The 129,315-nt window shown below is 36.8% G+C and overlaps 8 protein-coding genes, 4 long non-coding RNA genes and 4 pseudogenes across 13 annotated transcripts; 7 read left to right on the forward strand and 9 right to left on the reverse strand.

Moving 5' to 3' along the window:
- Nucleotides 1–29,534: 29,534 nt before the first annotated feature.
- LOC147501646 (serpin-Z10-like) lies at nt 29,535–32,711 on the reverse strand (annotated as a pseudogene).
- Nucleotides 32,712–39,225: 6,514 nt separating this feature from the next.
- Nucleotides 39,226–40,027, forward strand: LOC147501647 (uncharacterized). The gene is made up of 2 exons (XR_015219845.1): nt 39,226–39,412; nt 39,567–40,027. It is a non-coding gene; the product is annotated as an uncharacterized LOC147501647 (long non-coding RNA).
- Nucleotides 40,028–46,789: 6,762 nt separating this feature from the next.
- LOC147501648 (uncharacterized) lies at nt 46,790–47,880 on the reverse strand. Its single transcript, XR_015219846.1, has 4 exons — nt 47,383–47,880; nt 47,163–47,235; nt 47,035–47,086; nt 46,790–46,944 (listed from the first exon to the last, which is right to left on the reverse strand). It is a non-coding gene; the product is annotated as an uncharacterized LOC147501648 (long non-coding RNA).
- Nucleotides 47,881–48,963: 1,083 nt separating this feature from the next.
- On the reverse strand, nt 48,964–51,748 carry LOC147501649 (26S proteasome non-ATPase regulatory subunit 2 homolog A pseudogene; annotated as a pseudogene).
- Nucleotides 51,749–56,219: 4,471 nt separating this feature from the next.
- On the forward strand, nt 56,220–59,241 carry LARP6C (RNA-binding protein). The gene is made up of 10 exons (XM_086603818.1): nt 56,220–56,716; nt 57,144–57,225; nt 57,328–57,422; nt 57,527–57,598; nt 57,699–57,778; nt 57,870–57,948; nt 58,072–58,119; nt 58,204–58,272; nt 58,409–58,564; nt 58,658–59,241. The coding sequence occupies exons 1-10, from the start codon at nt 56,402–56,404 to the stop codon at nt 58,910–58,912; spliced, it is 1,251 nt and encodes a 416-aa protein (XP_086459944.1). The 5' UTR covers nt 56,220–56,401; the 3' UTR covers nt 58,913–59,241.
- Nucleotides 59,242–60,129: 888 nt separating this feature from the next.
- On the forward strand, nt 60,130–60,534 carry LOC147501651 (uncharacterized). The gene is made up of 2 exons (XR_015219847.1): nt 60,130–60,254; nt 60,356–60,534. It is a non-coding gene; the product is annotated as an uncharacterized LOC147501651 (long non-coding RNA).
- An 841-nt stretch (nt 60,535–61,375) lies between these two features.
- On the forward strand, nt 61,376–61,806 carry LOC147501652 (uncharacterized). The gene is made up of 2 exons (XR_015221425.1): nt 61,376–61,518; nt 61,607–61,806. It is a non-coding gene; the product is annotated as an uncharacterized LOC147501652 (long non-coding RNA).
- A 118-nt stretch (nt 61,807–61,924) lies between these two features.
- On the reverse strand, nt 61,925–67,447 carry LOC147501653 (uncharacterized). Its single transcript, XM_086604360.1, has 3 exons — nt 67,393–67,447; nt 63,317–63,768; nt 61,925–62,738 (listed from the first exon to the last, which is right to left on the reverse strand). Exons 1-3 carry the CDS (start codon nt 67,445–67,447, stop codon nt 62,724–62,726), a joined length of 522 nt encoding a protein of 173 aa, XP_086460486.1. The 3' UTR covers nt 61,925–62,723.
- Nucleotides 67,448–69,065: 1,618 nt separating this feature from the next.
- On the forward strand, nt 69,066–70,136 carry LOC147501654 (uncharacterized). Its single transcript, XM_086604361.1, has 3 exons — nt 69,066–69,285; nt 69,385–69,723; nt 69,871–70,136. Exons 1-3 carry the CDS (start codon nt 69,066–69,068, stop codon nt 70,134–70,136), a joined length of 825 nt encoding a protein of 274 aa, XP_086460487.1.
- Nucleotides 70,137–73,553: 3,417 nt separating this feature from the next.
- On the reverse strand, nt 73,554–74,315 carry LOC147501655 (uncharacterized). The gene has a single exon (XM_086604362.1). The coding sequence runs from the start codon at nt 74,313–74,315 to the stop codon at nt 73,554–73,556; it is 762 nt and encodes a 253-aa protein (XP_086460488.1).
- A 10,493-nt stretch (nt 74,316–84,808) lies between these two features.
- Nucleotides 84,809–88,738, reverse strand: LOC147501656 (uncharacterized; annotated as a pseudogene).
- Nucleotides 88,739–89,121: 383 nt separating this feature from the next.
- On the reverse strand, nt 89,122–89,784 carry LOC147501657 (uncharacterized). Its single transcript, XM_086604363.1, has one exon. It carries the CDS (start codon nt 89,782–89,784, stop codon nt 89,122–89,124), a length of 663 nt encoding a protein of 220 aa, XP_086460489.1.
- Nucleotides 89,785–91,591: 1,807 nt separating this feature from the next.
- On the reverse strand, nt 91,592–92,098 carry LOC147501658 (late embryogenesis abundant protein Lea14-A-like). Its single transcript, XM_086604364.1, has one exon. The coding sequence runs from the start codon at nt 92,096–92,098 to the stop codon at nt 91,592–91,594; it is 507 nt and encodes a 168-aa protein (XP_086460490.1).
- Nucleotides 92,099–92,583: 485 nt separating this feature from the next.
- CTC1 (conserved telomere maintenance component 1) lies at nt 92,584–101,053 on the forward strand. The gene is given in 18 exon segments (XM_086606681.1): nt 92,584–92,884; nt 92,886–93,786; nt 93,885–94,003; nt 94,106–94,180; nt 94,267–94,345; nt 94,480–94,542; nt 94,656–94,733; nt 95,374–95,565; nt 95,662–95,766; nt 95,930–96,214; nt 96,292–96,777; nt 96,918–97,565; nt 97,674–97,765; nt 98,633–98,825; nt 99,000–99,038; nt 99,040–99,118; nt 100,038–100,354; nt 100,711–101,053. Coding segments are annotated over 18 exon segments (4,074 nt in total). The 5' UTR covers nt 92,584–92,723; the 3' UTR covers nt 100,873–101,053.
- A 1,810-nt stretch (nt 101,054–102,863) lies between these two features.
- Nucleotides 102,864–104,996, forward strand: LOC147501660 (peroxidase 10-like). The gene is made up of 4 exons (XM_086606682.1): nt 102,864–103,372; nt 103,744–103,935; nt 104,063–104,228; nt 104,465–104,996. Exons 1-4 carry the CDS (start codon nt 103,154–103,156, stop codon nt 104,872–104,874), a joined length of 987 nt encoding a protein of 328 aa, XP_086462808.1. The 5' UTR covers nt 102,864–103,153; the 3' UTR covers nt 104,875–104,996.
- A 7,611-nt stretch (nt 104,997–112,607) lies between these two features.
- Nucleotides 112,608–115,921, reverse strand: LOC147501661 (polyadenylate-binding protein-interacting protein 7-like; annotated as a pseudogene). The gene is made up of 4 exons (XR_015221426.1): nt 115,616–115,921; nt 115,445–115,527; nt 114,849–114,903; nt 112,608–113,585 (listed from the first exon to the last, which is right to left on the reverse strand). The product of XR_015221426.1 is annotated as a polyadenylate-binding protein-interacting protein 7-like (transcript).
- Between the last annotated feature and the right edge of the window lie 13,394 nt (nt 115,922–129,315).

A 129,315-nucleotide genomic window follows, 5' to 3' on the forward strand; every position in this document is an offset into this window, starting at 1 on the left:
TAAAAAGACGTACATGATAACTAAGGCATGCAATATCTGAGTTTTAATCGAAGTTTTGAACAAAAAACCAATATGTGAAGTTACAACTAACACAAGGACAACATCAACCATAATTCACTGGAGTAAAACAGTTAATCAATAAGTTGAATCAATAAAACAGTGTAGTAAATATGTTTTGAGGGAATAAAACATACTCAGTTGGTATTCCTTTAATAGGTGAATCTGTGGCCGAACTTGGAACAATGTTGGCTAACTTCTGCTGTTGTGTTTGCTGCATTTTTACAGAAAATGCATTTGTATTCCAAATTCCGATGAGACTACACAAATAAAACAAAAATAATTCAAAAAAAAATCAATTAAAAAAGTTGAAAAAAAAGTGTTAATTAACAGTTGATGAGTGAGCTGTCATATCATCTTTGGAGTCAAAACTTTTCGTTTGAGGACAGGCTAAGCATATCCATGGTTTCTCGGCGCCGGGAACCGGAATTTGATCTACTTTATCAGCCATTGATGGTTTGAAAGTGTGTTTAATGTTAGGATGTTTCTTTAGAGAAATGTTAATTTGGTTGTTTTGTTTTTGACTTGTAGAAAGTGTGCGACTGTTTGGGTGCTTATACAATGAAATGTCTTTTTTGTTATATTTACCGATTTACCTTCATCACACAAAGTTTGACTGTTAGTTTAGGTTTTCTATTTTATTCCGGTAAAAAAAAAAAAAAAAAAAAAAAAAAAAAAAAACACCTATGATAGAATACCGAATTTGTGCTCTAAAAAAACCAATTTTTAACTGTTAGTATAAGTTTTTTATTTTCTTCCTGAAAAAAAACAAAAAAACAAAAACAAAAAACAAAAAACAAAAAACAAAAAACAAAAAACACATAACATAAACAATTCTTTATTTTCTATAAAAAAAACAAGTAAAAAACATAAACAATTATTTATTTTCTTTTATAAAAAAAAAAAACATAACAATTCCTTACTTTCTTGTTTTTTCAAAAAAAAAAAAAAAAAAAAAAAAAACCTTGTTGACCGGCATCAAGGTGTTAGGGGGGGGGAGGTATGTCTAAAAAAACCCTAAAATTAAAAAAACGATCATATATAATCAAAAGCAACTATAAAAATTTCAAGTTATTAGTGATACCCATGCAAAACCTCAAGATTATTGTTAAGTTGTAAAAAGACGTCCATGATAACTAAGACATGCAATATCTGAGTTTTAATCGAAGTTTTGAACAAAAAACCAATATGTGAAGTTACAACTAACACAAGGACAACATCAACCATAGTTCACTGGAGTAAAATAGTTAATCAATAAGTTGAATCAATAAAACAGTGTAGTAAATATGTTTTGATGGAATAAAAACAGTTTAGTAAATATGTTTTGAGGGAATAAAGCATACTCAGTTGGTATTCCTTTAATAGGTGAATCTGTGGCCGAACTTGGAACAATGTTGGCTAACTTCTGCTGTTGTGTTTGCTGTATTTTTACAGAAAATGCATCTGTATTCCAAATTCCGATGAGACTACACAAATAAAACAAAAATAATTAGAAAAAAATTCAATTAAAAAAGTTGAAAAAAAGTGTTAATTAACTGTTGATGAGAATAAATAACATGGAATACACCCTCAAACATAATAAGGCACCAAGATTTCCTATGGCGCAACTTAGTGGAATTAAAACGAAGTGGCGAAGAGGGTCATGTGCAAACTCCAAGTTCCTTTGAAAAGGTGTAGGATGGGGTACATTGATGGAAGGGGAATGATGTGAGGTGGGTGAATGGTTATCAATAGGAGGGGACTCTCGAGGTGGCGAAGAAGAGTTGCAAAAGAGTTGAATGAAATCTTCCTCAATTCCCTCCACGTCCAAGGAGTCCTTATTAAAGTTAGAACGTCCAAAGGAAAGGAATTTGTGCATCTAATTATTTGGAAACGTGGTTTTGACATAATTATGAGCTAAACTCTCGATCATACTAACCTCTCTATCGATATTGGTATCAGGAATCTGTGTGATCGGTTTAAATACATTGACCTCAGCGAAAAGATGGTCAAAAGATAAGGACATCGAACCATCGCGGCAATTTATAAGCGCGTTGGCAGTTGCCAAGAAGGGGCGCCCTAAAATGATCGGGACAGCGTCGTTAGGGACTTCTGTATCGAGGATAACAAAATCCATAGGATAATAGAAATCTTGAACCTTAACCAGCGCATTTTCCACTACACCCTTAGGATACTTGATAGACCTATCAGCTAATTGCAACGTCATTGTTGTAGGTTGCAATTCTTGTAGACCTATTTATTTATATAAATAATAAGGGAGTAAGTTAACACTCGCCCCTAGGTCTAATAAAGCAATGGTCATGTGAATATCTCTTAAGGTGCATTGTACAGTAGGACGACTAGGGTCCTTGTACTTAACTATTCCATTATGTTCTAATAAAGTTGGAACATGTTCAATGAGAAAGGCGTCTTTTAGAATAATTGTCCTACTTCTAGTAATGCACAACTCCTTAAGAAATTTAGCGTGGTGAGGTAATTTTATAATTGCGTCGAGGAAGGGTAGGTTAATCATTAGATTTTTGAAAACGTCCCTAATCTCGTCAAAGTTTGTATCTCTTTTTAACATAGCTAATTTATGGGGAAACGGTGGTTTCTTACTATGTTTAGCGTATGGTTCTACTGGATATCTAACCTTTGCTTTTTGCTTCTTAAGTTGTGGTTTAATTGGTACCTCTACGGGGTAGGATCTTCAGTTTCTGTTTCGGTATCTAGTATAATATCAGGTGTAGGAACTCCTTGTGGGGTAACTATAGACATAGTTACTTTGTTATCCACTACTCTGCCTGAACGGAAAGTGGTGATGGAATTTATCTCTCCTACGTTTGCAATTTCGTTACTAGTATTACCGTTTACTTCAAAGGTTGTGTTTGGTGTTTTAGGATTAGGTATTGCTTGTCCTGGAAACACACCTTTGGGTTGTACTTTCTCTTGAGCTAACTGTTGTAAGGAAAGTTGGATGGCTTGTAAAATCTGTTGTTGAGATTGCATAAAGGTATCAAAACGATCCAGTTATGGAGTAGTATTTGCTACTGGTTGTGTGATAGGAACTATGTCACGTTGATTATTAATTGGTAGATTTTGGTAGTTATTATTTATCGGAACGATACCTCTATTAGCATTATACTTATTATTGTTATAATTATTATAATTACCCTGACCTTGTGCTTGACCTTGTCGTGGTTGAGCTTGGTTATAATTGTTTGTTTGCCTAACATTTGGGTTAAACAACCTTGGAGGTTGTTGATTATTCCGCCAACCAAAGTTGGGGTTTTGTCGCCAAGCTGCGTTAGGTTCGCTATTAATGGAACAAACGTTATCTTGTTGTGATTGTTGTTGCTCATAAGCGAAAGGACAATAAGAGTTGGGATGCTCTGGACTCAAACAGAAATTACATGGATTGGAGTTGACATTCATAACGAGGATAGGCGTTTGTTGAACATAAATAGCCTCTACCTTTTTAGTTAGAGATTGGATTAAATTTTTAAGTTTCGGATCGGGTTTCATCTCAAACATACCGGCGGCCTTTACTGTTGTAGAAGAACTAGCGTTGTGGGAGATATAGTCACTACCCCAGTTATTATTACGCTTAGTCTCATATTCTAAAAATGTATAAGCCTCTGAGGCTCCTTTACTTAAGAAACTACCCCCATTCATTATGTCAAGGACTTCTTTATGGTGGTGTAGAAGTCCCTTGAAAAATGCACGAACTAACATGTCTTTCGCGAGGTTATGATGTGGACACTCTATAAGTAAATCGGTGAAACGATTCCAAACCTCTGAAAATTAGTCATGAGGATTCTGTCGAAAGAAATGAATCTTGGAAAGCATTTCATCGGTCTTCAGTGGTGGGTAAAAATGTTCCATGAATAGTTGAAAAAGTTTAGCCCACGAGTCCACCACAATTAGCGCCAGGCGCTTAACCAAGATGCCGCCTTTATCGGGCGGCTAAGAAGAAGGAAATACCCTTTAGTTTAATTTGTTCAAAGACCAACCGTAGGATGGTGGAATGTAATAAGGACTTGTTCAATCCTACGCGTAATGCCGATAAGGTTTTTCATGGTCTAACCCATGAAAAAACGGGTAACAAATTAAATATATTTGGGGAATTCGAAATCCCCAATCGGGTCCGATAGAACGATGCAAGATTTAGGGCTATCGTTCAAGGCTTTGTAAAAGTCAGAGAGAGGAGACTCTCTTTCTTCAGCCATTACTTCAGGTGGTGTGTGTGGTATGCTAGCTAGAGGTGTAGTGAGTGGTATACTAGAAAGACTTGTTTGTTGCCGTTGTCGGCTAATTACGTTAGGCGTTTTTCTTCGTCCTGACCTTAATCTCATGCAAGGCTAAGACCAATTTTAATGAAACACAACAACACTCCAAACAATTCTGATATGCTAGTATGAACCTCTAACAGAAGATGCGATGTGTGGAAGAAAAGAGTACCTGAAAGCCTCCTTGCTTCGCTTATTAATAGCGTCTTGTTTACGCATGCTCAGTGTATATAACAAGTTAGAACACTGAAAACTTTGAAGAAAAGGAAGTTCGAAGCAAACTTGTGGAAATCGGGCGGTTTATTGAGGGGTCTTCGAGCGCTGAATATGCCTAGGCGGTAGCAGTCCCTCGCCAGGCAAAAGGTAGGATTACAGGCGTGTGGATGCATGTCGCGCTCCAAGTTGGCCTTGGTAGGGCGTAGGTCGCGCGCAGGCAAAAGTTGGAATTCCAGGCATGTGAGTGCAGGTGGCGCTTAGCCAAAGGGTGGGATTCCAGGCGTGTGGGCGCTCCACTTTGGCTTGCCCAGGGCGCAGGTGCGCTCCGAGTAATTTTTCGTGGAAACTTGCAAAGCTGAAACAGACAACCACAGTGATAATCCAAACAAGGGTGGGTGGGTTATGGGACTTTGAAAAACTATCAAGTCTACATAAAACAATACTAAAGAGTACTAAGATGGCAGCGGCGCCATTTGATAAACATAAAAAGATAGTCTTACTCACAAATAAAGCTATGAAACTCTAAACGCAAGTAAAACTATAAACTGAACTGTTACTTATCAAAGATATTTGTTTTCTACTCTCGAATCTATTGACGTAGAGTTAGAATAGAAGATTCGTTCCACTCCTAGTCCTTTAGCATTCAAATTTTCTACAATTGACGAGTCTATCCAAAGTCTAATGAGAGTAATGATTGAATTTATACTACGATGTGAATTCAAATAACAAGATACAAATAAGCGAAATGACAGGATGCTAAGGGTTTGAATCTAGATAAAGAATTAAAGGGAATTGAATCCACCTTAATTCGACTTAATCAACTAACAAAGACTCGTCGTGATCCAAATTGCAATGCTTCACATATCAAAATGCTAGTTCTAATCCCTAATTATACATGTCATCTCTACCAATTAATAACTAGCATGTGAGGTCGTCCACCCATTCTCATGGCGAATCAACGACCTTCTAGAGTGAAATAAACTCTCACGACGATTTCTAAGTTAACAAAGATCAAGTTTCATCAAGGCTTCTTCAACCCCTTTAATAGAGGTTTAGCCTTGATTCATCAAGCTATCATTTCCCATTGAATTAACACTAGACATAATATAAAGATTTGAACTTTACTAATTTTGATTAAACAATACTTCAAATATAATTAATAACTAAGAATTGAATAACAACAAGAATTAAAATTAGATCTACAAATTTAAATGACAAAATCGAAATGAACAAAAATAAACTATTTTATTTATCTAATCAATGAAGAACAATGATTCAAAGAATTAATCTAAAACAAGGAATAAAACTAATTAATTTAACTAATTGAATTCAAAAACTAGATCTACTAGCTATTTTAATGGCTACTTTCTATTCTAAGCTATCTAACTATATATTCTTAAGAGCTAAGTTTTGTTTTATGTAAAGAAGGAGACCAGATCCACAATTTCGTGCATGGGCTGAGGTCTCATGTTTTGGGCTGGAAAATCGAGCCCAAAGCCCAATTTCTTCAGTCCACAGAGCCCGTTTCAGCTGGCTTTGACTTCAGCAGACTTTTCGTCCACTTTTGCTCCTCTGATTGGGTCAAATCTTGGACCATTGGAAATCTCTTTCCGAGCCAGTCGTTTTGATGTAAGGTAGGCCCAAATCCGAGGCCTGAGTCCAAAGATATGGTCTTCGGAAGTTCTGCTGACTTGTACACAGTTTCTGCCCGTGTTGACTTTTCAGCTTTTGACCGGGCTTCATAAAGGCTTTGTCTCCTTGAATCTTGGCCTTTATCATAGAACTTCTTAGCAACCAACCCTTTGCTTCTTTATATCGTCAAAGTGACACATTCCTGTACATAATTGAGTTCCATGCCTGAAATACATAAAAACACGTAATTAGCATTAACTCTTATTTATTACTCGCATAATTGGTCTAAAAGTAGTATTATTAAGGGGTTAAAACTACAGTTTTGGGCTCTTATCATGTAGTCCCACTGGGGACTACACCATGATATTATTCCTGATGTTTAGTCAAGAAATGAACGTAAGAAATTCTTGGCCAGAGTTAAGATATACTACTGGGATGAGCCCTACTTTTTTAAGTATTGTGCGGATCAGATTATTCGTCGTTGTAGTCCCCAGTGGGAATATAATGAGATTATATCGTTATGCCATGACAAAGAGTGTGGTGGCCATTTTAGTGGTATGAAAACAGCTGCTAAAATTCTTCAATGTGGGTTTTATTGGCCTACCATTTTTAAAGATGTCCAAGTGTATTGCAAGACGTGTGTTCGTTGCCAACAACTGGGGCGAATCACAAAACGTAATATGATGCCTCTAAATCCCATCATGGTAGTAGAAATTTTTTATGTATAGGGCATTAATTTCATGAGTCATTTTCCTGTTTCCTACAGTTTTATTTATATTCTTGTTACCATGGACTACGTGTCTAAATGGATCGAGGCCATGGCTTGCCATAGCAATGACCATAAGACAGTTGTGTTTTTTTGTTAAGGAATACATTTTCTGTCGGTTTGGCATTCCTAAAGTCATCATTAATGATGGCGGAACACATTTTTGCAACAAAGTTGTTGCGTCCCTATTTAAAAAGTACGGAGTTACCCATAAGGTGGCTACTCCTTATCATCCACAAACTAGTGGTCAGGTAGAAGTCTCTAATAGGGAAATCAAAAAAATATTAGAAACAACTATAAATCCTAATAGGAAAGATTGATCTAAGCGTCTAACTGATGCCTTTGGGCGTATAGGACTACTTTTAAAACTCCTATAGGTATGTCTCCCTTTAGACTTGTATTTGGAAAACCTTGTCACTTGCCCATTGAATTGGAGCACCGTGCTATATGGGCTATAAAAAGCCTTAACTTCAATTTTGATGAGGCGGGTGTGAAGCGCAAATTGCAATTAAATGAGCATGAAGAAATCCGTAGTGATTCTTATGATATCGCAAAGGATTATAAAGCTAACATGAAACGTGTTCATGATAAACAAATCTTACGCAAAAAGTTTGTGATTGGTCAAAATGTCTTGCTTTACAACTCACGTCTGCATATTTTCCTAGGGAAATTAAAAACCCGTTGGTCTGGTCCTTTTCTGGTTACTGAAGGCACCCCTTACGGGGCAATCACCTTGGTAAATCACAAGGACAACAGTACCTTTCAAGTCAATGGCCAACGGTTAAAACATTTTCACGAGTTAATATCCCCTGATGTGGAGGAAGTTTGTCTATGAGGACTGACCTTTGTTGCTTGGTGTACTTCCTTTCACTTCCATATATTTGTAAGTGCACCATTCTGGTAACCGGGCCCTCCCTATGGAGTGTGTGGCTGTAAGTACCAGATCTTTAGTCCACGTTTAACATAATTCACGTTTTCCACTCTTGCATGTTTTCTCGGTTTTTGAGTCATGTTTCTCTATGGTGTGAATTATGTTTTTATTGCTTTATTGTTTTCCTTTATATTAAATCTTATTCATAAATAGTAAAAAAAAAAGTTATCTAGCAAGTCTCAGGAATCTGACTCTAAAAGGCCCACGTTTTAAAACAAATTTTCAAACTTCGTTGTCAAAAATTTGTTTGGGGGTGGGGTGTTTGGTCTTTTCTTTTCTTGATCTCTAAACTTCATATTCTTGTTTTTTATGCTATTTAATCGTATTTTAATTAGGGTTGACATTATCTGTGAATTTAGATTTCATTTGTTCACATAACTTATGTCATGCACGCACTTCGAGGCATTTTCCATCTTTTTATATGTCAACCACGATTAGAATAGAGTGTTTTATGGATCATTGGATTGGAAATTCTCTGCTGATTGTTTTCATAGCTCATTCGAAAAAAAAAAGACCGTTAACGAATCGAGAATTTCAGTTTGAAGTTTGCGCGTGTAGGGACAAAATGGACATTTTCCGAAATTGTTTGGGCTTGGGACCAAAAATCTCACGGTCACGTGCCTCGCACATGGGTCTCAAAAATTGCAAAAGAGACCAGTGAAACCCTTCGCATTCTCTTCTTCTTCTTTCCGCCATCAGCTTCCATTAACGAAATAAAATAAAATAAAATAAAATAAAATAAATAAAATAAATCGCCCAAATCAAACGACCACTAAAACCAAAGTTCGATTTCTTGTTTCAATACCTCTCCTCCACCTTACCCTAAACCCATTTTCAATTTTAAGCATCAATGGCCCAAAAACGCAAAATCCTCCCGGAACAAGTTTTCAAATTGGACCATTTTGCACCGTTTTACAATAACGAGATGAAACATAGGAATTGGCAAAAGTTGTGGTATACAGAGGATGATTTTTACCATTCGGATTTGGTTTTGAATTTTTACAAGAAGCGGGAAATCGAGGGTAGGAAGATTTTTGTGAAGGTGAATGGTGCGAAGAGAGAAGTGAGTGCTTCGATGTTGACTCATGTTCTGGCCATTGAGCCAAACCGCCACCTCATAGCCACAGCGCAGGAATCCCAGTATGGTAGGGTAGAGGTGTTGATGAGAGAGACTGTGTTGGAAGGACAGTACAATGTGAAATCGCATTGCGTCCGACAGTCGTCTCTGAGAACCAACCAGCTGGCTGTAACTAAGTGGGTTGGTAAAAATGTCATTGGGAAAGATAAGTTCAGTGACATCAGTCTGAACTGTCTGCACGTACTCTGGGTATTACAGCAAAAGAGGTATGATTTTTGCATCATCGACTTCTTGTTAACTATGATTAGAGGAGTTGGAGTGAGTACTGCACCCTTTCCTATTTTGATTACTAAGATGATGTTGTCTTTTGGTGAGAAATCAAAAACTGAGCGGATTATGTTGAAGTTGCATGCAAATGCAATTGCTTATACGGAATGTATCGAGAAGACGTGGAGATTGCCTAGAGATAGGGTTGTAGAATATGCTAATTTGGATGATGAGGAAGAGGACACGGCATGTTTTGATGTCGATGCCTTGGAGAAGTGTAATTCTGATATAGAACGCGTGTCAGTGCTGCACCGTGGCCAGCGTTCTATTAACACCATTTGTGAAGACATCCGGACTAGGCAGACTACCATGCATCAGAATTATGAGGAGCTCAGGACTACCGTGGAGACCCTAGTCTAGCGTGATAAGGAGCGCGAGGAATCCATGAACGCATATCTAGAGAGTCAGCGGAAGTTCCAAGTGGAAGTGCTACGACGCTTGCCACCCTATCAGAGTTCTACTTCTGACGAGTCTGAGAGGCATGAGCGTCGTCGACGCAGGACTGATGACTCGGAACCATCCTCGTCTCATGGCTCGTAGTCTAGTTGTGATGTGTTTAGGAAATTTCACTGTTTTCGTAGAATTTTATTTCGAGTTGTTTAGTTTATTAGTTAGATTTGGATTATGTAATCAATTTCGACTATTTGATTGTTAGTTGAATTTTTAATTTAATTTGGTTTTTGTCCAAGCATGCGATGATTTTTCCATGAATCCCACCTTCTCGAATTGTTTGGGGGTGGTATTTGTATTTTTTGCATTGCTTTTATCTTATCCACCATTTTAGAAGTTAAATTTTGCAAACTGTGAAAATATGAGTTGTTGAGAATGTTGCCAATATTGGTGTGGCTAAGATTATATATTGTTGTGGTGATGGAATTTCAATGATAGAATTAGGAAGTTGCTATTTTAAATTCAACCAAAAAACTATTGGCTTATATTTGGAATATGCACCTAACTTGTTTTCGTTTTAATTTTAGAAATTTCTGTTTCCATCATCCTGCCTTAACAATTTTGGCAACTTGTGGATGTTGGTTTTAGAAACTAAACCTCTATAAATACTTGATTCACTCTACACTTACAAACCACATCTCTCACCTTGCACTTCTCACTTTTCTCTTAGTTTTTTATTACAGAGCACTCAAGGTATACGGAGTGCACCCCGCGCCCTTCACAACCCAATTGTGAGGCACCATGCGCTGTAGCGCTTGGACCTCGAGCAAGACATGAGCGCACCCCACGTCTTGACCTTTGTAGCCACTTAAATTTCTGATTTTTTGTGAGTTTTTCCTAGGTTGTTTGCAGCACTTCTAGAGTGTAATCGTTGTGATGACATCCCCTCATATCATACCGGAGCAGTCTTTTGAAGATTTGTTCCGAAGCGACACCTATGGAGGATGGTTCCGTGATAGAATCGTGCAGTCAAAATGGACACATCTACTGGTAAGTCCTAATAACTCGTATTCACCTCAACTTACTGAATATTTCTATAATAATTCAACGTTCTTTTGTCGACCAGATGGAAAACAAATGTTCTCTATCGTAGTTAATGATATGACTATGGATTTCAGTAAGTTCTTAGTTGCTTTTGTTATGGGACTACCTATGCCTGTTCCTACAAACTCATGGGGATATCTGACTAATAATGCATACCTTTATAACTATGAGCACTTTCACGAGACTTATGGGGGAGGGGTTTTTCGTGTAATAGATTGAGGGCAGTATAACATAGCCCTTGGTAGCATGTCCCTTAACGTAGGCCTTACCATGTTCTTCATTATGATGAATATTTTAGGGGATTGGCAGTTTACTTCTGCGCATAGTACTGTTGGTGACGTTTTCCTTGCTTTAGCTGAGGGACGTTTCCTATATGACATTCCCAAGGTTTTAGTGGCAAGTCTAGCTAGAGGCCATAGTATGAGGCATAAGTACTTTCTTATGCCTGTTTTGGTTTGTCGTATCATTTGTTTTTTTTCCCTGATTTATGTACCCGCTACACGGATTGGGTTGGGGTTGAAATTATGAGACCCACCAATTGCGTTGTTCATTCATTTCGTGTTATGACTTGGCCGGGATGGAGGGTACAACCTCAATGGGTTGCTCCTTACACCCGATCAGACCGAGTAACACTTAACAGGTTAGCACGGGTTGATGATACATGGCGAGAGGCTTGGCAAGTTATCATGGCATGGCAGGACGCGAAGGAACCTCGCTTCTATGTAGACGAGGATGATGACGCCTAAATACTGGATGGGAGGTAAGTTTTTAGTTTCAGTAAGTGTCTGCTTATGTCCCAAGCAATTTACTTCTTTGTAACCCCATAACGGGTGGAACTCGTATAGAGTTGCGTCTATTTTTATTTATCTATATTAGTATGTTTTAACTTTGTTTTGCATATGTTCCAAAATTGTACGCATTTCTATGGTATTTTCCTACCCTTCTTATGTCAATACTTTGAGGACAAAACATGCTTTTGTTTGGAGGTGGCATAGAAACACACGTAATTTAAGGCACCTGTTAGGATATAAATATGTACAATATGCACTTATTTTCTAGTAAAAAAAATCAAAAATTTAAAAGTATAAATAAAAAGTTTATGTTATACACTTAGGAATATTGGTATTGTTTTCTTTCTCTATGCTTTTAATAATCTAGAAGTTTCACATTAGTTGTTGCATTAGAATAGTTTTTAGAAACTTAGGTTAATATGCATGTAATAATCTTTGCATCTTTCTATAAATATATTGCATAAGTATTTATGTTTGTATTGACAGTAAGTTTCTGAAATCTAGGCTAGAGTACTTATTCTACAAATCTTGTGAGAATATAGCCTAAAGTCTTATATGAGTGAAATATTTGAGAAATGACATAAGGGATAAGTAAATTCCGAATAGATAAATCACACGTCCACTTGCTTGATCACTATGTCATATCCTAAGCGAGAATTTAGGCCCTCTTTGAATCGATATAGCCAGAAATTCAAACCTATATAAAATTATTTTCCGCTAGTCGCCCCTCTGAGCTTTTCTTTAGCCTTTCATAAACCGCAAATCATTTACCCTTTTATACAAAATAAAATAAAAATAAAAATCAACCTACCCAACTGAGAATAGAGATGAAATGAAGAATAAAGAAAAAGACCTTTGAAATCAAGAATTTGTTAGTTTCTTCAAATAAGAAAAGAAATTTTTCATCCTAGAAAATAAAATAAAATAAAAATTAGAACTCCAAAAACATAATCAAATGAGTCAAAAGCCAAAATTAAAAAAAAAAATAAAAATGGATAAGGATGAAAAAAAAATGTAGAAGCAAAGTAAAGAACAAGATTTTCTCTAGTTATATAATATGAAGACTCTATTATCTTAGACTGGTTCTTTTTGAATATCCATTTCCTTCATTCTTAAACCATCACCTAATCCCTGTAACACCTAATAAAGACCTCTAGCTCAATTAGGAATAGGTTAGTGTGATAGTAAGTGGCAAATGTGTTTGATCGACTTTGGCTTCCTTGTGTGTCATTGAGATTGTAAGGTAAAGTGTGCCCACTGCACACTGGAGTAGCGAAACTTGAGCGGAAAAATCAGAGTGTTTTTGTCTTGATATTTATGTGAGGACCTACTTAAGGACGTTATTCCAAAGTTTCAGAAACGGACCTGTTACTACATCTCATAACATTGCTCATTGTATATATGTTTATTCGTAGATGATTGATTATTATGCATATATTAGCTTAGGTTTCGACTTGATTATTCTGTATTCATTGCTAATGAGATGTATAGATATCTGAGAATAAATAAGGAAACAATAGTTTTATTTCTTAATCATTGTAGTATAGATGAAGTTTATGAGTACCTTCACTGGAAAACTCTCATGAGGCTATAACTCGTCCACTAGGAAATTCGTAGTGGTTTAAGGCTTTGTTGCATATGGTCAATGTAATCGCACTCGGCGAAACGAGATTAGTTAGAACTCCATTTTTTGTCACTTATCCTAATTTCTCATATTTGCTTGAGGACAAGCAAAATGTTGTTTGGGGGTGGTTTGATAAGAGCCCAAAACTGTAGTTTTAACCCCTTAACAATATTGTTTTTAGACCAATTATGTGATTAATAAGTAAGAGTTAGTACTGTTATCGTGTTTTTGTGTATTTCAGGCATTGGAGTCGAATATGTGAAGAAAGGCGTTCCTTTTTGCGAGATAAAGGAGCCTAGATTCAAGGAGAAAAATCCTTTTTAAAGGCCGGTCAAAGCTAAAAAGGCAAAGTCAATCTTGCGCGAAAAATAGCGATAAAAGTCGCTAGAACTTCGGGTCGTCGATTTGGACTCATACCTCAGAATTGGACCTACCATACGTCAAAACCACCAGCTCGGAATGAGCTTTTTAATTGTCTAAGCCTTGACCCAATCAGATGAGCAAAAGTAAACAAAAAGGTTGTTTAAGTCATTTTTAACTGAAGTAATGAGGTTTTGGGCTCGATTTTCCAACCCAAAGCATGCCTCCTAAGCCTATGCACGAAATTATGGATTTAGCCTCTTCTATATAAAGAGGACTAAGACTTAACTCTTAAGAAATTAGTTTTATATCTCTATTAGTAAAATACACCATAATTAACCTGGCCTTTTAAATTAGACCAGCCTTTTTTCTACCACCTAATACCCCTAATTAAATACAAAAAAATATTATTCAATGTCTTTTAAAAGGACTATTTTGTCATTTAATTTTTTATTTCTATTTATACCCTTCAATTACAACACACAGACAAAGGAGTTTTATGTAAATTCAGGGCAAAAACCAAATCCACGCCTATATTGACATGTACGCGGTGTTGCCTTGCCATTAATACCCACTTAAATACCATTAATACCCACTTAACTACCATTAATACTGAGTTCTTTCAACTTCCCCTCCTTTCTTCATGAACTCTTTCCAGTACTGGTTTTTGCTTTATGCTTCCAATTCCGGTTAGATCGCTTTATGCTTCCAATTCCGGTTAGATCGATTGTAATAAGCTCTCCTTCTTCATCTCCCCGGCCCCTTTCGTTCTCTTTTCAATCTTCGACCTAAAAAGAATGTAAAAGAAAAATATCGATTGTTTGTTCATGTCGATAGAGTATTAGAGTATATGTGTTAGTCTCTACCTTATTCATCTTAAGTATCTATGTCAGCAGCATATGCGTTTAGATTTTAGATCAATCTCTACTGTTCACGACTTCTTGCTGTTTGTAGTCGTAGTGGTGGGTTAATAGCAAGCGAAGAATTTGTTTGGTGAGATGGTTACAATACGTTATTAGATGCAGTATGTAAAGGTGGACAAATGGATTTGGCTTTTGTGATAATGTCTAAGATGACGGTGAAGAATGTATTGACTAATGTTGTAACATATAGCACCATGATTGATGGTTGTGCCAAAGCTGGAAAATTAGAGGAAGCTTGAGGCTTGAGCCCAACGCCCTATCCTGGGGATACTAAAGGGTTGTGTGTTCCCTGTCAGTCCTGAGTGGTTCTAACACAATAGTTCATTACTGTAAAATGGCGAAGACCACAATCTGACCAAGCAAACCCCGTTTCTTCAAGGTCATCGTTCCTGGTTCACTTAAAGAAATTGTGAGCACCTCTTATTTTCTACTATTTCCTTATATGTAGCTCGAAAGTGCTTTGTTCTCTATTTAGCTGGATTGTTTTAACCGCTTATTTTATGGTGATAAGCGGTTATGTAATACCAAAAATATGTACTTGTTTATGTACTTTTATGTGGCTATGTTATTGTTCCAAACATTAGCATCTGTACTTATCTTTGAGTCTTTTATTTTTAATACAATGTCCATCATATCATAATTATGTACATGTGTAATGTTTAAACATGCACACCTTCATCAATCTTTCCAGGTGGGGAATGCTGTTATTGATGATTACAATGACTATGTGGGCACCTTTGAGTACTGGTGGACCCATGGTTTGATATCTGATGCTACGTTTAAAACTCTGAATATCCACTGTGACTTGAAGTTTCGAACACGATCCGATGAATGCAATAAGGCTCTCGACATGGCAGATCTTTGAACAAGGAAACATTGATCCTTACGAAGATATTTACACCTACTTGCAAGAAAAGTCGTATCTCGCAGCGTAAGTTAAGAAGTCGCTATGTAAGCTCTCCTCCGTTAGTTATCCTTTCAATTGCAACTATAACAATTATTGTTTGCACTATTCAATCTGTTATCCTATACATTATGAAATCCCTGCATCTATCGTTAAACCACTTAATGGTTCCATTTAACTTGGTACATTTCTAACTTTGGTGGTCGTGCGAAATATTCCAACTGAAATACCGGCATGGTAGTTTACCGGTTCGGGCTTTTCAAAGCTTCATTACCTTGCTCTTTAAGGAGCATATCAACTTAGGCACCTAATTAAATTCAGTTTAACAATCATTTTTTTAGATGATTAAACATTGGGGGACACACGAAACGCCCTTAATCACGGTGACTCCTCCTCGGATTTTTCCCTTGTGTGCTATTGGAATCCCAACTTCATTTAAACCCGGTTTTCTTAGAGAAAGATCACATTGACATCGATATTAGTGTATTTTAGTGTATGATTTTACAATTTGCACTGGTGATTTCATTGCCAAAACCTTTTGGCCAGAAAACGCAACGCCCAAATTTTCCGAAACAAATCAAAATTTTCCGGTGTCTTCTAGGAGCCATTGGAACAAAGACACTGACCACATGGCAGCACACGTTTTAAAGTTTCATAGCTCACTGTTAACTGACTAAGACACCCCTAATCTACCCTAACTGTCAAAGGACTTCCCCACATAAAAGGACGGCAGTTGGTAACACAAATTAGTGGACAAGGATATGAGATTTTAAAGGAATTCAATCTTTGTTGATTTCTTGAAATGGATTTCAGCCACATGTCCTATTCAAATTAATTACATTATTTCGCCTTTTATTTTCACTCCCACTCCTTATAAACTAACGACATTTGATTTTACTCAGCAGGGATGTCTATAGCATATGATCCCTGCACGCAGAAACATTCTACGATTGTACTTCAATCTTCCGTAGTGCAAAAGGCATTGCATGCAAATGTCACCGGAATACCATATCGTTGGGAAACATGCAGGTATTAATATTGTTTTTGAAGTTCGAGGAGATTTTCTTCTTAAATAGTGTGCAAACACTGAAGTTCCTTCTCCTTGCAAAGGATATTATTGGCGACCAATGGAAGGATTCTCCAAGATCCATGCTTCCTATTTATCGCGAACTTATTTCTGCTGGTATCAGAATTTGGGTGTTTAGGTAAGTTTATCACCTTCTCTTTCCTTTCCTTATGTTATTTCCTTTTTTTAAACTGGTTTAAAGATTGTACTTCTGAAGAAAGCATGTTAGGCTCCCTAGAAGGCTAGAAGTATCTCGAAACATGGATAATTTCTAAAACAGGATAGTTTGAATCATGAACTGTTAAGAAAAAACCTGGAGCTGAACCAGTGCAATGCATACTGGTGCACACCATCATCTATTTTGGTCTCATCACTATTTTCCTGATCGCAATTGGTGTTCACATCTACACAGGATAATCATGATAATTCCTTACAATTACTTTATCCATTGTTTGTCTTTGTGGACTTTATATATGTTTGGCAAAATTGTCACTGGTGATGGATTACAATCTTCATTTTTCTTTGCTATTGTCAAATACTCATATGTGGTTTCTCTTTAGAGTATCTAGCGCCATTAGCTGAAAGACCATCAGACTTATCCTTTTAACACACATAACTATGGAATTAGTTGGAAGTTGGAACAATCTTACTGCTTGTTTGCTTTCTCTGATCATGTTATTTGTGTATAACAACGTTTCACTTTTAAGTTCTAAGTTCTAACATGAAAGTTAGTGGAAGAGAAAAAAAAAAGGAAACAATGGTATAATCGTAAGAGGTTTCAGGTTATCGGACTTCATTCATCTCAATTATAAATTTCTCGACCGTCCAAAAACAATGTAAAACATAACTACCACTCCGATTATATCGATTACGAACCAAATTTCGGGTGTTTTTTGGACTTTTGGTCTTTTCTTAATTGTTCCACATCGGCGAGGTTGAGTCGTCTGGATTAGTTAATAAGAGGTTGCACGTGAACAGTAGAATAGGTGGCAAAGGATGAGTAAGGCAAAGGATGTTAGCGGTAATGAGAATGCCCACCCGGCGGATGCCACACTCCCCTGAACCACCTTTTAATTCTAAAATTGACTGATCAAAATTAGTCTTTCTCAATTATTTTTGGTACTCAAATTCACGCATATTTTTACGGAGCTCCCAAGTCCTAACAACAATCTACGAGATGTCCATGTACGCCTAAGAAGAGCCCACATGCCAATTAAGAGACTGTCGACCATAACTGATGGCTGCATTTGAAGATTGTGCCTGAAATCAAGATTCTATGAAAACCAGTAAAGACCACAGGAGAGAGGGAGTTTGCGCATTCGAAAATAGATCCACTATTTCACAACTACTTCAAACTTTTCAGGAAGCCATATCCCGTCTATCAAAAACAGTTGAAGAGTCAAGCTTGGTGGAGTGGAGATGGATTGCAATCCAAATAGGAGCCCAGTGGTAGTCTTAAATTAAGCCCAAAACACATTATACCGCCTTGAGTAAGGAAGGCGTGAAGTGCCCCCGAAGGCCTGAACACCTGTTACCCCTCAAGTCAGATTCATGGCTATTGGGGTGGAGGTGAAGGTGTAGTCCTGAATTACACTACTCAGTACAATTGATATTGCTCAATGTTTAGCTGTGCACATCCTCCAGATGAGTTTACCTCATGCTATTCAGCACCTAACATTAGACAACCTTTTTTGGTATAACTTGGATTGTCCATTGGCTTGGGATCAGTATCGCTCCGTGGTAGAGAGTTTTCAGGTGTGTTCACCAAAACTTCAGTGCCACCTTGAGAAGGTGAAGTTGATACTGTACCTCAAAGTAGCACTAGAACCATTTCTGTTACAATTTCTAACCTTCATCCTGGAAAGTTGGTTAAATTAATAGTGTACAATGTCTGTGATATCTTCTTTCCATGAAATGGCTGAAATGTGAAAACCCATAATGGATAAGGGTACCCCGCAAGACAACATTGCTAGCATATGTATCTACACCGTCATCTTTTTCGGACTAATGACTGCTTTCGTCATTGCCAACTGTGTTCACATGGCACCACCAGATGATCATTAATCACTGCTACGATAGCTATTGAGATTCATATATCCGTTTTATGATATCACAAAGTGCACTATCGTGTTAAATTAAGTGGTTCTCTTTCCACATTTGTTATCGTCATCCCCGACCAATTGCATAGCACTTCTAAAGTTTACCACATTCATAATTTGCCATATTATTTTTATTTTATTTTATTTTATTGGCAAGCCTCTTCAGCTTGCTTCAAGGACTACTCCAAAAGGACTGCACTGCCTATCCATGTGGCTGACTGCAGATTACTTTGCTCTGCAACCTGAAGAGAGGGTGCTTCCAAACCAACACAGATTGCACAAACCAGATTTCCGTCACTATGCTGTCTTCTCAGACAATATCCTTCCATGCACTGTGGTTGTGAACTCTACTATCTCTGCTTCTCGGGTAAAACTTTATCTTTATTATGAACTTTGTTATAAAGTTTTCATTTTGCACTTTGGTCTCATGGTTTTTAGTACTTGATAGTAGCTTTGTGTCCGTTGAAGAAGAAGAGTAATACTAAAAAACGATTATAAAAGATTAAAATGTTGGACCCCGACACTTTTGCTAGATCTCTGAACTTGAATGATCAAACTTCTGAGGACACAAAGCTACATGATCATGGCAAAAAAATGGGTAACCCATCCAGTTAGGTGGAGAAGCTTGAATCTATGCCGCGGGTTCCAAATTGAGTAGTGACTCTAATTTCACCCAGAATACGATTGATAGCGGTAAAGATGAACATATTACTTCTTCCAAAGAAATTGACATGGTTGATAAATATATCGGAAGTGCTGTCTGAACACAAAGAGGCATCGTTGTTGGTGGTGGGGGGGTAGATCTTGCTGAAATCAATGCGGTGCTTCTGAAAATCTTTCCATGCGGGGATGCCTATTTGTGTTCGGACAGACAAGGGTGTAGTAACTCTTAATCGCTTTTGGAATAGGATGGTTTGCGAGAAAATGTTGGTCAAAAAGCGAGCTCTAATTTCTGTAAGTAATGCTGAAAGTTTATCAGTGGAAGAACATATAGTGTCTCAAGGTCAAGGAAACAAAAGTAGTGATGTTCATTTAGAATATTTAGTCAGCTTAGTGAAGGAGGTGGGCTTTTCAAATTATTAGCTTTGAAGAAGTTGTTTTGTGTTGATGCCCTCCTCATTCATTCTCTTCTTCTATCTTTTTAATTTTATTATTATTTTTTGGGAGAAGATTGGGGGAGGCAACTGGAAGGCTGCATTTTACAAATTTATACGGAACTCCGTTGTTTTTTACATTAAAGGCTTGAATTATGTGTTTGGTGAGATTAATTGTAATGAATCTGCTATTCTACTGCTAATATATACTAATAAAAACATCTACCAGTAAAAAAATAAAGAAGATGTCTGTATGTGATGATATTGATCGATAACTTCCTAAAATTTTTGATCTAATTATGTGCTCTGCTTTGTATTTATAGGAGACCCACACCCGATGAGAGGAAATCCTCGACAATAGAGATCGACGAGGTTGGAAAAAGGGAACCAAAATCACTTTCCCAGAGAAGGGCAATGAACAACGAGGTGTGATATCGTTTAGGGTTACATTATTAGTTGATTTTTTCCTTTTTGTTTCATGTTTCTAATGTCAGTCGACGTTGTTAGCCTTAGTTGTCAGCTTGGTGTGAATAGGGATTGTGGCTGAACTGCTGAGGTGGCCAAACAAAAATTTGAAATTGGCAAAAAGATAGGAGGTGCACAAACATAACGGGCTGCATGCTGAAAGGAGAATATGGTTGACAGATCGGCAAACCAGAACTCCCGTAAGTTCATCTTCATGTTGAGTGTCTATTTATTGCTTTTCTTATGCTAAGTGAACTTTAATGGTACATATTTCTAAATGATGGGATTTAAGACTGATTTTAAAACATGTTTTGTGTTGGGCATTTTAGTGTTGAATATGTGGGGTTTTATTTTATATATATATAAAACCTTGATGGAATTTGGTGTTAAGTTCTTATTGAGAAATTTTTATCTTTACATGGTTAAGTTCATCTTGATAACTTTTCTTAATGGTTCATTGTAAACTCTATTACTAAACATTACCACAAACCTCAACCATAGATAGTCATGAAATCCAATCAATTATCTCTACAGTGTACACAATAATAAGTACAATAAGACCACTTGACTTATCTTGAATTCCATGCACATTTGTAAGTTGGTACTCACCTGTCAACTACCTAGCTCGGCGACATTGCATACTTGATAATCTTAGTTATTTTGTGTGTGTATCAAAATCAAATCTTCTGTGTTGAAGCTTTCTATTGTTTTGAACCTATTAGTTAATTGTATTTATACTTTGAATCTACAAACTTGGTGAAAACTTTTCCTCTAAAAATAGTTCTCTTTCTTGGCTCAACATGTAGTTATGCTATTAGAATTGAGACTCATCAACATGATTGGAGTGAGTTATTCCACCTTCATTTAGCTGATTTGTGTTATGTGTAATTGAAATGTAAAAAATTAGTATATATATATATATATATATATATATATATATATATATATATATATATATATATATATATATATATATATATGCTTTTGGGTTCTGTTACACGATTGAAGAAATTGCTTAAACTTGGTGTAGATTATAGTAATAATAAATTCCACTTAGTGATTTTTGTCTTTGGCCTGAATATATGCTTTTGTGTTTATAATCTTTTTAGTATAATTCATATACGATTTGTTCACTATATAAACATACCAACAAATTTTGAAACTCTAGGTTTCAATAAGTTAGTAAATGTTAGAAGTTTACCGGCATTGCCAAAATCATTAGATTTATAAAAACTTAATATTTCCAATTTGAATTTATGTTTTGTCGTGAGGAAGGTGATTTCTGCTACTGAATTTGCATTTTTGTTGGTTTTTGAATTATTATTTGTGACTTGACTATTGACATAATTTTCAACTTAAATGAGTAAAGAAATTTTTTCTAACTGAATTAAGTTCATCCCAAAAATACTCAGTTAATATTGGAGTATCAATAGATTCAATGGGTTGTATTCTTGATGGTTTCTTGCATATATGTGAGTATGATGCATTCCATTTCATAATGCAGTTACTATACGAGAATCATTCCCTTTGACAATTGCTAAGTTTATGGTCGTATCTGGGGCCCATTTTCAAGCCAACGCCTAATGCATGAACACTCATAAGAAGAACGTACTTCCATAGATTATCCGCCCGTCTCACTCTACCCACGCCTAGCTGCTTGCGAGTAGATGGTTGCAACATACCAGCTATTATAGTGGGGACAAGTCAGAGTGACCTACTTCTTTTTGTTATTGGTGTACTTTAATTCTTATATTGATGTAATATCCTATGTAGATTGAGTATGCCGTTGTGCCGCATATGCCATTATAACTCCTTTTTAGATGATTGATTAACAAACCAAATGACTCAGCTCTTGAGTGTATGTCCCATTCTTCCAATTCAATACCTACGGTTGCATATTACCTATTTACCTAACGGTTGGATACTGATTCCAGTGAATAGCGTTATATAGGTGCTTTTGATGCACTAACCTTTTATCTTTGTCGTTGCAACGTGCACTTGCTATGATGAGAGGCTCAAAGTACATGTTATTTGGAGCTATACTTAAAAATTTATTGCTTAGGTATGTCTGAAAATCAAATAGGAATGGAGTTCCATTCAATTCAAAATTTAAACAACTGTCAGTGGGTCTGCTCAGACATAATTTCAATTGTAAGTTTGCTCACCCAAATTATATTTACACTTTTCAGCAAGTTTTGTTTAACATCGCGTGCATAGCACGTGCATCTTGCTAGTCCAAGTAATTAGTTTTTAGAACAAGGAATGAGTTTTTAGAATCAAAATTAGTTTTTTTAGAATTCAATACTTGGTTAGCTTTAGTTTGTCTTAATTTCATAATTAGTTAGTCATAAACTCAAGTCTTAAATTAGTTTTAATTTAGTTTTAATTTATTTTGAATCATTAGACTATTGTTTATTAGATTAATAAAGTAATTGTTATTCATTCCACAATGTCTTGTTCTTATTGTTCTTATTCCAGAAATGATAGTTTAATGACTCAAGGCTAAACCTCCATTAGAGGGGTTTGAGGAAGCCTTGATGATGACTTGATTTTTGTTAGCATAGATATAGTTGTAATGTTCTATTCTACCCTAGAAAGTAATTAGTTCACCATGAGAATGGGTTTGATTGCTTCACATACTAGTTATTAGTTGGTAGAGATTACCATGAATAATTAGGGATTAGAAATACCCAATCTTTACGTGAAAACGTAAAGATTTGGATTACAACAAATTTTATGCTAGTTTATTAAGTCGAATCAAGGTGGAATCAAATTTCTCTAATTCCTTCTCATATTGTCATCTTAGTATTGAATTGTCGTCGTTTCATTTATCACATCTTGATTAGTTAATTCACTATTGTAGTTAAATTTAATTCCATTATTACTCTCACGATTTTGTTAGAATACATAAACTATGAAGTGTTCATATCTAAACGAGCTAAGAGTGGAACGAATTCTCTACTCCAAATATTGCATTGATAACGAGAGTGAAATCTTTGATACATATAGCGTAAAAAGTTCATTTAGTTTTACTTACATTTGAGTTTAATTACTTATTCGTAGGTAAAACTATCATTTTTTATAGTTATCAGGGCTTTACATCATTCACAATGTAGGAATCAATGGAGCTTACTACTTAAAAACGGCTGAAGGTGTAATATTACCAAAGCCTCAAAATGTAAGCAATTTGAAAGCATTTTATCAATAAAGAATATTTCAAGTTTCATGGTGTATTTTTTTTTTAATCAAGGTTATACATTCAATAAATATATTGTCATTTTTCAAAATCAATATTTATACATATATAGCAAATATTTGTATCTCTAGAATTATATGATTGATATCAGGTCAAACAAAATCCTGGTGATCTATAGATCCTCATCTCGATACCAGGTCAAACAAAAATCCTGGTGATCTATAGATCCTCATCTCGATACTAGGTCAAACAAAAATCCTGGTGATATGTAGATCCTCATCTCGATACCAGGTCAAACAAAATCCTGGTGATTTGTAGATCCTCATCTCGATACCAGGTCAAACAAAAATCTTGGTGATCTGTAGATCCTTATCTCGATGCCAGGTCAAACAAAAATCTTGATGATCTATAGATCTTCATCTCGATACCAGGTCAAATAAAAATCATGTTCTTGGCAGCAATGTGAGTTTAGGTCAATAAAATCCAGTTCTTGGCAGCAATGTTGAGTTCGGGTCAATAAAATCCAGTTCTCGGCAGCAATGTTGAGTTCGGGTAAAAAAATCATGTTCTTGGCAGCAATGCAAGTTCAGGTCAATAAAATCCAGTTCTCGGCAGCAATGTCGAGTTCGGGTAAAAAAATCCTGTTCTTGGCAGCAATGCGAGTTCAGGTCAATAAAATCTAGTTCTTGGCAGCAATGTCGAGTTCAGGTCAATAAAATCTTGTTCTTGGCAGCAATGCGAGTTCAGGTCAATAAAATCAAGTTCTTGACAGCAATGTCGGGTTCGATTCAAAAAATCCTATTCTTGGCAGCAAGGCGAGTTGAGCTAAAAAATCCATCTCTAGGCAGCGATGCGAACTAGTAAGGTATGTATTTTAAAGTGATATCTGAATATGGTGTCGATGTCAATGTCGAATGTTGACGTTGATTTTTTTAATTATGGATACAATGTCGAAGGTCGAAGAGTGTATTAATAATTAAGGATGCCAGTGGACGAGATAGTGCAATAATATTTCATTAAAAGGGGGAAAAGCGTAGGTTAAACCGCCTATTACAATTTGAAATAAAAACTTAAAATATAGATAACAAGATTAATCATCATCTTCATAGTTATCATCATCGTCCTCATCCTCATTATCATCTTCATCATCACCATCTTCACCATCATCCTCATCATCACAGGTGGTGGAAGACCCATTGCCATCTTTAACATAATCATAGCAGTATGGGTCTCTCAACTATTCATCATCACTTTCTTCTTCTTCTTCTTTTTTCCTTCTTCATTGATTTTTTCTTCTTCTGTTTCTTCTTCTGTTTTTTCCTCATCATTAGAGTAATCTGTATTAGGGCAGTCAAACCAGTGAGGAGGCCAATCGGGCAGAACCATAAAAAAGGCTAAGATAATAAAGAAGAGGGAGATGAGAGACATGACTTCTTGTCAGTTAAACTAATGGGAATTTATCGGAAGGGGAGTTGGAAGAGATGATTCGAAATCAAGTTTTTAAAGGGCTTTTATAGTGGAAAAAGTTTATACAAACGAGAGAATTTAAGGGTGATTAGCATGAAAACGAGAAACAGTAATGAAAAAGTAATTCTTCGTTGTTTGTGCGCTGGACAGTTAAAGTTTGAATGATAATTAAATAAGCTTTAATGACATATTTTAATTCAGTGGGTGTTGGTTTTTTAGCCAGTTGGGTAGATTTTTTGTTTGTCAAAATGTAAATATTTATTTTCTTTTATATAAAAGCATGGGAAAAGGTGCAAAGATAAGCTAAAAAAGGCTAGTGGTCTGTAGATTCTCATCTCGATACCAAGTTTGAAAAGTATGATTCAAAAGCAAAGGTATATATGGAGGTATATTGATGTTAAAATATATACTAAATATCGATACTGCTTTTAGTTGGAGTGGTATCGAAACTCGATTTTTAAAATTCAAAATATATATTAAGTATCGATACTGCTTTTAGTTGGAGTGGTATCGAAACTCGATTTTTAAATTCAAAATATATATTAAGTATCGATACTGCTTTTAGTTGGAGTGGTATCGAAACTCGATTTTTAAATTCAAAATATATATTAAGTATCGATACTGCTTTTAGTTGGAGTGGTATCGAAACTCAATTTTTTAAATTCAAAGTATATATTAAGTATCGATACTGCTTTTAGTTGGAGTGGTATCGAAACTTGATTTTTAAATTCAAAATATATATTAAGTATCGATACTGCTTTTAGTTTGAGTGGTATCAAAACTCGATTTTTAAATTCAAAATATATATTAAGTATTGATACTGTTTTTAGTTGGAGTGGTATCGAAGCTCGACTTTTAAATTCAAAATATATAATTAAGTATCGATACTGCTTTTAGTTGGATTGGTATCGAAACTCGATTTTTAAGGTTTCAAAATATACACTAAGTATCAATATTATGTTGGTTAGGAGTGGTATCAAAAATTATATTTTTTTTTTGTTTTTTATAGATAATAAATATCAGATGTATTACATGCAAAATGAGTGTATAACAAGCAAAAAGGTCTATTTCTATAATTCAAAAGGAGTATAAATAAATCTAGAGAGACAGTTAGATCATTGTATCAATATTACAATCAAGGGCTATAAAATAAATAAGACTAGGTTTGGGTGAGCTTCGCATCGAGGCGTTTGCTTTCCAGAAAGGTGTTGAGGGCATCCCGCACTTCAGGTCCATCCAAACAGCTGGGTGTGTTGATAAATAAATCTGGGTTGAACGGTGGGGTACTCATTGTTGTATCCACTGCTTCAACATTTGGGGTGGCGGAGTCCACAACATCTTGTTCAGGATCAGGGGCAACACTATCAGAGGGCATCTCGCTTTCGTCATCAGAGTTTAGGTTGTATTCGGCGATAACATTAGCAGAGAGATATGGTCTGAAACTCCTCATTGTTGTAACACAATATTTCATATGAGTATCAGCAGTGGCCAGATCAAGTTTAGCCTTCTGAACTTCTGCCTCGAGACTAGTTGTCTTTGCTTCAAGATCAGTTATTTTTGCTTCGAGGGTAACTGTTTTGATTTTTTCTTGCTCGAGGCTCGCTGCATGATCTTCATAAGCTTTCTTAAATTTCTTGACCAACTCAGTATTCTCATCAACAAATTTCTTCATCTCGACGTTAGCAGAATTGAGAGCGGAGCAAGTCAAAGCATGTTTTTTCTTCTCTTCTTCCAAAGCATGTTTTATTTTTTCCTTCTCTTGTTTCAGCTTGTCATTATCGTCTCGAAGAAGACGCAAGGTCCTCATATCATTCTCAAATTGGCCAACAGCAGCAACTTTAACCTGAAAGGAAGATAGGATTCATGAATATATGATATACATCGTGAGCAGAGTAGGATAAAAGTACGACCAAAATTGTTTCTTTACCTTTTCAAGGGAGGAGCACAATGTTTATTTGAAAGCGTTCGGTTGTTCCAATTTCAGCCATGGCTGATCTATCTCGAGGGAGAATAGTATTCATAACAAGAGCTTCCCCGAGGCCAAGTATCGGAGGATCAGAGAATAAAGAAGCAGATTTAGGAACTTTTTGTTTGTTCCGAAGGACAAAGTCAGCAACAAATGCTTCAGAATGAGAAGAGGAACCTGAAGCTGTGGGGGGTCAGTAGGTTTGTGAATAGTGGGTAAGGTTGATGATTTGGCAGGAACATGGGGTTCAGTAGTGGTAGTTTTGGAAGTTTTTGGTATCTTCGAGTTTTGTGGTAAATCAGTGGAACCAGTTTCATTTCTTTTCTTTTGAGGAAGACTGGTATCGACAGGTTGTTCTTGAGAAAGGGTAGGAGCCTGGGAGGAGCTACCAACTGTTGTTTTTTGCAAAAACTGTTTCAGGTGTTTGGCTGATTTGTCTTGAACATGAGGAATGTGAGAGCCCATATCTGTGTACAATAAGTAGTAATTATCAAATACATCTTGCAAAAGTGGATAATTATAGCATTTAGCATATAATTAAAATAACATCGAGGAGTGTTAGCAGGCAATTCAGCAGAATCAAAAGTTTTTAAGTTTTTCTTAATACTTTTTTAGATGAATAAGGTTATAAGGGACATGGAATAGTTTTGCATGGCATAACAGATTGGGATGGTAAAGGATCTTGACCTCGAAGGATGGTACTTTTTAGAAAATATAGAGGAGCAATATAATTATCGATATCGGAAAGATTGATATTCATTTTTGGATTGCCATATTTATCAGCACCAGTTCGAGCAGTGATTTCTTCATCAGTGCCTTTTAGAAGTTCCATTACTCTAGTGGATTCTCCAAGACTTCTCATCGAGGTTAGTTTTGGCACTGAAATAAAGTCACAACGATAGACCAATCAGATAGCAGGTTCGAGATAGAGGATTGAAAGAAGGGTTCAAGGGATCAGGTGGTGTAAAATAACGTACCTTTAATGTTAATTAAGGACAGGATATGCCAAGGATGGAACAACGATCGAAGCAGATGACTCCCACTGCCTAGATATAATGATAGGGTATAATGGCCATATGAAATCACTATCTCCATTTATCCTTATGATGCCTGCGCGGTTGATTCGTTTTTTTGGGATAAAAATAGCCACTAGGCTCGGATATACCGTTTTTATTTTTCTCGTTGCGTTCGACAAAGGTGTAATGTTTTTAAATGTCGATAAGACAAATCCTTTGGGATATTTGGGCATCGGATGCAAGGTGAGAATTATAGTAATTACAAATGTGCAGCAATCTCCAAAAATTGCCGGTGCCTTGGCCAGGAGAAATGGTAAGATAGTTCAGTACCTCTCGATCGAGGTTAGATAAGGGAAGGCGCAAACCAGCAGCTAGTTGTCCAACAGTAATAATGGTTGTTTTAGGATCGCCACTTTGGCATCGAGTTCCTCTAGTACTTTCAGCGTAATGTCGAAGATGGACGGTGTCTGGTATCTGGTAGGCAGTTTTAACTATGTCTAAGTTAGATCTTTTTGGAAAACAAGGGTTCAAGCCACTACTCCATATGCTTTTATCGTCCATAATTTCGCGCTCAGACTCCGAGCTCACAGTCTCAAAAGGATGGCAGGCTATGTCATCAGCCAAATACGTAGGGCGCCATTCTGGTTCGTCAATTTCAGTTCTTTGTGATGACGAAGCCGTGGAAGACGAGCTGATTCGAGTTGCAGATTCAATACTTTCGGTCGATATCACTAGAAACAATAAATTTTTTATTATAATTATATCATTTATCTGAGCTACTATCACTATATTTATTATAATTATATAATATATTATTTACTAAACACATATCGAGGTCTCTGGATGATAATGTCGGGGTTCGAGGTGAAGAACTGTGTCTCAAACACATACGTTCTTGACGTTGAAGCCAGGATTGTTTCAAGAGAGTGCGTATAAAGTTAACACAAGTTTTTCTCCTAGTCATACTGTCAAAAATTATAATTCAAAGTCTAATTAGTATAGAGATACACAGATAATATGTAAATACTCAAAACCTAAGCCCTAAGTATAATAATCTAGAAAGAGAAACAAACGAAGTTGTTCAAGATATTTTTAAGATAACAATAAAGTTTGGCCAAGAAGTAGCTTGTTAAGTTATTCTTTTTACTAACCTGATAACTGTGCAAAGAGATTTGATGAGGACGACAGCGAGTACAGCCAAAATTAAGTTTTCCAGATTATGTTAATGGTGGTGGGGTTTGGGTTTTTTTCTCTCAAGTTTTTCGCAAATAAGTGAAGAGAGAGAAAGCGGAATGATGCTTTTGTAACAGCTGTAACCGATTGATTTTTTGAATTTTGAAATTGGTGAAGTTGTTCTAGTTCTCGAAACATTCAAATTTTTCGTGGTTGAAATTTGAAAATTTCGAGAGGGGGCGATGTCGTGGGCAAATATCGTCACCCCAATATTCCAACCCAAATATTGCGATATTTCAATAATTTGTATTATAGTTTGTATGTTGCAGGTTTAAGACGGGAAAAGGAAAGAGAAGAAGAGAATGGACACGCGGCAGTTAGTGATTAGATAAAGCTATTATCATAATACTATATAAATACTAGGAGGAAAAAAAGGGGATTCGGAATTCATTTGAGAAAAATCTATAAACAAGAGCAAAGAGAGAGAGAAAAATGTACAACCGCCATTGTTATTAATAAAAGCTTAATTCCAATTCTTTTAATCTTGGTTTTAGACCTTCAATAGTTTCTTGTTATTGATTTTAGAGAAACATCTTCTCCAACTACAGTCATCTCTGAACATGAAAATGAATGGATGATCTGCCTCAAAATCAACTGGAGGGACAGGCTTGGGAGGCGCACAACCATACCCGTGCACAAGAGTAGCTGCAGAAGCTACAGTACCTTCCTCATTAATTTCAATCTGGCGACTTGTGGAAAATCTTTGAGACTGAAAGCCATTCATCAGGCATAACATCTAGAGTCGTATCATCTAAATTTGCTTCTTCCGAGAAAGGCAACTTTAGTCCAATATTCTTGAGAACCTCAGAAGCTTCAAAGTCATGTGTGAACTTAAACTTTGGTATTGTAAACCGTCCCACTTTAACCTATGGTGTATCTGAACGTATATAATTTTCTATTTTTTTTTTACTAAAAGGTAATTGTGTATATAGCAAAAAGAAAAAGATACAGTTATATAAGGTGAGAGACTCTTATAGCCCCTCCAACATCACAACGATTTAAACAATAAATCTATAGTAGGTGAAGTGTTGGTTCTCCATACTATGTAGGAAATCTAGTCTGTGAGGCCACCATTGTTGCTACCCATTCGCTAAAATTGCTCCTCTTTTGGCACATTTATCTGTTCCGAAATTCACTTCTCTCTATGTACTAGTGAGAATGATGTTTGCTTTGGTCTTGAGTCTATTCCATTCTGTTTTGCATCTCCAATGTAGCTTGTCTAGAAGGCTTGAACAGTGAACAATGGATCAGAACCTACCTTCTCGATCAGATCCCTTAGCAGTTAGCCCATCTCTCTTGTTGGGAAGAAAAATGTACATGGAAAGAGTATCTCTGCATTCAAAACTCTTATAAGATAGTCTAAGCACTTTCATATCGTCGAAGGAATTTATTAATTGATCTTTCCGGCTTCTCATGAAGGGAACTTTAACAGGATCTCCATTAATGAGATAGAAGTCAACCCTCCTTCTTGGATGATCCATCAAACTTTTGGCTCCATTCTCCTTGGAAGTAAAGTGCATTTCGAAGAAGAAGTCGTGTCCATTATTCATTAAGAGAAGAATCATGTAAAATAGACTTGATGGCGCCATTAGTAGCTTTTTCGACCCATTTGTTTACTTTGGAAACTATCTCTTTCGCCTTCATCTACGTTCTCATTGTTGCCATCACAAATAAAAAAGAATTCATTAAAAATTCTTAAAACAAACATAAAGAAATAAAGGTTTTGTAATGTTGCAATATTCGTAACTATTGAGTTGCTTGTCATCCTCACAATCGTATCAATTTTAAGGATCTTATGGCCAATGTTTTGAAAACCGAACCGGTGATTGAATCGATTTTTTGTTAAAATGGTTCAACCAGGTTCAACTATAGTTCGACTCGGTCGGACCGATTGATGTTTATTTAGCAAATTTTTTAATAATTACAATAATAAAATGACTAAATACATGTTTTAATTCAATATTAATTGGTATTATATATCAAAATGAATTTCTTATACAATAAATACATAGTAGTATGTTGGTTTGGAGTTTGGACTATCTGGGTTTAGGTGTTAGGTTCAACTTCGCCACATTATTAATTTTTCAAAAAAAAAAAAAAAATATATATATATATATATATATATATATATATATATATATATATATATATATATATATATATATAAAGGTGATCCGATTTAGAGCTGAACCGGTTCGCCAGTTCAACCACTGTTTAAATTTAAACCGATGGTCCAACCAAAAACTCAAATTATATCTGAACCGAACCGAAAATTTACCAGTTCTGGTCGGACCCCGGTTCAACCACCGGTCCGGTCCGGTTTTCTAAACACCAAGTTATGGCTGCCAGAGCTTTTTAGAAATTCTGTTTATCAAGAATAATTCAAAACTTTGCTTCGTTTTGTAATTTCAGTAAACAAATATTGCCAATATTGGTAAAAGTAAACAGTAAAGTTCTATTTGTTTCATCTGAAGTTAATGAAAAGTTATGAGTGAACACACAGACAGAATACTAAAGTTGTGTTTGTTGTTTGCTTAAAAAAATTATCTACTTGTTTCTAATGGATGTTAGTGTACTTTCAGCTTGGATGTGTGCAAATTTTAGATCTTAATAAGCAATTAGCAAAATCATCAAAAAGACTGCACGTCTTGGTTACCTTTTAGGCAACACTATGCAGCACTAGATTTCTTTCACACAGCAGGGCAATTAGTGCTTTCTCTGGTCTCTACCACATACAAGATATGGGATGCTTTCAAACACAATGTAAGTTCAGCTGTTATAATGGCTTCAACTAAGAAACTTTTTTCAATATTTTTACGTTACTCTTATACTACATGAAGAAATAAAATTAAAAGCCCTTTTTTTTAGCATAGTGGCATTTTGATGATTGTTTGCATGTAAAGTTTCACCGTTGTTTAGCAATTTCATCATTACAGAGTCCAGTGCGTTGAACAATTTCAGCTATGTAACTATTTGGAATGAGCAAAATCAACAATCAAGCTACCTAAAAGCCAATAAAGAGGACTCACCTTATCTTGGAAATCCACGGTTTCCGCCTTTGATTTGTAAATATTTTCTGCAACGCTTTTGAAGGTTGGATTCAAAGTCAAAGACTGATCAACCCAAACACCACCAACAAAAGATAGAATTGGTCCTCTGTCTGGAGTTGCTGAGTCAATCAGTGCTGCAGAAACTGAGTTGACTTGATTCAGGTTCTCAGCCTCTAAAAAGGTGAGCAATTCTTCTAAAGTTGAACCATTTGCTAATAAACTCAGTGCGAGTTGGATGGAACAGGGAGAGAACACGCAATTTTTGTCTTTAGCTTCGCCAAGTGCAAGTTCCTTAGCCATTCTAAGACATGGAAGTGGTGTACTAGTGCTCATACTTCTCCTTGGTTCCATATTCGCTTTGATTTTCATCCAAGTACTACCAACTGCAGTTTGCCTACAAGCAAAAAATACAATGTACGGGCAATGAGCAATTATGAATTTGCATGTTGGAAATAAGCGATGAAGTGTTTAAGTTGGAAATTAGTCTTGAACGGCTTTCTCCAAAGTCCTTGTCTAGCCACATTGTATTATCGAACACATAATTGGTGGACTAAAGATGTCACGTCTAGGAATTAGTTTAATTAACACAGGCAAAATTTAAAATAGATTTGAACACGATAAATCTGCTGAAGTAGATCATTGAGGAGCACACACTATCTGCAGCATCAGAAAGTAACCATCACTTCATCGCTGAAAATTATTGTAAAATATTGTGCCATTCGCACTTCAGTGTATTCCCCTTATCTGAAAACTAGTCTTGACCGAAAAGAGAAATGAAGAGTAAGCTGGTAAAGTCTTGACTGAAAATTAGTTTTGACAATAAGCAAGAATAAATGAATAATGAGCATGATGATAACTATACAGCAGCATGTTTAGCAATCATTGAAGGGAATGAAGCAAAGGTTGGACACGAATATGGATGGAGGCATACTCTGAAGTCTGAACCAGCAGCCACAGCATTTAGACGTGGTAATGTTCCATGTGCTAGAGGGTTACTACTACTTTTAAAGAAGGTAATTTCAGTGCGGACTTATTGGCTAAAAGCTGGTGCTGCTATGCAAGTGAATGAGTGTGATCGTAAACCTACTTGGATTCACAAGTGGGAAGAAGAATTTGACGGGAGGCACTTTGACCAATTCGCAAAAGATGGCGCATAGTCATGGTTGTTCGTTTTCACTGTTCAGAAATTTTGAGAAGGTTAAAAGTTGAGTTCTTGTGTATGAGGGTTTTGAAACTAGTTTCCTTTTTCTCCAAGTAATTAGAGAGTTTACAAAGGACACAATACCTTTGGAGAGGTTGAACTGTTTAGAAGGTGAGCCGAGCCTGAATTTATGAGTTTGAGTGGTGCCATAACTTGCTTCAAAACTGAACACATATCTCCTCTTCTCGTCTCTACACACGACCTTACACTATAAGATTGCTGGAATGCCGGACTTTCGCAATCCCCAAAAAGTACCAAACGCCTGCAACATGGAGTAAAGATTGTGAAATATATGACCCTTCAGACCAACGTACTTGGCAAATGGTAGTAGATACTTGAAATATACACAGGTGCTTAGCAGAGGTTACCATATTTGCAATTTAACAATTTGGACATTGCGTCTTCTTCTAGTTTAGGACGTTGTAAAATGGTTATATAGCCTCGACTATTTTCTCTCTCAATATTATAGTATGGCATGGACTGTAAAAGCCAAATTGAGGTAAAGTAATTTAATACTCTGCATTACCCAACATTCTACCCATATTTGGATTATGGCCAGATGGGGCGTTGGTAATTAGCGTCCAATATCCTAAATTAATTTACAAACTAACTGTTCAAACTAATTTTAAAAAAAAAAAAAATAAATTAAATAAGAGCATTAAACAAATGGAATAACATTGCCCCAATAGAACTGATTTCAATTTTAAAGGATTTAGAATAGAATCCAAAGCCACACCAAAGAGAATACATGGGCCTTCTAATAGAATAATAGAAGTCAGAACACACAACAGTAGCTTAAGACTTCCATTTTTTTTAGGAAGGAAACAATTGTTCCATACTGGCGATGCGAACATGCATGGATAATGGATCCCACTGATCATCATTGGCAAATGAAAATGATATTGGTTTTCTCTTGTTACCATTACCACCATTCTTCACTGACCATCTGTTTCTTCTATAAAATGTGTTGGCATGATCATCTATAGCAACAAAAAGCAATAACATATGTTAATTTCAAGAAAACCCAATAAAAGTATCTACAACAATTCAAAGTCGACTTGTTCATTACAATAACATAATCAAATTAATGCAAAACAATATGTAACCGATTGTGAGGAACACCAATCAAAATGTTGAGTTGAACCATTGCAGCTACATTCACTTTCATTACTCTTCAAGGAGGCTAAATTTGTTCCATTACAACATTATAAGAAGCGTTAACCCCCCACTAGAGAGAGAAAGCTTCGGTCCCATCGCTTAGGACCGAAGTGCGTCCAAAGCAGCTAAGGACCACACATTTGGTATCCATATCAGCATATTCACACAAAAAGTCTTCAAAAGATTTTTAAAAAAAAAAAAAATTCCAAATGTGTGGTCCTCAGCCCCTTTGGACACACTTAGAGGGGTAAAACTCTAATACCCTAATTTCCCATCTAGTGGGGGGATTTAATTGGCTCATCTAGGGGGGAAGTAACACTAGTTCACCCTTATAAGAAAGGAGCAACAAACCAATAACTTTTCACTCACCAATTTTTCTAAACAAAACTTAATTTCCAACTACACTCTACACAATTATTCGTTTCTAACCTAAGCATTGCACTATTGCTTACTGCAAATATGACTTCTTTGCCAAATAAAACCCTCCCTTTTTTCTTTTTTTTTTTTTTTTTTTTTTTGGCAAGCCTGTTTTAAATGAGATCGAGAACTTTTGATGTAGTCGGTTCGAGCCCCGCAAAATTTCATCACCCAAAGGTTTTACCGACTTTGCTAATCAGCACCTGCAAAAATGTGTAGGCAAGCCTGTTTTTAAAGAGATCAGTAACTCAATTGTGTATAGCGGAGTTCGAACTCCAGACCTCTAATATCATCACCCAAAGGTTTTACCAACTAAGCTAAAAGGCACTTACATAAGAGCTTGTAAATACTTCATGTATAGTTATAATCTACCAATCTCATGGACTATCAGTTAGGCCATTTGTGTACTTGTTCTGTAAAACCCAAATGTATCAAGTATGAGAACATAACTGTTTGGGTAGAAACTCGCCCAAACACACCAATGGTTTCGTAACGGAGGTTGTTGTAATGAATTGTTGAGACTGTACCTTCAATGGCTGCCTACGTATCTAAATCGTTCTCTGGAATCAAATCTCTCAAATGAATGTAGTTCTTTGTTTCAGAGGAATGGAGTATTTATAGGATAATAATGAGAAATATTATTTCTTTCATTGCTACAAAATCTTCTGTAATTATGTAAAGTTTTAATATGGAAGCGTATCTTACCAAATATATTTTCTAAATCTGAAACTGCTATATCTAGCTTATGATGCCATAAAATTGGGCAGGCATGCATGCCATAATATTGGGCAGGGCAAGCATGCCATAATTTTGGGCGGCGCTGGCACGCCATGATTTTGGGCGACACTGACACGCCATGATTTTGGGCAGTGCACATAGTCGTGGGTGGCGCTATAACGGTACCCAACCCAACGATGATTGTTTATGGGGGTGCAGATATGGTGGCACATACACCGCCCCCTCTTTGTCGGATGGAACTAGTTCCTTGTGGTGAATAATAATAATAATAAAACTAGCTCGAAGGGGATGTGACGGTGGACATTAGCTAAGGTACTTTACCACATCCAAACCTGACTAAATCCAAATGCTACGACTCTCGAGTGGATTGTGCGATTATTAGTAGGAGAGGACGTCAAATTTAACTTACCATATGTAGCTATTAAGACCCATGCAAAATCTCACGGCTCTTCAAATGGGTTTAATAAGGTTGGCATGTGCGAATAGGAAGTTTTGGATAATAAGCAACCTTTGGTTATAGAAGTTTGACTCAATATTTAAGAAATAAGAAACAATAAAGGGTAAATTTGTGGGGTATAGAAACATTGATCTAAGGGTTGCTTATTAGTGAGGTCTTTGAATATCAAAATAGAAGGATAGGAACGTGAAGATAGAAAGTTGCTCCCCATGCCTAAGTTGTGAGAATCATAAGAAGCTTATATAACGAGTGTTGTTTCACGTGTATTTCATATCATAGTGATACTAAGTAAATTGAGGGCGTGGTAAGGTTGCAAGAAACACAGGCCGCAAAGTTGTGCAGTCGAATATTATACGGCCATATGGTGATTGTGACAGAGGATTCTGGGGAGGTGAAGGCTAAGGCCGGGGTTAATGGGGCGAGATGGATGATGACTAGCTTGTCGGGAGAGACGCTGCAGCGCAGATGGGCAGAGCGCTCTGCCTAACCAACAAATAAATTTGCTCGAAGTACTACCGCTAGTGATCTGAATAGAATGTTCCACTTGAGGAACCTTTCTGTTGAAGAACTTTCAGAATTTGACAGGAGACACGTGGTGAAAGAAAACGAGTTGGTGGTGACGTTCGCACAGATGGAGTATGGGTTGGTGCTTCCCCTTGACAAGGAGATATCTCGGGTATTATCTGTATGGCGCATTGCTCCGATTCAGGTGTCTATGTCAATGTGGTTAGTATTTTCGCGGGTACGCACTTTGGCTGAAGTATATCGTTGTCCTTTTGGGGGTGACGAACTGATGTTGTTAATTCGTCCAAAACGTATGTAAGAAAAAGACGGTCGATAACGTATTACGTAGAATGGGCGTATCAAGATATGAGATTTAGAGGGCTCCCAAAAGGGTACTTTAATTGGGACAAGTATTGTTTCTTAGTACGAGGAGATTGGAATCCTCATGGGTATCGCGTTCCTAATAGAATCCTAAGTATGAAAAGATTCAGAACTACGTGCTTTATTATAGATATATATTAATTATTGTTATTTTTTATTTTCTGTGATTTGTCTGTTTGTGTTGTACTTGTGGATGAGCGACCAAACATCCCGAGAGCTGACGTGAGTCAAGAAGCTATGGATCATCTTCAATTTTACTTCAGCAAGGATCGAGACGAAAATTTTTTAGATTTTTCATGGTCTAATGAAATAGTCCCTGGCTGTCATTATGGTGAAGACAAAAAGCATAGGCGCCCGCTTTATGTGCCAAAGAGCCCTTATGGAACTAAGCTATTAACTGCCAAGCAACCAGAACTTGAAGCTCAAGGTCAAGGTCCCGAACAACATCATAAAGGGAGAGATTCCCAAAGGAGTATGTCCCCGAGTTCGGACGCTCTTACGAAACCGAAAAGGAAAAGATTAAGTAATGAAGAGGAATTGAATGCACTGGAAGTACTGGATAAAGCCTCCATTGCTGTAGAACGAAGGAGCAAGCGAAAAGCCGACAAAGGATTTAGTGTGAACCTGCAACCCGAAGTGGTCGATGTCGATGAAGGCGTGAAGGTTGACAGTAACGGAGTTAGTTGTGGTCAAGTTGCCAAGATGCAGGGTGTCGAGTGGACCCTGCTGCTATGAGCAATGAGGCTATAAGGAATGGTGTTGCTGTGAGTGAAAAAGGGTCTGGAACCATGGAGAGACATTCTCAGTATACATGACCAAAACATATCCATGCCGCCCCCAATCATGCTAGTGAAGCTAGAGTTATGCAAGACATGTCTGGTGTCTCTTTACGTGCTGGAAATACTACACTGGGCCCTCCCCTAAATAGCGTCCCGATGGTCTTTCTTGATGATGACGTGATAGATGCGTTGAAGCCAGCAGATGACATAGTTTTCTCTAGCGAGATGGTCGAAGAGTATATGAATAACCAATTTGCCTCGGAAATTTGCTCAAGCAACGTGAAAAGCATAGGGGAGACGTCAGAATTGTGTATCATGGGAATGCAGAAATTACAAGAGGTAAAATGGATATGTAAATACCAATGTACTCCCTGTGTCTTTCTTTTTGTATAAATTTGAATCTTTGGACTTTATTTACAGGCTAGAGAGAGTTTAGCTAAGCCGATGGCAGTGTTGGGTCGAGAAAAGGAACTGACTCCAATGCCCTTGATGATGGATGAGTTACAGAAAGAAAACGAACAAGCAAAGGCCGAGGCTGTTAGGGTGGACGAGGAGGCGCTGGTCCTGAAGGTAAAATTGGACGTGTTGACCTTTGAAAAGGACGGTTTGGTGCATCAAAATTCAGAGATGACGCAAGTGATCATAGGGAAAGACAAAGAGTGTAAGAGAGTTATTCGAGAGCTACGCGAGGAGAGAAGTACACAATCTGAATTGAATAAAAAACTCTCATCGGCCTTGCTTGAGAAAGCTCAACTTGAGGCTTTGATGAAAAAATATGTTAACGATTTGAGTGGCGCGCGCAGTGTACTGAATGATGCCTTGCAACATTATACTTCAATGTACAATTGTTGTCCGAAAAAGGAGATTTGTGGTGTACTGATGCCAAGCGCCTTGGAGGATGCAATTGAAGATCTTGGACTTGAAGATGGAGCAGGAGAGGCTCCCTGGTTAACGGGGGATGACTATGGCTCTCCTGCTTAACGTGGCATTCTACCATATTCTAGGAGTAGCATTAGTAGGAATTTATTATCTATAGCTGGATAGGTGTTTGAAATGGCGTTTTCATGTTTAGTTATTTTTGTGTAATATAGTTTGGAAAAAAGAGATTAATAAAATAACCTTGTTGCTCCGCGTATCTCTTGTACTGCAAGTGCTTGCATATACTGCCCATTGATTGATCATTTTTTTTTTTTTTTTTTTTAAGGCAAGTGCCCATTGCGTAGAACTTGAAGGCTCTGCAAGTGCTTCAAGAAGTGGATTTACAGTCCCTCAATGAAATAATTGTGGTTGTAATAACTTTTTTGGTGATACTGTTGGATCCAAAGTTTTGAATCCCGCTAGGCAGGCAAGCTCATGAACAGCGTCCACAAGTTTTTCAGTGCATGAAACAATCTCTACTAGTAGAGTAGCAATGGTTGCTGCTGGTATGATGTATGAGAGGTCAATGTTAGCTGGTAATGCAGTTCTGAGGGTACTTTTTAGATCATTTGCCGCGGTTTTTTCCTGAATTTATATGAAAACATCGATGGTAGTGACATAACCATATTTTTTGTCAGGGTCATACCAAAGAGCTACACTCTGTTTTCTGGGACTTTAATGGAGAGTACTTGGTATCTGTTAGTGAGGATTCCGTAAGAGTATGGTCATTAGCCTCAGGAGAGTGCGTTCATGAGCTCAACTCTAATGGAAACAAGTTCCATTCTTGCGTCTTTCATCCAAGTTATTCTACCCTTTTGGTGATTGGGGGATATCAGGTATTCCTTTAAAACGATATTGAACACGACAATGAGTCCAAGTTATGGAATACGTATGTATTTGAAATAGAAGCAGGAACATAAGATACATAATGATATGGATGCTAAAAGCTAGTAGCCTTGGTCTGATATTTACGCAACTTGTTGCTTGCAGACAATGGAGTTATGGAATATGGCAGAGAATAAGAGCATGACAGTTAAGGCACATGATGGTTAGATTGCAGCTTTAGCACAATCACCTGCTACTGGGATGGTTGCATCTGCAAGCCATGACAAGTCTGTTAAGTTATGGAAGTGATTCGATGGTTGGCATTGAGATCTTGCTCTAGAGCTGTTTGCATTCCTTCTCTTGTTCCAAAGAAAAATTGAGGGATAGTATGAGGAATAGGCATTGTGTTAGATTTTCCTTCCCTGTCATTATCTTTCTTTCTTTCTTTTCAAATGTAATAACCTGGGAATTTTAAGTTCCCTTTGCTTTCCTGAACACTGGTTGGTCAATGATGGGTTTGTTTAGGGCAGTAGGTGTGGGTTTCTGGAACATGTGTAAATTGGAAAGTCGTAGGTTGTTCATTGTAGCAATAGAAAAGAAATATACCATGGGGTGTTCTTTTTTCCCTTATTTGTTTCATCTAATGATCGGCAATATTCTTTAACATTTGTAGTTTCAATTTTATCAATTGCAGAATCATTTTATGGTGCTGGTTTGTGTCATTTCTGTGTCCCAGGATGATGGAATTTGAAACGACCATGAAATGGCTCCCAGCTCGCAAGATTAGCCTGTAAAAGTCCAAATTTTACTATGGAGTATTTGTGAAGCCATAAACTGTACATTAACGCCTGAAGATTGAAACACTTAACAAGTATACAATGTTAAGAGCTTGGACTTTGGTAATCCATTTTCTCACATATTAGTGGATTTAGAACTTTTGCACGACTACTAGGCCAAATGCCTAAGTACAAGGCAATGCATACGGGCATACGGCAACCTTCTCGATTTTCATCCTGACAAGTTATACTCGAGGACTACGTTATATGATTAGCGTTCAGGTCATGGAATTGGAAGGCTTGTAATTAAGTGCCGGTGCGTGAGCAGTATCTTTTATAGTGAAGAATACCTTAGGTGATAATGCAAAATTTGGGGAAAAAAATTCAATATTGTTGATAGACACTATAAACCATTTTGCATTTATACAGTCATTTCCACTTGATCAATTTGTGCAAGTGTAATTTGTAATTGTAACTTGTAGTGGTTGGAATCATCAATGTTCACTATATATATATATATATATATGAGTTTTGATGAGTGGAGTAAGGTATTGGAAACGCGAACTCCGTGATTTTTTTTTTTTTTTTACGTAGAGTAAGATGTTATAAGTGCAAACTCAACAACTTTGGATGCGTGGAGTAAGGTGTTGCAAACGACAACTCTACGACTTTCTGGTGCGTGGGGCAAGGTGTTGCACATGCAACCCCCCACGATTTCTTGATGCGTGGAGTAAGGTGTTGCAAACACAAACCCCACGACTTTTTGACGCGTAGAGTAAGGTGTTGCAAACGCAAACTCCACGACTTTTTGATGCGTTTGAGTAAGGTATTGCAAACGCAAACTCTACGACTTTTTGATGCGTGGAGTAAGGTGTCGCAAACGCAAACTCCACGACTTTGAATTTGTATAGGTTAAATACTAACCTCACCTAAACTACTATATATAGTGGTGACTAAACTAGAGTAATTGACATACACTATTTTTGAGTAATTGACATACACTATGTTTGCCTTGCTGAATGAAAGTAAAGAAGTCAAATGTGGAAGAATATACTTTATTGATGATTTGAAATCTAAAACGGCATAGCTAGTTTGTCTCATGGACAAGCACTAAGGAGTTGTCAATTAAGCTACCAATTTGAACTAATGGAAAACAAATTTAATGATAAAAACGCCTAAGATGGAGCACATTCCAGGAGGGGGTTCCCGAAATTGTGCGAAGGAAATATGCTCCCTTAGAAGCAGTACGGTCAATGATAAGAGGTCCTTCCCAGTTTTCGCCTAGCTTCCCTACATCAATGATCTTTGATTGTCTACACAAAACCCAGTCGCCCGGATGACAAACTTTCAAGCGAAGCTTCTTGTCATATTGCTTCTTCATTGCAGCTTGGTAATGGAGGAGACGAGCAATATTGTCCTCGCGCACTTCATCTAGATTGGCCTTTGAATGAGCTAGTAATTCGTCATTATTGCCATCGCTTAAGGCAGCGGTGTGGGTCGTCCCAGCAAAAAAATTCATGGGTAATACCGCTTCTGCTCCATAAGCCAGGTTAAATGGTGACATTCCTGTCGAGCGCTTTGGAGTTGTTTTATATGCCCATAGACCGGTTAGTAATTCCCTTGTCCACTTGCCTTTAGCCTGTTCGAGTCGACGTTTGAGGATTGCTAAGATAGATTTATTTGTCGCTTCGGCTTGCCCATTTGCTTGAGGGTGATAGGGTGCAGAAAAATTGTGTTGAATATGGAGACTAGCACAAAGCCTGTGTATTTCTTCTGCATCAAATTGCTTTCTGTTGTCTGATATTAACTCAGCGGGGATACCGAATCGGCAAATTATATCCTTCCATAGGAACCGTTTGACATCTGAAGCTTGTATGTGCACCAAAGGTTGTACTTCTGCCCACTTGGTAAAGTAATATGTAGCTATGAGCAGAAACCAAACATTCCCTGGAGCTCTAGGTAGGGGCCCAATGATGTCTAAACCCCATTTTGCAAATGGCCATGGTGAAAAAAATCAAAAGTGCGGCTTCGATGGTTGGAAGAGTACCCAAATGATAATGTTTCTGATAAGGAATACATGTCTGGGAAATGTTTTTCGCATCCAATTGCATATGAGGCCACCAATATCCTTGCGTCATTGCCTTATGAGCCAAACTTCAACCACCCGAGTGATTTCCGCATATCCCTGCATGGATTTCTTGTAGCACGGCTGCTCCTTCCTGTGTTGTGAGACACCTCAGCATAGGAGACAATGAATTACCTTTCCTGTACAATTGCAGAGTTCCTGTGGATGAAGATACGAGTATAAACTTCCATGCGTCTCTTTTGACGCTATCTGCGATCTTGGGCTCTGAAGGGACTATGCCATTGTGTAGAAATGAATGACCGGTGTGCGCCAATCGTCAATGTCTGTCATGACGTTTGGGTAAGTGAAGTTGTCGGGCTCTTCTGCAATTTCGTCGTCACTTTGGTCGTTACTTTCAGGTATATGGCAGGAGTCTGCATCATTTTTTTGAAGAATCATGTTTCTATCTTTCTGGGAAGCGTCTTCGCTGGGCTTGTCTTGTAGGGGAATATCATACTTCCTTTTCCGCGTATTGACAATATTAATGTCTAATGGTAGATGTTCCCTATCAATACTGAAAAAGCAACACACATTGATGTAGATGTCTGCGAGTTGTTCTAAGAACAAGTCAATGCTCGGGTCTTGCTGGAAATCAACGTTAACTTGTCTTGGTCCATCAATGTCTACTGCTGCGGATAGATATGCTAAGGCGTCTACATGTCGAACATCATTCCGAGGCCTTTGTATAATCTGGATGGTTTCAAACTGGTGAGCAAGTCTGTGAATTAGATCTAGGTATGCTGCCATTTTATCGTCTCGGGCTTCAAAAGAGCCGGAGAATTGCCCTGCCACCAACCGTGAGTCAGTGAAAATTTGTAATTTTTGAACTCCTAAGTCCAAAGTTGTGCACATTGCGTACATGGCAGCTTCATATTCTACTACATTATTGGAGGCCTTGAATCCAAAATGAACTAAGCGCTCAATGGTTGATTTATCTGGCTTGATAAAAACACATCCTAATACAGAGCCAGATTTGTTGTGTGAGCCATCCGTGTAAACAATCCATGAATCAGATGAAGGGTCAGTATGCTTTGGTGAGGCTTCCTCACCCCTAACTATAGTCGTTTCGCTATAGATATTGTCGTCTTGGTTTACTTCGGAGACAAAATCGTCGATAGGGAAATCTGCCATTAGGGATGCAAGTGCATGACCCTTTTCTGAAATGCGAGGTTCAAAATTGATGTTATAAGCACTTAAGTAGATGTCCCATTTTGTGAGTCTACTTGATTCCTGGGCACTTCGAAAAACTTTGCGTAGAAAATATTCCATGTATACTTTGACTAGTCTTCCTTGGAAATACGGCTTGAAGCGTCTAGCAGCATGAACCAACGCTAGAGCAATTTTTTCAATTCTCGAATATCTACTTTCTGCCCCCGTTAGTGTTTTACTAATGAAGAAGATCGGACGACCGTCTTCTCCATCGATGAACAGGACTGCACTTACTGCAGTATCATTCGTAGCGACCAAATAAGCTCCAACGGGTTGCCACAGAGCTAGGGCCGCCAAGATTGGTGGCGAGACCAGGTAGTTCTTGATTGATTGAAAGGCATTTTCACAATCGTCATTCCACCTTGCTAAGTATTTTAACGTCTGAAAGAAAGGACGACACCGGTCCGAGTATTTAGAGATGAAACGATTTAGTGTTGCTAAGCGCCCTGTGAGCTGTTGAATCTCCTTTTTGGTTTTTGGAGAGGGCATGGCTTGAATGGATCGGATCTGTTCTGGGTTAGCTTCGATGCCTCTACGAGTCATCAAATACCCTAGAAATTTCCCTGATACCAGTCCGAAAGCACATTTCAAAGGATTTAGCTGCATGTTGAATTCATCAATTCTATCAAAAACTGATTGTAAGTAAGAGTTATGATCTCCACTATGTTTGGATTTTACAACCATGTCATCAATATAAACCTCCATTGTCTTTCCCAACATATCTCCGAATATGGTGTCGATCATCCTCTGGTACGTAGCCCCTGCATTTTTTAAACCGAAAGGCATGACTTGGTAACAAAAAATCCCTTGGTCAGTTATGAATGCAGTTGCTTCTTGGTCCTTCACAGCTAGCGGGATCTGGTGGTATCCCGAATACGCATCCATAAATGATAAACGTGGGTAGCCAGACGTGGCATCCACCAATTCCGATATTCGTGGGAGAGGGTATGGATGAATCGGGCAAGCTTTGTTAAGGTTGGTGAAATCAATGTACACTCTCATTTTACCATATTTTTTGGGTACTACAACCACATTAGACAACCACTGTGGATATGAAATTGGCCGTATAAACTTAGTTGAGAGTAATTGATCAATTTCCTCTCTGACTTTGAGTTTTCTTTTTGGGGCCATCGCGCGGAAAGCTTCTCGGCGGCTTGATGGTAGGATCAATGTCAAGTGTGTGGCATGCAACTTCTGAGTTAATTTTTGGCATCTGCTCGACTGACCAAGCAAAAATCTTTTTGTTCTTTCTAAGGAGTGTTACCATTTCCTTTTGTTCATTTTCCGTCAGTTCTGCCGATATGAAAGTTGTTTCTCCGCCTAAATTCCCAATCTGAACTTCTAAGAGGCGGTATATGGTCGGCGGTCCTTCATTTCTTGAACTAGCAATGTAAATACTGTGTGGGACTGATTTTGATTTAGATACTTGCTGCAAATTACTGAGAATTGTATTTCCCTGCATATCCGACTGACGATATTTCTCCAAGACCTTTTCGTGACAACTGTGGGAAGCTATCTGGTCGCCGCGCACCTTACAAATTTTGTCAAGAGATGGGAACTTTACAGCCTGGTGAAATGTAGAGACTATTGCGCCCATGTTGTAGAGCCAGTCCCTTCCTAGGATTGCATTGTAAGGGGATTTGCAATTCATCATAAGGAATTCAATGTCGATTGACTTGTCTATTAGCGTGACTAGTAAAGAGACTCTTCCTACTGGGACTGTTGTTGTTCCGTCAAACCCAATGATTGGATTATTTTCTGCAATAATTAAATTTTTTGATAGCGGCATGTTCTTGTAGCAACCTGCAAAAACGACGCTGACAGAACTTCCAATATCTATCATGATGCGCTGAACTCGCCATAATCCAACGAAAGCTGAGATGACGACAGCATCATAATGAGGATGATGGACACCAATTAGATCTATATCACTAAAACATAGGGGACCAGGCTCCGTAGTTTTCGAACGAATTCCTTCAACAAAATCAATGTTATTCACGTGATAAAATTCACACAACAAACCAAACTTAGCTCGTTGTTCACACTTTTGCCTTGCTCGTGAAATGTCATTGATTTTGGCATGACCAGCTAGTATGACATTGTGGCTAGTCATTGCTAAATTTTGCTTACAATTTTTGAAAGCAAAAACTCCTCTAATTGTCCCTTGTCGACTAGTCTTTGTATTTTTCCCTTGAGGGATCTGCACTCTTCTGTTTCATGGCCGAAATCATTGTGGAAGTGACAACAAAGATTTTTGTCACGTTTAGACTTAGTGTGTTCATGTAAGGGCAGCGGAGGAAAAAGTAAGTTGCGTCCCTTGATCTTCTCATATATCGCATCATACTTGGCATTTAATGGAGTGAGCTTCATTTCATCATGAACTGTGTTAACCTTTTTGTATTCTGATTTCTGTTGTTCCCCTCCCGATATGTTTTGCTTCTGTTTGCCTTTAGATCTTGAGAATGAGTTATTAGAGCCTGAAGTCGTGTACGTCTAGATCTGCGTTGTCGTGGCACCTGGAGGTTTGAAGGCTGAGCTTGCAGATCTGAAGTGACTGGTTGATTCATCAAGGTCTGATTAGTCAGAACTTCGGGATTGGGTAAGTTGTTTTCTTCTTTTTGTTGTAATCTTGCGTTCTTGCTCACTTGAGATCTTGTTGTTTTTACCATTACCGGATCTTGGAAGAAAGAACGTGGACAATGGTTCATTGGAAAGAACCACAGACAACGCCAATTATGTTTGGGTAGAAACTCGCCCAAACACACCAATGGTTTCGTAAGGGAGGTTGTTGCAATGAATTGTTGAGACTGTACCTTCAATGGCTGCCTACGTATCCAAATCGTTCTCTGGAATCAAGTCTCTCAAATGAACGTAGTTCTTTGTTTCAGAGAAATGGAGTATTTATAGGATAATAATGAGAAGTATTATTTCCTTCATTGCTACAAAATCTTCTGTAATTATGTAAAGTTTTAATATGGAAGCGTATCTTGCCAAATATATTTTCTAAATCTGAAATTGCTATATCTAGCTTATGATGCCATAAAATTGGGCAGGCAGGCACGCCATAAAATTGGGCAGGCAGGCACGCCATAAAATTGGGCAGAGCAAGCACGCCATGATTTTGGGCGGCGCTGACACGCCATGATTTTGGGCAGCGCACATAGTTGTGGGTAGCGCTATAACCCAACCCAACGATGATTGTTTATGGGGGTGCAGATATGGTGGCACATACAATAACCAAACTTTAACACTTGGGATTGTAAAAAAGCAGAGTTTATAGTGGTAAAACTAATAACAGTGGTATTTTCACTAAGAAGGACTAAAAATATGGGGAAAGGAGAGTTCTCCCTTTCTTCATCTTCATAAAGAACTTCTTCTTCTACATGTATGTCAAAGTCTCAATTCCTAACTCCCCAAGACTCTGAAGTCGTGCCTATTTTTGCAACCCCTTTCAATTGTTAGACGGAAAAAAAACGCGATCACCATCAATTAAGAAACATACAAATTTGGAAGTGGAACTTACGCAAACTACTCAAAGAATGAATGTGCCAAGCATCTCAAGCAAAATGGCTATCCTGCACATATATAGGAAACCCCTTCAGTTTTTGCAAGCCATAAACCATAACAAACCCAATTAGCAAAATCACAAACCGTCATTGCTCATGCTGTGAACACGTCTATGCGCTTGTCACTTTTCCCTCTGGCTTAGTATTTGTACAAGTTTCTTTAAAGAGCAAAAGTCGTGGAGAAAAAAAAAACTTTAGAATTGCAAAATAGCTTGAATTGACAACTTGCTAAACACATTAAAACTTTAAAAGTCCTAGAATAAGATTAAACCCAATCAGTTTTACGCCGAATTCAAAAGACTAACCTTTCAGCACAAACTAGGGGAGTTATAGATAGTTCTGTTCCTCGCATTAACGTTATTCACTAAAATACATACAAACACATGTTACAAAGAGTTTTTAAAACTAAATCAACTCTTCACATAAAACCGAAATAATGAGAATAGTAGTTGTATTGAGTAATCAGAACTTGGGATCCACCCATTTGGCTCAACAATCATTAATTAAGCAATCATGAAACAGTCATGAAGAAAGATATACCATTATTGATGAAAAAATGTAGACCCTTAATCGAACAATAAATTTACAACAATATGAAATTTCGAGAATCCTTATTTCAAAATAACATATTCAAAATATGGATATGAAACAAAAGTCGTAGAGATCTCAAATATTGATTGAAGTAGTAATCATCTAATTAAGAGAGAGTGTCAGAGAAAAAGTGTGCACTGTTTCAAGCAAATTTTAAGTTTTCTTTGTTTGTCTTTCGGGGGAGGCGTCTGTGAAAAGATATTTTGTCTTTCCAGAGCCTTGCCTTTTTGGCCCTCAAAATATCAGGGCGTATAATTTTTTATCCAAACTAGTTGAACCAAAAAAAGGTTATTTTGGAGAGTTCGCTTTCTTATTAGAATAGATTATTTAGTACCACCTCCTTGTATATAATTTATTCACAACTAAATACCAATTTCCATGGCGAGATCTTTACGCCACTCTTGAGTGGATTATATACCCTTGTTACCAATTCACCCAATTATTTACGAATAATTCGTGAATCGAATTTTTTAAGGGCAAAACGTATAATACTTCCGAATGTTTGAAAGATTCGGAATAATTCGCGATTTCTTGCCTTGAAATAATACAGATTTTGCCGAATTCGGCTCCAAAAATAATAATAATAATAATAATGAAAGAAAATTCGGTTACGTTTTTGTTATTTTTTATGTATTTTATGTCTTCACTCTTACTTTAAGTCTCTCACTCTTACATTTTTAGTGATAAATTAATCTAAAAGCTTTGCTTTTATACTTTTGGGACAATATTTAAATTGTCATGTTATGGTGTGTGTATTTTGAAATTTGAACATTAATTTCAATCCAATAACAAATAAATTAAGGTACTTATATGGACCATTCAATTGATTTCAATGTTTTTGTAACTAAATTGTTTAGATATGTTTGTTATGTTGTAAAAAATGATAACTATTATTAATATTTATTACTAACATAATATTACGAATTTTTTACTTCCGAATTTTTTGCAACCAAACGTTTAAAATGCGTATTAATTAAACACCATATAATTACCATATTGTGAATTTTTGACCGTATTATTTTTTTGAATCACCGAATAATTCTCGAATGATTCTCCTACCGAATTTTTGCCGTATCCTAAATTGCTAACAAGGTTATATACACCAATGCTCACATAGTTAGTATGGATTTCGACTATATTTCCTTTAGTCACATATATAGGGAAGCAAATAGCGATGCTGACTATCTTGCTTCTCCGCGTTTTTCTTTGTATCCTAGTACTATTTCCATTTCTGGTCCACCTATAGATAAGAGGTTGAATGACATTGTACAGGCTGATGCCTGAGGGACCAATTATGTAAGACTCGATCTCTCGATTAATAAATATGTAGGGGTCTGCTTAACCACAATTTAATTCAATTAAAAAAAAAACAAAAAACAAATCATACATTCATACTAAATCCATCGCCTCGTCATGCAGCCAAGATCACTAAACTATAAGTAGTAACTAATAAGTCATAATGAATTAACTCCCAATAGCCTAATCATCCTCCATGTACTCCGGGTTCCTTTTTAAAATGACAAACCCTTCAAGAACTGGCGTAAGAGGAACATAGTTTTCAGTTGCTAATTCTGCTCTATCACCAGCTGCCAACAGAACTGGCGTTGAGTGTGTTTGAAATCCAGTGATGCTCTTTGGTCTACCAGCTTGTCCAACAACATCAACAACTTTACCCACTCTAACGGGCACCGCTAAAGGTTTGAGATCCTCATCAACGGTCATTAACATTCTAGGCTGCATTGCCAAAACAATGAAATAGAGAACGTAATGGTATTTCCCAAGGATTATGGATTTCATGTCAAGACACGCATGCAGCAAAGTGACGATTCCAGCAAGTGCTGTTGGAGACACTAAGAATCGCTCTGAATGGTACGGATCAATAGTTAGTAATCCCTTCCCTAGATGAACAAGACCTTGAGCAATCCGTACACAGAAGAGGATATCCGCTTGCTTGTAGTAATAATTCGAGAGGTCACGAAGCATACCAGCAATTCGAGCATTGTTGGTACCAGCGCCAATCAGACCCAAGGAGATGATTGCCGCCATAACTACTTCTGTATCCGAGTCATGGCTGAGTCTGCTTAGTGTGTCCATAACGTTGACTTTTGGGTTGGATATGCAAAGCAGTCCAAGAGCCAAAGGAACGGCTTGACGAGTATTCTGCTCTCCATACTGCAACACATGCTCCAGTGATCTTATCGCCATCTCAAGACCCAGTTCCTCCGCCATAGAAATCATAGCAATTCCAAGCACAGCGGCCCCTTGATGCTTCTCATCGTTCTCTTTTTCTAAATGGTGTGCACAGTGTCCTAGAAGATTCTGCACCTTTAGAACATTGCCAGTTCCAGCATATGCACAAGAGAGAAGAGTCATGTCACAATATTTCCTGATTTTCTCATTAAATGTCTTTGTAACTTCAGCCGTAGCTTCCACCCTTTCCTGCTTCCCAAGGTATAGAAGGCCTAGGCCTAAAGGCAGAAACCGGGTCAACGGCTCAACCCAATCAGACTCCTCGCGGTCCATCAAAGAAAATATTATGGATTGTGCAACCTCTTCGTTGCACGAACCAACAAAGACCAATCCCAACGAAATTGCAGTAAAGGCAATTACGTCAACTGGTGATTTTGTATCAACAAGAATTGGACATAATGTCTCCAGTATCTGTTCATTCTGGGACCCTGCATATGCAAGACCGAGTCCCATAATTGCCCCAATACGGATGGTTGGATTTTCATTTTTTAAATAATCGCAAAGAAGTGCCAATGCAGGATCACACTTACTGCTGACATGGCAGTTGACAATACCAACTCCTAGTAATGCACCAGCAATAACATGGAAGTCAGTGCTGTGGAAGTATTTGTCAATTTGTGAAAGACCAGAGTCAATATCCCATAACTTAATCATTCCAAGACTTCCTACAACACTAACTTTCCCGTGTTCCTTGTTCTTGAAAAGCCAACTTCCGCTAGAGCCACCATTTGAAGATTCTGTCATAAACTTATCTTGACCAAATCCCGCATTCACAAATGCGTTGACAAAAGTGGCTGCCAAGTTTTGTCTAGCTGAAACTATAGTAGCACCACCACTTGCCTGCCCTTCAATCTGGGGAACCCTATAAACATCTTCAGGGGATTTAGGTGCCATGACTTGAATATCGCGAGCAAGATTAAGATAGCCTTCACTCAATTTAGCATTGTTAATAATGTCTTGCATTACCTCCCTCTCATCATCATTGGCAACCATGTTTTCATCAAGCACGAAATCAACACCATGTCGAGCAAGGATATAGCAAAACTGCTTCTTTTGTAGCAAATCGTCACATGAGGTAAACAAGTCCTTCACATATTGTAGATTTCCCAGGAAGAGTGCGATCCTGAGCGCACTTGGGTACTCTTTGGACTTGACATAAATAGAATGCGCTAAGTCCAGGACTAACCTGTCATCTGGTCCAGGAAGGTAGCTCACAGAACTAGAAAGGTACAGGCATGTCCGTTTGTAATTTGTGCTATCAATATGGTCACGTAACAAATCAAGGTCTTCAACCTCCAAAAGAAGATCAACAGCCTCAGGCTCTCCATTGTGCTTCATAAGAAAAGCAACGATTTGCCTCACAAGTACCATCATGTAATTTATTTCAGTCTGCTGTAGTGTCTTATCGGCATATTCCTCTTGGATTTCCTTCATAAGATTCCGGACATATGCATGACCCCATGAAGCAATATCTCCTTGGGAACCCAACAGCCTGTACTTGAGGCTCTCCCTTTCTCCTTGTGCAGACATGGTCAATGCCAAAACTGAGAGTGTGTCTGCGAGGTTTTTCTTCTGATCTGAATCACCCATTGTCTCATAATACGATTTTAATGTACCATAATGAGGACGTAGGAACTTAAGGGGTTCGGGAACAGATGTCATAGAGCTTGTTGATGTACGAATCTCATGCATCATGCGTTCAAGAGCAACTTTCTGAATTCCGGGATTAGAATTATCCTCAACTACTCTTTCAACACAAAGCTCTAATCGTTGCTTCAGAGCCACATCTTCATCTGATAAATCTTCACTAGAGTTTCGATCTATCTCCATCTATATATCTAGATCCAACAACAACTTTCAAGAAACCCTTTTACCCCAGTAATACTTTTAATATGCAACAAAAGACGAAAACAAACAAACTGAACAAATTGATTATGAACTATATTACTCAAGGATAATAGATAGTGACTTACGACGCAATTTTTAAGCTGGTAGGAGGTGAGGCCGGGATGCTTGACCTTGAGAATGGTGTAGTTCGTGAGCGTATTTGTTTCAATGTGAGAGTATTTATAAAGACTTGCGACCACCCGAGTTGTCTTTCTACTCAAGCAATTAGAATTTAGAAATTAGAACTCACAAAGGATTCCGAATTAGAAACTGATTTATAGTCGGCATAAAATCCAACTCATAAGCCCCCAACAACATTATGGCTCACCGATATTCGAGAAGAATTATCCAGATTTCAGTTATCGAAATTGGTAAAAGTTGTTATTTGAATATTCATATGAACATAACCATAATATTCTGAAAAGGAATCAAATGGAGATGAAAAACTTCACAGTTTCATTCAAAATACACGTACATGCCATGCCAGCGATATTTTAAGAGAGGTAGAATCATAGATGGGACTGGGAGATTGAAGATTGTAAGAATTCATAAATATCAAAAAATATAACAAGTTTGCGAGTCACCTATTATTATTATTTTTTTGTTCCTACTCCTCATTTTATGACAGAAACTTTCAAGAAACCCTTTTACCCCAGAAAAAGTTTTACAAAATGTCTCACACAAATTTTCGAATCAGAATATATTTTTATTAAAAATAAATCAAAATAAGGGATCAAATTGAGATAGCATATTCACTTTGTGGTTTAGGATATTAATCCGTAATTTTTAAATAGAATTATCTTAAACTCGGTCTAGCTTGTATAATAGTTTTCTTAGATTTATAGTGATTTTAAGGCAAATTTTCCGAATATATTTTTATTGAAAATAAACCAAATATGTTAATGAAATTATTATGGTGTATAAGTACTTGGAAACTAAGGAATTAAATTGAGATAACCTTTTCACTTTATGGTTTAGAATATTAATCCATAATTTTCAAATAGAATTATCTTAAACTTAATCTAGCTTGTATAATAGTTTTATTAGATTTATGGTGATTTAGTGTAAATCATCACCATTCAAATTTTATGTACTAATGTGTACAAATCACTAAAAACAGATTGATTATTTTCATATCATCAAAAATACACTACTCTCATTTGAAAAGATTTATCACATGAACGCGTGCCCTATGAACGGGTGTCATTATATTAAATTATTCTAAAAAATATTAGCAACTATGCATAACTATAAAAAAATAAAAATTATATTAATTACTCATTTAAATTTCTTGCACCATTCTCTATAAAAAAGGAAGCACCAAACTTTGATAAAACTCATCGAACTTCTTTTTATTGTTAGGTTTAATAATATAAGTTTGATTAAAGTTTTGTGAGAATGTCCAATGTGGCCAAAATAATATTGAAGTTGAATAGCAAGACATTCTCAATCACAATAAAAAATTATAATAAATACTATTTAAAATGCAAAACTATATTTGTCGAGACATTTATTCTCTACATATAATACAAATATGTTTTAAATGCATTTGCATCAAGTTTTTGATTTTTCATTAATTATATATTCTTTGAGATTAGTTTAATGTAGCGTTGCATCCAGGTTTCTAATTTTTCATTAATTATTCTTTCAAGTTTGCATCAAGTTTTCAATTTTTTTTGTTAATTATTATTTGAGGTTAGTTCATGGTGTATTCACTTTATGATTTCCAGTTAGTTATTCATTAAAGGTTAATTGATGCAGCATCCAATTTTCGATGTTTAGATTAATTAGTCTTTGAGATTAGTTCATTGTATTTGCATCCATGTTCCAATCTCCGTTAATTACTCTTTGAGGTTAGTTTAATACATCCTCATCCAGTTTCGATTTCCTATTAATTGTTTTTCTAGGTTAGTTCGATAGTTTACAATTTCTATACATTTTACATATATGTAAGGTCCCTGTTTTTATAAATTCACTTTCGTTTTTGGGTTCCTAATTACTTGTAATTATTCATGTGAGAAGGCTAAAAAAAGTGGACATTTATGCTTTGAGGTCGATCGCGATGATTACATCCGACTTCGATTTCTAGTTAACTATTTTTTGAGGTTATTTCAATGCATTTGCATCCAATTTTTTATTTTCCGTTAGTTAATCTCGATTTTAGTTTAATGCAATTGCATCCAGTTTTTTGTTTTCCGTTAATTATTCTTTTGAGGTTAGTTCAATGCAATTTGCATCCGATTTTCGATTTTATGTTAATTGTTTTTTGAGATTAGTTCAATGCATTTGCATCAAGTTTCCGATTTCCCATTAATTATTTTTTGAGGTTAGTTCAATGCGATTACATCAAATTTATAATTTCCGTTAATTATTCATTAAAGGTTAGTTCAAGCGGTTTCATCTATTTTTCAATGTTTAGTTAATTAGTCTTTGAGATTATTTCTAATTTCCCATTAATTATTCTCTCAAATTAGTTTAATGCAATTTGTATAAAGTTTCTAATTTCCTCATTAATTACTCTTTGAGCTCGATGTATTTGAATCCAGTTTTCGATTTCCTTATAATTATCTAATGTGGTGTGTAATACCAAGTTCTACCAATTCATCCATCCGTAGTGTCATTGCAAACATGATATAAAAAGTAAATTATGCTTAATTTACTATGTGGGATCATTGAAGATTATTCAGTTTTCGATTTCCAATTAATTATTCTTTAAATTATGCATGACTCACTATATGGAATCGATCTTCAAAGATTATCTACTTAACGGTGTTGTTATATTAATTATTAGAAAAATATTTGCAAATATGCATAACTATTATATATTAATATTATATTTACACTAAACCAAATTTCTTATAACGATCACTCTCCATTAAAAAAAAACTTGCATTTGATAAAATCCTTCAACTTCATTTTGTTGTTTAATAATAGAAGTTTGATTGATGTTTTGTGAGATTGCCTAATAAAACGAAGTTCATATATATTGAAGCTACTTGAATACTGAAAAGAGATAAGATAAACGCCATTTTAAATACAAAACTATATTTATCGAGACATTCCCACAACATATAACCCAACTATGTTTTGAGGTTAGTTCAATGCATTTGCATCCGGTTTTCGATTTTCCGTTATTTATATTTTTGAGGTTAGTTTAATGCGTTGCATCCAATTTGCAATTCTCGTTATTTATTTTTTTGAGATCAATTCAATGCCGATCCGCCTTACGATTTATCGTTAATTATTTTTTTTGGTTAGTTTAATACATTTGCATCCAATTTCCAATTTCAAATTGTTCTTCAAGTTATTCGATGCATTTGCATCCAGTTTTTGATTTCCCGTTAATTATTCTGTGAGATTAATTTAATGTATTTGCATCCAGTTTCTGATTTCTCGTTTATTATTTGATAAAGTTGTATTTGCATATAGTTTCCGATTTCCCGTTAATTATTTTTTAAGATTAGTTCCACGCATTTGCATTATGTTTCTAATTTATAATTAATTTTTCTTTGAGGTTAGTTCAATGCAGTTGTATTCAATTTCCGATTTCCTGTTAATTTAATCTTTGAGGGTTAGCTCAATGTATTTGCATCCAGTTTTCGATTTTATGACAATTATTTTTTAATGTTAGTTTGATGTATTTGCATCCAAGTTTTGATTTTTTGTTAATTATTCTTTGAGGTTAGTTTAATGTAGTTGTATCCATATTCCGATTTTCTATTAATTAATTTTTAAGATTAGTTTAATGCTTGTTATTGCTTTGTCGTTATTATTATTTTTTTTCATTTTCTATTATATATTTTATGATGTTATTTTTAGTATAATTGTTACGTGTTAAAGATATATTCGAAATAAGTCGGTGTTTTATCATAGTCTCATAGACACTAAAATTGTATGATTTGTAATATGGAATTAGTTTCTACAAATCACTTATTTTTTAGCAATTTTTTTATTTGATCAAATATATAAAAATTAGAACAATAAAAGTGTTTGATTCGTAATATGAAATTACATACTACAAATCACCTATTTTTTAGCAATTTTTTATTTTATTTTATCAAATATATAAGAATTGATAATACACTCAAACTCTCCAAATATAAGAATTAGAAATACACTCAAACTCTCCAAAGAAATACATTCAAACTCTCCAAAGAGGTTCAATGTAGGTAGGATTGTAGGCTATTAGAAAATACTATATTTCATATTATAGTGCCACATAGGATAGAGAAAAATCTAACTCTCATATTAGAGTGCCACATAGGAGAGAGAAAATCCTCCTTTAAAGGTCTCTGTTTTAGTATATAGATAGTAGATAGCCTTTCTTTGAAACAACCGGTCAAACCCCATGGAAAAGGGTCATGTCATGTGTAATGAAAAACACAAAAATAGGCGATTGGGTCTCCTCTCAAATGGATCAAACAAACCAAGACACACCTTAAATGGGCGCGAAATGTGGATTGCATTGTCAAAGCCAAATTCAGTTACAAAATCTTCAGGAGAAAGAAAAACATACCACAACCTCAAAACAGAGAAAAAAAGTAGAAAAAAAATAGTTTCACAACTTAAACAAAAGTTAAGATAATAACAAAAAAAATGGCACAGGAAAATATTGAAAAAGATCAAATGGAAATAAATGAGTCTAGTACAGATTCATTTAAGTTTAATGTTCATGCACCTGAGTTTGTTCCAAAGTCACAACCCCATGTCCCTATTTCTCCCATTTCTGGTTATTACTATCCATGCTTCCACTTTCTTGATGGTAGTGGTGGAGGTGGAGGTGCTGGGTCTAATTGGTTATATGTTGCTGATCAAGAAGCAGTCCAGTTTATGCCAAATTCCAGTGTTGCTGTGCCAAGTAACTCGAAGAAATTTCTTAATGATGATCTTAGGCAAAAGATTATTAAGCAGGTTATTCTGTTTCTTATATTTTCCATCTCTGAAGAACTACGTACTTTTTTTGCTGGTGGCATTGCGCGCTTATTTTTAATCTTGATAATAGTTGACTTTGAAATTGGGTTTTGGCTTCCTTTCTACCTATCATGGTCTGGATTCGTTTTGTTTGTTGGCTGACTGATTAGAAAAATGGAATGATTTCAATTATACTGTGCCTTCTTCAAGAAAATGAGTACATAAATCTATCTTACATATCTTAATCCCAAGCCTAGCCTCTAGCTAGTCCATGCTTGACGCAAAAGCATATATTATGCATAAGCGAGATAATACTATGTAGAATTGGATTTCTGGTGTTGACTTATCTGTATATTTATCTGTTAACCATGTTTTAAAGTCTAAAAACTCTTCTCAAGTTTGGTGATTTTGTTTATTTATGTAATAGGTAGAATTCCAGTTCAGTGACATGAGTTTGCTTGCAAGTGAAACGCTTGCAAAACATATGAACAAAAATTCTGAAGGTTATGGTAAGCATTTTTGTTTCACTTGGAACAGGGAGTTGATGTATCGATGCTTATTTCCATTGTTGAAACTAAAATGAGCAACTGTATTTTTTGGCATTTTTACAGTTCCAATATCTGTTGTTGCATCTTCGAAGAAGATTAAGTCCCTTGTCAATAACAACCATTTGCTTGCTCAGGCGCTACGAACCTCTTCAAAGCTTGTAAACTTCTTTCTATATACTTAACAAATCTAACTATTGAAAGATGGACATTTGAGGCTTTTTTATGTGTATGGAACTAATACTTTTTATCTTAATCTGTGGAGGTCTTAACTGAAGACGGTAAGAAAGTCAAACGCAAACACATCTTCACAGATCGAGACAAAGAGGATTTGCAGGTTATATCTATAATTCAAACTCAATATCTCAAACTCAAATTAACCTGGCTGAAACATGAACATTGTGATTAAGATCATGTGTCTTCTCTGCTTCTTCCAGTCTCGCGTGGTTGTGGCTGAGAATTTACCTGAGGATTACTCTCATCGCAATCTTGAGAAAATCTTTGGCGTTGTTGGAAGGTTCGATCTTTCCCCACATAGTTTATTCTATTTTATTAGTATGAGTATAGAGGAGGAGGATTGTTATTGAGCTGATGACTGTAATGATCAGTGTGAAGACTGTCCGAATATGCCATCCACAGGAATCCAATGCTTCTCGTTCAAAAGGAGATGTTGTTATCAGTAACAAGGTATGAGGTTTTGTTGAATGCGCTGTTCCTATGCAGTATATTATCATTTATAACAGGGGATATCCTTTTTGAATTCCCTGCTACTTCTTAACCCTAAATGTTTTTGTCTGTGTGTTTACATAGCTTCATGCTCTTATTGAGTACGAAACTGGAGATCAGGCTGAGAAAGCTGTAAGTTTTTTTACTGTACTGTTACAAAGTGAAACATAAATCATGCTTTGTTTTCGTATGTAAGTGTTCTTGTAATTTGATTAGGTTGAAAAGCTTAATGATGAGAGAAACTGGAGAAAAGGCCTTCGTGTGAGATTGTTGCTCAGGCGCTCGGTATATTTCTGTTTCATATTTCCTGCAGTTCCCCTATTGTATCTCTTAGTGTAAGCAACCTGTTGTCGATAATAGTTGATATTATTCTTGTTTTACTTTGATAACTTTTTCACAAGATATCATTTTCAATTTCCAGCCAAGATCTGTTATAAGAAGCAGGAAATCGGAATATGATCATTTTGATGCATACTCAGATGACGATGAGGCTCCACCCTCTGAATCATTGGAGAGTTCCTCTCAGACCAAAAATGCAGATGTATCGAGTGAGAGCAATGTAAACGACCGTGCTAATGTAAGTGACCATATGCTATCAGGCCCCTTTCTGCTCTGCTAAGAGACAAAACTTAATGAGTGTCTTGTGATTTTACCGAATGCATCTTGATAGGCTGAAGATAATACGTCCGGACCAAAGAAAGGGTGGTCTCGAATCCGTGCGAAGTGTCGTGGCCATGGTCAGAGCAATAATGGTCATGGTCCGATTTCTCCTACAGCCCAATCAAGTAGCTGCAACCAATCTGATGCTTCAACTAAGCAGCAGACTCCTCGAGGACCAAGAATGCCAGATGGGACACGGGGGTTCACAGTGGGCCGTGGGAAACCAGTAACTTTGACGGCACCTACTAGTTCATCTCTGGACTGATTGTTGCCGGCAACTGTTCCTCTCTTTTTGATGCTTAAGAAATGAATCCGTTTTTCCCTTCGCGATGATGTTGAGAAGTATGAAATTAGTTATTTAGCCTGTAACTGTAGGTGGAAAGTGCATCAACTCTTATGCAACACCTTCTAGCTTGTCAGTAATTTTTTGATGTATGATATGGCTGGTTTTCCCTTTTGACATTGTCATTTGTTGTTCTTATCATGGTCAGTTCGATTTTGAAGATGGGACTACTGGTTGTAAAATCTGTTTGAATAATGGAAATAAGCCATGAAATTTTGTTTCTGTATTTGGCAAGATAAATTTTCTTGACATATATTGGCTCTAGTTTTTACTCTATATGAAACATGACTTAATTGAGTTTTATAAATTTAAACTGTTGGTGTGGCTATTGTAGTTAGAAATAAATAATCTTCTTCTCTGCCATTGCTTGTAAGTTGTAACCTATCCTATATGCCCAGCTAAGGACTAGTCATATTACTTACCTTTGGCGAAGACGTACAGTGCATAGTTCTTGACTACTTGATGAGAATTGAACTAACTATAGCCAAGACCATCCAACTTTGTTAACCTTTTTCAGATTTAGAAATTATGTTCGTAAGAACTAAATCAAAAACATTCAGTTCTAGACATATGCAGCACACTCATGGTCAATTCATGTATATGGACCACTTACCTAACCGATTATTTAAGCAGATCAAAATACTATCTCGCATTATTTGGATTTTATAGTTTAAGAGAAATGCAGCAGCTCAGATGAAGAATTAAAGTGCATTGATCTGATTTTTCGTATCACTGCACCTTTTCTATTCAGAATTGTGGTGTCGTATAGGCAGTCTAAAGTCTTCTAGTGGAGCACATTGGTAGTTGGACTTAGTCTTCAGTGTTCAGTGTGTTCTATAAGAAGTACTTGCTTAAATGATATATAACCTTTTTTATGATTCTTACCTGCTGATTAAATTAAAACACTTACTAGTTTTGGATCCCTCATAATGGATCTAATATGAAATTGTAAATGCATATCATTTTTAGAATTCAAGGTTGCCAAATCATTTAAGATAGCTATCTACCAATTTGTCGTGCCATTTCATCTGGTTGATTTATTATTTCTTCTTCTTTTGGCATGGGATCACACAAAGAATATTTTGCCCTGTTCCTTATATATAATAGAACTTCAGAACCCCCACAAGGAATGCAACATCCATACTTTCCTCCTTGCATTACAAATGAAAGACACAGAAAATCAGATGGAACCACCCCCTTCTCAAGAGTTTGATAAGAACACACAAGCAGAAGAAGATGGTCAAAACAAGTTCATCAATAAATGGTTAACTGTTGCAAAACATCTTTTCCAGCGCCTCTTTCTAGACTTTTTAAAGTTCACTCTATTCAGTATTCCTAATAGAAGTTTTTGGTGTTTTGATGCAGTTGTACCTGGCTACTTTACAAGTGCCTAGAGATGCTTTGTGACTTGTTTTGCAGCTGCAGCTGTCAGTGACCAATTAAGTTCTTCAATCTCTATAATGTAGAAACTTAGTCTTATGTATTATTTCTCTTAAATAATCGATAGTCATAATAGGAAACGAAAAATATGTGTTGGTTGGTTAGTTGGTTACTATGAAATGCAATAGCGCACTAAAGTTGTCATTTGCTTGGTTTAACTATTCACTGTGCTTAATTTCTCTTACTTTTTCATGTTGTCCTTGAAATTTTTGGTGTTGTTATTGTTAGAGGAAAGAAAGGATCCTTCTTCTTCTCTGTCATTAATTGTAATAGTACGTGCCTATGACCTCCTAAGGATTACTCATATTACTTGCTGTTGGTCAAGATTGTGTATCGTTTTCATGATGTTTACTAGTTACTGCCAAAACCATTAAACTTTCTGAACTACCATAAAAAGTAGTCAACATCTCCATTTTTGGCTTACATAACTTTTGGCCACACGCGGCATGTAATTGGCGTTTAGATCCATTGGGCAACTCGGAATAGCCTTTGAGATCCACATTGAGATACATAATTTCAAATAGGCGCTTGGTTCATATGGTTTTTCCCATTCGCGATCTGATCAATCGTTGTAACTTGTAAGGACCAAGGTAGCAATAGTCACTCTACCATATCTCCAATCGTTGTTATAAATCGGTTATAATAAGGACCAACTGATTTGCAGTTCCTTCACATGCAGGGTCCGAGTATATTAAGGGGTACCCTATATTAGGAGTACTCATCAGACAATAATCTATTTCTTAGGCTATATATACATTCTTTATTCACTGCATTGTGTCATCTTTTGACCACCTTGGGACCTTTAATTTTTATGTAAACAATTCTCCAATAGCTAAATACCTTTTGTGAAAGGAAACAAATTTGAGGTCCTTTTCAGTTTTAGAAAGTGGGATCACATACATGAGTATACTTTCAGTGTTCCTATAATAGAACATTAGAACCCCCCACAAGTTAGGCAACATCCAAATCTTCCTCCTTGGTGTAGAAGTGAAAGATAGAGAAAAGCAGATGGAACCACCCCCTTCTCAAGAGTTTGGCAGGAACATTCAGGCACAAGAAGATGGGCAAGACAAGATCATCAATGAATGGTAACTAATACAAAAGATTTTTCTGGAACTCTTTACTTATACTCTTTATTTAGATTTCCTAATATAACGTTATGGTGTTTTGATACAGTTGTTCCTGCTTTTACAACTGCTTAGAGAACTTATTTGATTTCTTATGTTGCGACTCCTGCTGTGACTGATCATCTAAGTTCTTCTGTAAGGTAGAAACTTGGTTTGTTTTTGCACTAATTCTCTGAAACCAGTAGTCAAATTTGGAACAAATTTTACTTGCTATGAGATTGAATAACTAAAGTTTGTTTGTTTAATTAACTACTGACTGTTCTTGATTTTCTCCTATTATTCCATTTTTTTCTTTAAAATCGTTAGTTTTGCTACTGTTGCTAGAAAGAAGAAGTAATCCTTTCTCGATCATTCCTTGTAATTAGTCAGGCCTATGACCTGCTAAGTTCATTGATTATACTTAAAGTTGGCTAAGATGGTGCATATAGTCCATGACGAGAACTAGCCATTGCCAAGACCATCCAACCTTCTTGACCATCTTAGAGCATAGTCACCACTTACATTTTTTAAAGCATTTTATAAATTAGAAGAGACGGGAGAGAGAGAAACTAGGTGTTGTAAATAACTAAATCCAAAACATTTTGCGTAGGTGATAGGTGAAGCACTCACATGGCCAATCCCATGTGTGGACCACTTATCTAACACCCACTTTGGATCCAGAATGTGGACCAATTCCCTTAAGTCAAACAAGAAACAAAATTTCCATACAATCAGCCTCAAATTTTTGTTTAGAACTGACCAATAAATTCTCATTATAGATACTCCTACCTATAAAAAATAATAATGAGAAAGGAAAAGGGTTCATGTGAGTTTTTGGGTGGAATGACACCTTTCTTATTGGTATATGATTGCATACAAGAAGAACTTATCTACTACAGAAATTAGTGTTGGCCGTATTAAGAATGCGTTTGTTTACTCACTTAAGGATGGAAAGGAAAGGAAAAAAAGTCTAGTGTGGTCCACTTTTTCCATAAGTTTAAGTTCTTGGTAGTCTTCCAATATTTTTTTGGCAGTCTTAGTAAGCTCAAAGTGTATCCAATCCAGAATAAACATCTCATTGTTGGTGAGATTCAAAAACATACTAAAAATAATGAAACAGGTAAGTTTGAAGAAGTTCTGAATAAAAGTCTCATCTGCGCTTCCAGCAACAACCCAGTTAATTAGCACTAATCTTTGCAGTCCTGCACCAGAGTGAACAGCAAAAAAGGAATAAGCTGCCTGCAAGTCTTCAAAACATGAACACAAGGAACGGTATTCATGACTGAATATCCAATTCGACTATTCTGATTAAGAATAAATTTCAAGATAGTGATGGATATATATGAATTACAACTTGGGGAGCAAAACGAGATTATATTTAATCTATTAGTTATTTTTTGTCAAATTCGCAGAGTTATGTAATTTACCGCTGAACAGTTTTTGCATTATGTTCTGTTTTGATATATAACTCTCAAGTTTCTTGTATAATTTAAGCATGGATGTTAATATGCGATAGTGTGCTGGCGATACGTTCACCCGAAGTAATTTTCTTGTATATAATACTGATGTCAAGATTGACTGATTAGCAACTACCATCTAAATGACCACTTTCTTCATACTAGATAAGGACATGAATCGAAGCAAAAGGAATGTTGATTAGCTTGAAAAAAGTGCATATAGATAGAAACGTATGTGTATTTACAAGAATATACGCAAGCAAATATTGCAATACATATAGAAAATGAAGAAACAATATATACTAGCTAAGCAAGCCGGATACCTCATCGTCGTCATCGTCTTCGGCTTTCTTGAGTCGTGTGCTACCTCCCTCTTTACTGATAGGCAGTTTCATTGGTCCAAAAGGAGTGTCAACATCAATATTTCCCTTCATTGAATAACCTGTTCCTCTTCCTCTTATCATTTCCCACATAGCTGATCCAAAGTCCTTTGGCCTAAAAGAAATTGGAATCTCAATAAGACCTTGACCTTTCTTATCAATTTTCGCTGATTTGGAAAGACTTGCAGTCCCTATGCTCACATCTGCTAACCATACCTCATACTCCAGTGCATTCAATCCCAAGTCAAAATCGTTCTTGTTGTCCAATTTCAAGTGAAGAGTTGCACTTGTTTCTTCAAAAGAGAATTGATCAAACTTAATTTTCTCCAAGTCTATGTCACGCCCCGAGACCCAACACACATCCCGAGGACTAGGAGTGAATCTCGAGGCGGTCGCTATCCCAATTCTACCGAAATTTCGGCAGAGTTTCCTTTGTTTAATCGACATTCGTAAACCCTAAAACCTGTCATAAACCTGGACATTTCATAATACCCTTCCAACAACCATATATATATATATATATAAAATCCACTTTCTAAACAACCGAGATGTATATACACATATCCACAAAAGGTTTAAGGTAACTATTACTCCAATACATCGGGTATTACATCCAAAATGAGTTAGCTCTCAATATATACAACAAAAGAATGAACTAGACTATCTCTATACAACCAAAAATATGAACTTGACTCTGTCCTCGTCAAGCATAAGAGAATCCTCCCAAATCCCCACAACCATCATCGCTAGGGTTAGGAAAAGCCTCCTCTCAGAATCGCTCGTCGAAATGTTAAGTAGGATGAGCAAACAACTATGCCCAAAGAAAACGCACATAACCAATACTAGACTACTTATAACAAAACATTTAAAACATGCGGGTTTTATAATAATATCCAAATATCGTGACTATACAATAAATCACTAGCTAGCATAAATCATATCGGCATGCTTTTTAATATTCAAAATATAGTTTTCAACCATCATACAACTATTATGGCACGATCCTATTAGAATGGTGAGGTGGGTAACGACCGTACCCGATCCGCACAGGCAATCTCGGTTCAAGACTTTCTAGTGTGAACCATGCACCGTTGTTTTCCGATTTTTACCAAATAGGGGAGATGAAATGTCGTTGTTGTGTTCGCATACACACAAAATCTCCAAAGCTTTTAGGGCTCGGGGTGGGGACTAATGACCCCCATACCACGAGCCACCTAACTTACGGTGGTCAACCGTCGACCGACTCGCTTTGACTTTCGGGATCCTCGACACACATCCAGAGTGGACTAAACTCTCACTCTCTCAAGTCCTAAACCTCATCGAGGTAATATGTAACCCCACACAAGCTAATCACACAAATGTGACACGCATTACAAGCATGGTTATCTAAAAAAGTAGAAAATGAATTCCTGACTACATCCGGTGATGCATCCCTTTAAAGGTGGCCCACCACCTCGAAGGAATCCTAGATCCTATCTAAATGAACTCCTCCCGAAAAATACGACAACAGTTCCTTCTTTATAGGAATTCACAATTCCTTTCTAAATCCCTCGTGATAAGCATAGTAATATATATATATACTTTCAGATTATCGGTTATTTCCAAATATTATAGATACATATTTAGTTTTTCTTTTAAAATTGTTGGTCCTGTATGTGTGAGTTCCTGGATTTCCCCCCCATCAATCACATACAACCTATGACTCCCAAACGGGCCAGTCATAGTAAATGACAACCGATGATTCCCAACTGGCGAATCATCGTAAATAACAACGAAACTCTATCCCGGGAACAATCCAGAACCTCACACATATTTACAAACAACCGGGTAATCCTTACCCGCATTACAAAATCCATCTCTCTCTCTCATTACAGAGACAAGAGACGAGAACCCTTCCCAAAACCAGTTTTTTTTTTTTTTTTTGCTCTTTTAACCAAGAAACCAAATCTCGCTACCCCGATTTTTTTTCAAAAAAACCTATTTCACACGAAAGCTATCTATATATATATATATAGTTTATAGCGAGGAAATACAGTGCAAAACATGACTATCATATATACATGCATGGTTGATACGCAAACTATCTATTTACAATTTAAACGATTCAAATCATGCATGAAAATAAGCAGACTATATATTGGTATGTAGGTTCCTACCTTAGCAAGCTCCGTTCTCCTCAAGCCCACTTAACCGAATAAAGTCCACTTAACCAAATCAAGTCCACTTAATCAAATCCAACTCCTATAAAATCATATAAGCCCAATCATAAATCTATTAGAACCCGAAGAAGACAACTAATATTTCCTTTCAACATAAGTCGAAAGAAATAATTACTCGTTGATTATATTAACCACTAATGTAATTATTAACGTACTACTCTTCTAGTTACCAAAAGTTTTGTTCTAGACTGCTATAGGCCACCACAAACCGTTACAGAACACCGACAGGCTGCTGCCAGGCAGTTTGACTACAGGCCATTTCCAGTTCTTACATATATTTTATTAGTAATTTAACCCCTTTAGATGCTTCATATTCACTATCCTCCCATCCCACACAAATTTCCATTTGTAATAAAATCCCCATCTAAGTCCAAATTTCAACTACAACTAATTCCACACCCTTCGATTCATATTAAATCTAACAACAATTACTGTCGTGTTCCTTATCAATCGTGCATTACTCAATCAAATCCTAAACAAGTTTAAACTAACATAACTTCTCTAAAATAAAGTGAATATAGATAATTCTTACCGAGTCAGCAAGATCCCTCCTTAGTTTTCGGCTCCACCTCTATTTCACTCCACTCCAGCTCTTCCAAACTGCTACTGCCGACCTTCAACACCCCCACTACAATCAATTTCAGCAATACACTCTCAAGCTATCGAAATTGAATCTAACTATTTATTTGAAACGAATTTAAACTCACCTTTCGCGAAATTACAATGCAAATTCCACTAAATTTTGAATCCCCACACTTGATTTGAGTGTTGTTAGTGATTGGGTGTTTGAATTTTTGTTTGGATCGATCGAATTTGGGAGAATGAATTTTCCCTCTCCTAGGTTTTCAGTAATAGCGAAATTAGGGAAGAAGGAGAATTGGGTTTGTGCGATTTTTGTTTGGTTGGGCCGATTTTTGGTTTAAGTTATTAAGGCCCAAGCCCAATATATCCCAATTAGGCTTAATGCATAATTAGACTTCGCGTCGTGATTATTTTTCCGGCCCCTTCCGCTTAAATTTAATTTCCTACATTCTATCTCACCGCAAGCTATAACAATAACCCACTTATGCGTGTAAGCTGTTAACTCATGCCAACTTCAACGCTAGAAAAAAACTAAACCGGATTTTGTCAAATTTTCGCATATGGGTCGCTTACCTAACGTGACTTATGAGTCGGAGTTAAGTTTCAGTAAGTTACGTACGTTTGAAATATAAACCCGACGACCAATTTACATAAACGACCCTAGATTTAATATGAAATTTACAAAAATACCCTTAATAATAATTCAGGACTTTACAGTCTATATCAGGTTGGTTAGGCACAGGTATCTCTCCTGTTTTCTCCAGAGGAATTGTGATTGTTTGGGCCTCACCTTCAGTGTGTTCCCAGACTCGGATCCGGCCCATCACCTTTCGGACTCTGGCCCAACATTCTAGATTCAACCCAACATGATTCCGGACTAGGTCCAGATCCAAATATTTACAGGTGCATCTGGCACAGGTTTAAAGAGAAAACAGGCACAGTCTGGTCAACAGAGACATAGAAGGAAAAAAGAAGATAAACCAAAATCTTCAGAGATTTGGGGGTTAGAGTGGGATCCGGATCTTGGAATCCGGATCATTCTTATAAGAGTCTGCTCTCACTTTCAGAACTACGGAAGCAAAAACTTCTGAGACTTGATCCCTCGCTTTTCGGTTGATCAATGTACGAGGGCGACCTTCTAAGGTTCAGTCTCATTTCCTTCATCAATCAATCCACTCTTCACAACCCTAACTGTGTTTGGGAATTTCTAATCCAAACATTTGGCGTCGTCTGTGCTTTTCAAATCCACACCAATGGGAAGAGCACAAACCATATCACAAACCAATGGCCAAAATAGCCAACAACATCCTGTAGTCTCCCAACGATCTACTCAACATAGAATGATTCCTGTCAATGCCACACACGCCAGTAACATCCCACAAAATGTTGTCGAGGATGTTCCGGAATCTTCACGCCATCCCCAACAAGTTCAACCCAATCTGGATGAACTCCAATTAGAAATCCTGAGGCTTACTGCAGAGAATGAAAGACTCCGGAATGCTAGGGGGAAAAGGCCTAGAATTCCCTCTCCAGATAGTTCTGAACAACATTCATCAGCACCGCGAAGGCATCGAAATGCTACTGATGATAGGCGAGAACCAGTTCCTCCAGCACAATCCAATGTATGGGACAGATTAGGTTTGGATTCTCGCCATAATACCAGAAGGACAGAGTCCGGACATGGAGTCCGGACTCATGATCATCGTTCACCCAGAAGGACAAAGTCTGGACATGGAGTCCGAACTCATGATCATCATTCAACCAGAAGAACAGATTCGGACATGGAGCCCGGACTCCTGACTACTCCCCATCCCGACATTCCGGACAGGTAAATTTTGATTCACACGGTCATCGACATCGAGTTCTGACTCCTCCCCCATATGCTCACAGATATCGGCCTACTCATTCACACCGACATGATTTCCCGGAAGAAAGTAATGTTGGACTCGATCGAAGGACTGTCGAAGATATTGTAGCAAGAGCAATCAAAGGAAGAAGTACTCGCAATGACCAAATCAGAGACTTAGTCGTAATGGGTTTTCAATGTTATCCATTTTCAGATTATATTTGTAACTATCGTCGCCCTACGAACTTCAAGAAGCCCGACTTCGAAATGTATGATGAAGAGAATGGAGATCCATACACTCATTTGTTTTACTACAGGTCACAAATGGCTATGGAAAATGATGATGCACTACTTTGTAAGTTGTTTCCAGCCACTCTCAAAGGTGATGATTTAGTATGGTTCAACTCTCTTACTTCCAAATCAATTAGAAACTTCCCAGAATTAGCTAAGAAGTTTGTTGATCACTATCAGTATAACTGCGAGATTAAACAGGATTCTGCTACCTTATTTAATCTCACAAAAAATTCTGGAGAATCTATCAGGGATTTTCGCAAAAGGTTTCAAACTTTACTCAATGTTACTGATCCTCCCTCTGACCAGTTTATCATCCAAGCTTTCAAAGATGCCATAGGATATGATCGTAGTGGTCTATACAATTCGCTCACTAGACAGCCGCCTTTCTCCAAGTCCGAGCTGTTTGATCGTGCTGAAGAGTTTGCACGAGTTGAGGATGATCTCAAAGCTAGGCAGCTTCGAGAAGAAAATCTTCAGAAAAACAAAAAAGAGTCCGGACGGAACTCCAGCAACTATAAAGGACAGGACAGAAACAAGCAGAACAACTTCCAGTCCGGACAGAACTCTAAGCCTACCCAAACAAATAAAGAGGAAAAGATTTTCACTCCTTTGTCGATGAAACTTTCTGAAGTTTACAAAAGAATAAAAGGGCTTAAATCTTCTTTATAAGCCAAGGCCATTACCAAGATCTGACCAATATCGGAGATAAATCCAAACGATGCAAATTTCATGATGATTTTGGCCACACTCGATGATTGCAGAATTCTTCGAGTGCTATTCAACTTTAGTTGATGACAAGAAGTTGGATGAATTCATACGAAAAGCAGCACAAGTGAAGTTTGCCGAACATATGGTCATCAGGGCTGGACATGCCCGTCTAGATTCCATTTCAAACAATCAGCGGAAGTTTGAGAAAAAACAAAAATTCAATTTTCTAATGGACTGGAACAGTGGCATTGATTTTCTTAAAGGTGACAACGCATAAATATATGAACCTGAACCCTTACCCTTCAGTGATCGTGACTTATATGAAGTATTTCAGCCACATTATGATGCTGTTATGATATCAGCATTCATTGGAATGTGGAGGGTTCAAAAAATTATGCTAGATACTGGAAGCTCTGTAAGTGTGTTATTTTCTAGAGCTTATATAGAAATGAAGTTGCCACAGGAGCTTATCATTCCGGAAGAAAACCCTATTGTTGGGTTCGATGGAACAACAACTATTCCGATAGGAGTTGTACGTCTACCAGTAACAGTCGGAAACAAGTGGGCTGAAATCAATTTTTTGCTCATGAATTGCCACTCTCCATATAATGCAATTCTGGGCAGAGATTGGATCCATCAGATGCAGGCAGTTATATCTACTTTCCACCAGGCAGTCAAGTTTCCATGTAGTCAAGGAATCTGTAAAATCCGGAGTGATCAGATGGAATCCCACAGATGTCATGACAAAGCACTAGATGACTACAAACCTTCCGGAATTCATGCCAATAGAGTCATTCAGGACACTCCACAGAAGTAGCAATTACAGTATGGCTCCACATCCATTTTAGGCGAGAAACAAAAGGACCTTCCCACTGTTGATAAACTTGAGGAAGTTCAGATTGGAATGAGTCCAGAACATACCACTTTCATATCAACTAAGCTTTCCGAAGTTGAGAAAAGAGACATGACAGAATTGTTAAAGAAAAATAGCACAGCTTTTGCATGGAGCATAGATGACATGACTGGCATCAGTCCAGACATAGCATGTCATCATCTTGATGTGGATCATACAAAGAAAACCCTCGTTAGGGTAAAGACCAAGGCATGGCACTGATAAAAGGCTGAAAGTCAATGAAGAGGTTAGTCGTTTACTGAAGGCTAAGTTTATTCGACCAGTAGAATATCCTAAATGGTTATCAAACATAGTTGTAGTTACCAAGAAGAATGGCAAATTAAGAATGTGTATAGATTTCATTAAACTTAATGAAGTTTGCCCACTTAATCCTTACCCTTTGCCTAAGATAAATGATTTAGTTGATGCTACTTCAGGATATTAGAGAATTTCATTCATGGATGCTTCTTCAGGTTTTTACCAAATACTTTTGTATGGTCCGGACCAAGAACATACAACCTTTATAACAGATATAGGCATTTATTGTTTTACAGTTATGCCTTTTGGCCTTAAAAATGCCTCAGCCACTTTTCATAAATTAGGCAACACAATCTTTGAAGGCCTAATAGGTGATACTGTGGAAATATATATTTATGACATGGTCACTAAGTCATGGTTAACAAGTGATCATCTTCCAGATCTTCAGACAACCTTTGATAGGGTAATAAAATTCAATCTCAAATTGAATCCAGCAAAATGTTCTTTTGGAGTTTCCTCTGGGAAATTTTTGGGTTATCTTATGACCCATAGAGGCATTGAAGCTAACCCTGATCAGATAAGGGCCATACTAGACATGCCGACTCCAAAAAACAAAAAGGAAATTCAAAGACTTCTTCGGACGGTTGGCGGCCTTTAATGAGATTTATTTCTAAATTCTCAGATAAGTGTTGTCCATTTTTCAATACGATTAAATCAAACTCCACTTGGACTTCGAGTGCCAAAGAGCTTTTGATAGCCTTAAAACTTATCTGTCCTCACCGCCAAGTATTGGTAAGTCCTAAACCGGTCACCAAGGGAGTATATCTTCTTTGAATCGGTATTGCAAGTAAAAGCCAGTGCTTTTCGTTGAAAGTCCGGAAGAGAGGCCAATTTTTTTTATAAGTAAGACTTTAACAGGTCCGGAATCTCGATACAGTAATATTGAGAAAATAGCATTAGCTAAGCTAAAGCATCTGCATGCCTCACATCATGTCTTGATTTCTTTCTGATAGATACAAATCTTAATTTTCTTGCTAAAGAATGAATAACATCTAGATACGCGGACATTCTTTCATCCTTAGCTCTACATATACCTCCAAATTGGTTGGTGATTAATTTGGAGTCTGTGAAAATGGCAATATCAGTCGCCCCCAAATCAATAGCTGTCTTCATACCAAAAATTGCGGTTTCATATTCCGCTTCATTGTTGGACGCTTTAAATCCTAGCCTAACAGATTTTTCTATCTGTAAACCATCAGGAGAGATAAGTACACATCCAATTCTTTTGTGGATTGATTGATGAAGGAAATGAGACTGAACCTTAGAAGGCTGCCTACGTACCCCAGTCCAGAAACAGGAATCAAGTCTCAGCAATTTTTGCTTGCGTAGTTCTGAAAGTGAGAGCAGACTCTTATAAGAAAGATCCGGATTCCAAGATCCGGATCCCACTCTAACCTCCAAATCTCTGAAGATTTTGGTTTATCTTCTTTTTCCTTCTCATCCCCGATTGACGGTATTGCCTATTTTTCTTTCTTAAAAACCTGCGGATATACTTGTAAATATTTGGATCTGGACCAAGTCCGGAATCATGTTGGGTTGAATCCAGAATGTTGGGCCAGAGTCCGGAAAGGTGATGAGCCGGATCCGAGTCTGGAAAAGAATCTAGAAACACACTGAAGGTGGGCCCCAAACATCACCTGTGCCAGATGCACCTGTAAATATTTGGATCTAAACCAAGTCCGGAATCATGTTGGGTTGAATCCAGAATGTTGGGCCAGAGTTCGGAAAGGTGATGGGCCGGATCCGAGTCTGGGAACACACCGAAGGTGGGGCCCAAACATCGCCCCCTCTTTGTCATATGGATGAAAGCCATGGGGCAAAGAATGAGAAAAAAATGCAAAAAACACTTTTGTAAAAAAAATAAAACCCAATCCAGAGTAGACATTGTTTGACTAAAGGGCACAAAAAACACTGTTGTAATAAAAAAATAAAACCCAACATTTGTTTAAGTGCTTTTCTAGCACTTAAGTTCTTGTCCGGAAACAAAACTTATCTTTGAAGTGTCTGACTTTCGGTACTGCTTTTAAGTCTTGGCGTTTACTAACACTTACAATTTTTGTCCGGAAACAAACTTATGATCACGAAAGTGTCCGCACTTTCACCGTTTAAATCTTGCGTTTGCTAACACTTACAATTATTTGTTCGGAAACAAATTTATGATGCGAAAGTGTCCGTGACTCGGCTGTTTAAAATCTTGGCGTTAACTAACACTTACAATTTCGTCCGGAAACAAAATTGTTTTGCAAGTGTCTACACTTTGTGGCTAAATGCGGGTTAGCACACAGACGTCAACTTTGTTCAGAAAACAAAATGTTAAAGGTTTGCACCGAGGATTGAACTTGCTAGATGATGTAAAAAAGTATTAAGAAAAAATAAAGCATAGTAGCAGATGGAGAAATTTTATTATTATTGAAAATCAAAATAGAGTTGAATAAAGACTAGTGGTAAAATTTACGAAGCCTTGTTGCATTCCAAGGCTTTGGAAGAAAATCTCCGGAAAGAGTTTTCAGCACATAATAACCCTTAGGCTCTGTTTTCTCCACAATAAAAGGACCTTCCCAAGCTTTTGACAGCTTGCCCCCTGATGGGTCATCCAATTTTCTCCGAAGTACCCAATCTCCTGGCTGGAATGTTCGCTGACGAACGTTCTTGTCATAACTTTTTTTGACACTCTGTTGATACTTTTCCAAATGCAGGAGTGCCTCTTCTCTCTGCTCATCGATGAATTGTTTCTGGGATGACAAAAATTCTTCATTATCATCAGAAATGACATTTTCAGTTCGACTGGTGGGAGCCATGAGTTCAGTTGGCAAGACTGCTTCTGTCCCATATGCCAGAGAGAAAGGAGTCATTCCCCGTAGAAGTTTTGGGCGTCTTTGCGGTATGCCCACAAAAACAAACCGGTAATTCCTGTACCCATTTTCCTTTTTTCTTTTTAAGCCGCCTTTTCAAATTGGCTAGGAGAGACTTGTTAGTTGCTTCCAACTTGTCCATTCGCTGTGGATGGTAAGGAGCCGAAAAATTATGTTGAATTTTGAAGGGGTCACGAACCGACGAATTTTTCATCGAATCAAACTGTTTTCCATTATCAGATACAATTACTGCTGGTATTCCATATCGACATATGATATCTCTCCAAATGACCTGTTTGACTTTGGATGATGGAGTCTGCACAAGCGGACTCACCTCAACCCACTTTGTGAAATAATCAGTGGCTACAAGGAGGAATCGGAAATTTCCTGGTGCTTTGGGCAAAGGTCCAACAATATCTAGACCCCATTTAGCAAATGGCCAAGAACTCAGAACTGGACAATTCATTGGCTAGTAGTTCGCATGCATTTGACATTGTACACAAGTTTGACTGTATAACTTAGCTTGTTTCTGCATTCCAGGCCACCAATAACCCTGAGTGAGTGCTCTATGTGCCATACTACGCCCTCCAATATGATTGCCACAAATGCCCTTATGCAACTCTTCTAGAATAAAGTGACCTTGTTCAGATGTAAGGCAACGGAGCAATGGAGATAAATTATGCTTCCTATATAACTGGATCTGTCCTGCCAATGGAAGAATGGAAAACTTGAATGATGTCCGGAGTATGTAATCAGCAAGTTTCTTGTCTTCAGGGAGAGTCTGGTGTTGCAGGTACTCTATGTAAGGAACGCACCAATCATTCATACTGGGAATATGCTCTACATCTATTAGGGATTGTTGTTGGTCAGGATCTAGCGTTTCATCATGGTCCGGACTGTTCATCTCACTGTCAATGTCGTCCCCAGTGATTTCTACTTCCCCGCGAATCCTTTTCTTTGACCGGACTGCATAAGAGGCTTGTGCAGAGTACAATACTTGTAGTGCTAAACATTCATCAACATATATTTTTATGTGGTTGAGAGTGGTGAAGTCGATGCTTGGTTGCTCCTGATATTCAACTTGTATCGTCCGTGCTTCCTTGCAATTTGTAGCTGCTGAAAGATAAGCTAAAACATCTGCATGCCTCACATCATGTCTTGATTTCTTTGTGATAGATACAGATCTTAATTTTCTTGCTAAAGAATGAATAACATCTAGATACGCGGACATTCTTTCATCCTTAGCTCTATATATACCTCCAAATTGGTTGGTGATTAATTTGAGTCCGTGAAAAATGGCAATATCGGTTAAGCCCCCAAATCAATAGTCTGTCTTCATACCGAAAATTGCGGCTTCATATTCCGCTTCATTGTTGGACGCTTTAAATCCCAGCCTAACAGATTTTTCTATCTGTAAACCATCATGACAGATAAGTACACATCCAATTCGAGATCCTGATTGATTTTGAGAACCGTTAGTGTAGATTTTCCAAGAAATATGCTTCGAGGATGGATTTTTGCCCCCGAGAGATGTTTCTTCAGTTTGAGTTGTGGCTGCAGCTTCTGCTTTGGCCGGGTCCGAATGATAGCAAAAGCGAAACATCATCGACCGAAAGTCTGCAATTAAGGATGCCGAGCATGTCCTTTTTCTGCACGACGTGGTTCATATATGATCTCATATGCACTAAGATAAGACTGCGAGGCAGGGCAAGTCCGCTGCAGGTCCCGAAAGCATTAGCTAGAGCTTTTCAAGAGGGTACTCAGATGAACCCGGATGGTCCTACCCGAAAATAAGGTTTCATTGCCTAGCAAAGATGTACTAAAGCTAATGCTATTTTCTCAATATTACCAGTATCGAGATTCCTGACCAAGTAAAGTCTTACTTATAAAAAAAAATTGGCCTCTCTTCCGGACTTTCAACGAAAAGCACTGCGCTTACTGCAATACCAGTTGCAGCAAGATATACTCCTACTGGCTGACCAGTTTTAGGACTTACCAATACCGGGCAAAGGAGGACGGATAAGTTTTAAGGCTATCAAAAGCTCTTTGGCACTCGAAGTACAAGTGGAGTTTGATTTAATCGTATTGAAAAATGGACAACACTTATCTGAGAATTTAGAAATAAATCTCATTAAGGCTGCCAACCGTCCAGTAAGTCTTTGAATCTCCTCTTTGTTTTTTGGAGTCGGTGTTTCGACCCCCACCTACGTGGCAAGCATCCATTGGTAGGAGTCTCCACTTTATTCGTTTAATCGACAGGGCTAAAGCCCAATTCGCAATATCATGGATCAATGTACAGGCCCATTAACTCATGTGGCTAAGGCTGAACCTTAACCACATGGCTTGCCACTAATGTACGTTGATTTATGTCCAGATTGGTTTCTTATCAAAGAGATAATTATCAGTTGAAAGTTATAGTATATCACAATTACTCAAGCTACAAGATTACTTGAGCTACAAGGACTCTCTACTCTACCTATATAAATACCAAACTATTTTTCATTCAGAACTACGTTCTTGAGACTTGATCCCATTGATAATTTGGGTTCCGTAGGCAACCGCAAGGTCTGATCTCATCATTCTCCGATCACCATCATTTTTCTAATTACTTTTCTCGTTCTTCGTCTTTTCATCAACACTTAGTGTTTTGATCATATTTGGTCGAAACATAATTGGCGCCGTCTGCGGTTCTTATACTACACCCTCGATCACGTTCTGCGAAAGTTATGACGCATACTCGAAGAGCTCAAGGTCCCGATGTGATTACTGACGATCATCACGAACATGATGGTCAAGGACAACTTGGCGCTGACAGCATAATACCTTCAAATACTGTCGTTCCACCAATGCGCCAAATTATTCATTCAAGTATGAGGTTATTGCTTCCGACGATTCTCCAATTATCGATGTGGATAATGTAAGTCATATGTCTCGAGAAGCACTTCTTCAAAAGTTAAAGACGTCGCCAACAGAATAATTACTACAGCGCCATCTTAAACGACGCTCCACTCCGTAGATGATGTTGTATCTGTCACACCACACCGTCACACACGCGCAACGACATAATAGTGTGTGGGATCGTTTAAGTGGTGAGGATGAGATTCGCAATATTCGCAACACCCATCAACAAGTTAAGAGTAATGGGCTGACGAATTCCCCGACCTCCGGCGAGAAATCTCCACCCACTTGGTCACGTTCTCCGGTAGGGCAAGGTAATTGCTCATAATCGTCCGATTGCACCCCACGGTCCTACAAATTTTCGCAAGTCCCGAGGAATTCAAATGGCGAAACGAATAATGATCGCGACTCATGATCGTAACCATCGGTATGGTGAAACACTTCAAAGAACGGTTCTTATCATTCAACATTATCGTCATCGAAAAGCCCAACGTACCATCCACAATCATCTCAACCGCGGAAACGATGAATCTTCATCGTTTTTTCGCTCGTTCGTTTCGGCTCCATAGGCGTCATCGTGACTATGATCACGATCAAACAGATCTGGATCGATGACTCCTCAATGTGTCGAAAATGATTAAAAAGCTCTTACGGGCCAACGATCCTTTTGAATCGACACTAGAAAATCTGGCGGTTGAAGATGGTATTTTGGACAAATTTTCTCTCGCCGTCCAAAGGGCTACTCATAACAAAGACTTCAAACAACCGAGTTTGATCAATATGATGATGTCGAGGGTTGCCCTATGCTTCATGTGATTAATTTCACAAACAAACCTGGTTTTATCGGAGGTGATGATGCTTTAAAATGCAAACTTTTCCCTTCTACATTAAAAAGGGGAAGTGTTGGTATGGTTTAGCGAATTACCTCCAGCGCTCTCTCGTCGATTCAAGGACTTAACCGAAAAGTTTTCAAGGCGTTTTCATCATAATCTCAAACGTCCAAATGGAGTCCGAGTTTCTTTTCAACATCAAGCAACAACGTGAGGAAACTCTCCGTAGTTTTATCGCGCGTTTCCGTGGCTAAGCTGCGGTGAGATTTCTGAGAGCAATCCGATCTAATGGTGGTTTACGCTTTTTAAAGAAGCTATCTTGTTTGATAAAGATGGGTTATACAACTCTCTTGTTCGGGATATTCCATCTTCCGGCGTCGTTATACCAAGCCGAAGTTCAACAATTTATCAATGTTGAAAAACGACCGCGGTACTCGAACTTCTCGTGACAAAGATAATAAAGGAAAGGATTTCAATGATCAGTGAAATAAAAGCGAAGAATCCCGACTTTTGATCAACAAAGAACCCAATCGGAAGCCTCATTATAAGAAGAAAGACTCCACGAAAGGGATCGGAAAGCATTTTATTGATTTTGAATTAACTCCGCTTAATACCAAATATGCGGTAGTTTACGACAAAATCAAGGATAAGAGTCTGCTCACTCCGCCGTTTCCCTTGCGCGACGACACTAAAACAACTCGCGATAAATCATTATGGTGCAAATTTCATAATGATTATGGTCATGAGACGGAGAATTGTCGGTCTTTCATGGGGAAGAATTGAAAAGCTTGTGCGAGAATGGGAAGCTTGATCAATATGTGCAGAAGAAAGTAACAACTCAAGCTTTAACTATCACTGATCACAATGTCATTAAGGTTGGACATGCCATCATTGATTCATTGTCCAATACTCAGCGGAAAACTGCTCGTCGTTCTAAAGTCAAATATCTGTCTAATTTGTACGAAGTTAACGGGATCAATTTCGGTGGAAGGTTTTGCCGCGGAGACTATTGAAGATGAACCATTATGTTTCACTCGACCAAGATCTAATGGGCGTGCATGTTCCTCATTATGATGCTGTCGTGATAACTGCGTATATCAGTTGTATGCGTGTACAACGTATAATGATCGACACTGGTAGTTCAGCTAGCGTCATGTTTTCTGGGTGTTATCGCAGTATTCCTTTTATTGATAACTTGGTCACCCTGAAAATCGCTTTATCGTTGGTTTTGATGGTACCGCTACTCATTCGTTGGAAAGGTGTCTCTCCGGTCACTCTTATCGCGAGAAGGAAGTCAATATTGATTTCTTATTGATGGATTGTAAATCCCCTTACAATGTCATCCTTGGTCGAGATTGGATTCATTATATGGAAGCTGTCGTCTCAACATATCATCAAGCCATCAAGTTCCCATTCAATAAAAGAGTCTGTAAGGTGCGCAGCGATCAACTGGCATCTCTAATTTGCCACGACAATGTTCTCGATGATTATAAGAAGTCTGAAGTTGTTGGACGAACTATTCTGAGTTCCAACGCCGTCAAATAGCAATTCGGACATCCGGGACCTTCAGTTTACTCTGCCAATAGAAATGTTGAAGGACCCCCGACAGTCGATCCACTTTTAGAAGTTCAAATTGGCCAACTCCCTGAAGAGACTACTTTTATTTCAGCCGAACTTCCAGAAGAGGAGAGACAAGAGCTTATTTTGTTATTGCGGAAGAATAATCATGTGTTTGCTTGGCGAATAGAGCAAATGCCTGGTATAGATCCTTCGGTGGCTTGTCATAAACTCGACATTGATCCTAATGCAAAACCAGGTTCGACAAAAAAAGCCGAAGGATGGCCCCGATAGAAAGATGAAAGTGAAAGAGCGAAATCGACCGTCTCTTTGTCACATTAACTTTATAAGGCACGTGACTTATCCAACATGGATGTCAAATGTTGTCGCGATGCCTAAAAAGAACGGCAAATTACGTGTTTGTATCGATTTCACAAATCTCAATAAGGCTTGTCCGTTCATCCATATCCATTGCCTCATTATATCTGAAATGGTCGATGCAACATCGGTTTTCGGCGTTTGTCTTTTTGGATGCTTATTACGGTTATCATCGATTCCGTTATTCATTGAGGACCAAGAGTTCATTGCATTCATTCGGACCAAGGCATTTCTTGTTACCGGTAATGCCTTTCGGTCCGAAAAATGCCGGAGCCACATATCAAAAGCTAGTCAACACTATTTTTCGACATACTTGGAAAGGCGATTCGAAGCATACATCGGCGACATGGTTGTCAAATCTACGAAGCACGATCATCTTACTGATTTGCAAGCTGTTTTCGACCGGACTCTCTCAATTTCAACATGCGTTTGAATCCGGCTAAGTGTTCTTCGGGTTTATCATCGGTAAATTCTTAGGATACATGATGACTAGGCGCTGAATTGAAGCAAATCGGATCAGATTCGAGCTATCCTTGAAATGCCTTCTCCGGCGTCAAAGAAAGAAATTCAACGACTTACGGGGCGGCAGCTGCCCTAAATCGCTTTATCTCGGTATTACGATCGATGCGTCCTTTTTCCAAACATTGAAAGACGCATCAATTTGGATGAGGAGGATTTGTGAACTTGCATTTCGTCATTTGAAAGCATACTTAGTCCAACCTCCAGTTCTTGCCAGTCCAGCAACAGGGCAGCCTATAGGTCTGTATTTAGCCGCCACTGATCATGCCGTAAGTGCAGTCTTATTTGTTAACGGTGGTGATGGTCGTCCTATATTCTTTGTTAGCAAGACTCTTACAACTGCTGAAACAAGATATTCTCGAGTGGAGAAAATTGCATTGGCTTTGGTTCATGCTGCCCGACGTCTTAAACCTTATTTCCAGGGACGAGTCGTCAAAGTTTATACGGAATATCCACTGCGAAAACTTTTTCGCAATGCCCGAGAATCAAATTAAGCCTCGCATGAGAATGGGAAAGTTACCTTAAGCTTATAGCATTGTGTTTGAAACTTCGCCGCGGTGAGAAAAGGACAAGCTTTGGCTTCGCTAATGGCTGATTTTCCAATTGAGGATATTCTTATGTCGGCGTTACTAGGCGAAGAGAATGTCGCCGACAACAACCATTACCTCTCGGGGGGCGATGATTTGCCAAACTTATCGGATGTATCTGGCGATTGTTGGATTGTTTACACCGATGGTTCGCAATAATAATGGCTCCGGTATTGGGTGTGTAATCTTGCAACCGAATGGAGAAAAATTGAGAAGTCGGTCGCGTTTGGGTTTTGGCGCTTCAAATAATGAGGCCGAAAAACAAAGGTTGTCATTTGCGGCTTCGCGTCTTCGCTTTCTTCAGAGGGGACTAAACTACAATTATTCACAGATTCTAAGTTAGTTAAGCTAGCCGGTTTGGTGGATCGTTATGCAGCTCGTGGCGATAGAATGGCGGGCTTATGTGGACTTAGTTCCATCGGATTGCTTTCGAAATTTTGATTCTATCGGTGTTGTGCGGCGTCCGCGTCATGGCGTCGCGACATCGCGGATTCTCTTGCTTATTTATCCGCGGCGGTTAAATTCGGATAAGCCTCGCCCGATTACCATTGAATTTCAAAAGGAAGCGTATCGATCGATCGTCCATCGAGGATGTGCGCGATATGTACATCACTTTCGAGTTGTTTTCATCAAGACATTTTCGAGGAATCACGTCATGCCAATTTGATATCTCACAATGTTTGACTAGAAAGCGCCAAAGCGTGATCTTGATGATCAAGCTATCATTGCGAGAAAACGCTTTGATCCACAACTTATGCTATCGGATGACCACAATGATAATGTCTTGTCGGTCCATACCGGCGGCGATCATGAAGTCGACAATGCTCGAGAGGTTCCCGATATAGAGCTAAGTTTTCCACTTACACCTTGTGGCGAAGATGATTGGCGTCTTCCTTATATCACATATTTACATGATCACATCTTGCCTCCCGATCATAAAGTGGGTGATCGTGTCAAAAAGCGATGCTTGGAAATATTGTCTCATATCGACTTGAGCGATTACATTTGCAACTTTATCGCAAAAGGCACAAGTCTTAACCCTATGCCGTTGTCTCAAAGAAAGTGAAGGTTTTGCTCGTCTGGCGGAAAATTCATTCGGGCCTATGTGGGAACCACTCCGGGCGAAGTCTCGCTCATAGAGCAATGACACAAGGATCTTGGTGGCCGTACATGCAAAAGGATGCTAAGGTTTGTGCGAGAAGTGTGTTCCTTGTCGAGAAATATGCTAATATGGGAAATCTTCCAAAGAACGGAACTTCATCCAATCTTGAGCCCTTGGCGTTTGCAAAGTGGGGTCTTGACATCGTCGGTCCTCTTCCGAAAGCTCTGGCGGTGTTCGTTTCTTACTCATCATGGCGATTATTTTACCAAATGGGGTGAAGCTATGCCCTTAGCCCGGATCCATGCTTCGGATGTTAAAAATTCTTATGGCGAGACATTGTTTGTCGTTTGGTATTCCAACATCATTGACTTCCGACAATGGCAAACAATTTGATCTTTGAAGAAATTCGACAATTTTGTTACGACTTGAAGATTAATCACAATTTCGGCACCATACCATCCTCAAGCTAATGGACAAGCCGGGCTACTAACAAATCCATTCTTGCAATGCTCAAAGCGGCGACTTCAACAGGCCAAAGGAAATTGGGTTAAGGAACTTCCTAGCGGTTATGTGGGCTTATCGAACCACACCTAAGCATTCAACCGGGATTTTCTCCGTTTAATCTTGCTTCACGATGCGGAAGCGGTCTTGCTCTGAGTTGATGACACCAACCACCGAACTTCTAACGTGGAATTGGAGTCGAATGATCAAACACTTGCTGCTCGCCCAAAGCCTTGATAGATGAGACAAAGAGATGTTGGTCTTCAACAGTTAATTAAGTTATCAAAGGCGATATGAAAACGAAAATATGATAAGAAAGTTCGACTTAAAGTATTTGAGAAAGATGGTGGGTACTCTGTCGAAAGAGCGAGGTTGATAGATTCCGGTAAATTTGGAGAAAGCTGGACCCAGTCCATACATCATAGATCGCCCTACCACCAAAGGATCTTATTTTCTCCGAGATTTAGATGGGAATGTTCTCGATAAGCCGTGGAATCGTTTCATCTGCGCCAAGTTCTATAAGTAGATTTTAGTTGTGTTTTCCGTTATCACGGAGAAATAAAATAATACAATATTTAGTTTGTTTCGATTCGGGCATGTATTTTCCGTTATTATCTTTGCATTTTTAAGACTTCGGTAATCAATAAAGAAGCGGTTATTTCACCGGTTCCAATGGTATGATTTTGGTTTTAGCGAACCTTATAATCACTACAACAAAATCTGGCGAAATTGCCGCGTTTAATTTAAAATCGGTCTAAGTTGAACGCTTTTACGCCAAGCTTAGTCGTTACTATTGCTACAACAAAATCTGGCGAAATTACCACGTTTAATTTCGTCGGTCTAAGTTGAGCACTTTTACGCTTAGTCGTTAATATCACTACAATATAATCTGGCGAAATTACCACGTTTAATTTTGTCAGTCTAAGTTGAACGCTTTTCGCGCCGCTTAATTAAGTTACTATCACTACAACATAATCGGCGAAATTACCACGTTTAATTTCGTCGATCTAAGTTTGAACGCTTTTACGCGGCTTAGTCGTTACTATCGCTACAACATAATTTGGCGAAATTACCACGTTTAATTTTATCAGTCTAAGTTGAACGCTTTTACGCTCGCTTAGTCGTTACTATCTCTACAACATAATCTGGCGAAATTACCACGTTTAATTTAAAATCGGTCTAAGATGAAGCGCTTTTACGCCGCTTCGGCTTAGCGAAATTAAGTTACTATCGCTACAACATAATAATCTGGCGAAATTACCACGTTTAATTTAGTCGGTCTAAGATGAACGCTTTTACGCCGCTTAGTAGTCGTTACTATCGCTATGACAAAATCGCGAAATTACCACGTTTAATTTAGTGGGTCTAAGATGAACAGCTTTTACGCCGCTTAATTAGCTATTATCGCTACAACAAACTCGGCGAAATTACCACGTTTCATTTCGTCGGTCTAAGTCGAGCAGCTTTTTACGTTCGCAGTGGTTAATATCGCTACAAAAAATGGGCGAAGTTACCACGTTTAATTTAGATCAATCTAACTTGAACAATTTTACGCTTCGCTTAAAATTCGGTTACTTTACCAAGCTATGTCAACATCGATGAAGTGCCCGTTTAATTTAAATCCGGTTTACGCATCGGGACATTTTTTAAAAACAATCTAATTTTGCAAGCTTAAAGTTAGCATTGGGGCGTTTCATTCTATTTAGTGTCATCTATATAATTCAACAACATTGTCGGTTTTCCACGGTATGTTATCTAACATCACAATGATATTCAATAGCCAACACATACTTTGTTTTATTAAAAGAATTTTTAGCTCTATGGTATTACATTCACGCAAATCACATAATCATTGGTTTGAGAAAATCTAATGGTTCCTTATCGGTTTTCACTTATACAACTTCGTACAATTTTTCTTCACGGTTCGCGATTCAATCTTCGTTTTCTTCTTCGAAATCTGCATTAAACAAGCTTTTAGCACTTTCGTTAAAATTTTTCCGACAAACTTCATTATTTGTTCGAAGGCATTGGTGATCTTTTTTCGACAAAACTTACGACTTCTTTAATTCTTCAACGGCATTAAGCGACACCTTTCTCGCGAAACTTTTCTACGTTGACTATTTGTAAATATATTTGACTTGTAAAACCACCGTTTTTACGTGTGTGAAAACTTTCGTTATGTCAAATGTCAAATTTTCTCGAGGCGAAAATTTTCTCCGGCTTCTTTCTTTTTATAAGGCATTGAGATCTTTCCTTTCGAAATTTTTTTTTCTTTGTCGACTTTTTCCTCGATATTTTTGCCCGTAATGCCGCCGTTTCTACCGACGACAAAGAATAAACTTTTCGTCGGGTTTTTAGACTTAACCAAAATTTTATGATAACCCGATAAAAAAATACTAACATATCATTTCTCCATCCTTTGCTTTGTCATATTCTCCGCACTTTTCTCCATTTCTTCGTCTTCTTCGACAGGCCAAATTTAAGTTTTATCGAAACTCAATAATTTAAGTTTAATATCCTAGCCGATCCAATTTGAAGTCGCTTTCGATCCCGAAGCTAGATTATCTTTGTGGCCTCGTGTATTAGTTATATCCACACCACCTTCTTTCCACCTTACCAACTCTACGATCGTCAACGCATTTTCTTCTTCTCGATTATATTTTGCCCGTATAGTACGGTCGTTTCTACCTGCAAAAAAACCGGGTCAGAAAGCTCAAAAACTGGGTTCACTGGGCCATATCGGTGTCACACAGGTATGGTGCCCTTCTTTCGCTGGTGTTGCACCGTATTATATTTGTTATTTCAATTATGCACCAAACCAGTTTATAAACAGCGGTTATGATGCCCCTCCTTTAGTGGAAGTGCACGGTATCATGTTTTTGTTGAAACAAGTTTTTGAATAAGTGGCGCCATCAGTTTCGCAATATCAGCGTCTTCCACACCAGTTTTTGATAAAGTTCACTCCTTTTTTGTTTTGTCGCCTCAAAGAGATGTGTCCCAGTTTTTATTGAGGAAGAGACTAAGGTCACACCGCAACCAATGAGTGAGGACGTTCAACCACAAATTCAAAATCCGGATTTCCATAACTCAAACATGCTACCACCAGTTCAAAATTCGGATATCCATTATAGGGACATGGTAAACTACCAACTCAGGAACTTGCAACCGAGATTAACGAAGTTGTTGAGGAATCCCATCTTTTGAGTTCCGATAGGACTGCCACTACAACTCCTGTGACTAACTACCCCGAAATTCCAAAGGCACCACAACGGAAAAGACCGGAGTCTACAGGTTCATCTGGCTGCCAAACTCCAAAGGATAAGGCATACATGCGTGACTTGGATCTATCTGCTCAGAGTGCCTCTTTTGATACTATGGATCTTTCTGAATTAACTTCTGAATTTCCAACACCACCGAAAACATTTGGTACTATGGATCTTTCTGCATTAACCATGAGCTCATCTGTACATACTCCACGCTCCACATCCATACTGCCAGTGTGTTCATTGTTTCTTCCTTCATCCCCAACCACAGTACTAATGGAACCGTCAGCAGCAAGCTGTTCGCCCAAAGGATCAACATTGGTCTGCCGACCATGTTTTTCAGAAGGCTCTTCAGAACATTCCGTATTCTTGTCTGTATTGCTTATTGGGACCACAATCTCATCACCATTCCCCAACCAACTTTCATATAGATCATCATCTGGATCAGGTTCTAGACTGAGGACACCTCTTGAAAAGGGGGTGCTGTGTTTCTGAGCACTAGAAAATGGATTTTCAGGGAATTTAGGATTTAGCGCTTCATCGAATGCCCCACAGTTATTTAAAGAATCCGCCAGTGGAAGCGCTCGAGGATGTATGAGCACATCCAAGGCCATGAAGCATGAGCACAAAATTCAGCTAGCTTTGTTCCTGTTTCTTGCTTTCCTCTTGAAAAGCTCAAGACCCTGAGATAGGTAACGTGGACGAGAGCGGGTTGGTGAGAGAAGAGATGCTAAAATCCCATGTAATGCTGCAAGCTGAAGATCTGCCCAAATTGGAGTTGGTTCACCAGAAACAAGAGAAGCAGTTCTTTCCTCACTGGCCCATCCTCCTTCACAAGCGGAAGTTGCTACTGTTATCAGAAGAAAATCAACATTCGACCTCCAGCCCTCTGATCTCAATGCACCACCCACTGTAAGAAGAGCTTCCAATGCTTGCAGTGCAGCGATCTGAACAGAAATAGGTGTTGGTGGTTTGCTTGTAGGTAACTCTTTCTCCAAAGCAGCTCCATTCTGGTGATCAGCAGCAGAGCCAGTTAGGGTAGCATGCTTTCTTTTCTTGTTTCTTGGTTGCTGAAGTGCATATGTTCCAGGTTTGGAGAATGTCTGCCTTCTCAGATGAGGTCCTCTTCTTCTCTGTCAGTGTTTCTATCAAGGCCTTGTTGCTTTGTCGGCCAGCCCTGCGCCTTCCCGGAAACTGATACAACTTTATTTATGAGAAGAGCTTGATGGTAAGGAAACTTACCTACTAGTCTAAAGCAAAGGCGGCACACAACGTTACGAGGCGGCAAGATCTTTACGGAAGAGGGCGAGTATTTTGTGACTTCAAACCTTTTTCTTAACCACGACTGTTTTGATAAAAGCCAACACTTATATAAGGTCGAAATTGTTTTTCGGTTCCGATAGGGATTCTTTACTAATCCAACTCCATCTCTAATCTCAATTCTTATCTCCTCCACATTCTTATCTCATCCGCACACTTTGAGTCCAATTAGTATTTAACTTCCTTTTATTACTATTATTACTAAACTGCCCCTACATTTAATTTTTAACGATATAATCCACGTATCGCTATTCCGCTGGCACGCATCGTCAAATTCAAATTTCGTATTTTTACGTAATGCGTTCGGTACAGTTTTCGGCAATCAATTTCTTTTGAAATTATATCTGTGCATATTTTATTTTTATTTTTATTTTTTATTTTATTTTTTATTTTTTTTTCTATGCATTTTCGGCCATCTTTTATTTAATTACATTACGTTTCGTATCCGTTAGTTTGACATTTTTTCGTTTCCGATAATTCACGATTTTTTTTTTCGATCAATTTTCCTATCATTTCCTTTACCCGCGACACCGTTATAATTCCGTTCATTTTTCTATCTTCTTTGCCATATGAACTTTGTTAAGCATGCCAAAGAGAGGCGGTGTTCGACCCCCACCCTACGTTAACAAGCATCCATTGGTAGGAGTCTCCACTTTATTCGTTTAATCGGCGGGGCTAAAGCCCGATTAAAATATCATGGATCAATGTACAAGGCCATTAACTCATGTGGCTAAGGCTGAACCTTAACCACATGACTTGCCACATGTAATGTACGTTGATTTATGTCCGTTGGTTTCTTATCAAAGAGATAATTATCGGTTGAAAGTTATAGTATATCACAATTACTCAAGCTACAAGATTACTTGAGCTACAAGGACTCTCTACTCTACCTATATAAATACCAAACTATTTTTCATTCAGAACTACGTTCTTGAGACTTGATCCCATTGATAATTTGGATGCGTAGGCAACCGCAAGGTCTGATCTCATCATTCTCCCCGATCACCATCATTTTTCTAATTACTTTTCTACGTTCTTCGTCTCTTTCATCAACACTTAGTGTTTTGATCATATTTGGTCGAAACAGTCGGCATGTCTAGTATGGCCCTTATCTGATCAGGGTTAGCTTCAATGCCTCTATGGGTCATAAGATAACCCAAAAATTTCCCAGAGGAAACTCCAAAAGAACATTTTGGCCGATTCAATTTGAGATTGAATTTTATTACCCTATCAAAGGTTGTCGAAGATCTCAAGATGATCACTTGTTAACCATGACTTAGTGACCATGTCATCAATATATATTTCCACAATTATCACCTATTAGGCCTTCAAAGATTGTGTTGCCTAATTTATGAAAAGTGGTCGAGGCATTTTAAGGCCAAAAGGCATGGTAATAAAACAATAAATGTCTATATATGTTATAAAGGTTGTATGTTCTTGGTCCGACCATACAAAAGTATTTGGTAAAACCACGAAGAAGCATCCATGAATGAAATTCTCTCGATATCCCGAGTAGCATCAACTAAATCATTTATCTTAGGCAAAGGGTAAGGATTAAGTGGGCAAACTTCATTAATTTAATGAAATCTATACACATTCTTAATTTGCCATTCTTCTTGGTAACTACAACTATGTTTGATAACCATTTAGGATATTCTACTGGTCGAATAAACTTAGCCTTCAGTAAACGACTAACCTCTTCATTGACTTTCAGCCTTTTATCAGGTACCATGCGCCTTGGTCTTTGCCTGACAGGTTTTGATGTATGATCCACATCAAGATGATGACATGCTATGTCTGGATTGATGCCAGTCATGTCATCTATGCTCCATGCAAAAGCTGTGCTATTTTTCTTTAACAATTCTATCATGTCTCTTTTCTCAACTTCAGAAAGCTTAGTTGATATGAAAGTGGTATGTTCCGGACTCATTCCAATCTGAACTTCCTCAAGTTTATCAACAATGGGAAGGTCCTTTTGTTTCTTGCCTGAAATGGATGTGGAGCCATACTGTAATTGCTACTTCTGTGGAGTGTCCTGAATGACTCTATTGGCATGAATTTCGGAAGGTTTGTAGTCATCTAGTGCTTTGTCATGACATCTGTGGGATTCCATCTGATCACTCCGGATTTTACAGATTCCTTGACTACATGGAAACTTGATTGCCTGGTGGAAAGTAGATATAACTGCCTGCATCTGATGGATCCAATCTCTGCCCAGAATTGCATTATATGGAGAGTGGCAATTCATGAGCAAAAAATTGATTTCAGCCCACTTGTTTCCGGTATTCTTGGTAGGCGTCACGACTCTATCGGAATAGTTGATGTTCCATCGAACCCAACAATAGGGTTTTCTTCCGAAATGATAAGCTCTTGTGGCAACTTCATTTCTATATAAGCTCTAGAAAATAACACACTTACAGAGCTTCCAGTATCTAGCATAATTTTTTGAACCCTCCACATTCCAATGAATCTTTGATATCATAACAAAGATCATAATGTGGCTGAAATACTCCATATAAGTCACGATCACTGAAGGATAAGGATTCAGGTTCATATATTTCTGCGTTGTCACCTTTAAGAAAATCAATGTCGTTGACTCTGTTCCAGTCCATTAGACAATTGAATTTTTGTTTTTTCTCAAACTTCCACTGATTGTTTGAAATGGAATCTAGACGGGCATGTCCAGCCCTGATGACCATATGTTCGGCAAACTTCACTTGTGCTGCTTTCTGTATGAATTCATCCAACTTCTTGTCATCAACTAAGTGCTTTGAATAGCACTCGAAGAATTCTGCAATCGTCGATTAATGTGGGCCAAAATCATCATGAAATTTGCATCGTTTGGATTTATCTCGATATTGGTTGTATCTTGGTGTAATGGCCTTGGCTTATAAAGAAGATTTAAGCCCTTTTATTCTTTAAGTAAACTTGAGAAAAGTTTCATCGACAAAGGAGTGAAAATCTTTTCCTCTTTATTTGGTAAGGTAGGCTTAGAGTTCCATCGGACCGAAGTTGTTACGCTTGTTTTGTCATGTCCTTAATTTATAGTTGCTGGGTTCCGTCCGGACTCTTTTTTGTTTTTCTAAAAATTTTCTTCTCGAAGCTGCCTAGCTTTGAGATCATCCTCAACTCGTGCAAACTCTTCAGCACGATCAAACAGTTCGAACTTGGAGAAAGGCGACTGTCTAGTGAGCGAATTGTATAGACCACTACGATCATATCCTATGGCATCTTTGAAAGCTTGGATGATAAACTGGTCAGAGGGAGGATCATTAACATTGAGTAAAGTTTGAAACCTTTTGCGAAAATCCCTGATAGATTCTCCAGAATTTTTTGTGAGATTAAATAAGGTAGCAGAATCCTGTTTAATCTCGCAGTTATACTGATAGTGATCAACAAACTTCTTAGCTAATTCTGGGAAGTTTCTAATTGATTTGGAAGTAAGAGAGTTGAACCATACTAAAGCATCACCTTTGAGAGTGGCTGGAAACAAATTACAAAGTAGTGCATCATCATTTTCCATAGCCATTTGTGACCTGTAGTAAAACAGATGAGTGTATGGATCTCCATTCTCTTCATCATACATTTCGAAGTTGGGCTTCTTAAAGTTTGTAGGGTGACGATAGTTACGAATATAATCTGAAAATGGATAATGTTGAAAACCCATTACGGCTAAGTCTCTGATTTGGTCATTGCAAGTACTTCTTCCTCTGATTGCTCTTGCTACAATATCTTCGACAGTCATTCGATCGAGTCCAGCATTACTTTCTTCCCGAAATCATGTTGGTGTGAATGAAATAGGCCGATATCTGTGAGCATATGGGGGAGGAGTCAGAACTCGATGTCGATGACCGCGTGAATCAAAATTTACCCGTCCGGAATGACGGGATGGGGAGTAGTCAGGAGTCCGGGCACCATGTCCGGAATCTATCCTTCTGGTTGAATGATGATCATGAGTCCGGACTCCATGTCCGGACTTTGTCTTTCTGGGTGAACGATGATCATGAGTCCGGACTCCATGTCCGGACTCTGTCCTTCTGGTATTATGGCGAGAATCCAAACCTAGTCTGTCCCATACATTGGATTGTGCTGGAGGAACTGGTTCTTGCCTATCATCAGTAGCATTTCGATGCCTTCGCGGTGCTGATGAATGTTGTTCATAACTATCTGGAGAGGGAATTCTAGGCCTTTTCCCCCTAGCAATCCGGAGTCTTTCATTCTTTGCAGTAAGCCTTAGGATTTCTAATTGGAGTTCATCCGGATTGGGTTGAATTTGTTGCGGATGGCGTGAAGATTCCGGAACATCCTGGACAATATTTTGTGGGATGTTACTGGCGTGTGTGGCATTGACAGGAATCATTCTACACTAAGTAGATCGTTGGGAGACTACAGGATGTTGTTGGTCATTTTGGCCATTGGTTTGTGATCTGGTTTGTGCTCTTCCCATTGGTGTGGATTTGAAAAGCACAGACGGCGCCAAATGTTTGGACTAGAAATTCCCAAACACAGTTAGGGTTGTAAAGAGTGGATTGATTGATGAAGGAAATGAGACTGAACCTTAGAAGGCTCTGGCCCTAATGGTTAGTTCATGAAACAATGTCGGAATTGTGGCATGAACTCCGAAAGTAATACACAACATGCATTTGACCAGGTGCAAGCTCCCAATTTGACAATACTTTGGTATTTGTCATCGACATTGGAAGCTCTAACCCATAACATAATTGGTGGTAACACACGGCAACATCATCAATGCCAATTGGTTGGGCAACATCTTTCAACTTTCGGAGTTTTAGGTCTGCCCCAAGCTGAAAATTTGCTTTTATGGCTAATATAGAAAGTTCTCGACACCCGCAGACACGAGGAAATTGGCCACCGATTTCTTTCCATCGCCTTGCAGTCAGATTTACCATTTCTCAAATAATAAACAAGAAGAAAGATAAAAGGCTTTCTCAGTTTCAGATGTTGGGTTTTGTTTTTATTACAACAGTGTTTTTTGTGCCCTTTAGTCAAACAATGTCTTCTCTGGATTGGTTTTTTATTTATTTTATTTATTTTTTATTTTATTTTATTTTATTTTTTTACAAAAGTGTTTTTTTGTTTTTTTCTCGTTCTTTGCCACATGGTTTTCATCCATATGACAAAGAGGGGGCGATGTTTGGGCCTCACCTTCGGTGTGTTCCCATACTCGGATCCGGCCCATCACCTTTTCCGGACTCTGGCCCAACATTCTAGATTCAACCCAACATGATTCCGGACTAGGTCCAGATCCAAATATTTACAGGTGCATCTGGCACATGTTTAAAGAGAAAACAGGCACAGTCTGGTCAACAGAGACAGAGAAGGAAAAAAGAAGATAAACCAAAATCTTCAAAGATTTGGGGGCTAGAGTGGGATCCGGATCTTGGAATCCGGATCTTTCTTATAAGAGTCTGCTCTCACTTTCAGAACTACGCAAGCAAAAACTACTGAGACTTGATCCCTGTTTCCGGACTGGGGTACGTAGGCAGCCTTATAAGGTTCAGTCTCATTTCCTTCATCAATCAATCCACTCTTCACAACCCTAACTGTGTTTGGGAATTTATAGTCCAAACAGTGATGTTGCCAAAAACAGGTAAATCCACAATGAGCTCAACCTTGACCTTGTAGGGAATAACATCACCCGCGTTTATGTTACTGTAAGTACTCTTAATATCATCGTAAATAAGCTTCAATGGGATCTTAACAGTTTCTGATCCATGGGCATGAATAGTCCCAGTATCTGGGATAAGGCCAGAAACAAGTTTCCTGCCATTGCTTTCAATCAAGTAGTTTATATCAACAAGAGGAATTGGTATAGGATTAGGATTATTGATTAAGACTTCAACTTGGAGCTCAGCAGTTTTCAAGTCTATTGAAAGAATCTTAAAAGCCGAAACATCAGGAGTTGGCTTACCGAATCCTACAGCTTCTTCAATCTTCTCTCCTACATCATGAATAAAATCTTTAACTCTTCCCAATAATCCTCCTTCCTCTCCTTTTTCTTCTCCTTCCTTCTTTACAGGTTTGTCCAATGACGCCATCACCTTGAACCTACATATATACAGTCAATAGTATGAGAACACACAATGTATGAAACTACTTTCATGCATCATTAATACAACATTGTAAAACTAAAAATGAAAATCATATTTTAGATGATGAATATATAATGGATGGATTATTCTTACCTTGGTGATCAGAATTCAGTTGAATAGAATTTTTAGCTTCCAAGAGAAAAGTGGACACCAGGCTATTATTATATAAGGGTCCTAGGACACAGCCTAAGATGAAGCCTAGTTTTACCAGACAGTTGCGCAGCTCCTCTTGCCCTTTCTCCACTATATATATATATATATAACACTACAAATCACAAAATATCAATATCTCCACTATATATATTCCGATATCAACACTCCTCTTGCCTAGTTTCATTTTTGTAGTGTTGACATTCCGATATATTCCGAACTTCACGGCATTGATTACAGTTTTTTAATTTTGTTGCTCCTGAAAACCATGAGTAGCATTTAAAAACCATTTTTCCCGCGTTACTAAATCTTCCAAACTACGCTACCAAGTAATCAAACCCATGATGACGACGTGATCACTCACAACTCCTGCTCATTTTCATTCAGGCATTTCATCAAACACTTGGTCTTCATCCACAATATGGAAGAAAACCAACCAGCACCTAAACCCCTCACCATTTCACACCTTATCCAAAACTCTCTCCCTCTCACTGGCACTTGTTCTCTCAAAAACCCTTCCTCAATACCCAATTCCATCCCACATCAAAAACAACAACAAAAAAAAACTACTTATAACCAAAAACCCTAACCCTAAAGTATTAACTTGTTTAAACTACCCAACTATTATAACTGGAACATTAACTCTCCCCACTGAGGAAAATGCCAGCTGTCATTGTTTTTCATTTACTGATGGGACATCTAAAGTTTGTTGTTATGTTCTTGATTTAGATGTTAAGATAATTGGTAAACAGATTAATGTACTTTCTTGGAATTTTATTCCTTTTAAATGTGGGAGTAATGGGTTGTTGGAAATAATAAGATGGGGTTTTCCTGATTCCGTAAATACATTAACCAGATGTTCAAATTTCGATACATTTCCATTGTGTTTAAGTTCTTTGCGAGATGAAGTATTGGAAACTCGTTCTCGCGTACTTGGTATTTTGGTTTCGATTAGTCCTGTTTCGGTTGTTCCATGTACGATTCAGGATTCGACTAGTTCTAGAAATGTTAGTGGGTTTCTTGCGGAAGTGTTAGTTTGTAAGTGTAAGTTATGTAGATCTAAAGTTTCGGTTAAAACGTTGTGTAGCTCAGTTGGAGGAAAGAATGGACATTTGTTTGATGTGTCTGTGATTGTGTACTTTTTTGAGTCTGCTTCGTCTTGGCATCCTGTAATGTCGAAGTTAGTTGGGAATGTGGTTTCTGTTACTGGGTTGAAAAAGAAGTTGATTTATATTGGGAAAAATGATATGTGTTTGATGTTTATAACGACGGAGAAAGCTGCATTGTGTAAGCCTTTATTGCCCTTAGGATGTTTGCCGATTCATAGGGACGAGATTAAGGGGAAGGCTGATTTTGGGGCCTATACTGGCATTGTAACTGGTGTTTATATGCAAGGAATGGTAATTGAGTTGGACGAGAAGGTGTGGCTATTACTTAGTGACCGCCTACTTGCTCCACTACACCCTATTAGGGTTGGCGCACTCGTAAGACTATAATCTCTTCTCTTTTATGATTTTTATGATCCATATTTTTTATGTTTGTTTCTCCACTTATAATTTGCTCACTCTCTGTTTTCTTGTAGATTTGTTTGAGAAGCATTCATCTTGTTCGTCCGAAGTTTCCCTGGACGAGGATGCTTTTACTTGGAGCCTGCTTCAGGACAAACATCAATGTGAAGTCCTTCTCACCTTTGGAGTCTCAGTAAGGAGCTTTCTGTCGCAGCTTCAATCTCTTCTTATTTGGGTCCTAAGCCATCATGAATCATTCAGAAATCAGAAATGAAGTTTGTTTTGTCATTTACAGGTGCTATATCAGGTTTCAAACACAGAGCATGCTGGGAAAATTCATCGAATCTGTAACGTTTTCTGCTAGATTTTGGTGAGTGAATAGATTGAGCATTTGAGCGTGTTGGATTCTCTGATATTCTTTTGCTTTGCTAGCTGATCAATCTGGTTGGTTTTCAGGTTATTGCTTACTATTTCAAGTTTCAAGAAAAAATTTGCTGGGGTTTTTACTGAAAAGGAAATCTTAGGCTCAAAACATGTAATATCTTGCCTGGCAACTCATTGATTCGGTCTCTTGGTTTATGGGTTATTTATCCTTTGATTATCAATATATATTTTTCTGACATATCCACTTTGGCTCCTTGTTATACTTGAAATTTTGGGTGTCAACAGAAAGAAGGATTAGCTCAGATGTATGCTAAGTCACAATTGCCTTCTTGTGTGTTTCGACCTCGGGTAAATTGGTAATTGGCATTACTTTAATTGTCATGCTCTCAAGTTAAATGCCTCTACATGTTTTCTAATTCTATATCAAAAATTTACATCTCGATTTATGTTTCTAATGACAGCATGGAGTATTCACGGAATTTTGTAATCACAATCTGTGTGGCTGTGATATTGACCCGAATTACAACAACCTGAAATTGGTTAGTATTGATATACCTTTCAACTTCTTAAAGATCATGACTGATAAGGTGATGGATGAATTAAAATCTCTAAAGCACGGATGCACCTACCAAAGGGCTGTGTCCGCATCGGATTCAGACACGGGGACGGACGTGGCATGGACGCACGCGGTCAACTAAACTGGATGCGGGTCAAGACGCAGTCAGGACACGGATATTTGACTCAAAATAGAAAAAAAAATAAAGCAAAATAATTTTAAAACTTCAATTTTTTCCGATTCTTTTTATGTCAAGACTTATGTCATGGTTTTAAAGTTTGATTAAGAAATATGTAACTTAATTTTGTGGCTGTTTATCTTAAGTAATTTTGAATTTATAAATTGTTGTACATTTAAATTAGTTTCTAATGTTTAATTTATATAAAATAAAACTACAATTATTAGTTTATTTTTGCGTCCTTTACCACGTCCACGTCCTACTTTTTTGAAATAAAACCGAGTTGCCGTGTCAGTGTCTGCGTCCGTGCAACATAGATTAAAATGAACTTTTTTAAGAAATTGAGATGTACTGTATCTGCTAAAATTGTGAGTAGTCGCTGAATACGAAGGACAAATTAAATTTTTTCGAAACCAAGTCTGATCACATTGTTTTTAGCGTTCAGGTGGTTCCCATCTCTTCTTTTATCAGCCATTGTGAGGCCATTTGGGAGACTGTCCTAGTGCGAATGCAAAACAACCGTGACACAATCATGAAGAACAACTTCTATTATTGTGAAGGTAAATCTTATCACCGATTAATGAGGCGGATTATGTCAAGTGAAGATATTGGTCTTGTTTTGATGGGCACTCTACAGGTGAGTGGCTAAATTTTACTCAGACAAATTGTTTGTGTTATATTCCAGGGATTCATATTGTTTGCACTTGTGCTGAAGTATATATTGTTCTTTCAGATTTCCCCATCATCTGGTCGATTGCAGATGGTTGATGCATCTGGCAGCATTGATGTTGTCGTACCAGATTTACCCTCGTACTACGACATCAACAATGTATATGAGGTTGTAAATGCCAATAAAATTTATTGATTGTTCTCTGTAGTCTCCTCTATATTTTGTTTTCTTTCTTATGGAGTTATTTGGAGTATGATGATGGTTGCAAGCAGATAATTAGACATTTTCTTCAGGTGTATGGTGTTAAGTTATGATCTTTGCTAATCTCCAGGTTAAACACTATAGTGTTGTTATAGAGGGCTTACCTGAAGAAGATGAGGCTTTGGTGATGCATGACAGCGAGTCATTCTCATGCAAGAGTATCTTTCACCAAGCTCCACTAACGAGAGGAATAAAACCGTCTTCAATCTATGTCCACTTCTATATGAAGAACATATCGTGCTTGAATTTCTGCTTACGTCTTCCTTGTGTAGATTGGACTGATAATCTTAGGGAAATCAAAGATGGATTGTTCCACATATTTATGGTGTCACACAAATTTCCTGCAATACAAAAGGTGAGTACATAAGGATTTGCCGATTCGTTCTGCTAGAAGCTAAAAAAGATATTCACCCATTTTTCGTTCTGTTACAGTTTCACGATAACTCCATAAACAAGCCAAGTTCTTTTGTTGAGGCCATTATCTTGCCTTGGGATTTGTCTCTTCCTGGGGAAAATCAAAATACTCATGTTGCAGAATTTTCAAAGGAAAATCTCAAGGAACACTTGGAATGTACCTGCAGAACAAATTCATCTGAAGATCAACGTCACAAGAAACCTAAACTCTCTCATGGATCAACCAGAGTCTTGACTGCGAACTTGAAAGATAATATTGGGGAAACTGAAAGTGGTTGTGATAGTTCTGACTGTGGAACTAGCGTTGACCAGAAATCTAGTGAATTGAAATCCTCTCACAGACTGCGGTGTTTAGTCCTAATGAGAAGTTTTAAGAATCAGACACCAGTTAGACCAGGAATTTTGCTTCGTGCTAATTCTAATGGAAAGGATGGTACACTTGGCAAGTTAAGTTGTCGGAAAATTATGTTGGAGTTTAAGTCAGATATCTATAACAGTTGTCAGGTCAGTTGGATTTTCCTCTCACTGAATTTTGTCATATTATGGTGTTGTACATGTGCTAGAAGAAACCATTAGGCTTAGTGTTTTCATTATCAAGCTCAACCATGACATCACTGACTTACTTTCCCTATTTTGTATTCTAGTTTTTACATGTTGGTGGGTATTACGTAATGAAGTATGGGAAGGAACTGCCCTTACAGAATATGAAGGATCGCTACCATGTTACTGGTGGTAAAACTCTTGTCACTTCTCAAACACCAGTATGGAGTCTTTCATTCTCTTGTGATGAAGTTCTCTCTCTTAGTGAGCCGCTTCAGGGAAACACATTGCAAACTTCTTCCATAGGGACTGATGAAGTTCCTTGTGAAAGTTCTTCCGTTGGTGAATTATTTTTTCAGAGATCTCCAAGCCAAAGGCCTTTAACTCTTTTTGGTGATGTGAATCTTCATCTCTTTGATGACACAATGAACCTATTGAAGTCTGACATGGCGGCTTTGGAGGATGGGTTAGTCAGACCAATTGGCATATCAGAAGAAACTCATAACAGTTTCACGTGCATGATGGGTGCATCGGTGCTGTCTTCCTTCACTGCTGATCCTGATTGCAGGCTGCCTCATGGAACCTTAATATCCATACATGGAAACATAGTGGATGTACATAGTTTTGATTGCGACTCTTTAGATTTCAAAACAAATTCAAGTTACAAAGGCACTGGTGATATTCAGCCCACAAGGTTATCTCAACAATTACCAAGCAGCATCTGTGTTCATGTCTCTAAAGGCCACCAAATTGTAACGGTTCCCATTTGTGTCTGTCTTTCTGTCTTAATATTTTAATCGTATGCGGTATGTCTTGCAATCTTGCGCTGCATCTTATGGAAGTTTTTTTTGGTAAATTAGGTTAAGCTACGTGGTATCCTTAGTAAGCATGTTTATCCTATTGGAATGGGTCCTGGGGTTAGTGCAACCTTTCACCGTGTTCTTGTAATCGGGTATGTCTCCCAAACTTTAGATTTGATATTTCTTTTGTGCTCAAGATTTAAAATTGGTTTGCAACTTCTCTTTTATTCCTTCCATCATTTTATACCTTTTTCATGGCTTTTTTCCCTACTGGTATCTCTGTCTAACTATGGGTTCTGACTCCCACTTTTTTATCTAAGGTAGTTATGTCTATAGAAACTGTACTCTGGATTTCATGCAACATTTATTTATTTTGTGTTCTTGGAGTTGTTTACCATCTATTTCTTTTGGAGATGTCTCCTAGTACGAAGAAAATACAAGAAAAAAAAAAACAGCTGCTAGTTATATTACCAAAAGGTCTATGAAGATGTCGGCAATGAAGTTGCCTATGGCCTTCTTGTGCAGCCATCATCATCATCCCAAATTTCTTACTTTCATCTAGTTATTTCTATCTGAAGCTGTTCTTCCCATTGATGGAACTGTCTTCACATGTTCTTAAGGCCATGATCTGTGTCTATGGACGTGGTGTGGATATAGAAAGACCCATTCATGTACTATATTCTAGTGAATGCAAAAACCATTCATGTACTAAGTACTATATTCTAGTGAGTCCATAGTTTATACGAAATAGAAGAACTGATGGAGGAAAAAACCGGCTTAAAAGATGGAATTTCAGAATGATGGCTGGCCAATGTATTCCTGGATGTGTCTTGGGATGTGTGATTACCAAATTATTTTCCCTAGATATCCATGGGTAGTTGTTTGAACTTTTGAACAGCTTCATTAGTTATTACACAATGACTAATTGGTTATATAATCATTAGCTAGCTATATTGATGTAAAGCTTGAGTTTACATCACTTGATCTCTGAACTACATCTCCCTTAATGATTCTGGCAGACAGCATGACTTGATGTTGACTCCTGTATCATTCATCGTCATCAACTCTATAAAAGAAGTTTATAGGGAATACAGTGACAGTTTTCGTTCACAGTTTGGTTCTGGCATATTAAATGCCAAAATGCTGGACATCTATTCGACAAGTTTATTCTCGGAGCTGATTCAGCAAAAAGCAATGCGCTTTCGTTGCAGGGTAATATATTTTCCATACCTATTTTTTTCTTCAAACTTTTGCTTGTTTACTGAGTTATTATAGTCAGTTTCTCCGAAAGAAAGGGGATCATCCACATGCTAATTTGTTTTCGTTAAACCTTCTTAGTTATAATATAAAGGAAAGTTTCAGTTTCTTATGTGCCGACTTTAACAGGTCGTAGCCATCCATGTCCTGGTGCTGGAAAGTGAAAATTTTTGATATTGAGAATTCACAATCAAGGGAGCAGTCTAAGGCACCTGGTATCAATATCCCATGTGCTGGGTTTATTTTAGGTACGTTGATGTTCGTTAGATTTGAGGATGCAGTCTTCAAAATCTATTATGCTAGAATAATTTACTACAGAAAGCGGATATCAGCCTAAAACTCTGTTTGTGCTAGAATATCTTACTGCAGGCATAAGAACTTATGATTTCTATTCCCGTTCTTGTGCTCATTTTCATGTCTTCAAGTTCCATATGGTGAGAAGTATATTTAAGAATTCCTTTTGCATTCTTCTTGAGGTTTCTCCTAAAGAACTTCAATTCATTCGTACGCAATAGTCTCATATTATAAACCGGAATAGTCCCCAATAGACACCCATGTACCAGTTTACAAGCTGAAATTGTTTGATGTTATGAGATGGCCCTCTGCTATATGTGTGTGTGCTTCTTCTCCTATTGTGGTGGATGTTAATTGCATGGCTCTTCCTAGTTTCATTATTGCTTGGATTGTTCATATGATGATGTGACTGTTTTTCTGACCTTGTCCTTACTGATAGGATGGAGTTAGTAAACAGGTTTATAGTGATGTTGATTCTGTTGTAGCCTGTAGGTGCTTCCCTAGTACATTTCATTATTATTATTATATTTATATCAAGTGTATGGTTTAAAATTACTTTTATCGAGTGAGTGGAGCAAGGGGGTTCCGTACAGTAACTTGGCTCCGTCTGTCTTCTTCTTTCCAATCTCTCTCTCTCTCTCTCTCTCTCTCTCTCTCTCTCTCTCTCTCTCTCCACTGCTTTGCAGTAATCTAATAAATAGGCCTATGTTTCTGATATTAATATTCTGGTAGCTTTATTCATCAAAAAGGAAATGGAATAAATATACGGTAGTTATCTGACAAAGGCATCGGGTTTCTATATGGCTATGGGTTTTTAACTTGTTTCCTCACTGCCATTTTTTCTTCACATTAGTCAACATTACTCTTGTGCAGATGACGGGTCATTGGCGTATTGTTGCTGGGCCAATGCCGAGAGAGCAGCAACATTGCTTAGGCTGGATGAAGAATCCATGATCAACACTATCAGGATACCGAAGAGGGGCAGTTTGCCAAAGAGTTCAAAATCTGTTATTCATCACTTGCAGAAGATTCTTAAGAAACACCACAGAATAACTGTAAAGAACTTTGGGGCCATGTTTGATTCGTCTTGTCAAGATTTTACATTTTCGAATTCAGAAAACATCGTCAGCACTTTAGATGAAAATTTCCTCAAGCTCATAATATTCAATGCTTGCTGCGGGTCTGTTTTAGTAAGTTCATTAAACTGCATCCTGTTTTTCTCTGTTCATTTTGAATTGAATAGATAAATCATATTTCCTGGTAAATAAAATTCAGATTGTCTATGACAGTCTAGTTAGTGAACTAGAAGAGCTTTGAGTGGAAAAAATATGTTTTGACTATATACTGAAGATCAGTGTTAACTAGCTGTACACTGAAGTCTTTTAAAAAGATATTTAAGCACCTCACCCTCGTGAACCACATTGAGTGGAAGCTCACCAATGCTCAAAGAGGTTTTTGACATTCAGGCTAAGAGCTTATCTGTTATTTGCAATTTCTGAAAACATTTGATTCTTTGTTTTAACACGATTTTACGGTTGTTTTGTAGAATGTCATAGGTAGTATTATGGATTTAAATGCTATTCGGTGGCTAGAGGAGCTATCAGGAATGCACATGGCGATGGATTCAATGCAAAATATATGGGCCACAGACGTTCATTATGCTGATCATCGAAGTGAAGCAACAAATCTAATTCAAGAACTTTTGTAACCGATATTGAAAGGCTTTGCTTGTACGTACCACAAAACCCTGAGGAGACTTCTTATTTTTCTTATTGACATCATAATGGATGGTGCCAGTACCCTGCCCCATTCTTTCATAGAAGTTTGGGGTATTTGTTCATAAAAACTGAAAAAATAAAAAAATAAATAAAAATAAAAATTGTCATCAATTTACCGCATTAGTTTATATTGTACTCGTTTTTTTTTTTTTTTTTTTGTAAATATGTATTGCGTGTCCAAACAAATAAACGAATCAAGTGTATTATTATTTTTTCCCTGATTTACCCGTTTGTTTGATATGAGAGCGCCATTGAAAGTTAAATTTAATTGCTTACTCGATTCTATGTTTCACTATTGATGGAATTAGAGATAATAAATAGGTTATTATGAAAGAAAAAAGATATAATAAATAACTGCTGAGGGTATTGTGCTGAATAGACTGAACTATCATATTCCTTTCTCTAACCTGTCTCCCCCCGCCCGTTTTGTTTTTTTTTTTTTTTTTTTTTTTTTTTATCAATTGACTTTATTTATCTATAATGAACTCCTCTAAGTGGAATATGTACATGAGTTCTATCTTCCTCCACGATGTCCATTGACCAATTAGGTGACAGTGTAAAAGCCACTCAGAACGTGGAGGGAGATTGTGGCCGTTATATGCTAAACATTGTGCAACACTGTTTGTAGATCTACTAATATCCACATAGTACAGATAAAACTAAAAAGATTATAGTCTAGTAGTGCATCTTCTAATATATTCCTTGAAGTCTATGATATGTTCAATGCCTTCCTTTCCAAAAACTTGTGAATTTCCTTCTAATCAACAGATCAACCTCTAGTTCGATTGACTTGCTGAAGATCTTGCTCCACTTGATTCCTTGAAGAGTTCTTTTGCATTCAACATCTTCAATCCACCCTTCCCTTCCTTTGTCAGTTCTTGCAGCAATAAAAATATTTTTGTGATCCCTTAAAACATAACCTAAACCAAACCATCTACTGCCGGTTTTAAAATTGACAGCTATGTTTGAGGGGGTTCTATACTGTTTTTAGAACTGTGAGTGGACCTGGAACCTGGTCTGCAAGGGTGAACTTCCGAGTATAGTCATTAATAATCACCAAAGAAGCCCAATTAGGTTTAGAATTATTAAACAGAATTTTACATCTCTCTAACCAAGTGTGCCATGTTATAAACAAACATACTCCTGTCCAAAGATTATTATCAATGGGCCTACTACACTGGACATGCCATTAGGAAACATTCTATGATTACGCTGGGTCTCTCTCTAACTGCCGTCACCTTGCTAATATTCAGTAGAACTAGTATTCAGAATGTCATGCTATATATCATTGGTCGGGATTGGAATTATTCTGAAAAAAGATAACAGATGTTTTTTTTTTCAACCTCGCAATTCAGGTAGTGTGTGCCCAAAAAGAATTGGGTATGTGGGACCATATGTTTGACCTGTGACATTCCACACCTTAGAAAGAAGGCCAATTTGACTTTTTGGAGAAAGTTCCACTCATCTACTCCCACTTCCTACATACAAAGTAGGTCCATTGACAGTTTTTTCCTAACTTACTGCATCCCTTGCTCTTGTTTGCCTGGCTCCCTTCCCTCATTGGCGCAAGCTTGTGTTTCCTCTTTTACTAGCTCTCTCCATCCATGTATTCTGGCATGACTTTCAGACCATCATGATGCAAGCATTTGACAGATTCTTTTCACATTGTTCTTATACTTGCATAGTTACATGTACCTGAAACCCACTATTAATAAACAACCTATATGGCGTATCCACCCACAGTAAACAAATATATGTTATGGCGCCTTTCGTTTTTTAATTACCATTCGACACACAAAAATCGTTCTTCTTTCTGGCTTCAGCACACCTTTAGACTTCTCCTTGATGTATATAGCAAAATAGAATGGCTACTATTAGTATTTACTTTCAACTTGTCTTTAGAGTTGCACTACTGCCTCTCAAAGCGCATTGGTCTTTTTTTTTAAGGTAGAACAAAGCACATTGGTCTTTGATTTAGCTGGTTAACACCTATCTCCCATTTAGGTGTTGAGGAATTCTACCAAACTATTCTGATTTCTGATTTGGATGTCACTAGTGCCATAGGCCATAGCCACCCCTAACCTCCTGACCTTAATAATTAAAAAAAAAAAAAAAACGAAACCTTTAGAAGTGTATATATATAGAGCAAATCCAATACAACTTCTTGCATCATAGTATTTTAGGAGACAAACAACTTCTCATCTTCAAACAATGAATCCCTCCAAGAATATTCAGTCAATCATTCCCTTGTTGTTCCTTTTTCTCTTCTTGAATCCTCTTGTTATCTGCCAACTTGACTACAGTTTTTACGATAATAGTTGTCCTAATCTGTCAAATATTGTGAAATCTAGTGTGACGTCTGCTATAGCAAAAGAAACTAGGATGGCAGCCTCTCTCCTGCGGTTGCACTTCCATGATTGTATTGTGAATGTAATTATCGCCACTACTACTAGCTAGTTTTTTTTTTTTATCACCACTACTATTATCTAGTTATACTACGTACTTTTGATTAACCTACTTAGCAGATGGGAACTTATCTTAAATACGACAAAATCTAAATTGTGTCTGGTAAAAATAAACAAAACTAATAGCAGTGTAGGGTGTCCAAGCAAATCTGTATAGCTAAAGTACCAGAATGTTCCTTTCGACCACTTTGTTCAAATTTTGATATTAAACGAGCTGAAACCATGTATAACGTAGTTTTTGTTACTTAAAAACACAGTATTCGAATGTACAATGCTTGTACTCTGTGAAAGTTGATCATTTAGACTGCTTTCTGTTTTTGTTTATTTTTCAAATAGGGATGTGACGGATCTGTACTACTTGACGACACAAGCTCTGTTAGAGGGGAGAAAGGAGCTGGAGCAAACAAAAATTCAGCTAGAGGATTTGAAATAATTGATGACATCAAGGCTAATGTTGAGAAAACCTGCCCATCGACTGTGTCATGCACTGATATTTTAACCCTTGCAACAAGGGACGCAGTTTTTCTGGTAAGTGATATCAACCAAGTGTATCAAAGAATTACCATGTACTGGTGCATAAGAGTTTACTGTAATTCTACTGGATTATTACTTCCAAATGTTTCTGATCTTAATCTACTATATTAATCTATTTCAGTCCGGAGGGCCTTACTATTATTTACCGTTAGGAAGGCGAGACGGAAAAACAGCTAGTTTAAGTGCAGCAAACGAGCAGATACCTTCACCAGTTGAGTCATTAGCGAATATCACTGCAAAGTTTACTACAAAGGGTCTAGAAGGAAGTGATATGGTTGTTCTCTCAGGTTTGCCTCATTCATATTATTATCACTTTCTCAACATAACTTAATGTATAACATGGTGGAACCCGAACACGAAAATGGGCCCGTTTTGTTTTCAATTAAGTCAGCTAAGCCCCCTTATGCTACCAAAAGAATGGAACACACAATAGCAATCTCGAGTCAGGTTGTTCTTCATTTTAGCTATTGGATTTTTACAATCTGAAATATTAATGTATTTTCTGTCTGGCATGCTCGTATAGGTGGGCACACCATAGGATTTGCACAGTGCTTCACATTCAAGAATAGGCTCTTCAACTTCGAAGGCTCCAGTAAGCCAGACCCATCGCTTGACTCATCTCTTCTGAACAACTTACAAAGCCAATGTCCAAACCAAGATTCCTCAGACACCAACTTGGCTCCTCTTGACCCTGTCACAATAAACAAATTTGATAATGTGTACTATAAGAACCTTATAACTGGTTCTGGACTTCTCCAATCCGACCAAGCTCTTATGAAAGACTCGAGTACTGCTTCTCTCGTTAATAAGTACAGCAAGTATCCTTATCTTTTCTCCAAGGATTTTGGTGCATCCATGGTGAAGTTGGCCAGCGTAGGTGTACTTACTGGAGGGGAAGGAGAGATAAGGAAGAATTGCCGCCTCGTCAACTAATATATGTTAGCAAATGTAGTATGGGTCTAAGACACTTTTGAAGTTTTAATCTAGTTGCAGGAATGGAATGTAAGTTGTTCCATTCATGAATAAAGCAAATGATGTGTGCTTTGTCTCTCGAATTACACCTTTTTTTTGGACGTTGGGTCTTTTCCAAATGATATGATCTATATCAGTTAACTAGCACAAAGCATTTTCTTCGTCAATTTTTATCGAAACATGTTGAATTAAAAAAAAAAAAAACTCTGTTGAGTTTTCCGGCCAGACTCCAGAGTATTATTGCCAAATGCCAATAGCAAGCAGCAAACGTGCACTCTAAAGTTGGATCTTTCGTTTGAAGATCTCACTACCTTTTGGTCTTCAGGGTGAATTTGTTATAAAATTTGAGAGAATTGAATGTGTATAAAGCGTCGACATCTATAGCACAATGGCACTTACTAATTCGTCAAAGACGAATGATTTCTTTAGTGGTTTTACGTAACTAAAAGTCTCAAACTGATCTGTTCACAGTGAATGTCTATGATGTATGAAGAAATATCTTATACAGTTTGAAACATATCTCATGTGGTCATTTTAGTCGATAGTGGGTGCCCTGGGCGTGCGGCCTGCTAGCTGTAGCTTGCTTGCCAGCCAAGTTTTTCCTGAAAAATCTTCACAAATTTGAGAGCCCCACACAATCCGTCCTTCTTACACAGTTTGTTAAAGTTAAGTGGGACAATTAGGGCAGGGAATCGGGTCGGGTTTAACCCGAATCCGAATAGTTCGGGTTTGTGTCGATTTTCATATCCATTTATTTATTCGGGTCGGGTTCGAATTTGGGTATATAGTATTTATGTTCGAATATAATTTTTGAATTTTTAGTGTTATCCAATCGGATTGTTCGGGTTCGGGTCGGATTCGGATTGAAGATTTCGATTTTATTAGGAATTTCAGATATTGTCAAACTATAGACATTTCCCTAGGTGAGTTTGTTTCCTATGTATTGTCTCTAACTCACCTAGAAATGTAAAGTCGGGTTTTTTTTTTTAGATCGGATATAGCTATATCCGAATCCAAATAGTTTGACAATATCTCATCTTTTCCACAAAAAAAGGAAAGTTACAACCGGCACAAAATCCTCAAAATTCTCAATTTTACTAGTTTGTCCCTCATAAAAGAAATAAAAAGAAAAAATAAAGGAAATGTACTATAAAGTGGAATAAACCAACAAAAGTGTGTATTTCTTCTTCATCTTCTTCTTTCAAAAACGTGCTAATAATAATAATATCATATTCTTGTTAGTTTGTTTTAATGCATCCATAGTGTTTTTCATATTTTGATTCCTATTTTCTATTTTGTTTTGTTTTTCTTTTTATTTTTTTTTTAATTATTAGTTATGACTTATGAGGGACAAACTAATAAAATCGGAAATTTTGAGGATTTTGTGTGAGATGTAACTACTATTTTTTTGTAGAAAAAATGAAACGCGTGTGGCTGATAATTCCCTTAGAGCACTTGGAGGAACCAACGCGGAGAGTGAAAAAATCACTCAAAATTGTAGCATTTGCGAGGGGTTTCTTAAGGGAAATTTGATGAGACCGTTTGAGACATCTTATGCATGTAAAATTGTATATACTCTAAAGTCAAAAGTTGAAAATTTTCGGACCACCCTTAATTTGCTAAAATTCGAAGTAGTGTTAAATAGAGAATATTATCACTATGAAAATAATAATTAGAAAACTAATCTCAAAAAATCTCACGAATTAAAAAAAGGGTCATAAAACATTGAATCTTTTTTCATGTTCCCAGTTCCCCTCTAAAATTCCAAAGCTTAATTAAGGGAAATTGAGCTTTCCTATGAGATTCCAAAGCTGGTATATATGTTCTTTTATTTTGGTACGGCTGATAATTTTTTAACTTTGATGACAATTGATGCACAAGACCGAGTGACTGACGTTAAGTTCTTTGACATTACCCGCACGGTTTACTATTTAAGGTACACATGGTCGTGTTGGGTTTGCTAATTTCCCTCGGGAAAAGATTATATATAATTTGGAATACAAACGCCCCAAAAACATGTTTTGAGCGGAGGAAGATGTGCAAAAGCAATGACATTGCACCAGCTGTGCCAGTTTAAGCTTTAATTGGGAGAAAGTTGCTCCAATAGTTTATAGCGATTTATTGGAATTAATTGGAGATTAATCGCCTTAGTTAACATATACTACATATGTCACATATAAGTGATATAGCAATCTAAAACAATATAAAATAAAAAAATTATAAGTCTAAGTGGTAGAATGTCAGCTGGCCTAAGAGTTTTCTTTGGTGGTTTTTTCACTTTTTACAATTTTAATTGTTTTTTCTCAGTGACGAAACGTTTTCAATATATAAATTCGTGGGCTTTTTTTTTTTAGGTTTTTTTTAGAGAAAAAAAAAAACTACAAACCTATTAATTGGCGCTTTTTTTATACTGATTTCTCAAAAATCGGCGAATTAAACAGAAATCGCCCGATTTATAGCACCTGTTCATATCTCTAAATTTTTTCTTTATCAGATCGGGAATCGGTCGAATAGCGCATAGGCACCGATTAATCAGTGATTAATACGCGCTTAAACTGCCCAGTCCACCAGACAGTAGACATTGGTATAACAATATTAGACACTTTACACAAGATTAATTTGTTGAGGTTGCCGATATCAAGACAGCCAATAACGAGAGTAATATGGGAGTAGCTTAAAGTCCAAACATAAAGAAGCACGAGTTCCTTAGCTTTTTGACTTTTAAGTACTGAAACAAAGACATTTTGGTGTTTTTTCCCACAACTTATTAAGTAAGGCGGTAAATTTCATATTTGTGTACAGAAAAACCAACAGTATCAGTCTAACTATCAAACCAACAGTATCAGTCTAACTATCAAAGGATCACTAGCTTGTATGCACGGGCTCTTCTAAAACTTTGTTCAAGAGCATATATAAATTTTGTGACAAAATTGTTTTAATTATCCTTTAAAAATCTGTTTTTTTGGGAGAGATCTCGTTGTAATATTTGACCTAATTTAGAATTGTGATTCTCATTTTAGTAGATGAAGGATTTCCATTTTAATTTAGAATTGCTAGAATTTCATTTTTCAATTGGAAAATGAATTCCCATTTTAATAGGCGATGACGTGAAATTTAAAAAAAAAATTGTTTGTTGTCTTAGTTGAATTTTCTAACAAATTGTGTTTAGTTGTCCTTTAAAAAGTCCGTTTTTAATTGGGAGAGATGTCCCATTATAAAAATTGACTTAATTTAGAAGTATAATTCCCGTTTTAATAGTAGAAGGATTCTCGTTTTAATTATAAATTATAAAATTTCACTTTCAAATTAATATAAATGAGGAATTCTCATTTTAATAGGAGTTAGATTCTAGTTTTAAGTTGGTTTCTTAAAACCCATTTTAGGTTGGTGACGTGGAATTTTAAGAAAACTCTAAAAATACATTTGTGGGAGCTTTAATATATTAAGACTATAAAGTAGATCCGTGCATACACACCAACTCTTTTGAAAACTTGTTCAACAATCAAATTTTTCATAAAGAAATTTCTAAAAATCGTGATTTATGTTTTCGTTGCTAACCCGTTTTACTATACTAACAAATTGCTTTAATCAAGTATTAAAATCTCATTTTAATTAAATTTTAAAAAATCCGCTTTTTAATTGGAGGAGGGATTTGTTTTAATTTAGAAGTGTGATTCCCATTTTTAATAGGAAAAGGGTTCCATTTTAATTAGAAGTGCTATATTTTAATTTTCTTTTTCAATTGGAGAAGAATTTTCATTATAATAGGATAAAACTTCCCGTTTTAATTAAAAATACTAGAATTTCTCTTTTCAATAGGAGAGGATTTTCCGTTTTAATAGGAGTTGATGATGTGGAATTTTAAGAGAGCGAAAAAAATACCCCTTGTGGGAGCACTCGTGCATACACACCAACTCTTTTTAAAAAATCAACAATCATAACTATACAAATGGAATTTTATAGCAAATCGTGATTCCTATTTTCGTCGCTAACCAGTTTTAATTTCCTAACAAATTGTTTTAGTTAAGTTTTAAAAACCTGTTTTTTTATTGGGGGAGGGATCCCGTTTTAATTTAGAAGTGTGATTCCTATTTTTAATAGGAGAATGATTCCCGTTTTAATTAGAAGTGTTAGATTTTTTTTTTAATAGGGAAAAATTTTCCATTATAATAGGAGAATGATTACCGTTTTAATTATAAGTACTAGAATTTGTCTTTTCAATAGGAGAGAAATTCCCTTTTAATTTGAGTTAATGACGTATAATTTTAAGAGGATTAGAAAAATACCCATGGTGGGAGCTTTAATATTAATATAATGATATATACTAGCTTGTAGACACGTGCATACGCACATGCTCTTTTGAAACTTTGCTCAAGAACATATACAAATTTATTGACAAAATCATTTTTATTGTCCTTTAAAAACATATTTTTTATTGGGGAGAGATCCCGTTGACCTGATTCATAATTGTGATTCTAATTTTAGTAGGAGAAGGAATCTCGTTTTAGTTTAAAATTGTTGGAGTTTTTTTTTTCAATAGGGAAATGAATTCCTGTTTTAATAGGCAATGATGTGGAATTTTTAAGAAAATTGTATGTCTTAGTTGAATTTCCTAACAAATCATGTCCTTTAAATATCCCGTTTTTAAAGTTGACTTAATTTGGAATTATGATTCTCGTTTTAATTAGAAGTTTTATAATTTTCATTTCAAATAAAATGTAGGAATTTCCATTTTAATAGGAGTTAGATTCCTGTTTCAAGTTGGTTTCTTAAAACCCGTTTTCGGTTGGTGGCGTTGAATTTTAAGAAAGCTTGAAAATTACCTTTGTGGAGCTTTAATATTAAGACTAGAAAGTAGGCATGTGCATACACACGGGCTGTTTTGAAAACTTGCCCAACAATTATAACTATGCATATATAAATTTTATAACAAATAGTGACTCGTGTTTTAGTCACTAACCCGTTTTAATCTCATAACAAAGTGTTTTAATTAAGTTTTAAAATCCCATTTTTTAATTGGGAGAGAGATCTCATTTTAATTTAGAAGTGTGATTTCCATTTTAATTGGAGAATAATTATCGTTTTAATTAGATATATTATATTTTTCCTTTTCAAAGGGGGAGAAATTACCGTTTTAATAGGAGAAGGATTCTCGTTCTAATTAGAAGTGTTATAATTTATTTTTCTAATAGATGAGGAATTTCCATTTTAGATACTCATTGATTTTTTATTTTATTTAAAAAAAATTGATTGAATTATTAAATTTATCAAAGTTTGGAGGAACCCCAATATGAAAACAAATAAGTCTCATAATAATTTACGAATCAAATCCATAATATTTTCTCCACATTATTACAGTTGAAATTAAAACAAAAATTTAATGGAATTATTCAATCGCGCATTTGAATATAAATATTCGTTCAATTTTATGAAAAATGATTAAAATTTTGAATTTGTCAACATTGAAAAGGCACATTGATTCAATGCAAAAAACCAAACTACTTTTTTTTTTTTTTTATAAAAACATAAAAATCTTAAGTGGTGTCTACTCAATTTTCAAGTGGTGCCCATTTGGTCTTAGGATCCGTTTGGTTTTGTTTTGGGTGTAGGCAGCCCTTAGTAAAATAAGCGGTGCATTTATGAAAACCGTACCATAATATTAAGATATAGATAGAAGTACAAACAAACTATCAACTTCATAATGTCATTCCAAAAAATAAAACTTTGTAATGTCCTCCTTTAGACACAATGAGATGCAAAATAGCTTAAAATTTGGAAGTCCAATGGGGGCTAAAAACCTAACCAAAAACACAAAATGTTCATTCCAATGGGGCTGCCATAATAAATTTGGAAGAGTCAAAAAACCAACATAGTTTTACGCCCAAATGCCATAATAAGTTCCGGAAACAAAGCGACATAGTTTACGCGTTATTATTTATGTATGCAGGGCGCGAAACTATATCGTCCGTATCCCGTTTTAATTAAATGGGCAGCTCATTCTTCTTTTCATATACAAACTCACTCCACTTCATTCCATTCCAATCCATTTCGTTAATGCAATAGAGACAACAATCCACACATATGATTCAACTAAACAAAATTCATCCATTAAACAAATATTCATTAAACAAAATTCAATTCATTCAACTAAACAAAATCCATGGAAGTAAATCAAAACACACATAAAAACAAATTATAAACTAATTTATGTTTGAACCCGGCCTCACCAGCTTGCCTCTTATTTGATTTACTCTCTCGCCATGATTCTCACAATGTCAATTCTAGCACCTGCGCTTCTAACTCCGCGACTCTATCATGTCTTTTTTTCTTCTCTTCTCACTCGGCCACCAAATAATGATAGTATTCGTCGGTTGTAGTCATAAACGAATCGCGTATCCCATGCATCATTAGCTGCGATTCGGCATATCGCACTCTAAGTGTAGCCTAAAAAAAAATTAATAACTTTAAGAAAAATCATCACTATAAACCAAAAATCAAGTTTCAAAATATAAACCAAATACTAACCTCATCTAGAGTGTCAAAATCCGGGACAAGGTTCGAAAGATAACTTTCATCAACATGAGGTGTATGTATGGCGATATGCATTCCATGAGATGTAACTATGTCATAGCTCAATGGGTTATCCGGATCGGAAAGAGCTGGAACAAAATACTCGTAAGGAACTTGAGATGAAGAGTAAGACTCAGCAGGGTGTGGGATACGCAAATCACTTCTAATAGCTTTATATCCCACAAAGTCCATGTTAGTAGCTCTGTACATATTAGCAGGCAATATAAGACCCATTGAGATGCGATCCCAGTAACTATCGTAGTCACCATTCACATCTAAATATAGAGAAGCTTGTGGCCACAAGTCTTCATGCATTCTAAGATAGGACCTCTATTGACTGGATCTTCTCAATTGGCACATATTCTCCAGAGGAGGGTGTGGAATGAAAGGTGTCCCAACGATTTGGTGTTACCACCTATCGCCCAGGTACAACACAATGATACCTCCAAACTCAAAGACGATTCAGCGTATTCACTACACCATAACAGGCTATTTGCAACGGCAAAAAACCGTTGCTAATAATTTTCGCAACGCTTTTTAAGCGTTGCAAATATGGCGTTTGTAAAGTGTTGGAAATTTCTGCAACGGTAAATAAGCGTTGCAAACAGAAATTTCCAACGGTTATTAACTGTTGCAAACAGAAATTTCCCACACTTATTAACCGTTGCAAAATTTCCAACGATTCTTAACCGTTGCAAAATTGTTAATTAATTTAAAAAAAATAATTTAAAAGTCGTTTGTAACGGTTATAAACTGTTGCTGATGGGTTGCTGATAAAAAAAAAATTTCATAAATAAACCTACAAAAAATGAATGGAATCCACAATTTTGTGTCACTGAATACCCCCATAAAAATGAAAAATTAAATAACCACATGTTAAGATCCAATCTTAAAGAAAATATTATCCTTGTCAATGATCGTCGGTAAGGATCGGTACTTTGTTGGAGATTATCTCCGAGAAACCATCCGATTCCAAAAGGGCGAAAGTTAAATGCACTCGGACTTCGGAGTGACAAGGTCTTTGAATTCGAGGTTGATTGAAACCACCATCAACTTGAAGGCTGCGTGATAGCAAAACGGATGTGTTAAGGAATGATGACAAAGAAGTTCATCATAATGATAACTGGAAACTTCAAAATTCTTACCCTTACCATTATCCTTATCGATTTATGTACATATACAGGATATAGCAAGGATTAATGGATTACCACTGAAAAGTTTTCTTGGTACTTACTGTAGGGAAGCTTGATTTTGTTACACTCCCAAAGACAATGATTACAGCAGTCAAGGCGAACATAAAAGATTTTGAGTACTCTAGTAAATTGTAGTACATAATATACACAAAAGACACACTACAATCACAGTTCAGAAACTTTAGCATACCTCGAGTTGAGTGAGCATCTCTATTGTCAAGTTCAAGTCACATCCATTTGCATAATATACCTCTGCCAGGCTTTCAACAACAAAACTAGGGAGCTAAGAAGCCAAAAACTCGACCGCACTTATCTCAGAATCATCCGAAATGGCATGCTCACTTAACACATCCTTCATAAATTTAGTGCCAGAATTTCCATTATATGGAAGACCCTCCCTTCCATTGCCGAGAATTTGATCACTGTTTGGGAAATGCTTTTCCCAGGGATTAGATGGTAAAGTCACAAAGCCGGCTAATGACTGCTCTGACACATATGGTGTGGCTGAGTATCTCAGCTTCTCAATCACATTGTTGTGTTGGATGCCTGGGGGAGACAATTCTTGTTGCTTGTTCAATGCGAGGCTAGCAAAGAAGCTCGAGTTTTGCCCTACATCACTTATGGACAACCTTGCAAATGGGAGACTAGCAGGTCTTTGAGTTTCATTTTCTTTTATGAACTTAAAGTCAGGTGTTATATCATCGGGAAGATGGCTGCGCCAGTACTGATGCGCTTCGTCATCTGAGTTATTTGAAACAGAGGACTCAGTTCGATCTAACACTGCTTTTCCAGATGTTCCAGAAGTGTCCCATGCTGATGCTTCACCAGGGCTAGTGCTTCCAGGTGTAGATCTGAGAGAAAATGGAACAAACTCTGCAGCATTTGAATTCAAGGCGGTTGCCTTGATCCCTGTGTTCAGTGTCACGTTGTTTGGGAAACCCTTTCTTGACAAATTCATCATTATATGGACTCTAAAAAAATGATGCCACATACAAAGGCTTCCGAAAGAGGAAAAAGAGAGGTTCTAGCAATATTATCCCAAGCCTACAAGATAAATGAAAACAAGAGTAGAAAAAAAAAAATATTTATAAGCAGAGCAGATATCAAAACCCCCTCAATTTAACTAAGTTGTTACCACCTTAACAGAGCAGATATGAAACAAAAAACTTTGATACGCCTTGTTTTATAAACAAAACAAAGAAGTTGTTTCATGAGTGAAACAAATTAAAAACATAAAAAAAGAATTTCCTACAACGAAGAATCAAACCCTATCCCCCTCGCACATTGTTTCAGTTGCACAATAACAACTCCAGAAACATCCACATTTTAAGAGCAACAACAAAAAAAAAGTACACTTTACGTTATTTGGAAACCAGGTAGGACTTGAACTTACAGGATGCCGATCAAGAACTTAAAAGGTAGTTCAACACCAAAAATACAAAGAAAATGCAAATTTTGATAAAACCTAGCGCTTTTGATATGGAAGCAAAGTTTTTACTTGATTTGCATTTTCTTCTAAAGAACTTTGAAGGTAAAAACCAACCTAACACAAGTCCTTGAACTACCACCTGTTCTAGTTAAAACAAGTAGGACAGTTCAGATTTATTCACAAGAAATTACTGATACAAGACCAAAGCAGGCTAGCTACATAATCAGATTGTTATCATCACCACCAACACTAGCAAATTAATTGTTTTTAGTATGTTTTCCAACTAATTTATCATGTGGTTATCATGGACAAAATCTCAACCAACCACACATTTGTTAACTAAATAAGTAGCAAGCTGGTCTATTGAGCTCAAGTAGTTTTAGAACAATTACCAATGTGATAGAAACAAAATCGAAATCAAAAACCTAGAAATAACAAAAATTATGTAACATACATCAATCACAATGAAAATTTTATAAAAATAATAATAAATAGTCAATAACAAACAAAACGATATCCTTGTCCATAAATCTAAATCTTGCAAACTCATACTTTTTGATATAGCATAAAAAAAAAGTAACTCCAATGAACACAGTAACACATAACCAGCTCAAACCAATAATCACAATCAAACAACAATAAGGATTTATTATGATTCAAAGATCTAAACACATAATTAATCAAAAAACAATCTTTGAATACAAAACTAACATATCTGAATATATAAAGTCAAATTCTAGTACCTTTTCTAAGCTCGATTACAACTGAAATAGATTCGAACACATCCATCAACAAAATCTGAAAAGAAAAAAAAAATAGATTTCTCAACAAACAAACAAACAAACAAACAGCGAATATAAATCAGTTCGTGAATCTATTTCGATTTAGATATGCAAATTCAGACAGGAAAATCACAATTATCTGCTACAATACTCTGCACGACAAATAGAGGGAGTAGAACACCTAAATTAAGTTGATGTGCAGATTTATCTCTACAAGGCAATTTTGTCCCTAACGAATGCAAGATCTGGACTGGTCTTGATATCCAAGTGACTTATGGCAAGGTGTGTCTTGATACACCAATGGGTCTTCAGACTAAGATTCCTCACGACATTCACAGTAAACTTGTGGTTTGGAATGTGAAGTGCTACACGATCTTCACCTGTTATTATAGTGGGTGACCACCAACCCACATGCTGAAACAATAATACATGAATTACAAGTGCATTTGTAAGAACTTGTGATGCACACCATATCTTACTTTCTGTATCTTAAATTTTATTCCCTTTATATCTTTAATAAAGGTAAAAAATGCAAATATTTTGCACGCAATACATACCTCGACAGTACCAAAAGCATCGTAGCCTTCGATTTTTGTTTGCAAAGCTCGCTCCAGCGCATCAGCAAAAATAAAAATCGTACCTTTGAAGCAAGAAAATTTGGAGCAGTATCAAGCCAAGCAAAATTGAAGTAGCATTAACCCAAGTGAGCGAGAGAGAGAGAAGGGTACCGACAGTGAGAGAGAGGGAGGAGACCTAAGTGTGTAGCGGCGCTGAGAGAGAGAGGAGAGAGACTAAAGTTAAGGTTATCTTTTATATTTCGACCGAAATAATAGAGGGCGATTTTTTTTCGTTTCCCTCTTTGGCGAAAATTTTGAATTTTTGATTTGTAACACTTTTCAAACGATTTTTAAGCGTTAAAAAATAATTCCTGAAATGCATCCGAATTAAAGCAACACTTAACAACATTACCAACGCTTATATAGTGTTGGCAACTTGCCAACGGTAAATAACCGTTGCAAAGCAAAAAAAGTCTGTGTTGCAAATATCCTATTATGGTGTAGTGATTGTAAGATTATATTAACGACGTACACGGTGAATCGCCTCACATATGTAACCAAACATCATCCATGGTATCTCCCTCCACATCATCAACATTTAATTCCATATATCGAGTATGAAACCATGGTGTCCACTGTATCGCCAATACCGACCTAGTCTCTAGTTGGTTACAATCTAAGTGAATGTTGTGGAGTCCTTAACCAGTTCGGCGATCTTTAAAGTCATTCATCCTTGTTCTAATCTGTGGGACGATATCACTATCCATGTTCGGTCTCAGAAGATGAGTCATGGTACGTACGTACTTATGCCACCAATACTATCATAAAAACAAATATCAAAATCAAACTTGTACGTAATTTAAAAATTATAATACTATCATAAAATTATACTACTAAAAATTTAAAACTTACTTATAAAAGAGGGGTGAAGCCACCACATTAACCATCCACAACATTAGCTGTGACTCGGCATGTTTGATCCAACGCGTAAATCAAAGCTCCAAACATAGCACCACCCCAATCATATTGATGCATGTAATCTAACCAAACCAAACACTCTATCCAAGTAATCCAACATAATCTCAGTGAACTATCATCCGTGGGGAAGAAATATTGCGTGATTAAGTAAAAATAGAATGCTCTTAAATATCTCTCCCGATCTGTACCCGTCGGGAACCAACCTTCATCACTCTCTTTCGTCTTCTCCATGAACTCATTCACAAAAAAATGAGGGTTTGATACCCCCTTTAGCCCAATGCTCCGGCCTTATATTCGGCCATTTTTGCTGTGCATAATCAAAAGTCGCGAACCGACCTTCTCCAAACGTAACTGCTTTTTCCCTTCCTACATTCATTCCCGTGAGCATAGTAACATCCATTGGAGTGATGCCCATCTTGCCTTGTGGAAAGTGTGAGTTGTGTCACACCATTGCTCGATCAAAGCGTATATGAAACCATGGTCGGCATTTTGATAACCACATCAAAACAATGACCCAAATGGAGATTATAAAATTTCATTTCTTATGCCTTCAAAACAATCTCCTTTGGCAACTATTATCTTCCACCAATTGTTCATGGATGCCCAACAACACTGCAATTTCATCTCCCCCCCCCCCTCCATAAACATTTATTCATTAAAATTAAAGAAAATACAAAATATAATGTTAAATAAATCAAATTTAACGATCAAATGTTTACCATATTTACACGATGAGAGAATGAGAGATGTAAGTTTCCGGGTTTCTAGCCAATGTAGCATGTGTTATTGGATCGACTGGGTCCGAAAATTCAATTACTAGAGGGTTTTGCAAATTATAAATTTTATCGACGTTTAGCGCTGACGTCGACTCTTGTGTCAATCTACTAACTAATTTTCAGTCGAAAAATCGTTTACCCTTATTACTCATTTTGCATGGCATATGCAATTCAATCAAAAATATCTTCTTTATAACTTCAATTTAAACAAAACGCACAATTTCAAACTAACATTCATCAAGTCCAACATTCTAATTCAATCACAATTCAATTCAATTCTAATTTAATCACAATTCAATTCAATTCAATTCTAAAATCAATTCAATCATAATTCAATTCAATTCAATTCTAAAAGCAACATTCAATTCAATTTTAAAATCGATTCAATCACAATTTAATTCAATCACAATTAACATTTCTAAAATTGAATTTCAATAAGAGAGAGTGAAACTTACGAGTATTGAGCACAAAAATGAGTAAATTGAGGAATGAATGAGTGAATTGTTTTTGTTTTTGGTTTTTGGGAGTGAGGAGAGAAGGAGAGTGAGGGATTGAGGAATTAAAGGAGTGAATTGAAAAGAGATTCATGCGTTATAGCATCTAGAGTGTACAGACGGCAAACTCTACCGTCTGTTGCAATTTAACGTATAGACGACAGAAACTCTGCCGTCTGTATTCCGAACTTAACAGCTGTTAAAAGTTTCTATTAGACTAGTTTTTCGAATTTGGGCTGTCAAATTTGGCTAGGGCTGCTAAAGGGCCTATGTTGCACCTTTTAGCATCCCATTATAGCTGCTCCCCATTAGACTTACTCTTATATAGTTATATCACCAAATTAATAGTAATTCTTTTTATACGCAAATCTTTTTATTACTACTCTAAAAGATAAAATAAATAAATTCTATGTCCCAGCAGAAGTGCATAACTGAGAAAGTGAGAAGGTCCCTGAGGTTGAACCCACTGCACTAGCTAGTTTTGTTGATAAATTGTTACAACAATACTTAGTTACTGTAAGTATGACTGGACTCAAAAAGATATAGTCTAATCTTGATATTGTCTAGTGTCTACTCCATGTCTACATGAAGTTCGAATGAAGAACAACTACTTAATAACCACTCATATCTTGTACGATACATTTGTAAAACCATGATCTGTGTTATCGTTGTTAGTGAATACCATGTATTATCTCCATATCTTTGGATATATTAGTTTTAAAATTTTAATTGCCTTATTTATTTGGCTTCTAAACATCTACACATCGCAATAGAAGTTGGATCCTGTTAGTGTTTTGAAAACCAAACCGGTGATCAAACCGATTTTTCATTCAAATTCGATTAGGTCGAACTGATTGGTATTAATTTGATAATGTAAACTTTAATATTAATTATATAATTACAACTTCAAATCAACACGAATGACAAACTAACATTTCAGATAAGTTGATACTTGTTAGACCAAAATTTGGAAGTGTTCCAGTAAATGCAGTATGGCAGATTGGCAGGTCAGTTCGCGATTGCATTATTTTGTTTTGTTTCTGTTTTGGTTTAGAGTTGGATCGGTTACAGTCCTACCACGAGTCCTGGTTTCTACTAACGGGGGCAAACCGACAATGCTACTAAATCTGATCTTGTCCGGGTTTTTTGACAGATCATTTAGTTCAGCTTATCTCGGTTCAAATTTAGCTCGGTTGTACTAAAAGTCCAAAACATGAGGTCATAAGTCATTGGAAATTAAGCAAGGAACTAAATTTCTGAAAATTCCCATCAAAACTTTTAGTATAACTATAAGTGAACATCTTCCTTAATAAGCTTTGTTTGATTTTTCGATATTTTACGAAAGTTTAATAAAAGTTCTATTTTAGCGCCTCCTCGAAATACTTGTCAAATTCAAAATTTAGTTATAATTCGATGCTGTTGTTGGATTGTTACCATGGTCGTTAAAAAATGGAAAACAATAAATGTAGAAATGCTTTCGATCATCGATCCAGATGTGACCAATGAAACTGTAAACACATTTGTGCAATAGATCTGATAAGGAGAGATCATTCTCTCTAAATTTAGTGCACACTTCATATCGGCCGTTGGATGACATAATCATACGGTTTGGTGTGGTTTGTCAGTTGTGGGTCATGCAACAACCTCAATCTCGAGAAGAAATTTCTCTATCCAATGGCTATTTGTTTGGATCTCTCCAAAATTTAGAGAAAATGATCTCTCCTTATTATTTGCCTTTGTTCATTATGTGAGACTGACAAAACTGAGGATTGCTAGAATCCTGCCCTCTTCAGGGGTAGGACCATCCTAATCCAGATACAAACAATCAATTATTCTTAGATTAGTTGTACTTAAAAGTTTTAAAAAGAATATAAGATCAGTAAGTTGACTCCATCTTCTCCAAGCCCAAAACAAAAACATTATTATCCATCAAATATGTTTTACACCGGTGCAACTTGTACAACATCAACCTTGAGGCCGGCCACCAGAGTAATGTGGGTAAATTCATTTTCCCTTCACTTTGGGTGGAGCTTGGGTTTCTATTTTGGTAGTCAATTATGGAAAAAAAAAAACTTTACTGTGCTGGAATTTTACTTTCGTAATCCACTGCTGCCAAATGGTAACTCAAAGTTTAACAATAACCCAACAATTGATACAACTTAATCAACTCTAGATTTTGAGTGAACTAATTTGGTGCTTCATTTTTAGGTGCCGGTTCATTATCAAGTTTGGGTTCAATTCATGTTGCATTGCTAGTTAGATACTCAAATGTGAGAAATAAATGAGAAAAGAGAGAAGGGGGAAGAGCAGGTGCCGCCTAACAAAGTCGGTAAAATTTTTGGATGATGATACTAGAGGTCTGAGGGTCGAACCCCACTAGTATTAAAGAGTTATTAATCTCATTTAAAACAAACTTGCTAATCGGGGAGAGACATTTGATTTTTTTTTTTTTTTTTAAATTATTTGTAAAACAATACAAAGCAAAAACGTTAGTTGGTTGATTATTTTTGTTTGTATCTAGGTTAGGATGGTCATGCTCTTTAAGTGAGCAAGACACTAGCAATTTTTGAAAAATAATATAACAAATAAGAAAAATGTTCGTTTTTAATATGTGGTATGATAAAAAAAGTTCACAGTCCAAACAGTAAATTTTCATGGGATTGGAAATTTAATAGTGGAAATTGAGCTAAACGAGTCGAGTTTTATTATGCTCAAGCTCGGCTCGTTTATTACACAACTCTTAAATTGAGCTCAAGCTCAGCTCATATAGTCCGAATCCAAATAGCTCGGTTATTTTACACTACAAATATGTTATTTGAGCTAAATGAACCGAGCTTCATCAATCTCATTTATTACACGACCTCAGCTCATATAATTAAACGAGCGGCTGAACTGAGCTTGAACTAGCCGAACTCAAGCCGCTCGACTCAAATTCCAACCTTAATTGAAATGTAAATGGGTTCCAAATTTAATTGTAATGATCTTGAACAGGTGGTCACAATCCTAAAATCCTTATATTCCATAGAGTTGAAACGTAAGGTACTTCCGAGGAAATTTATAACTTGTCATATCAGAGCACCCTTTGTATTAAAAAGGGAAAGTCAAGTACCCTTCAAAAGTTCCGAACTTTCAAAATCACGATGATTAATGAGATTCGAACTTGTACACAGAAAGATTCGATCGGGTACTCAAAAAGAGAAGGTTGTTTTGATGTAAACTAAAGTTTACTAAACAACAGAAATTCAAGTACAAGGGTACTAAGTAGTAAGTACTAACCTCTAAAACTGCATGCACTGCTATTTTCTTCTTCATTAAATACTAATTAAGCACTTTGGGTGGAGACATTGAGAAGAGAGATTTTGTGTTGTTTGGTTTTAAACGACGAACTGAGACGAACTCGTTATGCTGCATGCATAGCTGCTTATTTACCCGACAAAGGCTGCTTATTTCACATGGATTTCTCAAACAAGACCCAACGAATAAAAAGAGTGCATAGATCCACGTGATCTGGTGTTTTGTCAAACAATAATAACATTCACTTGTTGTGGTGAAAATGTTAGAGTAAAGATTGATTCTTGTGTATTCAGTTGGGAATTTGGATCATCTGATTATCGGGTTCTAGTTTCTAGTTTTCTACTTTCTAGTTTTAGATTCATGCCTGGATTCCATGATTTATCGTAAACTATCATACCCATATTGGTATCTCGGGTTTAATTTGTTTACATGGATAGCGGTTTGAACTTTATATAGATAGATAGTATTAGTTTTACAAGTATTTAGACTCTTGTTATGCATCAGTTATAGTACAAAATATAAAAATATTGATTTCTAATTTATGGATATGTATTGTTGGAAATATTTGATATTGTTTTATATACAAATATTGTAGATATATCTAAAATATCAATAAATATTATGGATAATATAGATATTTTTGATGTATCATGATATATAATTTATATTTATTTGAAATATAATGATAAATATTAAATAAAATTGTTACATTATACAAAATATCCCCAAATATCACTAAATATCTATAAATATTGCAAATATCATCGATATTTACAATCGTATATATCTCTAAACATATCGTGATATTTATATATTTTTTGTTGAAATCTCAATATATATTGTAATATATCACAATATTTTATACTATAATTGTAGTTATAAAAGAGAGATTTTAAAATTACAGCTCCTACAACTTTGGCTATTTTCAAGAGTTTGATATGAGATGTAATATCAATATTATGGGCTTTGCTCGGATTAGAAATTACACACAAAATGGCACCTAAAATAGCAAAGAATTTCTTAAAATTATCCCATTTTTGCTAGTGACAGAGTATTCTCCCTAAATTGTTTTTGTTCATGTCATCTAAGGGTTTCAATGGGGTACCGTTTAACCAAAACCGCAAGAAAAATAATGGTTATGACCTTATAGAAATAGGCACTAAACAAACCGAACCATTTAGAACCGGAACCAAAAAATATTTTAAATAAAAAACTGGATCAAAATCGAAATCGAACCGGAACAATATATTATCATAGTTAGTGTAATATGTAGTTTTTAGAGTATTTAACGTTATAAATAATTTAAAAGTTTAACTTGTTTACATTCAAAATATGACATCACTTCACGTATTATTGAATATAATTATTGTAAGATTTTTTGAAAAGTGACTCATCGTGTTGTACTAGGGTATGCCCGTACCTATGGCCCGCGAGACCTCAACGCGTCTGCGGCGCTATCCCGACAACTCGTCGCACCTTCGACGCAAGACGCGAAATAACTCATCGCATCTTCGGCGCAAGACCAACCCAATTGCCCATTATCCACACATAAGCCTAATAGCAACAATTGGGTCAGCCAATTGTGCAGTACCATATCAAATTTGAATGTTCAACAGTTTATGGGCTAGCCTAACACTTTATAAGCCCAGCTACAATTGTTGACTTTTTGCTGATTTTTTTTATAGATTCTATGATATTGATTGCACTTAACAAAATTGCACAAATTCTCCAAACACTTTGATGGCTCAGCGTGCTCTGGTTCTTTTTTCTTTATATATATATAATAGCAGTCCCTTTTGGAGAGCTATGAGGGTGTCCACATCGGCAAGGGGATTAAGAAAAAATAGGAGAAAAAAACTGCCGAACCAAGACTCCCAATTAATTATGTTTCCTTTATATACTAAATCTACATCCGGTCCAAGAGTTTGTAACAATTACTAAACTTCAGACTTCATAACAACTCCCTATTGTTCTCTTTATTTATTCATTATTGTCAGACCAGATAAAATTCTTTATGGATCCTTCTGCTTTTTCAATTAGACTTTGTGGCCATTTGTAATCAGCAAGATTGTGAACAAGTATACTAACTAATACAACTTTGTTTAGTATATTTCTCCACGAAAGGATAGTAGGCTATATTATTATATTGCCAAGAAGACCGCCAACACCAGCCCTGGTAACCTAGCTTGCCTTCAAAGAGAGGTACACCTAGGTACTTTAGAGAGAGTTACCCTCTTTTAACATTGCTCTTCTTCAACCCGTAGTTTTGCCACCCATTAGTAGCTTGCCTTTTGTTTATGAGTTAACCAGCACCTTCTTGATAGTTTTGCAAGATCGAGTTTGTGAAGATAAGGATATCGTCAGAACTCAGAAAATAACGAGGGACTAGCAATACCTTTAGTGATCAGCATAGGCTTTATAAGGTTTCTGATCGCAAGTGATTGATCCCTCTACTAAGGACTGATCATATTGTGTCGTTGGATATCAATGAAAGGATAGCATTAAGAGGAGGGGGGGGTTAAGATAAAATAAGAGAAAGAAACTACCGAACTAAGAGTCCCAATTAATTATGTTTCCTGTTTCCTAATCTATACACTTCGAAGCAAAGAATAATAAGAGATTTTCCTGTTAATTATTGCTCATCTCTTTATAGCTTATTTCTTAAACTTCTGCTGTTGAATATCCACTCGAGTTCTTCAATTTACAAGTATTGTGCTAATTTCAAAAGTTTTCTTTCTACAAGTTTTCTTTCTGGGTGCATCGAACTAATCTCAAAGAATAATTAATAGAAAATCGGAGATTGGATGCAACACTACAATGAATTGAACTAACCTCAAAGAATAATTAAAGGGTAACTGGAAATATGAGATTGAATGCAAATGTATCAAACTATTCTCAAAGAGTTATTAACGCAAAATCGGAAAATCAGATGCAAACGCATTGAACCAACGCTAAAGAATATTAATGGGAAATCAGAAACTTGATATGCACTGAACAAACTTCAAATAATAGTTAACAGAAAATCGGAAATTGGATACAACATTGTATTGAACTAACCTAAAAGAATAATTAACGGGAAATCGAAAACTTTTAACCTCAAAGAATAATTAGTGAAAAATCGGGAACTGGATGCAACTGCATTGAACTAACGTCAAAGAAAAGTTAACGAGAAATCAGAAACTGGATAAAAATGGATTGAACTAACCTCAAAGAAAAGTTAATGAGAAATCAGAAACTGGATAAAAATGCATTGAACTAACCTCAAAGAATAATTAACGGTAAATCAAAAACTAGATGCAACTGCATAAACAAACATCAAAGAAATAATTAATAGAAAATAAAAAACCGGATGCAAATGCATCGACTTATCCTCAAAGAATAATTGACGTGAAATTGGAAACTGGATCCAAATAAATTTAACTAACCTCAAAGAATAATTAACGGGAAATTAGAAGTTGGATGCAACTGTATTGAACCAAAGAATAATTACCATGACATTAGAAAATGGCTGGATGTAAATCCAGCTAACTAACCTCAAAGAATAATTAATGGGAAATCGGAAATCAGATACAAATGCATCGACTAGCATCAAAGAATAATTAATGAGAAATAAGAAATTTGATGCAAATGCATTGAGCAAACCTCAAAAAATAATTAGTGGGACAAATTTTGAAAACTATATGCAAATGTAACGAACTAACCTCAAAGAATTATTAACAATAAATCGGAAACTAGATGCAACACTGCAATGAACTAATTAACCTCATAAAATAATTAACGGGAAATTGAAAAGTGGATGTAACACTGCAATGAACTAACCTCAAAGAATAATTAACGGGAAACTAGGAACTGGATGCAAGTACATTGAACTAACCTCAAAGAATAATTGATAGCCAATCGGAAACTGGATGCAATTCAACAAACCTCAAAGAATAATTAATGGGAACTCGAAAACTAGATACAAATGTATCAAACTAACCTCAAAGAGTAATTAATAGGTAATCGGAAACAACATGAAGCTGCATCAAACTAACCCCAAAGAAAAATTAACAGGAAATCGAAAAGTGGATGCAACTGTATCAAACTAACCTCAAAGAATAATTAACGGGAAATTGAAAACTGAATGCAACATTGCATTGAACTAACCTTAAATAATAATTAACGAGAAATCGGAAACTGGATACAACTGCAAGGAACTAACTTTAAAGAATAATTAACAGAAAATCAGAAACTGGATGCAAATGAATGGAACTAACCCCAAAGAATAATTAACGGCAAATTGGAAACAAGATGCCAATGCATGGAACTAATCTCAAATAATCATTAAGGTGTAATCGAAAACTAGATGCGAATGCATCAAACTAACGTCAAAGAATAATTAGATGGAAATCGAAAACTAGATGCAAATGCATTGAACTAACTTCAAAAATAATTAATGGGAAATTGGATGCAAATGTATTGATCTAACCTCATAGAGTTATTATCAGCAATCCAAAACTAAATGCAAAACCATGAAACTAACCTCAAAGAATAATTAATGAAAATTAAAAAATGGGAAATCATAAATTAGATGTAACTGCATTGAACTAACCTTAAAGATTAATTAACAGGAAATCGAAAATTGGATACAAATATAATAAACTAATCTCAAAAAATATTTAACGGAAAATCAGAAATTAAATGTTAATGTATTGAACTAACATCAAAACATCATTGTTTTATGTGTAGTGGGAATGTCTTGACAAATATATGATTGGAAATAACTTGCTATTCAAGTATATTCAATATGAATTTCGCCTCATTGGGCATTCTCACAAAACTTTTATCAAACTTCTATTATTAAACAACAAAAAAAAGTCGAAGGGTGTTATTATTATTATTATAATAATAAAATTGTGTTATTATTATTATTATTTTTCTGGAGTGTAGTTTTCATGTTGCAAGAAATTTTGATGAGTGACCAATATAATATTCATATCTTATAAATAGATTTTTATAGTTCAAATATTTTTTAGAATAATTTAATACAATGACACCGTTCGTAGGACGGGTTCGAAAGCTAATTTTATTCAGTAGCAATACCAAAGTGTTTCAAAAAAGTCATATTTTGGTGAGAATGATTACCTACCATTAGATGGAGCCTTTTGGGCCAACACTTCTCTATTTTGTTAGATACTAGTGTATACCCGTGTCATACGACTGTTTCAAAACCCAGCTCAGCACGCCAACAGAAGCCCAGCCCATACAGCAGCTTTTGTTGATTTTTGATCCACTACTCTTGTTGCTTTTAATAACCTTTCCACTCTCCACCATTTTTTGGATTTGCCAAGTCATATTTTAGATCCAAAATAAATAGATGGGTGTAGGGGGTCCACACTATTATGTTTTATTAGATAAAAATTATTGTGTTTATAGTACAAGTTTTCTTAATAAAACCAATAAAAAATGTATAAAAATAATCTCTTAAAGAACCAAAATAAAAAACCAAACCGATGCGTACCCGCACTGAATCGGTGGTTTTAGGCATGGTTCTACAATTTTAAAAATTGCTAAGAATCGGAACCAAAATCTTGGTTCCTAGATCACTCAGAACCGGACCGTTGACAGCACACTATTATCGTAACTGAAGCTCTGAAAGATGTTAAAATTGTAGTAGAAATGGTATGAGCTAGTGGTGAGCCGTGACATTGGGTATCTCGTCAAATTTAATAGAGATTCCTCGACATACCACTACCATTTGTAGTAACAAAATAGGTGTTTGAGAGCTCCAGAAGAAGGTACACCAAAGTCACATGAGATTTCTCAAATAAAGCGCGCAGTGCCTTAAGTGTGACAAGGAAAATTGTGTACTTCCATTGGTATCTGTTTTTTATGATATTAGACCCCTTTGTTAATACTTCAATTAAAATCTTAGGATTTAGACTTAGGAGGTGCACCCTCACATGGAGCCAGGGTGGTACCCTCTCTGAAAAATTATTCAATTGAAATAGTATATATACTGTATGTATGGTAAAAACATATTGGAGAAAACTGAAAAGCACTTAAAAGTTCTGCAAGGCCCAACTCTCCCCATAAACTTCATCTCAAATTACAAACAGCAAGTTGCTAGCAAGTCGCAATGGCAAATCATAATTGAGTAGCAGACTAGCAGGGCAGTTACCTTTCGGCAAAGCTTGCTAGTTGTTAGCGTTACAGCTAGCTCTAATGGAATAACATTTTCATGAAATGTAATTGAGGACAATATTAATGAATAAATTATGGATGCAACAGTCACGAAATTCAGACCATGTGTCCATTTGTTCATGAATGCAAACATTTTCTGAATAAAAAACCCAATTGACATGAACCTTAAATCCCTCAGATGTCCACAAAGGAATGTTTTCAATTCTTTCTGAAAACTAATAAAGAATGGAATCCAAGGGATTCAGAAATCAGAAAAAGAAGAAAAGCCACTAACCTTCTTGAGCTATGAAGGAAATGTGGCAAGTAACACATGAGAAACGAAGTGTTCAGAAATGATAGCAATGGTGATTAAAGTGACTCAACCTTTTCATTGTCTGCCTCATCATCATTTCATAACATTCATATATAAATGATCGTGCATACATTAAAAAGGGAAAATTTTCCAGAGAAATTCAAAAAATATAACGAAAAATACTGAAGATTTTCCCAAACTCATGTTAACATACATCAAGAACTAGTAGCAGAAGATGGGTCTTGAGCAGAATGAGATTGCTCTTGTTGCTTTGTTTCATCAGGTGGATTTACTGGAATAGCAACTGGAACTTGTTCAGAAGTGTTGGTTTGTTGTTGAGTTGGAAGATCTATTCTTCCATCAATACAAGAAGAACATTTTGTTTCAATCCAACTTTCAAAATCATAATGAGGACCATACCCAAAGATTCTTCTTCCAGAACATAGTCTTCCAACTATCACAGCCAATATTCCTAAAATGGTGATCACTAATATTACTGCTATAAATGGACCATATGATCCATGGCTTGAGTTTGTGTTGTATGCTTGTTGCTGTGCTACCACCATTCCTATAGGTGGTGGTGGTGGTTGTTGGAATGGCTCTAATGGTGTCGACATTGCTCCAAAACAGAAAACAGAACTTCTTTTCTCGGTTCTTTTTTAGAAATGGTGATGAAAAGATTGAAACTTTAGAGGATTTTAAGACTTGGGGGGTTTAAGGGTTTATGGAGACTGAAAGCTTACAGAGAAGAAAAAAGAGATGTGAAAATGGAGTTAATGAGATTCTTTGGGTTTGAACTTTGAAGCATTTGATGTTGAAGAAGTGGAAATGGAATGTTTTTTCAAAATTTAGTAAGAAAAGTTCTGAAAATTGTGTTTATTAGGAGGACTGAAAAGGCAAGTTTACTGAGGAAATGTTATGTAGGAAAGTGAACTAAAGGCGCTATTTTAGAGTTTCTTCTCCTTTTCTTTTTTTTTTGCTTGAGCGTTCTTAAATCTAAACCATTGTTACAACTTATAACTGTAAGAAAAGCTTGGAATGTTGGGGGAAAAATTGGATTCTAAGCATAGTTTTGATTTTTGAAGACATGTACAGTGAGAAGCACATATATTATTAAAAGGAAGACAAATAGTAAAACAAAGTATATAAAGGAAGGTAAAAAAATAAAATAAAGGACAAATGAAATCAGGTACAATTTTAGCATTATTTTACCTGAATACATGGTACAAATGTACAATGTGCTTTATAAAAAGAAAAGGCAAACAATAGTCTTTTCAACGTACTCAAAGTGCAATAGTGCATTGTTCCATCTGGTAGATTTTCTCCTCAAGCATTTTTAGTAAGGATTTGTATAAATTTCGAAAATTTCTTGGGCCCTGTTTGATTTATGATTTTCCTGTGGACATTTTTTAGTTTCCTAAAAAACTAAAGCTTAAGGTAGGAAAGTTTTATGTGTAGGACATAAACAGATGTAGAGAATAGACGTGGAGAGCAAAAGGAGTATGTGCCATATTCACACACCCAGCTCCTTGTGTAGAAGACTAGAAGATCACATTTTTTCGATAATAGGCCTTCCTTAATCAGATTCTTGATACTTCACCATCACAAGTTCGCATTTCTGTGCAAAGGCTTCATGATTTGAAGTCAGTAACATGAGAATAGCCTTCATACTCCCGCTAGAAATTCGGTAATTCCGTATTGATATTCACGCGAGAAGTTCGGGATTTTATTGTTTTTCTTTTTGTTTAGTCCGTTAATAACAGAAAGTGCCACTGTGATCATGATTTTACACTGTTTTGACTTTTGACTCATGTGTGACTGAATCTTACCAGTTAACCTTCGCCATCAGGCAGT

This window comes from Coptis chinensis, chromosome 4 (genome assembly GCF_015680905.1).
Source record: "Coptis chinensis isolate HL-2020 chromosome 4, ASM1568090v1, whole genome shotgun sequence".
Taxonomy (NCBI): Eukaryota; Viridiplantae; Streptophyta; class Magnoliopsida; order Ranunculales; family Ranunculaceae; genus Coptis; species Coptis chinensis.

Bases quoted from the DNA above. Each gene is read 5' to 3' on its own strand.
- LOC147501657 (XM_086604363.1), bottom strand. From the start codon at position 89,784: ATGACTGTCGAAGATATTGTAGCAAGAGCAATCAGAGGAAGAAGTACT.
- LOC147501654 (XM_086604361.1), top strand. From the start codon at position 69,066: ATGATTGCAGAATTCTTCGAGTGCTATTCAACTTTAGTTGATGACAAG. The intron at 69,286-69,384 runs GTGACAACGCAT...TTATGATATCAG, and splicing joins TGGCATTGATTTTCTTAAAG to CATTCATTGGAATGTGGAGG. The intron at 69,724-69,870 runs GTAAAATCCGGA...CATCCATTTTAG, and splicing joins TCCATGTAGTCAAGGAATCT to GCGAGAAACAAAAGGACCTT.
- LOC147501653 (XM_086604360.1), bottom strand. From the start codon at position 67,447: ATGGTTTGTGCTCTTCCCATTGGTGTGGATTTGAAAAGCACAGACGAC. The intron at 63,769-67,392 runs GTTTGGATTAGA...GAATTGGGATAG, and splicing joins AAGCACAGACGACGCCAAAT to CGACCGCCTCGAGATTCACT.
- LOC147501658 (XM_086604364.1), bottom strand. From the start codon at position 92,098: ATGGCGTCATTGGACAAACCTGTAAAGAAGGAAGGAGAAGAAAAAGGA.
- LOC147501660 (XM_086606682.1), top strand. From the start codon at position 103,154: ATGAATCCCTCCAAGAATATTCAGTCAATCATTCCCTTGTTGTTCCTT. The intron at 103,373-103,743 runs GTAATTATCGCC...TTTTTCAAATAG, and splicing joins TCCATGATTGTATTGTGAAT to GGATGTGACGGATCTGTACT. The intron at 104,229-104,464 runs GTTTGCCTCATT...ATGCTCGTATAG, and splicing joins TGATATGGTTGTTCTCTCAG to GTGGGCACACCATAGGATTT.
- LOC147501655 (XM_086604362.1), bottom strand. From the start codon at position 74,315: ATGTCCGCGTATCTAGATGTTATTCATTCTTTAGCAAGAAAATTAAGA.
- LARP6C (XM_086603818.1), top strand. From the start codon at position 56,402: ATGGCACAGGAAAATATTGAAAAAGATCAAATGGAAATAAATGAGTCT. The intron at 57,779-57,869 runs GTTCGATCTTTC...TGTAATGATCAG, and splicing joins ATCTTTGGCGTTGTTGGAAG to TGTGAAGACTGTCCGAATAT. The intron at 58,120-58,203 runs GTAAGTTTTTTT...TAATTTGATTAG, and splicing joins GAGATCAGGCTGAGAAAGCT to GTTGAAAAGCTTAATGATGA.